The following is a 125931-nucleotide window of genomic DNA, read 5'->3' on the forward strand; positions in this document are numbered from 1 at the left end:
TATTCTAAGTGTATTCATAATTCAGGATAAATGACGATTTTTACATTGATATTCTCTATACTATATGCATTAAAGAAACATGGTTATTTTTGGTTTAAACTTATTATTTTTTTAATGTCATCTCAAGTTTATATTATACCTTTATTCGTGTTCAGTGATCCACCTACTTACTAGCTTATACTAGCTTAAGAAATAAAAACAAATTCGCATTCTTGTAAATATTGTATCAAATTGCACTAACTTGATCAATGAAGAAATAAATATCTACCATACAAGGTCGCCTTCATCATCAAGCCAAATCGTTCACCATGGCGGTCTTCTGCATTCCTATAAATTAGCATTTTGTGAAAATAATGTATATTATACTTGTTATTTATTTTCATTGCTTTGTTACTACTATTATTTTTTTGTTATAATTAATTTATTTTTGTAAATACTGATGTCAATGCAGAAATAAAATGAAATAAAATGAAATTTGTGCAATATTGGTCACCTTAGGAATGCCCTTACGAGAAACCCGTCTGAGGTGCTCTGAAAAGTGGATAACTTTTCTATGAACCATTTTTCCCCCTTTTCCAATTACTTTTCCCACCATCTCCATCCTATATAGACATACGAGGAATGAAGTAAATAGAAGTATTTTTAGTTCACTGGAACGGCGATTTCTGGTTATCAAATTAAGTTTGGATATTATATTAGGCATTAAAAATATGGGACACATAAAGCTCTTTCTTGATATATCATTTTGAAAATAGGTCAAAGGGTGTGGCTATATACACAGAGGTTGCTTACAGTTTACACCTCCGACATTTCAATTTTTACAATGCTAATGAACGAATGAATTAGAACATCATTGGCATCTGCCAATTTTCTTGTCCGAAACAAAAATATAAAGTATTACAAAACAAATATACAATATAAAGGAACATAAGCAAATAGACAAAGACATAACAGTATAAGCCAGTTCGTAGTTACTTTCTGCGCATGATCAAAATATTCTACGCATGATCAGAAAAAGGTCATTTGTACCAAAGTGACATGGTGGTTTAAAATCTAATGAGATAAGCACCATCTTTGATGTCTTGATTATTCATATATTCTTTTGAATTGTAGTTTTCATTTACATCCACAAAAAACAGCAATGCGTCCACGAACGACTGGTATTTCACAGTTTGCCAAGTACATTGTGCAACATGCTATGATCTGCATTCAAAGTAGGAATGCAACAAATACCTTCATAAAGTGTTCATTGGTGTGCTATTCTAGTCACCTGGTCTATTCAATCTCTTCATCCTGCTATGTAAGGCAAGCTTACGTAATATCTTGCTTTGAAATCTGCCTATCATAATGAAAGAAATGAAAGGTCATTTGAGCAAAATTGTCCATGAAGTAACTACGAACCGGTCTATTCCATCGTGTTATTAATGTTTGGAAATATATAGCCTTTTGAAATCATCAATGCGTTGTATAACGCATGGCTTAACATACAAGTGCATAACATGTGGGGGGTGCAGGAGGAGGTGGAGGTGATCGCCCCAGTGATTTTACAAATAGTAGAAAATTATAACAAAAGAGGAGGAAAGGAGGAAGAAACCTTAAAAAGAGCATAAAATGGAGGCATGGGTCTTGGAAATATACAATACCACAATTATTGAAATCGAAAAAAAAAAACACGACGTCACTTTCTTGCCGTTTTGCCACATAAGAATATTTATATATTTTATCGAATTATGTGTTGTTTTTATTGCACCAAACACATCATGAAGTGAGGGGTGTAGTTTTGCAACATAGAAGGTTATAAAGGGAGAAAGAGATAGAAAGAGAGAGGGAGAGAAAAGGAGGGGGTGCCACTGGTGGTTCAGTAATCGGAACACCATGCTTCATGTTCAATCGAGTGGTAGTTGTATTGTTTGTAATGCTTGGGAATGCTTCATGCCTAGCAATGAAAAGAAAGTGGTATGCTATCCGGGATGCTATCAACACTTGTTAATGAATCTTGGTATTTTGTACCCGTTCTTGTATAGCCTATTGTATGTACTAGGATGGGTCGTGGCGTACATGCATGCAGAGGCGCAGATAAACTGCTCAAGCTAAAGGGTTGCCGGTTTTCTGAGTTTATTTGGAAAACAGAAAGATCATGAAGATGCCACTTTTCTTTGCAAAGCTTCGTCATACATGTAGTGTCCATATTTAATCCCTACACTTCTACCGGTGAGTGTTAATTGTGATATTGTTAATACTACCAATGAAGACACGAGACATTTATAAATTGATATATGTCGAAGTTCAGTTGAGCAGTGTACACGATAAAGAACTCGATGAAAGTAACGGTGGTGAAATCAATTAGAATTCTATCAAACAAAGAAGATTTTGTACGGACATTTGTTTTCATTTGTTTTGATTGCTGCATGAGAAATGACTAACATATTGCTTAATTCAAAGAGAATATAATGGTATTCACTTGTTTGTGCATTAATTGTTTTGTATTTTAGATGGCTAATTACCCAGAGCTGGTGTTTTGAAGGCATCATCGTGTCTTCCGAACGTCAACGAACATTGGTCAAAGGCATGACAAATTCAACGAAAATGGCGTCGCAGAGTGGACACTAGGCAGACATTCATTTTGTTTATGGTAAGCTGTATCAATACAAAACTGATGAATAATTGACACGATTGTGTTGGATGAACCACAATCCAATTTTTAGAGTTATTTTAGGATTAATGAGACACCAAAATGTTATCATGTTGGTTAAGATGTATTGCAGAACCAGAAAAAAACGTTACAGTTTGAGTTTGGTCTGTACTGTATAGGATGACAAAGAAGTCATATTGCCCAAATGGAACCTGTGAGTATTTGAGAGGATTGGAAGTTTTAGGGTTGGTCAATTGAGGTGAGATCAGTGAATATTGTATGTATGACCGATTATATTCAGAAAAGATAATTATATAAAAAGGGTCACCTTATAGTGTATATAATGAGGAATCCCAATTGTGTTGAATCAAGGCTGAGGGGACTATTGATTTACTCAATAAATCCAACATCGATCATTGTGTCATTGAATTACAAGAAATTGTAACTGTGCGCACATAACCCACAGATAGTTAACAAATGCAGGACTGTGTCACCATTATTTATGTGATGTATTTGGATACTTGGATTTTGATTGCAATAAATTTGATTTGTGAAGATTGTTAATGGCATGCGTTCGTCATTCCTTATTTTGAATTGTAATATCAGAGCATGAGACAGACATAAATATGGATTGTCATGAATATGAGTTGTCGTGAAAATGTTTATTTTCTGTCGATTGAATGTTTTGTTGCTGTTGAAGATGTTAAGTAGTTCATTATGCTGTGTTTGTGCTGTATATTGCTGTAATGTAGGAACAGGATTAAAAGTTTGAGGAACGATAGAATAGTTATGACAAAAGTGTTGATATAGTGCTTAATACAATGTTTTCTAATAGATGCATACTTATTAAATCATCTTTAGCACGGATACTCAGATCAGATGCTCGCCGAGCATTTAAGGGTTTTTAAGGGTTTTCTTGCTACCGGATACCCATTTACTACGCATGAGTGGAGAAGAGAAGCAAATGTAGATAAACGCGTTGCCAAATGGCGCAAATACTGCGTTGGAATTTGAACCCGGACCTCAAGTCCGGGAGTCTTCTATACCGACCCTCATGTGCATTGCTATTAACACAAGATTGTATGAAATGGGACTCTTGAAACCCTCGTCAGGAGGGACAAATAATTATTTCGGAAATAAAGTTCTTTCATCCAGAAATTTTCCGACAAGCTTCCCCCCAAAAAGGGGGTCATCAATTTTTTGTCCGGGTGAGGGGTTAGGGGGGGGGGACACTCCGCCCCTACCTGGCTGTCACGTAAGCTAGTTGGGTAAACCTTTTCAGAGACTTCTTATCCATTTTTTTTACAGTGAGTTATCACCTCCGAAACACTATCAACAATCTGAATCAATAATCAGGATCAACATGGCCAAGCAGGTGTTGATGTTTTCTGAGTGGTCATCCATTTGATCAAGGGGTGTTTATGAGAGTTCATGATAGTTCATCATCATCCTTTAGCTGACGTCATCGTGTCCCCCCATCGGAAGTGCCTCACACTCCCCTTTCCCGGGAATGACTTGAGGTAAATCGATGATAAGACACGGTAGCTGGGCAGGCGTCCCCAAACATTTCCATCGATCAGAGAGAATGCCCGCCGTATACATCGAGCAATTACGATTTCGATTGATGATACAGGCTATCATTAAGGTGGTGCCGTGGCCGAGTGGTCGAAGGCGCCTGCATGGCTATATATACATGAAAAAGTCCGGGGTTTGATGAATTGATCCTCAGCCGCGCGCAGCTATGCCCGTGAGCAGGGCATTTAATCTACAATGCTCTTTTATCTTGCTTTCAAATAAATGGAAATGCTATATGCATTATTGGTAACTAGGTGTTAACTTGTTAAAAAAAAAAGACTTTAAAGAAGATAAAAATGCCTTGATTTAACAATAGCATGATTGAGCAGGCGTGAATCTGGGGGGGGGGGGTGCTTCTCGAAAACATATACGGAACCCCCCCCCTCCAGCATTAGTGGTGATAATCCTTCATTATCTCTTTTTCTTTAGGGGTGGGGCTTGTCTTTTTTTAAAAGTGGTGATGCATTTTTATCATTTTGGCTTGTCACGAAAAGGTGACCCCTTCTGGTAAATGGTTTAGCGACTGCGGGTTAAATATTTGACGCTTCGAGATACAAATCATTACTCTGTAGGATTGTCTGGGAACTTGGATTTTATATGTTACCTGTCCCGTCTCCTTTCGATTTGTCACGATTTACTTGATTGACAGGCAAAGCTGCTGGCCATTAAAAAACGAAAAATTATTTGTTTAACAAAAGAGTCTCTCCGCCTCTCTGGTTTGAACATCACAAATACTTTTCTTTTTTTGGTGCTTTATTTTCTAACAAACTTAAATCGAAGCTCAATTGAGATCACTGGCGTATAAATGGGGAAAGGACATGAACAAGAAAAGAATAGAAAAAATAGAAAAAAGGGAAAGGAAATTGTGAAATATATTATTTTCTAAAGATATCTAATTCTATTTCAAAATTATTTTTTCGTATCAGAAATGTCATCTTTTTAATCACTCGATCCGCTCGCTCGCTCGCATGTTTGTAGTAGTAAAAGTTACACGCCAGGTTCCCCCTTAATTTATTTGGCTCATTAGTCATTACACCTCTGATTTATATCACATCATCGTTACCATGTTAAGAAGAGGGCTATCAGAAGTGGCGTATCTGGGAAAGGGCCAAAATAGCCCCTTCTATTACCTTTGACTCTAGGGGCATTTGTTGAAATATCATTAGTTTTCGACTTTTGATGTGGTCTGGTTGTAAACCAAGTAACCGTTTGTTTATATATTTTTTGTGATATTTATTTCTCGCTTTTTATTTTCGCTCTTGCGGCCCCTTGAAGGTAAGAAGTGTCCCCTTGCCCCTAAATATGCCTGTTAACCGTGACTCATTTTGGCTCGTGGACACCGAGTTCCTTTGTGTTTTTTTCTTTTTTTAACCATACATTTATTGTGATGTGTCCCAACCACTCATTTCACTATAGGTCATTGTCGTCTAAGTTAGAGCGTTGGAGTTAGGATTGTGAGGTTGTGAGTTTGGCCATTTTATCTACTTTAATAAAAGAAAGGCTCGAGAGTAATTTTAGTCATCTATATCATGTATAAGGTCAGCCACTATGACTGAATTATATGGACGTAATATGTTTCCATTGTACTGTTCGTAGTTACTTCATGGGCAAGTTTGGTCAAATTACATTACATTTCTTTCATTATGATAGGCATGAATAGAATAGCACACCAAATAATACTCTATAAAGGTACTTGTTGCATTTCTATTATGTTATAACAATGAAGTTGGCCAACTGTGAAATACCAATCGCTATAGTGGACGTGTTGTTTTTGTGGATCTGTTGTTTTGTGGATCTAATGAAAAACACAATTCAAAAGAAAATATATATGCACAATCAAGAGAACAGAGTTGGTATTTATGTCATTGAATATTAAACCATCATGTCACTTAAGTACCGAAGACATTCTGATCATGCGCACTATGAAACTACGAAATGGCTCATAAAGGCCTGGTCACACCGCCCGAGCGTTGTTGGAGCGGTCGTGGAGCGGAGAGAAAAAAATCATCACCACTCGCTACCGTTCACCATTTTCGATTTCGATTGTTTTTTTTTCTGATTTTTTTTTTGGATTTTCCCCCCCAATTTTGTGAGCGAAATTCGACCCTCTTTCCCTACCGCTCCACGACCGTTCCAACAACACTCGGGCGCTGTGACCTGGCCTTAACACAGCTTGAAGTTGATGCGGCGACAAACCGCTTTGCCGAGGTCCTACGGGAGTTGCTTCAACAGAAAGAGAAACCTGTTCCAGCTCTATAATTTCCACCCCTCTCTCTCTCTCTTTCTCTCTTTCCATTACTCCTTCAATTACTTCCTCCCTTGGTAAACTTCTTACTCCATCCCCTCTGCCATCTGTGTTGTCTATACCCATTCTTTCATTTTTGTGATATTTCTTCAATAAATAAATAAATTTCCTTCAATGAACAATAACATTATTTCAAAGTCTGTTTTTAATATAAAAACTATCTTTGATAATCTCTGTAAACACATCAACATGATTCAGTGGAAACAGACATTGAAAATAATTACAAAGCACAATAATATATCATTCACACATCTATACACTCTTTTATATATTGTAGAAATCTTAATTATACACAATTCTAAACTCGAAAAAAAGGTTGTCGATGTTATGCTAGGGTTCATATTACAAATCTGACTTGTTCATTATCCCTCATGAGTGATTACTTTAAATTTTGACCACCACGAAAGAAAAATAATACTAAAAAAGTAAACTTGGGAAAATTAACCTTGAAATTATTGCGAACAGAGTAATCATCCTGCTACTTGACCCGTGTCTACTTAATGGAAAATATTCGAATATTCCCCTTCATCAACATGTTAACACACTTACGATTGAATCAATCAGATGCAATCGATTAGTAAAGACTTGGCACTAACGCAACTATAAACAAATCCAACAACAATTTTCCTGAATACAGGTTAACACTATTTATCATCACTTCTGATAGAACGTGCATTTCGAATTGAAAAGAGATAATTCAACAAAATATGACTGTTCCATCCCTGGACATGCTGGAAGTCAAGTACGCTACAAGTCCTATTTCTCACATATCTTTTTGTGACATTGCTTGTGCAAGATAACAAATCGAAACAATCGCTTTAATCAGAGAGCAAGTCTTTGTAAACGTTTGTTCTATCTGACGTCATATATAAGTTTTACTATGGATAAAAAAAAATCAATTAGAGGCATCTCTTTCCACACACCGACCTTCCAACGAATGACGTCACAATAGATATCTATTACGTGGTCAAGACCTGCACAAGAAGAAAGAAATAAAATACGTGAAGGAGTCACTTGACAATCTTTCTTCTTGCATGTATATACAATATTTTCCGTATATTTTTTCATCACGAAACGTTAGTGACAACACGATATATTAATATGATTAATAAGCCTTCTGTTGGTTTTATGAAAATATAATATCTTAAGAATTATTGTGAGTGACAGAATACGATTGAATTTAATTCTTTCAAGAACCGTGATAAGCAAACATTACCCTCTTCGTATTTAATTTTGAGGAGTGAACTTGTTACTGTATTTGTAATCTTTTGTAAAACTCGGTAATACTTTCATAATATATATAATATACAGGCGCGTACGCAAGGGGGGGGGGTTTGGGGGTTCAAAACCCCCCCCCTTTCGTTTCCCTTTTTTTTTTTTGCTTGTCTCCCCAGAGGTCGGTCTGGTCAAGGAGTTATCGGGCAAGAGCCTGATAACTCCTTGGTCTGGTTACGGACAGTTCCCCTACCCAATAATGTATATGACAGCAATAATGAACAGAATCTCATGTTTCCGACGAAAAACACAGAAAAAATTTCCGCTCGCTTCGCTCGCTCCATTTTATTATATCTTTTATTTCCGCATGTCGCCGACATGATCACGGTATCGCCATTAACAAGGCCATACATGATTATCATGATGTATACTTATGAATACAAGTGAACCAAGACAAAGACATACGTTTTCTTACAAAATATGTTTTACCAATATGAAAACAAAAATGACGGAAAACGCTAAAATGTCGGTTAGCTCGCTCCGCTCGCTCGTAATAATTTATGAAATTCCATAAGTATCTAGTCTCCTGTTCAAGGCCGTATTATGAGTGTTACGAATAGAAGGACATGTAGCATCGACTAATACTTGATTTACTAACAAACTATTGACAAGAAATGTATGTTTTGACGGGAAAACGCGAAAATTTCGGCTCGCTCGTAATCATTTATGAAATTTCTTAAGTTTCTAGTCTCTTGTCAAGGCCATATCATGAGACTTACGAACAGAATGACATGTATCATCAACTAATATGTAATCATTACCAACAAGCTATTGAGAAGAATTGTATGTTTTGACGGAAAAACGCAAACATTTCGGCTCGCTTGCTCCGCTCGCTCGTAATTATTCATGACATTTGTTTCTGATCAAGGCCATATCCAGGCGCGTAGCCAGGGGGGGCGGTCGCCCCCCCAAAAAAAAAGTCCCCAAAAAGAAAAAAAAGAAGGGAAAAAAGGAGGAGAAAAGGAAAAGGAAAGGAAGGAAAGGGAAGAAAGGTAGCTTTGTGTTTTTTCTATTTATTCTTTATTTTTTTCTCAAAAGAGAAACTCCTTCACTCTTCTTGCTTTAAATTCATATATGAATTTTAAATGACAATATTGAAGTTCTCCATTGTTCCCCCACCTTTTCTCTAACCCTGTTTTTCCACCTCAGCTATGTGCTTCTTGCCAGTTAAAGTTAAAATTGTATACATTAGGGCATGAATTTGAGTAAGGTAAGGCCGAAGTAAATGTATGAAGTTATCTTTTTTTTCAATTGATCGCGCAACTTCTGGTCTGGTCGGCTCCGAGCGGGTAAAATCTTTATATCAGTTTCTGCCGTCACCTCCATAAAGTCAGCTTCTCCCGCTTTTCAGCTCATTACTATAAACAACCATAATTTAGGGGCAAACAGGTTCCTAATTTAAAAAGAGGAAGGTATGGAATTCGTGTCGTATTAAATAAAAAAGTACAATATTTTTTTTATCAAATTGTATTAAACTTCATGTCATTTCCCTGTATACATTCATCTCCTGTCCTGTTTTGCGCCCTCAGTTTGAAATTTTGAATGACACTTAAGTTTCTTTATATTCAAAATGAAGCGCTTCAGGATAAGTCAAAAAAATTAATCATCCTTTATTATATAGATAGATAATTTCAATAAATCACAGAAGTTTCAACTTTATGCGCACTATTTTCCTTGTAATGAAGTTCAATAATCTTAGAAAATCAATTGAATTAGAGACAACTGCGTATTACAGAGATCTACATTTGATGAAACGTCCGCCCTTTGAAATTTCAGAGTTTCATTGCTCATCGCGGGGAGGAATATCTTCCTCTACCAATCTTCTCCTCTGTTTTGCGAGTTAAAAATATGCACCGATGCTAAATTGTTTGTAATCAAATCTGATCTTTCCAAAGAAAGTTTCAATATATTTTTGAGAATACCCTTTTCTCGGGACCCTTTTTATGGCAAGAAAAATTGATAAATCACTTTAGCTTCCGCGCTTTGCGCGGAGTTATTATTTTAATTTCCTCCATTGTATACCTCTTTTTTGCGTTTACAATCACTTTTGAAAACGAGGTTCAAAATCGCAATATAGTCAACCGAATTGGAGGTACTAGAGACAAGAGAAACGGCTCCTTTTCATTTTAATTTATGAAACACTCTCCCTGCACCCACCCCCTAGGGAGCGCGCTTCGCGCGCTCTGTAAGTGTTGGCACGCTTCGCGTGCATTTACCGCCCCCTCCAAAATGAAATCCTGGCTACGCGGTTGGCCATATCATGAGTGCTACGATCCGAAGGACATGTAGCATCGACTATGATACCAACAAACTATTGACAAAAAGGTTATGTCTTCAACGCAAAAACGAGAACATTTCTGCTCGCTCGCGGGTCATGACCGCACTGTTACATACCCATCCCCACTTAAATGTTATTGTCTTATTTGCAGCGCTGAAAAAAAAGAAAAAAAAATCATCACCTCCCCCCCCCCGCTCATCACTTTTTAGAGACTGGGCGGGAGATTTAAAAAAAAAATCAGCTCGAAAACCCCCCCTTTCAAAAATCCTGCGTACGCGCCTGATAATATATATATGACTTTCCCTTTTTATCTTACTGGAACCACGTTACTTCCATTTGCCCATTGAAATTTCCCTTTTTCTCTTTATAAAAGTACCCGTTCCATTACTTTGCTTTTTATAAATTTAACTTAAATATTTAAGAGCGTGTCTCTTTTCAGCGACATTCCTGCTTGTATTTACATTTAAAACGATATTAGTATCTAGAACATCGAAGACTGTACAATTATATAATAATGGTTCGAGATGATTGTTTAGGTGAAGGGCAAGACTTACTGGATAATTTTTTTCAAGAAATAAAATTATTCACTAATTGATGATTGTATTGACATTAGTAGCACATATAAGATGGGGGGTGGAAGCTTGTCACTTGAAAGAATTTTGATGACCTGAAAACGTTTGACTGGAAAGATATAGACGTAACCCTTTTTCAAAGAAAATTTGCAGACAATTTCGTGCCCTTTTTTGGCAAGAAATTCCAGGTGTGACTGATCATTATCACGACAAATTGTCGAAGAATTACTACATCACTTCAACAACGTATCGAGTAACATTCAATTAAATATTCATGTTACATTTTTAAAAACATCAAACCCTGCATATTAACAGCAATAAATCTGACCGCTCAGTCTGTTAGATTGGATTCTTGCATAGTTCGAATCAATCTTTGCTGACATATATATTCTCATTGGTTATTTCCTTGATTGAGGCACACTGAGATTCCGTGGAGGACCTGTACCCTACGGCTCTGCGACCAGACCCGGTGTCCATATACCCCACCATGTACATGTAGTTCTTGGGCTTTCGATAGTTCACGTACTCCGATCCAGGATGCGACTCGTAATACGCATCGTAAGATCGTACTGAAGACGCTTGCCTTGGGGAAAACCCGTGATCGGTGAGTGCTTCGTAGAAGTCGGATCCACCCGAACTCAGAACAGATGACGAGGTGGGTTCGCCGGACTGTACGAAATCGCGAGATCTTGTGTTAAACTTTCCGCGAGTGCGAACTACCGCAATGGGTTCGGGGACGCCGGTACAGGTCCGGTCTTTCAGGGAATAGTTGAGATTCTTGGAGCAGCAGAGGCAGAATGTGATTACGCAAAGGGCTACAGTGGCTTGGAAGGTTGTCACGATTGCAACTACCATTGGTACAGGGCTGCATCTGGTATCATATGGAGGGTGGGAGTGTTCATGATGAGGATCCGCATCTTGTCCAAAGTGATTCTCTTTGGAGGAATTGACACTGGGTTCAAATGACGGTTTCTTCGGTGCCTCTTCCTGACACGGGCATACAAGAGTCAACCTGGCCGGTAACATTTTTACACTGTTAAGCGCCTTGCGGACGATGCATCGGTAGGTCCCGTGGTCATACGCCTGCAGATTATTGATAATCAACGACCCTCTCTTTGTGATACCATAGCGAGATACATTCGACATAATCAGCTTGCCATGAGGCGTAAGCCACTTAATCTTGGAGTCATTCATGTTATGGATATGGACTGGACAGCGAATTGTCACAGAGGATCCTTTCAGACCCCATGATTGAGGAGGTCCTCGAGGTATTTCCGCTGGTGTCGGGGTGGATCTGTACGGATCTGTGGTCTCGTACGAAACCGTTGTAGTAACAGAATCATCTCGATGACCATGTTGATGTCCGTTATTCCTATCTGGATGATTCCTACTGCCCGCCCGATGTGTAGGACGTGGAAGTTCGTTGAAACTTCCATTAACCCTTGAACTGCTATCAGTTTCATTTACGATCGGACTATCTGGAACATTACCTCTGGATGTGTTTTTGTGAGAGGACTCGGTCATTGTTGGTGGTGTGAAATGCGTAAACCCATCTTCACTCCTTGCTTCACTTGCTACGATATGTGATTCAGTTGTAACAACTGGCGATAGTGTTCCTCTAGGCGTTAATGGTTCAATAGGGATATGTGTTTTGGATACTGTGGAGGAAGCACCTGAATCAGCTCTCACTGTACCACTCCCGTGTACGCTCTCGCTTATGCCTCCTTCAGTTGACGTCACACTTGTCTTAGAAACGGATCCGTGTGACAGTTCCGAAAACGAAGCGAAAAATTCACTATATTCAGATGCTGATTCCGAATGTATTTCAAGTTGAGCAGAAGTGTGACTCGCCGCTTCATCGGGATCGGCTACATGGGATGGGTCATTATCTTCCCGACTGATGGGAAGGTTTCGGTCTCTGGTGGGACATGGCAGAGGCTCTTGAATATGATACATTGGGGTACCTTGGACATGTTCTGGTCCATGACATAAGGCATAACTCTCATAGGCCTCATAAAGGTTGTCTCTGAGCCACATCCGAAGGAACTCTAGTCGACAATCACAGGTGAGACGAACATGTTCTAGCCGAATATGAGTGATCTGTGGTATGTATGGTAAGATATTTGGAAGGGTCACGAAAGGATTTTCCGCGAGAGACAGTGTCACTAGATTTACCAAACCGCGGAAGGCTTCTTCGTTGACGGCCGATATTCGATTCCCGTAGATGTACAAACGCTGTAATCTCTGCAGCGGGAAAAACATATTGGCGTACAGAGTTGTCACTTTGTTGTAGTTCAGTTTCAGGCTGATGAGATGTGTCATGCCTGCAAAAGTTCCAGGGGCTATGGACTCGATCTCGTTGTTGGCGAGGTACAACTTCTGGATGGAGGAGAGACCGTTGAACATACCACCATAGAGGTGACGCAGTTTGTTCGCACGTACGTCAAGCAATTGCAGTTGGTTCAGGTTGCTGAAAGCACCCGGTGCTATGTTAGCCAAAGCGTTCTGTCGCAGATCCAGGATTCGGAGTCTTGGGAAGCTCTGGAAGGCAAGAATCTTGATATGGGTTAGATGGTTGTTGGCCATGTTAAGGTGCCTCGTTTCTGTTTGGCAGCATGGGTCGGGTACGCACTGCAGCATCTGACCCTCACATGACAGTCTGGCGTTCTGGATGTTTGTCTCACAATCAGACACACACGTTTGTGCGTGTGGTGTATTACCATGATTACTCTGGAATCCATTGTTCAGGCAAACCTTCATCAGGTTAATCATCAACACTAATCCCAGGCCCTTCATCATGGAAGAAGTGGTTGCTAGCACCTGCCCGTCCTGAGGAAATATAAAAGAAAAGGGGGAAAACAGAATTCAATTTGCCGTTACAAATAAGAGAGATCACCACTTAAGTGTGAGCATTGATTTCGTAAAATAAGATTGTACTTGTCTTGATATGGAGACACAGAGACGGACGGGATGGGATGGCGAGGCGGTGGGTATAGAGAATGGGATCTGATCACTAGGGTACCTACGGGGGCGGGGGGCAGTCTCCCCCCTGACGAGTCACAACCCATGCAAAGAACGTATCCCTGCCCCCCCTGACGAGTTTAAAGACTTTTTTTTGCTTGTCAAAATTTTGGGCGGACGATTTTGCCCCCCCCCCTGTGGTAAATCCTAGGTACGCCACTGGATCTGATTTTATAGCAAAAGATGGTGTAGGAGCGAGCCTATCAAAATAAATCATTCTGAAAACCAGATGCACGAAATTAAAAGTACAAGAGCCGTTCGAAGAGTATGACATTTCAAAATCATCCAACATGATCAAAATGCGAACGATGATCTGGAGATACTAAGCACCAGTTTTAGAACAACCCTTTTGGGATGTGCGTCTATGGGGTTATCCTGATTAGATTCAAGAATCCTATCTATTCATTCGTCTCATACTCAATCTCTGAATGTGGCAACCCCAATCAGTTCAAATCTTCCGATTTGATATCTTGATATGAATGTATGTTGTACAAGCTTTATATTTTCCTTATAATTCTTTGAGGTTCTTAGCAATGAGGTACCATATTCGAAGGAACTATTTCCAAACGGAGCTACATGATTGTTGTAATGATATTTTTAGTTTATTAGTCAGTAGTGTAAGACAGTGACAAGGGTGCTATAGTCAAGGGAGTGTAAAACATGTAAAAAGTGAAAAACGAAAGAATGAATACAAGAAAGAAAATAAACAGAAAGTTAATGTGAGGAGTATCATAATACGATTCTAACAGTGATGTAGTAATTTTAATGCTGACGATAGTTATCAGAAATAATGAAACGAAGAACAATGATCATATAATATACAGGGTGGTTCTAAAAAAAGGTAACATAAGTACAAAGGTTAGCTATAGTCAAGAATGCATAATTGATTCTTGTGAGTTTTATTCTAGATAACTGAGTAACTCATCACCTTTAATTTGACACCTTGCTTGCGTCACAACTGTCAAGGGTCAGAGAGTTTGTCCTTCGAAGACAAATGGTATAGAACCTACTTTGTCTAAGTTTGGATTTTAACGAACATGCAAGAAACCTACTTTGTTGTAATGTTTTAGTTTCATCGGAATTTTTCCTTGCAAATTTCATTAAAATTTTATCCCTTTTCATATATTTTTTGCGAGTGAATGTTACATGGTTCGTGTCTAGCTGCAATTTTGTTTGAGCACATCCTTGGTGACTTACAGGCACATGTTTGTCATGAGATGGATGTTCTACGTCACAATCCCGCAATGGTTAGAAGAGCAATGCAAGACATGTAGCGTTGACAAGGGATGTCCTGTGAAAACGTTGAAGGTATTGGTGAAAAGGTAGGGATGAATAACTTGCTCAACAGAGACTGAAGCTAGGCAATTGATATGGAGATGCCAGTCACTCCAAAAGAAGTTAACAGACGGGACGGCATCCCAACATTACACTAAAATTTGAAGGGAAAAACTCTGATGAAACCGAAACCTTACAACAAAGTTGGTTTCCTGCATGTACATTAAATCCCAAAACTCGGAAAAGTAGGTTTTGTACCCTTCGCCTTCGAAGGATCACAACTCTTTGCGCCGTGACAACTGTGACGCAAGCTAGGTGTCAAATTAAAGTTGATGAGTTACTCAGTTAAGGAAAATTAGAAATCACAAGAATAAATCATGTATTCTGTATATGGTTGACCTTTGAACTGCGGTTAACTTTTTTTGAAACACCATGTAGTATGATGAATTTATAATAGCGTCTGAAGCCTATACAGAATTTATAATAGTAGAATACTTCGGAAGGGATAAAAAAAAGACACTTTGAATATTCTTACTAATGTCTACATCAGCAAGTAATTAATATATGTTGAAATTATCTTACGAATGTGGGAGTAATTCAATGATCAATATACAAGATAATTGAAAATCATCAGTTAAACTTACATTGAAATTAGAGAATATATGCATTTACCGAAAGTGACAGAGAAGAAATTTTCGTTTCAAAATTGATATGTAAAAACTATCTTCAAGGTAATCTGAACCATTGATGGAAACTAATTTCCGTTTTAATTTTGAGTTACAGAAACGTAAAACGAAATCCGTGGGTCAGATGAGCTCAGCTTTGAAGAAGAGAAGGGAAGGGTCTCGTAAACTAATGTAATATATAGGAGACCTGAAACCAAAATATCGTGATAAAGTTGAATATTCTATCAATGGTTACTAAATTTAGTGTTTTTATTTATTTTAAGCATACCATACATGTATGTAATAGATATATATTATATTTTTATTGTACATATGCAACATAAGTCCACTATAACTATGTGAAATTTACAACAGTTTCTTAACAATTTGATTAAATTATTAATTAAAATCTTATACAAAGTTTGATTTTTAATATTCAGTCTTAATGAAATTCTTATGGTTATTTAAAATCTTATTACTGTAAAACCACAGTACACAATTAGGTAATTTCTACACTTATCATGCTTATTATGGTTTTATGAATATGGGCTCTACTCTTTAAAGCTCCACAAATGTGTTGCACGTTTCGAGACCCCCTAGGGTGCAATGAACTCCAGTTTGTTGGGGTGTCAATAGTTTCCTTATCGCAGATATAAATCCCTAAAATACATTTCATTTCTCTTTTGATATCAATCGAGAAATTGTTTCCGTTAACGCGGGGGACCTGTATGTTGGTCCGTGGCAGCTTTTAAGGCGAATTGCAGGAAGGGAATTATTGACGCAGTTTTCACTGTCCGTGGTTTAAGTCCATGAATACCAAACACTTCCTTTAACCCACACAATAAGCACATGGGTATGCGTTGTTGGATGCAAGGGGTTAAACGTCGTTCGCTCATTGAGGGAAATGGTTTCTGGCAAAGCGGTCTATATCATTGACGTCACATCGAAGTAGGTTATATTTCATCGACACACTTTGGAGTTCTTAAAGGAATGGAATCAGGGGCGGATCCACGATTTTCCAAAAGGGGGGTACATTTTTCCGAGGAAAAAGTTGACAAGCAAAAAAAAAAAAAAACAGTATTCACTTTCAAGGGGGGGGGGGCATACTTCTGTTTTTAACGACATTTTTACATTACAAATTTCAATTTTGCTTCTCAAAGGGGATGGGGGTTCGGGCCAGCTGTGCCCCCCTGGATCCGCAAGTGAATGGAATATCAAACTTAAAAAGAAAAATAAACAGATTTGATTGAAATTTCTTGTAAACTGACCGGAAAAGAAGTACATTAGTTATAACGAGCTTATTTAATACTAGGATTTGATCTATTGATTTATTTTTTTTTTTTTAATTGTAATGTCTTACTTAAAGAATACTCAAAGAATACATAAGCATATGTAGATCTCGTCTCATCTTTAAAGGGTTTAACTCAAACTAGTCATACTGTACATAATGCGTTTCGCCCAACCAGTAGCGGCACCATGATTTAAGTTGGGATACCGGTTGAGGGCAAAAGAAAATGTTGGAGGAGGTACCCCCCCCTCCTCCCCCCATCAATGCCCACATGTGCCTCCGCCGATTATTACATAGAATATTCGCAAAATTGTTTATTGTATACAGGTTTAGTGACAGTTTATCAGTTTATTGGAAGAGTTAAAACTGTGTCGCTCCATTGCAAGAGGGTAAAAAGGTTTTTTTAAGTTCATTCAAACACATTCCCTAAACAATTAACATGATTAAGGTGATTGAATCGGGTCGTTGTAAGGCCACCGCCCTCACGAGGTACCTTGTCGGCCCACGCTACAGCATGACCAACACACCAAGTAACTGAATATACAAAAATGAAAATACCCAAGGACTTTGAAATGTTTGTGATATCTCCTTTGTTTTCATGAATTCATTGTCAACCCATTTCATTAGATTTAGACAGAAATCACACAAAATCAATATTTTGATGATCATCATTTTGTTTTGATTCGGATAAAAGCTGAGTAAAATACGACCTTAAGTTGCCTTAACATCCATGAATCTTGTAACTCATACACACACAAAAAAAATACGGTTGAATTTTGTAATTGAGTTTGATAAACAAAAATACGTTTCAAAACGGAGGCGAAATGATAGCATAAATAAGCAAATGATTCGGAGAGCATGTATCATCCTATAGACAATTAATTTAAGCGAGCAAATGAGAATATTGTTGATCCATATAAATGGAACTCATGTTTAGATAATATCTGTAAAGCATTTATAGCATATGACACATAAGCAAGATCAGGGACGGATCCAGGATTTTCCAAGGGGGGGGGGGCATATTTTTCCGAGGAAAAATTTGACAAGCAAAAAATAAAGGGTTTTAACCAAAAAGTCAGGATACTTCGTCCCCGAAAAAAAATTGACAAGCAAAAAAAAGGTCGTCACTTTCAAAGGGGGGGGGGCACACTTCTTTTTAACGGCATTTTTACATTACAAATCTTAATTTTGCTTCTGAAAGGGGGAGGGGCACGGGCTGACTTGCCCCCCCCCTTCTGGATCTGCCAGTGAGCAAGATTGCATGTCCCAATGTACTTTATGTAAATAAGCAAAAGCGCGAGGTGGGAATGAGAAAGAAATGGAAGAAGAATTATGTGCTGGGTTCATGATTCAAAATGTTGAAAATTGTCGCTGTATAATTTTTGAAATACATACATGTTATTGTACTTTTCAGACGTTCGGGCAAATTGTTCACGAAAAGCAGAGTATGAAAAAGACCGCTCCCTATGATTTTCCTAGTCAATATAATTATTCTTATTGATAATGATATTATTTACCAAGGGTAGTCACTCAGCTGTCAGATGTTCTTCCAGCGGGCCCTGCGTAACATAATAATGTTATTAATTACCCTTCTCTATTCTCATACGTCAAGCGCCTAGCAAGATGACAGGAGGTCCCATTTTGTAAAATCAATGGCATGAATCGGTCGGGGATCGAACCCACCCCCCCCCCGTTCATGAAGCGGGCGCTCCTACCACTGATCCACAGTGCTAGTTTTTACTATCATTACACTGTACAAACTGTGGTGTTAAAATTGACACCCATTGGTGTTAATAGAGGACCACACCCAGACCCTGAGTGTTAACATTACACCATAGAGATTGAACATAACACCAAAGAGTGTAAATGTTACAACCAAAGGTGTTGTAATAACACCTATAGGTGTAAAACTAACACCACCAATGTAACACCGGTGTAAAATAACTGGTGTGGTCCTCTATGTACACCAGTTAACACCACAGTTTTTGCTTTGTATGTACTTTGAACAAAGGTATATTATATAAATAGTGTACAATCTATTGTACAATATACTGGATTATATGTACGACAAATATAAAATTATCCCGAGTGCAGGTTTATTTCACCGAGGCCGAAGGCCGAGGTGAAATAGGCTTGCACGAGGGATAATTTTATATTTGGAGTTCATATAGTCCAGTAATATTGTATGATAGAACTTCACTATTTATTATAGTAAATAGATCCCTTAATCTAAGCCCCCCACCATGGATTTTGCCATCCAAAAATCGAAAGTTATATTGTACATATGTACAATATAACTTTTTGAAGGGAGGTCACGTGGTACAAATCCAGCCAATCACAGCTCGTATTTTACTACCACTATTTACTATAACAATTTACTGTACAGTGTATTACATCAGGAGAAAATAAATATTTATTTGAATTGAATAAAATCAGTCTTTGATTCTAATATGCAGAGAGGCCTAGTGGGGGTTTAATTATTTCCTTTTCCTGATTTTTTAAAATGGATTTTAATTATAAAGAAAACCAAACTGCCAAATACTAATCTTAAATTGAACAAGTTTGGCTTGCATCGCCCTACATGACGCCTCCTTTGCTCTGGCACGCCCATACTTCTTATAAAGGACCTATTTCATCGATCATAGATTCATAATTAAAGTATGCTCATATGAGTTTTTCTAAGGTTTTTATTCTCCCTTCATTAATATATGATTCGCCGATCGATGTTATCTGTATTCCATATTCAAATAACCTTGAATATATCTGAATTTAGAAATATCAATAATCTGATCTGCAAATAAAACGTTGTCATTACAGCATTGCATAAACTAAATGTGGCATATTTGAACTGATACGATTCTTATCATATGCACGCTGTCATCATTTCTTGTGTATCTGAAGCCGTAATATATCTTTAAACAAAGTTATATGTGATTATACATGCTAAGTTAAGCCATTGAAGAGTGATGAAAATGTAGAGTACTAACTTTAAGTACGGAGAGATTATTAATTTGTCAAAAACTTGGCATTTAGGATGAATTTTGCTGATAAAAATTCTTATCGTGTGTAGACTGCCACTTCTTATAGAGTATTAGTATGTAGTTATTAATTAATGCGTGGTTATGTTAACGATTTGTCTAGAAGTCTATATTTCCCAGCTTCGTGATACCCCCACCCCACTCTTTCTGTCTCCCACTACCAAGAAAATCACTGTTTAAACTTTATACAACGCTCTTTACTGTACCAGTAGTATTAACAGTTTAAACAAGTGGAACCTCTCTGACAGCGTCGCCTACATTACGCGATTGAATACATGCAGGAGCAGTGCTGACTTTAAGGAGAACTTTTGAACAACCATTAAAAAAAACACAAAATTTTCATATAATAACGGTTGTCAGTGGCCCTAAATGAGCTCGATCTATTAACGTTAAAAGTTATGACTTTGATTCAACAAATACCCCAACATGGCCAAAGTTTGTTGACCTTAGTCATGTGACTTGAAACTTGCACACGTTGTTCAATTATACTTGATTACTCTTATGTTTAAGTTTCATTAACTAGATTCTTAAACTTTCAACGTTATGATATAGAGATTCAACAAATACACCCAAATGTCAAATTGGTGAAAATTGAAATATTGTATAATTCAGACAATAAAAAACAAAAGAAATAGTGAGTGATGGACATCATCGACTCTCTCATTTACATGTGACTAACTTGTGCATATAATTGTTTTGTGAAAAATAAGCGAAACTTTAAATTGTCATAACTTTCTTATTTTACATCCGATTTTGATAAAATTTTCAGCACTATGCTAATTTGATTTTTCTCTATTTATTCAAGTCATAATTTATCTGGGGTGTACTTGACCTTTAAACATTTCGTCTGACATTACAAAGGCCTCATTTTCAAATAAATCTAAACATCGGAACTATTCACTCCTTTACTAATAATGTCCTATTGATTTACCCCTGTCTATCCTGAAATTACCAATGACCCCACCGCTACCCCCCCCCCCTAGTCTGCAGGCACAGACCCTGATTGAAACTTTGATCAACAAGTGTGTCTCAACGCAGACTAGCATATACAATACTTGTTGTTTCAATACTGAGCGAGAGGGCCTTCAGTTCACTAGGAATGATTAGGCTGCAATTCAGACCTTTACTCGAGTGAAGGGTTCGCACTTCAGACTACCCCCCCCCCCCCTCCTCCCCGGATTGAAGCAAACAATATTACCTTGACATACAGTGTGAGGAAGGATACGAATTTCATCTCAATCAATACCGATGCTGAGAGTATCCGGAATCACGTGGATTCGCTCTGTTTTCATATTTATTTCTAAACTTATTTGATTTATTGAAAATAATATTATATACTGAATATACAGAGGCACAATTGATTGATAGAATGATCTTTCTACGAGTCGGGAAAGACGAATTGAGAAACACTCATTTAAAAAAAAATAGAAACTATAAAGAGTTGGCCGGCATCAAGGTCGATTTTGTTCAGTATAAAGATCGCTGGTCTTTGATGTCGGGGGTCCCTGAATAATCAATATTTCGTTTAACCCACTAATGTTGATCTCCCACGTTAATTCAGTTATATATTATTCATTTATTTGTTTATACATGTATTTTTTACTCATCTATTTATTTATTTGTTTATGTATTTATTTATCTTTTTACTTATTCAATTATTTATTCATTCAATTATTTATTTATTTGTTTATTTATTTATTTATTTATATATCTATTTATTTATCTATTCATTTATTTATTCGTTTATTTGTTTATTTATCTATCTATTTATATAATCATTCATTCATTTATCTATTTATTATACATTCATTTGTCCATTTATATATCTAACTATTCATTAATTTATCTAATTATTTACCAATTCATTCATACACTTGATCAATCATTCTTTACTTCATTCATTTTATACCAAGGGACCGTGATACATGACTTTTAAGAGTGATTCCCCTTTAATAGGGAGGAGGGGTGACACGAGAATTTTATAAGTACCCAAGCGCTCCATACTAAACGATCAGTTTATAAACTGAAGTGAAGGTGATAAGTGAGAGAGCGGAAAGCAGATTAATATCCACTCTTAGGAACTAGGTTATCACAGGAATGGTCCGACTTCGTGATTAAAGAAAAGGCAACGTGATCATTTTAAGAGTATCATTTTCTATACAGTCTAGATTAATTTCACCTACTTCTTGCAAAATGTCAGGGAATATCACTTGCCTGAAGGGGATATGGAGGGATACGATGAACTATTTTGTGAAAACGTTTGTGCGAGCGAAGAGAGCATGCAGGAATTTTACCATTTTAACTACAGTATCTTGCCTTTGATCATGTTGATTTTGCACGGACGTTGCTAACGTCGACCAGGTATCAGAAGAAAATTGATGAAAACTATGTTTAAATGTACAATAATATGACTAAAAATACAATAATGAATAAAATGTTTTGTGATTCAACCAGGTAGGTGTTTCATAAAGCTGTTCGTAAAGTTACGCACAACTTTACGCACGATTGGAACATGTTCTTAGGTCCTTACTCAATTATATAGGTATATATCACTTGGCATGAGAAAGTGTTACCAGTCGTGCGTAAAGTCAGTCGTATCTTATAACAGCTTTATAAATCACCTACCTGTGTCAAGGTATTCTTGGTGCGATAGCGCACATTATCGACGACGAAGCAAAGTGATAAAAAAATAATCGTTTGTTAATAAAGTGTTGCATATTAATCTCAATGTACGAATAACGATACTCTACTACTACTACTACTACTACTTCTACTACTACTACTACTACTACTACTTCTACTTCTACTTCTACTACTACTACTACTACTACTACTACTACTACTACTACTACTACTACTACTACTACTACTACTACTACAACTACTACTAATATTGATAGTGATAATAATTACATAATGACGATAATGATGATATTGATACTTATATTGCAATATAAACAATTATGTCATCAACATCCGGTTCTTAACACGAAGCATAAGAATTTCAAATACACTATGAAACGAGAATTAGGTTCAAATTAATAAATGAAATATTTCTAAAAGCAATCAGACCGATTCATGATCCATCGAAAAGCAAAGCTGGAAGCCATGTGAGTAGTAACATAACGCCCACAAAATAGAAAAGACACAATTAGGGGTTGATGATGATACAAACGTAATGTAGGTACTTCTCCCGGGGACTTCTTGGGCTAAAACCCCCTTCTCGCTCTCACCAAACTTGTTCGCGAAGATGGACGTTATCTTTATATTGTCATCTTAACGGTCATTGTGATGTGGATGAATCGGAAATTGAAGAGAAACGAAAATTGAGATTGTCATGGTGGATAAGATTGAGATAAGAGAAGCTGAAGGGGAAGGTTAAGTGGTCTCCGAGGGAGATCCAACTTCCCTTGACCTTTCCCGAACCTTCGTAGTAAGAAAATAGTAATCATAACTTAAGTATAAGGTGGTTCGACGTTGGTCATCCATGAGTAATATTGATGGAGAGACAGAATGAAAAGGAGAGAATGAAGAGGAAAGAGGTGGGAAGGGGGGGGGGCATGGACAGGCAGATGGCTACAAAACCAAGTTTAATATCGGAGAAAAAAGTGGATAAATATGCAAAGAGCATGCAGCTGGTGTAGAATAGAAATAGTTTTCCTATTATATTTATCACATTTTACTTTCCCATTTTATGATATTGTATATTCGTACAGCCGAATGAATTTCCATATTTACTTAATTTTTATTGCTTTGTCTTGTCTTAATTGCTTAATATAAATTATTTATTCAACTTGCTATAGGGGATCCACGCTCTACAAGCAATGCTTTTTTAGTGGATCACCTCATTTCCATATACGCTTTTTTATACAAGCTTTTGTTATATAATTATGCTAAGTTAAAATGATTTTGTATTCGTACTTTGATTTGTATTTGTATTTGATTTATTTTTGTTTTGGAAATGAAATAAACTTCTTGAATCTTGACATGCACTTGTATTTCAATTTTTATCTGAATTAAATTCACTCTCGTTTACCTTGTCGTTTGCATGAAATATTTGCCAATGGTTCGAGGTAGTATGATCATAATATACCAAATATTTATTTTATTTATTCGTATTCCTTTTACGTAATGCAGCCCCAATGTAGTCTCCTCTCCCTGTCTCTGACATCTCTCTCTCTCTCTTTCTCTCCTCCCTCCCTCCCTGTCATTCTTTATGTATCTCTCTCTCTCTCTCTCTCTATTTCCTCTCATCCTCCCCCTCCCCTCCTCATCTCTTTTCAATTTCTTTCCTCTTTCCCACCCCTCCCTCCCCCTCTCTCCCTGTCTCTCTCCCCTATGTCAATTCCTGTCTTTCATACATGTCACACCTCTTTATTAATACCCCTTCCTTAACCCTTTCCCTCCCTTTTCCCTCTCAATCTTCTTGGTTGATGACCTCTTGGCTACCTTAAGAGAAAAGCTTATTCCATTGTCACGTCAACGAATCGACTCCAAACCAATCAAAGCTATTACGATATTCCGCATGACATGCACTCGATCGATTTGTGGTCGGTATCGTTGGTGTGACCGTCTGACTGCAAACACAACAATCCCACGTGACTTTGGGATGATAATCGAAAGAATCTTCTGCGGAAATTTCTCTCAGTGCATCCCTCCTCATAATACAAGATGCACCCATTCTCTGTTACTAATTATACCGCACGTCAAACAGACCTCGATGGCACAGATTAAAACAAATAAAATGCTAGTCTCGGGCGTTACACTCTAAAAAAAAAACCCAGCTTAAACCAATATTTAGTGGGGGGAGAATATAACCGAAAGAATACATTTTGGCTTTCAAAGTGATTTCAGCGAAGAGTTAGAGCATGGCCAAAGTAGACTATACACTGTAAAAACTGTGGTGTTAAAACTGACACCAATTGGTGTTAATAGAGGACCACACCCAGACCATGAGGTGTTAAAATTACACCCTGGAGATTGAACATAACACCAAAGAGTGTAAATGTAACAACCGAAGGTGTTGTAATAGCACCTATAGGTGTAAAACTAACACCACCAATTTAACACCGGTCAAAGAACTGGTGTGGTCCTCTAAATGTACACCGGTTAACACCACAGTTTTTGCTGTGTAGAAAACTTGCGACAGTTAAGACGTAAAAATACTCCAAATTACATAACGACTGTGTTAAAACAAAGATTTTCACGGAGTGCATGAATATTATGTTCATACTTCACGTTTATGGGACAAAATACACATATAATTGTCTTTATACATACTTATGGATACTGGGGGTGCGGTACGATTTTGAAGGCGAGGGAAGGGGGTGAATTTTGAAAATCACAATCAGATGAGACAATTTTACGTTTTTGTATAATTTTATAGAAAATGTGGTGGGGGAGGGCTGAATCCCCCATCCCCGTTCAGCGGCCCCTCGAATAATTGTTTGTAGGATGTGCTTAATCATTGAGTCTGTGTCAATATGCCTGTATAACATAAAAAAATAATTAATAGAAACATTTAATCGTCAATTTTCATTGGCAAAAAGACAGAGGACTGAATAAAAAAATCATTATCGAAGTTCAAATACCCCTGATCTTTCATCGTGTTTAAAGACTTTTCATCAGAATTATCCGGGAAGTTTTTGTTGTTTACGTCTTGCAAACATACGGCCAACGCCCTTTAAACAAATAATAATGAAGGGGGCCATCGTGTTCGTAAAAAACATGCTGCAATGTCATAAATTATCATTAAACTTACATTAATATGTTTAAGATTTTTTTAAAGAAAGGCTCGATTCTTGTAGTAATAAGAACATTGGAGTACTTGGGTCTATTTGTCATATATATCACATTTCAACCGGCGAAATTGGGAGGAACATAACAGCAGATTAAAAAAAAAATCTCAAACTCAAGAATAAGAAAAATAATTCGAACAATAATTGGGACGCGTTGACATACATGAGAGATAGTTGATATACGGACGGAAATGGTGAAGGACTTGATAGTTCTTACTAACAATAAACTCCCAAACTCGTATCATATCACTTCCCAGCTGGAAACGACAGATAAACTACCGTAAGGCAAAATAATATGAGATGGGCGTACAGAAGCTTATAAAATAATAGATGAAAAGACATCTTTTCGACTTGAATAAATAGCTAAAGTTAATATGATGTTTGTGAGCACACGAAGCACGCGATGTCTTTGAGGGATAAATAAATAAACAAATGAATGTATTAATAAATGAATATCAAATAAGATTATATAAGTAGATAAATAAATAAATGAATGAATAAATAGATGAATAAATGAATGAATAAATAAATAAATAAAATAAATAAAATAAATAAATAGATGAATGAATGAATGAGTGAGTGAGTGAATGAATAAATAAATATTGAAAGCTAACATTTTTACAATCTTTTTCACAAAATTCACACACTTGGTCGTTAAAATTCCAATTAGTGTCTGTGAATATAAAATAAGGCTGGGATCTGAAGATGATTTCGGCCTGCGTATCATTAGTCTGCAGGCACAGACCCTGATTGAAGCTTTTATGGGTCTTCACAGAAGACTAGCAGAAATAAAACTTGCTGTTACAATTTACAGGTCAAGCCCACCTCAGAAAAATGTTGATTTGAATCAATAGAGAAAAATCAGACAAGCACAATGCTGAAAATTTCATCAAAATCGGATGTAAAATAAGAAAGTTCTGACATTTCAAAGTTTCGCTTATTTTTAACAAAATAGTTATATGAACGAGCCAGTTACATCACTCACTATTTATTTTGTTTTTTATTGTTTGAATTATACAATATTTCAATTTTTACGAATTTGATTACTAGGACCTCCTTGCCTGAAGCACAAAATGTTAAAATAATGGAATTCCATGTGTTCAGGGAGGAATGAAACTTCATTTCACATGACAATGACGAGAAAATCAAAATATTTCATATAATAAAATACAAACGAAATAGTGAGTGATGTCATTAGTTCCCACATGAATTTTGAATACCGACCGAGATGTGCATATAACTGTTTTGTGAAATGAAGCGAAACTTTAAAAGGCCATAACTTTCTTATTTTACATCCGATTTTGATGAAATTTTCAGTGTTATGCTTGCTGATTTTTTTTCTTTTTATTCAAATCAAGTTTTTGTTGGAGTTGGACTTGTCCTTTAAGGGACCTTCTGTATGTACCATGGAGCTATTAACACAGCTCCATGTGTATACAAGTCATTGGCATGGCCCTTACGCCGCATATTTAGACCACTTAACTCGATTGTATCATATTGGTTAAGCCCAATGTCCTCTCTGATTAGGGAGTTAACAGTTAACTCCTAGTTTTGATTGACTCAGGAATGATGACTATACATGTCGACTTTCGAAATGGCACAACGTTGCGCTGACTTATTGGTTTTGAACTTACGACCTCTGGGTTTATTATGCTTAAAATTAAATATAATAATAAGTATTTATAATGCGCACTTTCTAACTGATCATTACTCAAGGCGCTACATATTAAACAAATAAAAACATTGGAAATAATCACAATCGTTATTAGCAAGTTATTAGCAAGTTAATATGTGAAAAGATAATGTATACCTTTTTTAATCATTATACAAATTTGATTACCATGAGTATCCTGACATAGTAAAACAAAACATGATTTAAAGCGTCAAATTGATTATCTTCTCTATATGTCAGTGAGATTGTAAAAGTGATTAATTAACTATCAAGGGGAACATAAAACGTAATATGAGTCGTTTCGTTTACGTTCGACAGACATCTACGATCAAAACTTAATTGAAGTGGACTATTTTGAGGCTCGGTTTCGGGTGTTATTCAAATTCTCCCATTTATTTCTGTTTCGAGCTACAGTAACACCGGCTAAACCGACTCCAGACCGACAAAAGCCTTTACGTTATTACCAATTGCATATCGTTTATCGGTTTGGCAACGGTTTCGTTGGTATGACTGCTCCGTATAGAGCTATCACATCCAACCCCTGTACACACAGACTGGTCCCGATAATATACCGATGCGAATCTTATTATGACGTCATGTCATCAATGTCATCGGCGTAACCAAAGATGGGGAACCTTCCTCTATGGATGTGCTGGTGACGTCACGCCCTGGGGCCACAACAAGTCACGTTCCTCCTGTCGGATTTTTAAAACAATTCAAGTTTGAGTACAGGCAGTCGTTCACACATGACTACTTTTATCCTACGGGGGCGATGGATGGAGGAAATTAATAGCTTCGGTGAGGTTGGGAGCGCATCCTTAGAAAGGATTTGATGTCGATTCAGTCTGGCTTTCTTATGATATCGAGGATATGATGACGTATCATGTTCAAATATGTGTAATGAGTAAAAAAAAAACTATCAAGAATTAAATGGACCCTACCATATTTACTGTAAAAAAAAGGTCTCACCGCACCTCTCTCATTCTTTCTCTGAAACAAATCCTTCCCCCTCCCTATTCTCTCACTCTCCCTCTCTATCTCGCAGTGTCAAATTCAGTTTATCAATGGGCGTCTTTCTGAACTTACATTTCCTGTTCTGGGGGTATGTTTTTCAAACGTCATCATTACGATAAACATATTATTTCCTCGTCGTGGGGAGCAGTTCTTTCAAATTGAGATCTTACTCCATTTGACAGTGGCTTCTCCTTTCTAGCAGAGCAAAGTACCCCTTCAACTTTTGAAAAGTGCCGTTTTGAGGGCTATTTTTAAAGGTCAAGTCCATGTTGATTTCAATCAATAGAGAAAATTTTAACAAGCATAACACTGAAAATTTCATCGAAATCTGATGTAAAATAAGAATTAGCGCCTTTTCCGGTATTTTGTTTTTATCATTTTCAAGTTTAGCTCATTACGTGATGGCATGATATCAGTAAGCTACTTCATCCTGAACATTTCATTTTGTCCCATTTCTGTAGAAACGATATGCATTTAAGGGGACTTTCCCCCAATTTTGTCGAGATTTGTTTTTATTTTAATATTTTCCTGTAAATCCTACATTATCATGAAATGACACTCAACAAGTTTTTTTTAATTCTCTTTAATTTTATCTGTCAATGAATTCAAATTATTCAAACATTGAAAATGAAGAGTCTATAAATTTACCCACACTTTTTACAATCTTTAAAATGTCTAGTTATATATTTGAATAATTCAGTACTTATTTTGAGTGAACTTAAAATCTTTTGTGGCAACTTTGTCCTCCAACAATTGTTTTTACAGCTTTGTGTGTTTAACTCTTTAAATTTCATAGATTATCATTGGGAACCAATCCATATGATGTTGAAAATTCTGATCTAATTTTGGAAATGGCGAAGTTCAAATTTTTGACATAACAGTCTATATGTAGTCCCTCAAATACTTTTTTTCGTAACCAGAATAGATAATTATTTTGATAAGGAGAAGGAAACACAATACCCATAATTTGATGAGGAAGAGGCTTACCATATTTCGAAGACAAAATTTTAGCCTAAATCCTCTAAGAAATTAAAGCGATTTCAATCACGGTTCGAAAAACATTTGGGGAAATATCATGTTTTTACTCTTCGTGCGAATACTACTACTATTAATCCATGATTTCATTCATTTGAAACATCAAAGATAGATGCCAAATCGGGCAGACATTGTTTTGACAATATGCCAGTGATCAATGACTATACGTACACAACCTTTTAATGAAAAGATCTCCATTTTAGCAATATACTGTATAAAACGCTGTTTAAATTTCAATCAGGTTGTTAAAGCCCGTCACTCTAAAATCAATTGTTTAAAGTTTGAAACAAGTTGTTTAACTTAATTTTGTTAAAAAGTTGAAATGATTTCAAAAAAGTTTAAACAGTTGTGTAAAAGTTTAAACAACTCGTTGTTAGAGTGACGGGTTTAAACAGCGTGATGATTCTTTTTTTACTGTGTATATGTAGTATTTTTTTTATTTCGAATGTAACTTCCCATTAATATAAGCCTATCTCTCTCAGCTACACCCCTCTCTGTTTCTTTTTGTATCAACTTATCTCGGATTATCATTGTTTTTCGTTGGAAATGAATAAGTACTTATAAATATGAGATTTGAATCAAAATTTAATCTGTATTTGAATTTCTATTTGACTTTGAATTTGAATATGGATTTGTATTTAAATTTGAATTTAAATTTGAATTCTAATTTCAATTTCGATTCGAATTCGCATTTGTATTTGAATTGCAATTTCAATTTAAACCTATATTTGAAATTGAAATTGAATTTTATTTCATATTTAGTTATTCTGTTTCTGTTTATATGTAGGCTCTAGTAGGAACTAGGTAGGACAGCTTTTTGCTGGTAAACACCAAGCTGGTTAATAACCAATTTCCTAGGAAACATTTTACGTCTACATAGGTTAATCAGTCATAGTGGCTGATCTTTTAGACGACCCTTGGGCCTTTTTTTAAATCAAAGTGGAGACAATGGCAGAGTGTGGATTCACAACCTTGTGATTATGGTTCCGATGCTCTAACCACTGGACCACACTACCCGTTTTTCCAGCATGATCAAAATGTCCTGATATAAACACTGCAGACCCCCTTCCTCCCTTCTCCTCTTGCGCTCATTCACTGCCCCCCCTTCCCGGTCTGTTGATAGTTTTCCAAGTAATTTCTGAACGAATTATGGAGAAGAGAGTTAAATACTTAATTTAAAGTAATGCAATGTCCCACAGGTATTATCTGGCCACATATAGAGAGAGAAAGAGAGAGAATTAGAATGTTCTCTAATTAAACCGATATTTACTCATTCAAAACAGCAACACGAGAATAGCCCGTTCCCCACGCTTTTTCTCCAGTACAAGTAGTACAATGCTCGTTTACGCTTCGCTAATGTGTTTGATATGCAATGATTTTCATTTCGGTTTATTTCAAGAAGAAATTGTATTACCATTTTCTACCTATTTTTTAAACAATATTTCAATAGGGTGCCATTTCAGAAAAAGTTGTTATCAATAGGGCCTTTAAAAACATAAAATAAAACACGTATATACAAGTGATAAAAATATACAAAGTAAAATCATCATATAAATCATTCATATCAGAATACAGAAAGGCATGCAAAGTCATTAAAATATTTGTAACACAGGAACCATTGACATTTTAACATTTGCTGAACATATGATATGAGATTTTTTTTAACTAGAGAGGGTGGAAAGGATTTTTAAATGAAGGGACAAGGAATTAAACATCAATAAAAACGCCTGAGTGTGAATTATAATTATGTCGCGTTAGTGCTGGTTAATTTGAGAGGTATAGGATATGATTATTATTTGCACGCTCTACTTCGATACGAATGGAAAAGACGGCATAAGTTGTGTCTATACAACAGTAAAATTTTGAATCTACCTGTATGCAAAGGAATGATAGATTCTCTGTATGAACACGAAAGTAGAGAATAGAGCAATAGAAACCAAGAGAGAGACATATAAAGAGAGAGGGGTAGATGATGATGAGGGGGGGGGGGGTGGAGATAAAGAGAGGGTACTTGATGGGGGAGGGGTGGATAAGGAGGAGAATGGATACAGAGAGGGGATGGGTTGGTATACAGACTGGCATAGGAAGGAAAAGAATGGAACAACTTCATTTCTAGAGAAATATATATATATATAGTTTTTACCAAAATTGAAGTCGATGTTGGTTAACGCAGATATTCCTTTTTACTTCATTGCCATTTCATCCGGAGATCCTGAATTTCCCTCCATCGAGTCAATGTGGTTTGAGTCATAGATTCACCTGGCGGTCAGCTTGCGCGAGTGAGAAGTGAGGGGTTGAGGTGCGTTGATTCGATGAACAACAAACCACCTTGGTTATTTATATATTTATTTTATTCGATTCAAAATTCACAAAATCACCTCGTTATCTATTCAACTCTGAGTGGTTCATCCATCTATGCAGTGAGTCACCCAAACGTCAGACCTCTCATTTATTAAAAAAAGAGGAAGAGTAATATGCATGACTTAAAGTTTTAAACATTCGCTTTTGTTATCCTCACTCTGGCTTTATTTTGATTTTCGCTCAGCTACGACATTGCCATTAAAGTCTGATGGCGAGAATTTGAACGAAAGTTGAGCTTTTCGAAGTTCTTTGAGGACTAACAGATGTTGAACAGAAAAGCGGAGCTGGAGGATGATGAACCGGTGGATAAATTCGCGATCATCTAGTTTCAAATCCACGTCTTCCATCGAGATTAAATAGAACGATTAAACGAAGAAACTTGGATTTTGATTTAAAAATAAAAGTCAATGCGGAAAATCAATGAATTCGACCTCCTTCGAGCTTAAACATTTGGATAACTGTGAGCTGAGCCGGTCGCATCGGGTTTGAAAATAGAAACTTGGAAAGAGAACGGTGTCCGAAGGCGAACGTTGACTGGTACATGACGTGACAAGCCAAGATCGTATTCCTGGCGGCTCTATAAAATGCCAATCAAAAATCTGTGCCTAAAATTGATGTATCGATATCAAGCGATCGATATAGAGCTCATCCAGGGAAGTCGTCTGCATGACCGTGTACGTCATATTGAATGAGATGGATGGATAAGAAAGCAGGTCAGGATTCTAAAGGATTATAAAAGCACTGTAAAAGTAAAACTAGATTCTTGACCGACCAGAGATGGGACTCCCCTATTGGCGAAGATGACATCATGGAATAAAATCAATGTTACAAGACATTTTTCAGATAAAATAAGATCTATGAAGAGCGATAGAGATCATTTCAGAAGGGTAATGGTCATACGAATTTATCTTCTTATACCGAATTCAAAAGGTAAAATAATAATATCAAAGGTTATCGAGCATCTTAACCAGAAATGGAAAGTTAAAAAATGCCTTAAGGATGGATCGCAGTTTAAAATTAAATGGAGGTAAATAATAATTGACGGCTAAATTTGAACGCTAATCGTATTATGATTTCCTGAAATAAATGTTTGAAATAGTCTCGACATATTATAGGTAATAATTAACATTTTTGAAAATGGTGTTGACTAGTGTGCATACTCCTGATGGTGTTGACTAGTGTGCATGCATACTCCTGTGTTAAATTATTTTGATACCTATCGGTGTTATTACAGCACCTTTTGCTGTTACTTAAATACTCTTTGGTGATATGTTCAAACTCTTTAACACCGTCCTCATATAGCGTGGTCACCTAGGGACACCGAGTGGTGTCAGATTTAACACCAATTATTACAGTGTATGAATTTAAATTCTTCCCGTCGGTTTCGAAGTTGTACACAAGCTAAGTTTTGATAGTACCTCATCTATTATAACCCTGTATTCAGTTTTGATTTATTTTTTAAAAGTTGAAATTAGATCTTAAAGTGCAAGTTGTTTGTGTGATGCGATTTTTCGAGATCCATTATAGAGGTTAAAAGTTTGCAATCTGAATAAAAAATATACATTGGGGTCTCAAACAAGAAGCCATGTTGGGTGTAAAAAAAATCAAGCATGGAGATTAGATAATTAAGGATAATCTTAAAGAATATGTGAGTTACTGCCTTTGCATGAAATTTCAGCATAGCTTCATCTTCCGCCCCGAACTCATTATTTCCGTCACCTTTGGATATCCCAGAATGCATCATTTTGTTCTCTCGAACACGTAGTCTTATACACGCTATTACTTCAATTTCAATACATTCTATATTAAATTTATTATCGATGGGCTGTAAATAATGACCAGCTGAATTTAGGTTTGTATCTTATAGGTTTCTGATTAAAATCATTTTAAAGTTAACATGTTTAACAAAATAAATATTTGCTATACGAATCAAGATCGATAACAAGACATGGTTAATTTTCACATTTGATCGGGATTTAAATCTATGAAGTTTAGAGTGGAAAACTTTTTTTAATACAATTTCTAAATACATCTGTAAAATGTTCAAAATGCCTATATGTAATTGAAAGGAAAATGCAATCCATTTTAATGCTTGCGAATTCAATTTTTGTTTTCTAAAAAATAAATAGTAGTAAGCTGTGGAAAATAAACCAGCATGACACTTTTAAAGCTGTATTTTGTAGCCTATTAGCTTTTTATTGAAGTTTATATAATGAATAAACAAACCCTTTCGCTTCCATTAAGGTCTTTGAATATGGATTTGTTATTATTTACGAGTAAACATGGTAAATGTGAAATAAAGGGAGGGCGCCCTTGTTCTAAACGAGGAGAGCATGATCTAATGAAGGAGGTAATTTCGTGCACGGGGAAATCATAATGGTAATTTAAAAACGGTCTTCGTCACGAGAAAGAATTTGTAGGCTGTGTAAAAACCAAATTTGCGAAATAGAGGGCGTTTCGCGAGATGAGATCATCAAGAGTTGGCTGAAATTGTGGGATTTCATGAAAATTAGGTTGAAGGGAAAGTTTGCCCTGGCAACAAGTTGGTCTTTATAAAAGCAGAAAAATGGAAGAAAAGATATCGGTGACGGTTTTTATTTATTATTATTATTTTTATTTCATGACGTCGCAGACGAGCAGCTTCTTCAAGTTTGTCACGTGAATGAAAATTGCAAAAGAATAGTAATGACATTTTTTTGTCAAGAATCAGAAAGTAATCCTGTTTGTGCGGATGAATATATCATCAAATACATTAATTCATACCCCCTACTAAGAGAAAAATATTTTCATTCATCAAGTTTCACAATTAAAAAATGAATCTTTTATTCAGAAAATGGGAATCAATTTTTTATTCTTTTTTTTTGACGGAGTTGATGCTTTTGACCTTTTTTCTAGCAGACGACTGATGACGGGTTGAGCGCGTTGGCTTGTGTGTTGTGGTGTGTGTAGTCACTAGTATCTGCGATGTGTTTTATTACTTCCTCAAAATTGCTTTTATTAAACAATGCTTTCATTGATGCTGCAATGTATCTATATAATTAAATCTAGCAATTCGCTATTTATTTTCATACCAACTGAAATGTCATAATGTATGTGCGCGTGTGTGTGGGTATGTATATAAATGTGTGGAATTATACATGTACAACAACTTTGGCAACTCTTTTATTTAAAATATTGTAAAGAAATGGATGAAGAGAATAATGGTAGGCGTAGCATAAATCAAGGTTCCCCAGAGCTATCTACCCTTTGGAGAACTTGGTGATGCCGAAAAAATGTCTCTGCCGGGAATCGAACCCGGGTCCCCAACTTTGAACGCCGGTGCCTTAACCACTAGACCACAGAGACGGGTTAGTGGCTGTATAACCGGGTATGGCGAAAAAAAGACTGTGACTTTGCGCTATATGAACGCATTACTATAGTTTAGAACAGATTCGCCAAAAATCCCTTTCGCCAAAAATTTATAACATTTGTGGGTAAAGTCATTATTACATTTGTGCAGTGCATTATTACATTTATGGGTAAATATAACATTATTTTGTGGGCGTTATTACATTTTTGGGTAAAGTGTTATTACATTTGTGGGTGTTATTACTTTTGTGGGTGCAACACCCCCTCCCCCCATCCCCCATTTTTTAATAAATAATTCAATTTCCATACGCTTGAATTTGAAATAACGTTTCAAAGATAAAAACGACATTAAAAGAGTTTGGATAAAGAGTGAACAATATTAATCTCTATCAATTCGCATATTTCTGTTTTCTCTCTGACTCGATCATCTATAGTCTTAAGGTCAGATAGGTGACTTAGGGAATTATTGCTATAAAGGAGAGAAAAGAGGCTTGCCAGTATTGATTCCAGATATTGCTTAAGATGAAAAGAGGACTTCACTACAAACTAACAATGGTTTGCGTGACGCACAATACCGTTGTTCAGTGACAAAGCGTCCATCAGTATCTACCTTTTAGTCTTCCATGAAACTATCCCCAACTGACTTTCATAGAATGCTAAATTGAAAAAAAAAGAAAGATGAATAACACAGAGAAGATAGAGGTGGGCCTGCTTTTTCATATTTCTCCAACTTGGCATAAATGGTATTGTATCCATTGCAATGATTTAGATCAGCATGCTGAGAGAAATGCAGAGAAATTGCCAAAGGAAATAAAGGTCTCCTTGAAGGTAAAATGCGGTGTAAAAAAAAAAAAAAACCCTTTCTCCGCTCATAGCCCATTCAATTCAGTATCAAATTTCCGTCTTTTAGAAAGACTAAGCATGAGCGTTTGACAATTGAAGATTTTTTCTTTTATTAATCAGGTTTTTAATTATTACTAGCCACGATTCCGACAGACCAAGTATGAATCCTATGGATTTTTTTTACAATAATTGGACGACTTATCTTCTAAGCGTCGACACAAGGCTCTTGCTTTCAGTAAAAAAATGATATAAAAATGGAAATTGTTACTACGTTTTCCGGTCTCTCAGCAGCGGAATCGCATTTCTGATAACTAGATGTTCCCAGAGAAATTCCTTTGCAAGAACAAAGTGGCAATCTAACCAATTAACGGCAACGCATTATCGCACTAAATTCCTTCCATCATGGGTTGGATTGAAAAAAACATCTCTCACTTCATTACAAATTTAATAAGTGTCATTCTCAATACCATGACGATATTTGTCATCATTGGAAGCAGAAGGCTGAGGAAGAAACAGAACATCTTCATCTGCAACATCGCCTTGGTAGATTGTGTTGCTTCTGCCCTATCTTTTGTTTATTGGCTGATGCTTTATATCGGACTAAGATCGGTAAGTTTGTAAGTAAATGAGCACGGGCTTCGCAAAAGACCCTGTAATTTTTTTTTCATGGGCTTGGGGAGAATATGAGAGAGATATGATGAGCTAACACTGGAAGAAGTAAAATTCGAGCAGATTTACTATTCCCATTTGATAAATTTTAGACAATTAGTATTAGAGAGAGAAAAAAATGATTGACAGAATATGTGCTATCCTTCATAAGGTGCAACATGACTAGGTCGAGCCACTTATAAGATTGTTGTAACAAATCTATTACACTAAAGTTATCTCTTGAATGATGGCTTATTAACAATGCTTTATTCAGGAGTGTTTTACACGAGCTCATTAATGATGTGCATTGTTTAAACATATATCACGAGTAGACAGTTGCTACTACTGGGATATTGATACGGTTATCGCACGATGGAGTAAGCCCGGCCAGGTGCACAATGCACGATCTGTTGCGATCCGATTCTAAAATCATAAAATGATTTTGATATGAAGATTTGAACCTATGAAATATTAATGAGCGAATATCCGAATAGTGGAGGGGTATGAATACTAAAATAAGAATGCCAGTCTATCTCGAGCAATCCTCTTGAAGGAATAAGAAATTCTATTCCTACAGGAGGCTCGCTCGACTGGAATTCTGATATTAGCATTGACACATTAAATTCCACATCGGGATGACGTCGCGACGTCATCACGACTTGGAATTTTACGCCGACAACAAAGTTTGTATTGCAGCAAAGTACAAATCCAATTTTATCATATAATTTGGTTGCATTAAGCCGGATTTCGAATGAGGTAATTTTGCAACTTAGAAAAAATTGTGATTTGCTAAAAAAAAATGGCGCCGTGGTCTGATCGTGCAGTGAGTGGCGGGAATAAGTTCACAACTTTCAGAGCCACCACATATACTTTTGGTTTCGTTTTGTACTATTCATGACCATCTTACGATTTCGCTTGTTGGACATTGTAAAGGGTGGATTCCCCCTCAATAATAAATCAACAACAAAAAAGCGTAAACAAACAAAAACAATAGACAAACGTGAAAACTGTATATTGCAGTGAGTCCAACTTTGCGTGTGTCAATACTTTGGGGACGGTCTCAAAAACCATTCAATATCTTTAAGAAAATGACATCATTAATATGAAAAGTGACCTAAAATCAATACCGTTAGTTTCCTTAGGATGAGTGCAGTATTCATGAAAATATTATTCGTCAATAATTTATAGTTCCGATATACACATCCCATCTTTTGATCTGAAGGTTTTGTTTACATCTCTAAAAATCTTGGGTCCGCGAAGTTTAGATCACACTTGTTCAGAATGGTTTCCCAGCACAGCGCATATTTCGTCGATAGGAATAGAATTTTGAGATCCCAATACCGGCGAACCTCTTGACCTACTTCATAGTTTTCGTCAATAATTTTGCAGTTTACGATCTTGAACTGGTTTTGTATCAAATGTGAATGTTTTGTGAACGAATTTTAGTCTGATGAATATTTGTAAATGTCCGCGAATTCTTGACACCACATCATACAGAGGTGGCAAGGAGATCGTTGATACCAGAGCGCTGATCTTAAGATGACCATGATGACCCAGCGATGTGTTAAAGTCTAAGAACTTGAGATTTTTTAACGAAAAAGTTATATCTCCGCGTAGAACAAAATCGTAGACCTATCGATGATCACGAATCTTTATCGAAACTCTCACGATTGCCGTACGTCACCCGAGTGAGATCGTGCGAAGGGCATGATACAATCAAAAGTTAGCATAAGTGCTAGTCGAAATGGCCCCCAAAAGGATCAAATTGCAATGTATCTACTCTACTAAAACATTTTGTTTTTGCTTTTTATTCCAAACTTATATCAATCATCAAACTTCATTTAATCAAGTGATTTTCAGATTTTAACGAGATGAAAATGCGTTCTTTTCTCTCGAATACTCTGGGGCAAACTCCAACTATTCCCAAACTTCACTCCAACAAAATATATAGAAAAAGTGCCACGTGTCGTGTTAAATTTGGAGAGTCTTAGCATGAAATGTTCTTTACCTCTAGTTTTGTAACTATGATTTAACAACTCAAAGTATTGCTGTAAAAAATGTGGTAAATGTTCCTAGTGTAAATCATAAACATCTAATACCCCAGATTGACGAATAGTGGCCTACAGCTTGTTCCAAGTCGAGAAAATATAATTGCTCTCATAGCCATTTTCTGCGCCAAATATATACAATTTAGGTGGCTCCTGTAGCTACTTCCCCAAATAAAATTCCATAAGATATGTGTGGTTGTATAAAACATTTATACAGAAGCATTAGAACATCCCGCGGTACATAGTAGCGTAATTTAAAAAGCAAACCAATTTTCCATATAATGCATTTATCAATACATTGGATCTGGTTCTTCCACAAGAAAGATTCATCGATTTTAATTCCTATGCCACATGCATTTTTTCTATACCCGTTTCACATAAATTTAATACACCTTCAATTTCAATAGATCGTCTTGGTCCTTTTATTATCATATAATTTGATTTCTTCAAATTTATGGTTAATTTATTAAGTATACACCAACTTCACACCTCTTTAAATTTCTTACTTACATAGTTCATATGAATATCTTTTTTGACATTTGGTATGTTTGGGGAAAGTATTGAAAATATTTGAATCATCTGCACAGTCTAAACTGGAAAAATCAGTTGATCCTGGTAAGTCATTAATATATAATAAAAAGAGTGTGGGCCCCAGGACTGAACCTTGGGGAACACCACATGTTATCCTTCTACTACTAGCTGGACATCTCATCTTTGTAACACAAAACCTGCGATCGTTTCATTAAGTAATTCTGGAACCATTGCAATACAATACATGTTATTCCATAATCATGCTTTAATTTTTCGTAGATTAGGTTATGATTAATTGTATCAAACGCCTTTTTGAAATCTAATTTCACCTATATCAATAATGCCTTCAATAATGTGTTAACCACATTGATTACTGATAATTTCGTACTATATCTCTTACGAAAGCCATACTGTTGTCTATACAAAATATCACTGGACTCTAGAAAGGCCATGAGACGCATATTAACTTATTTTTCAAATATTTTTGCAATAACTGGTAAAACTAAAATGGGTTTATAATAATTGCCTGAGTCATCCTTCGAACCCTTTTTATACAGGGGGGGGGGGTCACTTTTGCTATCTTTAGGGCATCCGGGAATTTGCCCTATTCTAATGATAAATTAAAACTATAAGTCAACGGAGAAGCAATGAAAGGTGCTGCATCCTTAAACAATCTAACTGGCAAATTTTCATATACCTATGAGACTTTGAAGCATATAAAGTACATAAAACATCTTTAATTTCCACTTCACTTATAGGTTTCCAAAATAAAGAGATCTTATTTGAAGCACCTATGTAATCTTTAAAACAAGAATTATGAGGCCCATTTGGTATTCTGCCAAATTTGACCCAACAGTATAGCAAAGTAGTTAAGTTCCTCGGCTATATCCTCTCCTGAGGTAACAATTGTGTCTAATCCACCTCGATTAATGCCCAACTACTCGATAGTATTCATTCTTTTATTCTTACTTTTCCCAATTAACTCTTTGATAGTTTCCCAAGTCTTTCGCTTATTATTAAAATAAAATAGGAATTCTGAGATGAAATATTCCTCTAAGATAAAGAATTAATTTGAAATTTTATCGGTGATATATTTAGATTGCTTCCCCTAGCTCCAAAACCTATTATGGGCTTGTAAAACTGTTCCAGCTAACATTATTGACATCTCAACAACTAGTGAGTGATTTTTCAGGACGATCTTTCTTTTACATTTGATGTTATACTCATGTAAAAAATTGAACCAACACCAACACCAAACACTGAACTTGAAATCACCCACTGTTTTAATTGGTTGATTTTGACCAATTTTATCGGTCGGACACATTACTTGCCAATAGCCGGGATATTATTTTGACTAATCCATTTTGTAAAATTGTCGGTAATAATTACCAACAATTTTGCAAGTATGATGGGGTGTCCAAACTTCGTGGACTTTTCAAAAATATTCATCAGGTTTAAATATGAAAATCATTGACGAAAATGTGAAGTAGGTCAAGGGGCTTCGCCGGTATCGCGATCTCAAAATTCTATTCCGATAAACTGTTCTGAAAAAGTGCGAACTATCATCGCGGACCAAACTTTATTTTGAGATTTGAACCAAAACTCAGATTTTAAGGATATTGGCTAGTCTTTTCAGATAAAGACCATCCGTGACGCATGGACACACGCGAAGTTTGGACTCACTGCCATAATAAAAACTGGCCTTATATAGATTGCACTACGGAGCCCGGGATGAATACATATAAAACGAAAATTCTCTTTTTTTGTTGTTGTCGTTCCAGGATGAAAACGTATTATTGGTAATGAGTGCATCACTCATCGTCGAAACAGGTAGCACCTTATCTGTGGCTCTGTTCCGACTCATCACCCTCCGTTTCGACCCATTCAACAAGCGGAACCTGGTGACGGCGCCTCGCTGCATCTTGGCCTGTATCTTCATTTGGATCATCCCTATCGGGGCCCTCTTCATCATCACCAAAGTAATTGATGAGCGTCATCGTTACTCGGGAATCCAAAATTATCTTCTATTCATCATTAGCGTTGTAGCACAATGTCTTTGCGTGGCTTGTTACGTTATCGTGTACTTGGCTATCGCAAGCGCCGGGCGAAAGGCCGGTCTGTCGGGGCGTGCACTAGAACAGCGCGTCAAACAAAACAAGAGTATCCTGGCTACATTTGCACTCGTCTCAGTCTCGAATGTCGTTTGCTTATGTCCGGTTATCTTTAATTACTTTATTCCTTTTTTAAAGATAGACTGGGTTCGAAACGCAGCAACTTTCGAGGTATACCGTTGGTATACGATTTATGTACCCTTATCATTTACCATGATGGGATTAAATGGCATAATAAATCCAGTCATATACTGGACTCGGTTAACGGAATTTCGGAAATGTCTTTGTGATATCTTCTCTCGCAATAAGCGTTCTCACAGTGAATCTAGTACAGCAGTGACCGACGATGAAGGTTCTATACCAAAACAGGGAAATTTTGTACATGAATATGAAGATGCTGATAGATCAGGCAAGCAGGTTATCAACACTGTTACCAAATAGGTCCGTTGTGAGGGATTAATACCCCCTTACACTTGACCGAATGTAGGCGGACGAAGGGTGACGATTTGGAAAATGCACGAAATTCACGTGAATTCACATTAAAAAAATATCCGTCTAATCATGCGATCAGTAACTATAGGACGGTCTGCACCATCCCGAGTTTTCAAATTCGCGCGCTATTTCTGATCCGGCAAATTATCCCGATCTGAACAATCTCGAGATTCAATCCCAATTCAACTTGGGATTATTTGCAAAATAGCGCGCTCTTTTCGAATTATCGCGCTAATTCGTCGGCGCAGACGCACTCGGGTTTATTTATTCACGGCGTCAGACCATAATGCATCGATGCCTCGCTTGAGCGGGAATCGCTCTTCTTGCGATGGTGGAGACGGGGTTTCTTGAATCTCGAGATTAATCGCGAGGAGTGCCAAACAGGCTAAAATTTCTAGATGGTGCAGCACAGCTATATAATCAAATTTTATCATCGAACGGTAAGCGAAGGATAAATATGACATGCGAAGTAAATCGATTTTTTGGTTCACCTCTTTAAGTAAATTGCAGCCGAGGGTGAATGAAGGGTTGATATTGTGGTGATAACCGATAAAGGTCTGCAAGCGTAGACTATACTTTGTTATTACACGTGACTACTTGCATAAAGAAAGTTATGGCTGCTGTCAAGATGACGCAGTAGTGATCGTTGTTGTTTCATCTCACCTAATAAATGTCTGTTGTAAATACGTTTAAAGAACTGCCTACTGGACTTTTGATTTATATAATCTAAGTTCCAACCAGATATAACCCAATAAGACGAACGAACAGTGAGCAATGGTTTAAGATGGCGTGCGATTAGAAACGAAGACGAGGGAATAGATCGGGCGTTCTTGTTCGTTTATCGTTCGTGTGTTTTTGTTGCGCATAGTCCTTCTTCGCGTTTTGCCAAAGTGGACCGGTCTCGAAAGAACCGTAACGAAGCAACACGATGACACAACGAACAAGATTGCCTGATCTATTCCCTCGTCTTCGTTTCTAATCGCACGCCATATCAAATCATTGCTCACTGTTCCGTCGTCTTATTGGGTTATATCAACCCTTCGCTCGCCTTCGACAGCAAGTTTCTCAAAGAGGTGAATCGAAAAATCGATATCCTTTGTATGTCATATTTATCTTTCGGTTACTGTTCGTTGATAAAATTTGAAATAGTTACTGACCGCATGATTTGACCAAAATTTTATTCGAATTCTTTGAATTCGCGCGTATTTCGTTCATTTTCCCATTCGTCACCCTTCGTCCGCCTACATTCAGTCCGGTGTGAGGGGGCTTTTAGCCCAGCGCTCACTATGCGATCCGAAGCGAGGCGATTTCTTAATAAATCACATTTCGCACTAAAATGTGAAAGTTTCAAGAAGTACGATTAGTTCATTTTAATTATCATGTTTGAAATTATAAAACCATAATTTTGCGATGACGTCATAACGATTCGGATTTGCATACCGGGAGCCTCGAACTAGAGACTGAATTTCGATTTCAGTAGTGCTACCACTATTCTGAACTTTGAACGCTATGATTTTATTGATTGGAATGTCCTTGTCAAATGTAATTACAATTTCTTTGAAATTCGGATCGCAACGAATCGTATAGTGTGCGCCGGGCCTTATCCCTCGTCCTCACTGTCGTGTTATCTTAATACAAACGCTACATTTTGTTTTTCGTAGGTGATCGTGAAAAAAAAACCTTTCAAAATTTGGGTACGATCGATCGATTGTCACGACTAATCTTATACGAACTGATGCGATCACTGCGATTAAAACAACGGCTTTAAGAGCATACTAAAACCAAGTTTCTTGTAAAGAGAGAGAGAGAAAAAAAAGAAAATGCGTTTAATAGATCAGCGGAATTGTACGATTTTTTGTGACATATGTTGTGTTAACTTCAACTTCGAATTTTCGATGAATTTAGATTTAAATTGCTATTTAAAGATGAATTATAGATTTTTGGAAGTAGTGTCACGCATTGATCCGTAATAACAGATTTGTAATATATCTAAATGATTTAATGTAAAAAATGAAACGATTGGAAGTTTTGTTAAAACTTAGGTGTTAAGGAAAGGTGGTTAATGAGTAAAAACCTTAATAATTGAATGAATATTTTCAAAGATTTGATATGCAAGGAGTCCTATGAAAGCTATTAATATATGCAATCTAATCTCGTGACTGAATTCTGTAGTTACAATACGAATATGTACATGGTGTAGGATAAACCTATCTTTTGTGACTGAAATCCTGCACTGGCTCGGCAGTATTTAGACAGCTCGTCAAAAATGAGCTCTTTTCATCCTAGTTAATTCTCGACTATAGAAATTTGCACATTTACTCATTTTAAGTCATTCATTGCTGCTCTATTGAAAACATTTCATTTTTTAAAATTATCTTTGTAAAGAAGTGTCTTTCTCTCAGGTCATATATTATAATTTAGAAAACCTTTGCAGGAAAGAATAAAATTCTAATTTAATACATGGCTTAACATAGTTATTTCCAGCTAACAATATTTTTTTTGACACCTTTTTTCTTGTTTCGTTGAGATAAAAAAAAATTATTTAGATCATAAAAAGTTGAAGGCCTATGCTGATACTGTTCAAAAGAAGATTTGGTTGTTCTGGTCACGTTGACACTTTTCAGAGGCCAATTATATTGAGCAGCTTGAAAAAGAAGTATACTGCATCCTGCTTAGTCAGACACCACACACACACATGCATGTACCCACATACTCACACATGTGTAAGCCTGTTTAATAATGATGTTAATAATAATAGCTGGATTTATAGCGCTTTTGCCTGAGGCTATTATTACTCCGGATTAAGCTCGAGCTACCATCACCGCCCAGTGAGCAAAGTATCTGGGGTCCGTGTGGGTTATATATGGGCTCATTTGGGCTTGGATATTGGCCCCATATGGGCAGCTCATATGGGGCCCATATGGGCTTTGCACCATCCAAACCATCCGGGGCCCATATGGGCCAAGTGGGTTTCATATGGGGAAAATCTGGTGAAGCCCACATTAAACCCACATGGCACATCTGGCCCCATATGAAAACGATATTGTGTTTTATATGGGTCCCATGTGGGCCCCATGTAGGTTCACGATGTTTTAATCAATTAAAAAATATCAATTTATTTGTGTCATTAAGGTGACATTATAACCCAATATTCTAATCCTTATCATTTTATCATGTCCTATAATCCTACATTCTAATCCTAAATCCTAATCCTATCCTACACCTAACCACTAAATCTTGTCATTGACTTCTATATATAGAGCGAGTTTGCTGTACTTGACAGGCTATGGTTAATAACAATTTTCAATATTTAACCTTGAAAATTTTCTCCTGAAATAAATGTTTCGATTTTCAATTTTATGGTAATACATACTTTTCTGAAAATTTTCATGGTGGAATCCTTGCAGAAACATAAACATATCAATTGTTGTAGCTGTATTAGTTAAATTTTTGATCATTTAGTGTTGTATTGAATATTCATGAGTGCAGTCCAGATCGATCGACACTAATGATGCCACATATGGCCCATATATATCCCATATGGGGCCCAGATGTTTTTAGCCATATGGGGATTATATGGGACATAATGGGCCCCATATGGCCCACATGAAACCCATATGGGCCCCATATTGGCCCCATATGCACTGGGTCGAGTGGATAAATTTTTTGCCGAAGGAAAACACGCCGGGATGCTGAGATTCATGGGATTTGTGGTATTCGAACCCACGACCCTCTGTTTCAAAGGCGAGAGTCAGAACCACTAGACCACGACGCACCCACTGTATATACATGCATATACACATACTGTAAAAACACGCTGTTTAAAATAAGCACTTTAAAAGCCGGTCATTCTTGCAACTGTTGCTCAAAATTTTTAACCAGCTGTTTATTTTTTTAAGATAACTTGTTTCACATGATGGACGTTAAAGTTTTCAAATTGTTGATATTGTTGTGGTTTCTCATTTGTAACAATTTTACTAATTGGAAATAATTTCATTTGGCTGAAAGGAGGATTGCAGCCCCATAGTTATTACAGCTAAATAGGTAAATAGTGAGATAACTTATATAGAGATCATGCATGCTTGTCATTATACATAAACTCACATTTTTATTAATCCTGTTCTTGCATAACATCATTTCTATCGGAAACGAGAAAAATCTTTAAATATGTGTTCTTTTATTTGGATTGTAAATAAATAGATGTATTCTACAGTGTGATAATTTTTTATATTTTTTTTGCCTTTCTTTATACATATTCAACAGGTATTCTGTATGGACAGTGTTGTTATATTTCATGATTCAAATTTATATTTAATGTTAAACCAATTTAAAATCATAATCAATTCTCTTCGGTCTTATTCGAAGTTGTATCTTTCTCCCCCGGCTCTCATTGTTGTATTGTGTGATGTATGGCAATACATGTCATTGCCTAACTACAACTGTAAGATATATAACTATATGAAACCACGATGACTCAACCAACTTTGGTCCATTGTAGAAGTAGCAGTAACTAACAAAGCAATTCTTGGAAGATAGGGAGAAAGAAAATTATTGTATCAAAGAAGTTGAAAGTACGTGTTGATTAATTGACAAACAGATAAACTAACCAAATTCATTAAGAACTTGTAATCATATAGTGCAGAAATACTGAGAATAATGAAAAATGTTATCTCTGAAAAGAATCCAATTAAGACTTAGGAACAATTGATACCACAATTTCAAAGAGTTGTTATTCACAATTCTACTGAGTATTGTTTGTAAAAAAGTTTCTTGATCTGAATGTTCTTGAACTAAGGGGGGAGATGTGATGTATGCCAATACATGTATCATTGCCTAACTACAACTGTAAGATATTTATGCCTAACTATATAAAACATCGATGACTCAACCAAATATTGTCATGATTGTCAGAAACCATTGTAACTTGTAAATAAAGACCACTCCTCATCTGTACCTCAACCAAGTCAGATGTGTATTTGAGCCTCCTTGTTTCTCTTAGTAGAAACATCACATATTGATTACCAGACTAAATTCTTTGAATCTTGTAACGAATCAGTAACTTACGCCATAAAAACTGTGATGTTAAAGCTGACACCAGTTGGTGTTAATAGAGGACCACACTCTGAGGTGTTAAAATTACCCCCTAGAGATTGAACATAACGCCAAGGAGTGTAAATGTAACGACCAAAGGTGTTGTAAAGAACACCTATAGGTGTTAAACTCCGGGGTTAAACTAAATCTGTCAATTTAATACCGGTGTAAAATAAATGGTGGTGTGGTCACCTATGTACACCGGTTAACACCACAGTTTTTGCTGTGTACGCACATTTTAATTTCCATGACTAAATTGCCGTGCACGCAATGAATACTGATCATAAATGAATAAAGAATAATGATCATAAAATTGTAATATCTCTGCAAGTTTTCTGGACTAAGTCCATTGGTTACATTAGAAGTTTCAGAAAATAAAGTGAAGGCCGGTGGACTTTCGAACAATGCAAATGTCATGATTTTATGAAAGCTAAATATCTATAAAGCAATAAAACATTTATCACCAATCCATGGCGTACCGGGCAGGCCCCGTTAATTGGGGCATGCACCTCTGCACCACAAGTATTTTGGGACAATGACAAAAATTAATCACTAGTTTCAGCAGGAGGCCTACCTTTCCGTCCAAAAGTTCTAACAATAAAAAAATCATTTGGAAAAATACCCTTATTTGGGGGTACTTCCTGTCCAAAATATCTGAAAAAGAAGGTAACCACCACCATTATTCCCTTCCACCCATCCTCCTTCTGCTCATCATAATGTGAAGAGTTTGGTTGCGAAAGGGGTTAGGTTCACTTTGGACCATTCCGAGAAAATCATGTTTTTCTTATTCTCACTTACTGCAATATTCTAATGAGAAACTAAATTAGTCATAAAGTACTACCCTATATCATGTGAACATGAAATTGTGTATAAAAGAAATTTGCCTGTCTTCAATTTTTTTATATATATATTTTTTCAAAAATTATTATTGTGGACTTGACTCCTTTTGCAAGCAAACTGAAATGAATCCTATATCTTTGACTAAAAAGGTGATTTTTTGCCACTTTCATTGACGTTTTAATGTGAATTTCCAAACTTTCTTTGATATCATCAAAGCGACTAAAAATCTATAGGTTTTGAGACAGAAAACAATAAGATTTATTAAACAAAATGGTCCTAATCCCTTTTGACTAATGAGCTCTCCTTATAAGACAATAATTTTTTTAATCTCCCTTATTGTAATATGATATCAAATTATTAAAAAATTAAAAATCAAAAGATTAGATCTGATTGAGTTTTGGATTGGAAACGGATTCATTGTTTGGTTGGTCGCTGTTTGCGGCCCCTCAGTGCTGGATTTGTTTTGATCCTTGATAATTTAGGTGTACCCGATATATTTAATTCATCCATTATTACTTGTATCATGCTCAATTTATTTTGTTGAATGTTTAAGCATGAAAGGACATTATTGATGTAATACTTTCAAACATGAATATAACTTGTATATTTTTGTGTGGATACGATTTAGATACCCGAAGTCCCACACACACAAAACAAAACATTTTTGAGACCACATTGTAACTGTTACGTTCCCTACAATGTTCAAACATGACTACATGCACTCTACACCACCCCCCCCCCCTCCCCCGACACATTATCTCATGCTTGGTCCTTACAGGTGTCACCTACCTTTTTAAATGAACTCTAATTTAGATGAAATAGACCAAATTAATAACAGGAATGAAATTCGAAATTGCGCTTATTATACCTCCCAAGAATTTATATCAGCTTTTGAATCAAATGATAACAACGTCAATAATCTCAGTCTTGTACATTTTAATTCAAGAAGTTTTAACAGAAATTTTGATTCCGTAGAAACTTTTTTAAATTCCCTAAACACGTTTTCATTTTCAATTATTGGTGTTTCTGAAACTTGACTGAGTTCACATTCCCCGGACATATACAACATACCTAATTATCGCATGGTACATGTTGATAGGAGAAGCGGCAGAGGAGGAGGTGTGGCAATGTATATCAACTCAAAACTTAAACACAAATTAAGATCAGACATTTACATTAATGACAGAAGCTCTCTTTATTGAAGTAGAAAACAAATTTGGTAAAAATATAATAGTAGGAACATTATACAGACCGCCTAATAACAACATCGGCGATTTTATCGATAATTTTGATAAAGAACTTGAGAAGATGTCCCGTGAAAATAAACAAATCTATATAATGGGCGACTTTAATATTGATTTATCAGACATTTTGTATAACAAACCATCTTATAATAACATTAACAATAAAGTAAGGAATCATAATAGCTATAATAGTGCAAACATATTTCTCAATATACTTTCCTCATATGCTTTTCATCCTTGTATCAACATACCTACTAGAATGACGTCCACGTCAGCAACATTGATCGATAATATATTTAGAAATTCTTTTAGCAATGATAACAATAGTGGAGTTTTTACTTATGATATTACGGATCATTTGCCAATATCTTTTAATTTCTTCAGAATATGAAGTTAATGTTGATAAAGAAAATATTAGGAAAACATATAGGAAAGAAAATATAAACACTATTTCAGCTTTGATTGAAGATTTAACCAATGAGAATTGGAATGACATTTTGGAAGAAAATGATGCAAATGTTGCTTATAAATTGTTCCTAGATAAATTCACTCATTACTATGATAAAAATATACCACTTGTTCAAAGCAAGAAGCGTAAAAATGAGATCAGAAATCCATGGATTACTCGAGGAATTTTACAGTCTATCAAAAAACGTAATAAACTTTATAAATCATTCATTTTTGATAGATCTGAACATGATTTTATCAAGTATAAACAGTATCGCAATACACTCACCAGCGTAATTCGATGTTCGAAAAAAACATATTATTCAAAAGAAATAAAAAACGCAGAAGGGAATTTGAATTTAACTTGGAATGCCATAAACAAATTAATAAACAAAATCTAAACCCCATGATAGAATTGAAAAACTTGAAGTTGAAAATAAATTCTTTACGGAACTTTTTGAAATTGGTCAAGAGTTTGATATTTTTTCACGGGCATTGGTCCTGACCTGGCTTCAAAAATACAAAGTGATGGTAAAAATTTTATTGAGTATCTCTCCGAGCCCATCTCAAATACAATGTGTTTCATTTCAACAGATCAACATGAAATAATTAAGATAGTTGAAGCCTTAGCATCTAAAAAATCTAAAGGATATGATGGAATCAGCACAAAACTTTTAAAACATGTAATATATAGCATTGTCTTTCCATTAGAACATACCTTTAATCTATCTCTACTGGCTGTTGTCGCACTTTATTAAAAATAGTAAAAGTAGTCCCAGTTTACAAAAAAGATGACCCGACTTAAGTTACTAATTATCGTCCTATATCACTTTTACCATGTTTTTCAAAAGTATTGGGAAAAAATGTGTACAAACGATTGGATTCTTTTTGTCATTAAATAAAATTCTTATTCCAATCCAATTCGGATGTAGAAAAAAATTCTCAACCGATTTTGCAATTACTAAATTACTTGATAATGTTGTTGACTCCCTTTTAAAAAGAAGCCATATAATCGCTTTATTTATGGATCTAAGTAAAGCCTTCGACACCATTGATCATAAGATTTTATTACATAAATTATATAATTACGGAAAAAGTGGAGTTGCCTGGTCATGGATTAAAAGTTATCTTTCAAATCAACAACATTTCGTCTCAATTAATGATATAAAATCTCCGTTGTCCTTTCTTAATTGTGGAGTGCCACAAGGTTCGATTTTGGGGCCACTTCTGTTTTTAATATAATAATAATAATAATGCTCAATTCTTGTATAGCGCATCACAAATAGCATAGCATGTCCCTATGCCCTTAAAGAAGAAATGGTGAAAGGTATATAAGAATAAAGTAATCGAGATATTTAGATTGGACCATTAGTTCAAAGTTAGTTTTTTTTTGCATTGAAAAGATATGTTTTGAGGGATCTCCCGAATGTACATTAATCACTTTGATATCTCATTGAATTAGGTAAAGCATTCCAGAGGACAGCGGAGGCATGAGTAAAAGCACGCTCACCATATGACTTTGTAAAGACAGAGGGAACAACAAATAATTCTTTTGAGCTTGATCTAAGATTTCGGGATGGCTGGTAATATGAAACTAAATCGAGTGAATAGGACGGGGCAATTTTATAAAAAAACAGTTGTGTGCAAAAACTAGAAGCTTGAATACAATCCGGGAACGGACAGGGAGCCAATGTAATTCTCTGATTACTGGGGTAATTGCTTCATACTTGCGTGTTCGTGTTACTAATCTCGCAGCTGAATTTTGAATGGTTTCCAGTTTTTTAATTTGTTTAATAGGTAATCCTGAAAGGAGACTATTGCAGAAATCAATGTGACATAAAACAAAAGCATGTACCAATTTTTCAGTGGTGGGTTTGTCCAAGAATTCACGAAGTTTACCAATTTTGTATAAGGCATATGATGCAGAGCGACATTTTTGTATCAATATATCAATGATATAGTAAATTCTTCCCAAGTTCTTTCGTTTATTTTGTTTGCTGACGACTCCAACATTTTATTGTCTCACAATGATTTAGATGAATTGTTTAGTACAATGAATTTAGAACTAAAAAAATGTTTCGTCGTGGTTTAAATGTAACAAGTTATCCTTTAACATAAGTAAAACTCATTTTGTTCATTTTCAAGCCATTCATAGGAATGACGATTTTCCCCAAGACATTCTAATTGACAATGAGCCAATAGATAAAAAAGAATCTGTGAAATTTCTTGGCATTACAATAGACAAACATTTATCTTGGCAACCCCTGCAACCTTCTAATAATCGATGTTTTAATAGAAAATGCAATTTTTTTAGTATGTTTTGTTTGTCAATTATTTGTATATTATTATTGTATTTTCTTTGTTAATATGTTCATGAAAAAGTGTTGCAGAAACCAATAAATGAAATAAATTAAAATTATGCGAAACTAAATTTACACGATACCCTACCATGTGAACATAACAATGGGTATAAACGAAATCTACCCGTCTACATATTTGTTTATTCTTTTCCAAAACAAAATATCTGTGGACCTAAACCGTTTTTAAAGTTGATTTTTCTTTGCCTTTTATTTTTTACTTTTTAATGAGTATTTCAACTTTTCTTTCTTATTACTAAACATCTGTACATTAAGACCCCAAAAATATCAAATTTGATGAAAAATGGACCTAACCCCTTTTGCAACTGAGCTTTTCAGGTGTACACCATGCTGTTCGGCATTTTATGAACTCCCTGGATGAATCTTGGAACCTTGTACACATGCAGCAAACAGTCAAAGGGGACCTGCAATTCAGAAATAGCGGGTGAAAAGTCATGTAAATGGTCAAGCTGCCGGGAGTGCATGGGGACTTTGAAATGATGTAAATAAAATGATGTAAACGAAAATATTTTATAGCAAATCGGTTGAAGTAAACTTCAGAACTCACTCTATACAAATTCAGTCAAAAGTTTTATTTTTTTATTCAGCCTGATAAATATAGTGTTTACACGTATTAAAAACAGCTTATGAATTATATTTCCCCATTTGATTTTTAATATATTCTTCATTACATCCATTTGGGTTTTGTACTAGTGAAAACGGCATTTGTTGTTATTTTTATCAATTAAAACAAAATATTCTATTCATTTTTTATCCATATTATCTATTTCTAGTTGTTTCATTCTTATCCTATATTATTAAACCTAAGTTTGGGGTGGAGTAGTAGTGGAACAATGAGCCTAAAGTTTTGAGGGGGCCAGATATCGTGTTTCGGGCAAAATGTAGTAGAAGTTGCGGGCGAACAAAGCGAGCAAGCAAAGCAAAAATTTCGACATTTTTATAACAAAAATCCAATTTTTATAGATTTGATAATGATATTCAGAAAATAACATGTTTAGCCCTTTTCTATTTCCTTTTATTTTCTTTCCTCATTTTTTTTTCCTGGTCATGAAAATTGGGGGAGGGGTGGGCAAGAGCCCCCAAGCCCCCTCCCCTAACTGTAAGCCACTGGGATGGAGTGATAACCTTTAACCCCCTTCTAATCAGTTTGGTGATGAGAAACACAATCCCTGAAAGGCAAATCGCCCAATTCTCCCTTTATTCAGAAAGAAGAATGACAGAGCCCTGGGGTGGTACATTATTAGAGAACACTGTCATAAAACTTTGTCATAAAATATGTCGTTTCTCCCCGATATGTGATAGTCTGCAGGCACAGACCCTGATTGAAACTTTGATCAACAGGTGTGCCTCCACGCGAAGACTAGCATATACAAATCTTGCTGTTCGAGCCTTAACTACACAAGGCATGAGTAGGCTGCACATTCAGGCTAGCTAATGTGACGCCGCTATGAATGTCTCAATAGATATTCTAAAGATTTTGTTTCTCTTTCATATCTCTGTAAGCTCTCGCCGATCTTCTCACTTACAATCAATCAAAATCACCGTTAGTTCCGAATAAGTGAAATACTCTCTTACATGGGGCCCCTGCATGAAATAAAACCCCGGGGGGGGGGGGCACTTCCATTCACGAGTGGATACCATGCGCGACCATGGGGTCTCGAAAAGCACCCTAAACACGTTATTTCCATATTCTGAAAATGCACCCCTTAACAAGTATTGGCGTGTGAAACCCTCCCCTTAACAAGTATTGGAAACAAAACGACACTCTTGGCAAATATTCCCTGAAATGAACCCCTAAACAAGTACAGGAATGTTTTATTGTTACGGGTCCTTCGGTCGTCGGCTTTACCTTAATTGGTTTAGTACGACCCCTGCTTCTTCACCCCGCGCAAATCGGACTCTAAACACGAAGTGTTGGGGCAAAAAGGACATCCTTTATAAAACATTTTAATTTTGTTTTATCATTCCTGCAAATACGACCCTACACACGCAATTTTCCTAGCGAAATAAATACCTTTTTTTCATTATTTTTGTGTTTTTGACACCCTTATCACGTTACGTACGTAACGTGCCCTATCGTGAAAAAGACATCCTTTTTACGTGCTTTTTTGGTCGCGCATGGTATCCACTCGCCAATGTAAGTGCCCCCCTCCCCCCCCCCCCGGTATAAAACACATGGTACAATTGCAAACCCTTGAATATATATAGTAATAGTAAAATAAACAAAGTCAAATTTCAATCTCTGCTATATAGCTAAACTTATCAAGAAAATCATATATGAACAAAAGTTTGAAAACAAGTCATTTCATCTCGTAAAAAATTGTGTTCATAAAACGTAAATCATAATTCACAATGTATTCATACTGAATATAAAAATCATTATAAATATTAAGTGGTATAGTCCAGCCTCTAAGACAAGCTTTTGGCCTGCTGGACTAGCTTGAAATTAGTCGAAATTGCTCGACTAATGTCCTTTTCGGTGCTGGACTAGTTTAGGGACGGACTAGCTTCTGGCTTGTCAAGCATGACGGACTATATAGTTTATCGCTTGTCAATCGAGACAGACTAGCTTCAAGCTTGTAAGACAGGACGCACGAGCGTGTAACTTGTCAAGCTAGATTGACTAGCTTCTAGCTTGTCAAGCAGGACTGACTGGTTTAAGGCTTATCATTCAAGACAGACTAGCATTTAGCTTGTCAGACAGGACGGACTAGCTTGTAGCTTGTCAAGCCAGACTGACTAGCTTCGGGCTTGTCAAGCAGAGCGGACTGTTATGACTTGTCAATCTAGACAGACTAGCTTTTAGCTTGTCAAGCAGTACAGACTAGTTTGAGTCTTGTAAATCGAGATAGGTTGTCAGGCAAGGTTTACTGCTTGTCTAATAGCGAAAAAGTTTTTCCAGCCTGGGTTGTAGAATTTTAGGCAAGGCAAGTCAGATGTTGAAAATAAAATAGCTTTTACATTTTTTTAACTAAAGTATGTTTAGCTTCACCACAAAAAATGAAGAAAGCTCTTGGATATACCATTGTCCTCTATTGTAATTTCTGCAATATAATTAGTACGCCTAAATCAAATAGTTATTAGAAAAGATTAGGTATTTTAGCACTTTTACAGAATAAATGACTATCATGATTATATTGAATAACCTGCGGCGCAAAGAACGACACGGAGCTTGATTCAAGACATCTGTTGAATAATGCAGAAAGTTCTAAAAAATAAATGATTATCATGAAGTGCACTGCAAAAAAAAAACAGATCGGATGAAAGATGAGCAACATGCAATTAATGTTCTGATTCTTTCAAGATATTGCCTATAGGCACATTTAACCCATGCATGTCCCACAATCAGTGTTTACAGGTAGGCCTAACTGAAATCTGAGCCTGTGCACTGAATAACCCGAAAAGCAAACACAAGCATTATTGTCAACATGCAGTAGCACTGAGCACTACAAAGAAGTTGCTTATTTGGATATAAAGACCAATCCTAAGCCAGTTTTTGCTTCAGTTGCTTCATGTATACTCGAACAAAAGTAAGCAAATAAACTTCCAGAAATAATAAAGTTTTCATATGTATATTTTCATAATTTAAGTCCTTCAATTGAATATCAACCTTTGAATACATTCACCTACTGCCATATTTTTTTCAACAAAATATACATATTCCCTGTATCGAGACTGAAATGTAATTAATGATTATAATTACAACTTTGAAAATTTAATTTAATTTTTTATTCGAATTCATTTTTTATTTACTTTTTTCTGCCATGATTGTATTTAGTGTATATAAATATGCAATATTTTTAACGCTTTTCCAATGTTTTCAAGTTCAGGCCTGTCTAGAGTGGGGATTCTACTAATGTACATGCAAACTATGCTCAGTGTATTGATTTTGAATATGTAGTATTTAATACTTTATTCGTTTTTTTCCTCTGTTACGTTTTTTACCGTTTTTTTAATCGATTTATTTCAAAATATGTACATTTTCTTTTACTCCCTTTTGTAATATATTGTGTAAAGATTTTTTAATCTCATTATATAAATTAAAATAAAGAATTTGAATATGATGGTTTACATAACCTTGTTAAAAAAACCAAATCGTCAAATAATCGTTGTATATAGTGCGCATTAAACTGCACGTCCTAATAATATTATGTTTAAATCTAGAAGGAACATCTTCATTTGGAAAAGTAAATAGGTTAGATTTTGCATATATGTTTGGAAGTTTAGTTTCATTGGCAGTCAGATGATATAAGGTTGATATTATTTTCTTGTGAACAAATAGCTAATAAAAAAAGACTGTGACTTTGCGCTATATGAACGAATTACTTAATAGTTTAGAACACTTCAGATTTATAACATTTGTGGGTAAAGTCATTATTACATTTGTGCAGTGCATTATTACATTTATGGGTAAATATAACATTATTTTGTGGGCGTTATTACATTTTTGGGGTAAAGTGTTATTACATTTGTGGATGTTATTACTTTTGTGGGTGCAACACCCCCCCCCCCATCCCCCATTTTTTAATAAATAATTCAATTTCCATACGCTTGATTTTGAAATAAAGTTTCAAAGATAAAAACGACATTAAAAGAGTTTGGATAAAGAGTGAACAATATTATACAGATATTGACTAATGGGGTGTGTAATATAAACATTCTTTGGACCGCCGGATTTATATTTTCCCGAGTGGTTATATTTTCCCGAAGCGCGCGGCGCTGAGGGAAAATATGATCACGAGGGAAAATATTAATCCTTTAGGCGGTCCAAAGAATGTTTATTTTACACACCCAATCAGTCAATATCTGTTATATTAGATAGCCTGAAATGATGGAGATTATTTATCTAGACTCTAATTTGTAAAGAAACGAACGTTACACCCAGGCCTAGATTAAACTAGATCTAGATCTATATAAGCCTTAAAACTAACATTAAATATAGAATTTACTTACCAGATCCATTCCTTGCTAAACTTCCAATTCCAACAGAGATAAAACCAAAAATTCCAATGAAATTCCAATTGTTCCAACTGTTCAACATATAACAACAAACACGAACGCAACATATTTACATAGGGTACGATGCAGTATTGTCTACTTGTTTATTATGTTTACAGTACACTGATGGAAGTGGTACTGTACGACCCTTTTCTGGTCCACATCCAATTTGTTTGATACAAAGTTCATTTGAGGCGAGGACTGTGAGTCCGGTCCAGGTCCAGGACACAGGGCTGACCGAGATCCATGTTGATTCTGAGCCGTAACATTAGCACAAAATTGAGATATAACAGGACTAGATGGCGGCCTGCTGATTGTACAAGGTTTTCCTGAGGCTGATCTCTCTGTTGTCGTTCCAGGACTTGGTCCAGGACCCAATGTGGATCTCTGTAGATCCTGAGGCTGAGCCATAACATCAGGTGCAGATTCTGGTGGTGGATGTAATGAAACAGGACTAGGTGGTGGCCTGCTGACTGTACATGGTGGTCCTGATCTTTCTTTTGCTGGACCAGATCCAGGACCAGGACCAAATCTAGCACCATTAGACCTTGTAGTACTTGGACTAGAAAGCCTAACTTTCGATTGACATTTTTCTGACAAGCATAAGCTCATTTGTCGTTTGTGTCCTTCGTCAACTCGAGAGTAATGTTTAAGACTGCTCTCACTTTTATGTCCTGAAACCGTCATGATATGCCTGGCCTCAAATCCTTGCTCATCTTACGTAGTGATAGTTGTGGCTCTAATGCAATGGTTCGTGTAGGGCCTTGACGTGTTAGCTTCAATGCTAATGCTTTTCATTTTGTTCCCCAATGCATTCTTACCAACAACCTGATGATCATACCATGGCACATTTTGGTCTTGTTCTACTGTCCCTGGTCCTGGACCGCTTCCAAGTGAGACATTTTCTTGAGGCGCACTAAATTTTGGTCGTTGCCAAAAAAATGGAAAATCACGATTCAGATGCGAAACATATTCACAAAATGACTTGACGGGACAGTTTTCATCCTTCGTCTCATACATCCGACCACATTGGCTCCTTGAATCATCATCTTAGTCTCCTCTGTGATTTTAAGTCAGCTTATCCTTCGCAAGATAAACATATCTCTTGTTGCTCGAATCTGTAGCAATAGCGAAGTCGTCTGTCCTTAGATCCTTAAGATTCTTCCTGCCTCTGTTACACAGGCGTAACATTAGATTCACAAACACAGCATTCTGAAGACCTCTCGGAGTAGAACGGTCCAAGGCTCGCGAAGTCATTATTCTTTCAAAGTCTTCCTTACTAATAGGATCCTTGTGTGTAATTGAACCATTTCCTTCAGCTTTCAGTTTATGGAGGACTGCAGCAAACATGTCTTTTGCACGTCTAAATTCAACACTGTTCACAATGTCCACTGCCTTTGTTTTAAGAAAGTGCCTTTGGAGACCATAGCGTATTGTGATCATGGAACTCTTTGCGTAACATTGGCCATTTCCCCGCCGCACCTCTGCGTAGAATGATCGAATGCACTCACATAACTCTTGCTCCGAGTATTCCGTCTCCACTTTTCCAACGTCAATAGCAACTGAATATATCTATCGCCTGTTTCACAACATTCTTGGTAGATTTAGAATCCTTATTGTCCAAAAGCTGGTCTAATTCCTCATTGCTCATTAGCACAAATCTAGGCTCCATTTTGAAGTATTATTGAATTAAACTGGGATTGGACCTGGACCGGACTCACTGCACTAAGTCGATCGCTTTTAAATTACGCGGTACTCGGCCCGAAAATTTAGTGCAATATTGATATCGAGTTTTGATCGATTGCAAACGATAGCTACTTTAGTCCCACCTATATTATTTTCCTGTAATTGGTAACATCTAATCCACAAGAGGGCGTCATACACGTAGAAAAATATATTCATGGACCAACTAGTCAATATTTTCATCGAAGGTGGACCGGCTGGGAAAATACACTGTTTTCGATCATATCACGTGACGCGCATTTGACCAATCGCGCTTGGCTATCTGTCTTGGCTATCTAATATTACTCTCTATCAAGTCGCATATTTCTGTTTTCTCTCTCTGACTCAGATAGGTGACTTAGGGAATTATTGCTATAAAGGAGAGAAAAGCGGCTTGCCAGTATTGATTCCAGATATTGCTTAAGATGAAAAGAGGACTTCACTACAAACTAACAAGGGTTTGCGTGACGCACAATACCGTTGTTCAATGACAAAGCGTCCATCAGTATCTACCTTTTAGTCTTCCATGAAACTATCCCCAACTGACTTTCATAGAATGCTAAATTGAAAAAAAAAGAACAACACAGAGAAGATATAGAGGTGGACCTGCTTTTTCATATTTCTCTCACTTGGCATTAATGGTATTGTATCCATTGCAATGATTTAGGTCAGCATGCTGAGAGAAATGCAGAGAAATTGCCAAATGAAATAAAGGTCTTCTCGAAGGTAAAATGCGGTGTAAAAAAGAACAACCTTTGCTCCGCTCATAGCCCATTCAATTCACCATAAAATTATTCAGTATCAAATTTCTGTCTTTAAGAAAGATTAAGCATGAGCGTTTGACAATTGAAGAATTTTTCTTTTATTAATCAGGTTTTTAATTATTACTGGCAACAATCCCAACAGACCAAGTATAAATCCTTTGGATTTTTTTACAATAATTAAACGACTTTTCTTCGAAGCGTCGACACAAGGCTCTTGCTTTCAGTCAAAAAATGATATAAAAATGGAAACTGCTACTACGTTTTTCAGACTCTCAGTGGCTGAATCGTATTTCTGATAACCAGATGTCCCCAAAGAAATTCCTTTGCAAGAATAAAGTGGCAATCTAACCAATTAACGGCAACGCATTATCGTACTAAATTCCTTCCATCATGGGTTGGATTGAAGAAAACATCTTTCACTTAATTATAAATTTAATAAGTGTCATTCTCAACACTATGACGATGTTTCTCATCATTGGAAGCAGGAGGCTGAGGAAGAAACAGAACATCTTCATCTGCAACATCGCCTTGGTAGATTGTGTTGCTTCTGCCTTACCTTTTGTTTATTGGCTGATGCTTTATATCGGAGTAAGACCGGTAAGTTTGTAAATAAATGAGCACGGGCTTCGCAAAAGACCCTGTAATTTTTTTCATGGGCTTGGGGAGAATATGAGAGAGATATGAGATAGCACTGGAAGAAGTAAAATTCGAGCAGATTTACTATTCCCGTTTGCTCAATTTTAGACAAGTATTAGAGAGAGAAAAAAATGATTGACAGAATATGTGCTACCCTTCATATATAACAAGGTGCAACATGACTAGGTCGAGCCACTTATAAGATTGTGGTAACAAATCTATTACAGTAAAGTTATCTCTTGAATGATGGCTTATTAACAATACTTTATTCAGGAGTGTTTTACACGAGCTTATTCATGATGTGCATTGTTTAAACATATATCACGAGTAGACAGTTGCTACTACTGGGATACTGATACGGTTATCGCACGATGGAGTAAGCCAGGCCAGGTGCACAATGCACGATCTGTTGCGATCCGATGAAAAAGATTTTGATATGAACATTTCAACCTATGAAATATTAATGAGCGAACACCCGAATAGTGGAGGGGTATAAATACTAAAATAAGAATGCCAGTCTATCTCGAGCAATCCTCTTGAAGGAATAAGAAATTCTATTCCTACAGGAGGCTCGCTCGACTGGAATTCTGATATTAGCATTGGCACATTAAATTCCACATCGGGATGACGTCGCGACGTCATCACGACTTGGAATTTTACGCCGACAACAAAGTTTGTATTGCAGCAAAGTACAAATCCAATTTTATCATATAATTTGGTTGCATTAAGCCGGATTTCGAATGAGGTAATTTTGCAACTTAGAATTTCCTTAAAGCAAAATTGTGATTTGCTAAAAAAAATGGCGCCGTGGTCTGATCGTGCAGTGAGTGGCGGGAATAAGTTCACAACTTTCAGAGCCACCACATATACTTTTGGTTTCGTTTTGTACTATTCATGACCATCTTACAATTTCGCTTGTTGGACATTGTAAAGGGTGGATTTCCCTCCAATAATAAAACAACAAAAAAGCGTAAACAAACAAAAACAATAGACAAACGTGAAAACTGTATATTGCAGTGAGTCCAACTTTGCGTGTGTCAATACTTTGGGGACGGTCTCAAAAACCATTCAATATCTTTAAAAAAATGACATCATTAATATGAAGTGACCTAAAATCAATACCGTTAGTTTCCTTAGGATGAGTGCAGTATTCATAAAAATATTATTCGTCAATAATTTATAGTTCCGATATAGACATCCCATCTTTTGATCTGAAGGTTTTGTTTACATCTCTAAAAAATCTTTAGTCCGCGAAGTGTAGATCACACTGTCTTGTTCAGAATGGTTTCCCAGCACAGCGCATATTTCGTCGATAGGAATAGAATTTTGAGATCGCGATACCGGCGAACCCCTTGACCTACTTCATAGTTTTCGTCAATGATTTTGCAGTTTACGATCTTGAACTGGTTTTGTATCAAATGTGAATGTTTTGTGAACGAATTTTAGCCTGATGAATATTTTAAAGTGCCACGTGTCGTGTTAAATTTGGAGTCTTAGCATGAAATGTTCTTTACCTCTAGTTTTGTAACTATGATTTAATAACTCAAAGTATTGCTGTAAAAAATGTGGTAAATGTTCCTAGTGTAAATCATAAACATCTGATACCCCAGATTGACGAATAGTGGCCTACAGCTTGTTCTAAGTCGAGAAAATATAATTGCTCTCATAGCCATTTTCTGCGCCACTGAAATATATACAATTTAGGTGGCTCCTGTAGCTACTTCCCCAACTAAAATTCCATAAGATATGTGTGGTTGTATAAAACATTTATACAGAAGCATTAGAACATCCCGCGGTACATAGTAGCGTCATTTAAAAAGCAAACCAATTTTCCATATAATGCATTTATCAATACATTGGATCTGGTTCTTCCACAAGAAAGATTCATCGATTTTAATTCCTACAGAAGACGCCACATGCATTTTTTCTGTACCCGTTTCACATAAATTTAATACACCTTCAATTTCAAAAGATCGTCTCGGTCCTTTTATTATCATATAATTTGATTTCTTCAAATTTATGGTTAATTTATTAAGTATACACCAACTTCACACCTCTTTAAATTTCTTACTTACATAAATCATATTAATATCTTTTTGACATTTGGTATGTTTGGGGAAAGTATGGAAAATATTTGAATCATCTGCAGAGTCTAAACTGGAAAAATCAGTTGATCCTGGTAAGTCATTAATATATAATAAAAAGAGTGTGGGCCCCAGGACTGATCCTTGGGGAACACCACATATTATCCTTCTACTACTGGAAATTTCATTTTTGTAACACAAAACCTGCGATCGGTTCATTAAGTAATTCTGGAACCATTGCAATACAATACCTCTTATTCCATAATGCTTTCATTTTTCGTAGATTAGGTTATGATTCATTATATCAAACGCCTTTTTGAAATCTATAAATTTACCTATGGTTATTTCACCTATATCAATTGCCTTCAATTATGTGTTAACCACATTGATTACTGATAATTTCGTACTATATCTCTTACGAAAGCCATACTGTATACAAAATATCACTGGACTCTAGAAAGGCCATGATACGCATATTAACTTATTTTTCAAATGTTCTTGCAATTACTGGTAAAACTAAAATGGGTTTGTAATAATTGCCTGAGTCATCCTTCGAACCCTTTTTATACAGGGGGTCACTTTTGCTATCTTTAGGGCATCCGGGAATTTGCCCTATTCTAATGATAAGTTAAAAATATAAGTTAAATGGAGAAGCAATGAAAGGTGCTGCATCCTTAAACAATCTAACTGGCAAATTTTCATATACCTATGAGACTTTGAAGCATATAAAGTACATAAAACATCTTTAATTTCCACTTCACTTATAGGTTTCCAAAATAAAGAGATCTTATTTGAAGCACCTATGTAATCTTTAAAACAAGAATTATGAGGCCCATTTGGTATTCTGCCAAATTTGACCCAACAGTATAGCAAAGTAGTTAAGTTCCTCGGCTATATCCTCTCCTGAGGTAACAATTGTGTCTAATCCACCTCGATTAATGCCCAACTACTCGATAGTATTCATATTTTTATTCTTTCTTTTCCCAATTAACTCTTTGATAGTTTCCCAAGTCTTTCGCTTATTATTAAAATAAAATAGGAATTCTGAGATGAAATTTTCCTCTAAGATAAAGAATTAATTTGAAATTTTATCTGTGATATATTTAGATTGCTTCCCCTAGCTCCAAAACCTATTATGGGCTTGTAAAACTGTTCCAGCTAACATTATTGACATCTCAACAACTAGTGAGTGATTTTTCAGGACGACCTTTCTTTTACATTTGGTGTTATACTCATGTAAAAATTGAACCAACACCAAACACTGAACTTGAAATCACCCACTGTTTTAATTTGGTTGGATTTGGCCAATTTTATCGGTCGGACACATTACTTGCCAATAGGGATATTATTTGGACTCATCCATTTGGTAAAATTGTCGGTAGTAATTACCAACAATTTTACAAGTATGATGGGGTGTCCAAACTTTGTTGACTTTTCAAAAATATTCATCAGGTTTAAATCTGAAAATCATTGACGAAAATGTGGGGAAGTAGGTCAAGGGGCTTCGCCGGTATCGCGATCTCAAAATTGTATTCCGATAAACTATTCTGAAAAAGTGCGACCTATCTTCGCGGACCAAAGTTTTTTTTAGATTTGAACCAAAACTCAGATTTTAAGGATATTGGCTAGTTTTTGTCTCGCCCACCGGAGGTGAAGGCGAGACTTAGGGATCCAAATATCGTGCGTCGTCCGTCCGTCACAAATCTAATGACACATAACTCCACAACCATAAGATGCTTTTCAACCAAACTTGGATGGTAGATGGACTTAGGGGACCTGCATCTTATGCTGCAGTCGGAGGTCACATGGTAAGGTCAAAGGTCACTTTCAGGTCAACGTTAAAGTTTACATGCAAGACTCTCTTATGACACCTAACTGCGCAACCGTAAGTCACTTTTCAACTAAACTTGGATGGTAGATGGACTTGGGGATATGCATCTTATGCTGCAGTCGGAGGTCACATGGTAAGATCAAAGGTCATTTTCAAGTCAACGTTACAGTTTACATGCAAGACTCTCTTATGACACCTGACTCCGCAACTGGAAGTTACTTTTCAACAAAACTTGGATGGCAAATGTATTTAGGCGACCTGCATGATATGCTGCAGTCGGAGGTCACATGGTAAGGTCAAAGGTCATCTCTGGGTCAACATTAAAGTTTGCGTTCAAGGCTTTTATGACAAGTGTTATTCCGTCCCAGTCATTTCACAATGAAGTTTCGATACAATTCTGTTGCGTGCCCTCGCAAAACACAATATTTCTGGTTATTTTCATAAGTGGGTGAGACACAAAATCGCTTTTGCCTTGTTTCAGATAAAGACCATCCGCGACGTATGGACACACGCGAAGTTTGGACTCGCTGCCATATTTTAGAAACTGGCCTTAGATTGCACTACGGAAATGGAGCCTGGGATAAATACATATAAAACGAAAATTTTCTTTTTTGTTGTTGTCGTTTCAGGATTACAACGTTATATTGATAATGCGTGCATCACTCATCATCGAAACAGGTAGCACCTTGTCTGTGGCTCTGTTTCGACTCATCACCCTCCGCTTCGACCCATTCAACAAGCGGAACCTGGTGACGGCGCCTCGCTGCATCTTGGCCTGTATCTTCATTTGGATCATCCCTATCGGGGCCTTCTTCATCATCGCCAAAGTAATTGAGCGTCATCGTTACTCGGGAATCCAAAATTATCTTCTATTCATCATTAGCGTTGTAGCACAATGTCTTTGCGTGGCTTTTTACGTTATCGTGTACTGGGCTATCGCAAGCGCCGGGCGAAAGGCCGGTCTGTCGGGGCGTGCGCTAGAACAGCGCGTCAAACAAAACAAGAGTATCCTGACTACATTTGCACTCGTCTCAGTCTCGAATGTCGTTTGCTTATTTCCGATTATCTTTAATTACTTTATTCCTTTTTTAAAGACAGACTGGGTTCGAAACGCAGCAACTTTCGAGGTATACCGTTGGTATACGATTTATGTACCCTTATCAGTTACCTTGATGGGATTAAATGGCATATTAAATCCAGTCATATACTGGACTCGGTTAACGGAATTTCGGAAATGTCTTTGTGATATCTTCTCTCGCAATAAGCGTTCTCACAGTGAATCTAGTACAGCAGTGACCGACGATGAAGGTTCTATACCAAAACAGGGAAATTTTGTACATGAATATGAAGATGCTGATAGATCTGGCAAGCAGGTTATCAACACTGTTACCAAATAGGTCCGTTGTGAGGGATTAATACCCCCTCACACTTGACCGAATGTAGGCGGACGAAGGGTGACGAATGGGAAAATGCACAAAATTCACATGAATTCAACGAATTAAAAAAATATCCGTCCAATCATGCGATCAGTAACTATTGGACCGTCTGCACCATCCCGAGTTTCCAAATTAGCGCGCTATTTCCGATTATCCCGATCTGAAAAATCTCGAGATTATTTGCAGTGGATACGCAATTATCGCGCTAGTTCGTAAGATAAATCTCGAAATTCAATCCTAAGTCAACTTGGGATTATTTGCAAAATAGCGTGCTATTTTTCGAATTATCGCGCTAATTCGTCGGCGCAGACGCACTCGGGTTTATTTATTCACGGCGTCAGACCATAATGCATTGATGCCTCGCTTGAGCGGGAATCGCTCTTCTTGTGATGGTGGAGATGGGGTTTCTTGAATCTCGAGATTAATCGCGAGGAGTGCCAATCGGGCTAAAATCTCGAGATGGTGCAGCACCGCTGTATAGTCAAATTTTATCAACGAACGGTAAGCGAAGGATAAATATGACATGCGAAGTAAATCGATTTTTTTTTGTTTCACCTCTTTAAGTAAATTGCAGCCGAGGGCGAACCCGAACGAAGCGTTGATATAACCCAACAAGACGAACGAACAGTGAGCAATGGTTTGAGATGGCGTGCGATTAGAAACGAAGATGAGGGAATAGATCGGGCGTTCTTGTAGGTTTTTGTCATCGTGTTGCTTCGTGGAGGGCGCTAATTTGAAAACTCGGGATGGTGCAGACGGCCCTATAGTTACTGTAGGTTTTTGTCATCGTGTTGCTTCGTGGAGGGCGCTAATTTGAAAACTCGGGATGGTGCAGACGGCCCTATAGTTACTGATCGCATGATTTGACGGATATTTTTTAAGCCCCCCCCCCCTCTCACCAAACCGAATTGCCTGAAATATGCCTTGCGATGGCTGATTTGTTTTAAATCGTTTTCAATGGTAATTGATAGTAAATCATATTTACCCTTCGTGTTTAGGTTCGTACATCTTCTGAATTAACAGCTGCGATTATTGAAATTCGCGCGGAAATTTTTGACATGTTAAAAATTTCCAGACGAATTGAAAAATCGTTTGTCATATCTTTGAATTTGCATCTCTTATTTGGTCTGCGGTAATCGTTCGTTTATCGTTCGCGTGTTTTTGTCGCGCATAGTCCTTCGCGTTTTGCCAAAGTGGACCGGTCTCGAAAGAACCGTAACGAAGCAACACGATGACACAACGAACAAGATTGCCTGATCTATTCCCCCGTCTTCGTTTCTAATCGCACGCCATATCAAACCATTGCTCACTGTTCCGTCGTCTTATTGGGTTATATCAACCCTTCGGCAGCAATTTTCTCAAAGAGGTGAACCGAAAAATCGATATTCTTGCATGTCATATTTATCCTTCGCTTACTCTTCGTTGATAAAATTTGGCAATAGTTACTGATCGCATGATTTGACGGAAATTTTATTTGAATTCGCGCGCATTTCGTTCATTTTCCCATTCGTCACCCTTCGTCCGCCTACATTCAGTTCGGTGTGAGGGGGCTTTTCAAATAGCCCAGCGCTCACTATGCGATCCGATGCGAGGCGGTTTCTTAATAATCACATTTCGCACTAAAATGTGAAAGTTTTAAGAAGTACGATTAGTTCATTTTAAGTATCATGTTTGAAATAATAAAACCATAATTTTGCTTTGGGGCAAGCCCTGTGGTCGGATTAAAGTCCAAATCTGCCTCAAGTTGCAGCCGATGATGACGTTATAACGATTCGGATTTGCATACCGGGAGGCTCGAACTAGAGACTGAATTTCGATTTCAGTAGTGCTACCACTATTCTGAACTTTGAACGCTATGATTTTATTGGTTGGAATGTCCCTGTCAAATGTAATTACAATTTCTTTGAAATTCGGATCGCAACGAATCGTATAGTGTGCGCCGGGCCTTATCCCTCGTACTCACTGTCGTGTTATCTTAATACAAACGCTACATTTGGTTTTTCGTAGGTGATCGCGAAAGCTGGTATTCGAACCCACGACCGTCTGTTTCAAAGGCGAGAGTCAGAACCACTAGACCACGACGCACCCACTGTATATACATGCATATACACATACTGTAAAAACACGCTGTTTAAAATAAGCACGTTAAAAAGCCGGTCATTCTTGCAACTGTTGCTCAAAATTTTTAACCAGCTGTTTATTTAAAAAAAAAAGAAGATAATTTCTCTAGGTCTTAAATGCGTGTTTCACATGATGGACGTTAAAGTTTTCAAATTGTTGATATTGTTGTGGTTTCTCATTTGTTACCAATATTACCACTTGGAAATAATTTCGTTTGGCTGAGAGGAGGATTGCAGCCCAATAGTTATTACAGCTAAATAGGTAAATAGTGAGATAACTTATATAGAGATCCTGCATGCTTGTCATTATACATAAACTCACAATTTTATTAATCCTGTTCTTGTATAATATCATTTCTATCGGAAATGAGAAAAGTCTTTAAAGGACAAGTCCACCCCAACAAAAACTTGATTTGAATAAAAAGAGAAAAATTCAACAAGCATAACACTGAAAATTTCATCAAAATCGGATGTAAAATAAGAAAGTTATGGCATTTTAAAATTTCGCTTATTTTCAACAAAAAAGTTATATGAACGAGCCAGTTACATCCAAATGAGGGAACTGATGACATCACTCACTCACTATTTCTTTTGTATTTTACTATATGAAATATGAAATATTTTTATTTTCTTGTCATTGTCATGTGAAATGAAGTTTCATTCCTCCCTGAACACATGGAATTAAATTAGTTTAACATTTTGTGTTTCAGGCAAGGAGGTCCTAATCGTCAAATTCGTAAAAATTGAAATATTTTATAATTCAAACAATAAAAAACAAAAGAAATAGTGAGTGAGTGACATCATTGACCCTCTCATTTAGATGAAACTGGCTCGTTCATGTAACTATTTTGTTAAAAATAAGCGAAACTTTGAAATGTCATAACTTTCTTATTTTACATCCGATTTTGATGAAATTTTCAGCATTGTGCTTGTCTGATTTTTCTCTATTGATTCAAATCAACATTTTTCTGAGGTGGACATGACCTTTAAATATGTGTTCTTTTAATTGGATTGTAAAGAAATATATGTATTCTACAATGTGATATATTTATATTTTTTTTGCCTTTCTTTAAACATATTCAACAGGTATTCTGTATGGACAGTGTTGTTATATTTCATGATTCAAATTTATATTTAATGTTAAACCAATTTAAAATCATAATCAATTCTCTTCGGTCTTTCTTATTGGAAGTTGTATTTTTCTCCTCCCATTCTCATTGTTGTATTGATAATCAGACTAAATTCTTTGAATCTTGTAACGAATCAGTAACTTACGCCGTAAAAATTGTGGTGTTCAATCTGACACCAGTTGGTGTTAATAGAGGACCACACTCTGAGGTGTTAAAATTACACCCTGGAGATTGAACATGTACGAGTGTAAATGTAACGACCAAAGGTGTTGTAAAGAACACCTATAGGTGTTAAACTAAAACTGTCAATTTAACGCAGGTGTAAAATAACTGGTGATGTGGTCATCTATGTACACCGGTTAACACCACAGTTTTTGCTGTGTACGCACATTTTAATTTCCATTAATAAATTGTCGTGCATGCACGCAATGAATACTTGTAAAATCGCAATAATTATCATTAAATTGTAATATATCTGCAAGTTTTATGGACAAAGTCCGTTGGTCACGTAAGAAGTTTCAGAAAATAAAGTGAAGACCGGTGGACTTTCGAACAATGCAAATGTCATGATTTTATGAAAGCTAAATATCTATAAAGCAACAAAACATTTATCACCAATCTATGGCGCAAGGGGCAGGCCTTGTTAATTGGGGCATGCACCTCTGCACCACAAGTATTTTGGGAATCGTGTTTTTCTTATTCTCACTTTAATACTGCAATATTCTTATGAGAAACTATAAATTTGTCTCGAAGTACTACTCTATCATGTGAACATGAAATTGGGTATAAAAGAAATTTACCTGTCTTCATTTTTTCTATATATATTTTTTCAAAAATCATCATTGTGAACTTGACTCCTTTTGCAAGCAAACTGAAATGAATCCTATATCTATTGACTAAAAAGGCGATTTTTTTTTGCCACTGTCATTGACGTCTTAATGTGAGTTTCCAAATTTCCTTTGGTATCATCAGAGAGACTAAAAAATCTATAGGTTTTGAGACAGAAAACAATAAGATTTATTAAACAAAATGGACCTTATCCCTTTTGATTAATGAGCTCTCCAGAAGAAAATCATTTTTTTGAATCTCCCATATTGCAATATTATGCAAAACTAAATTTACACAATTCCCTACCATGTGAACATAAGATTGGGTATAAACGAAACCTACCCGTCTACATATTCCTTTCCAAAACAAAATATCTGTGGACCTAACCCTTTTTTTCTTTGCCACTTTTGTTCACTTTTTAATGGGAATTTCAACTTTTCTTTAGTATTACTAAAAATCTATACATTTAGACCCCAAAAATATCAAATTTGATGAAAAATGGACTTAACCCCTTTTGCAACTGAGCATTTCAGGTGTACACCATGCTGTTCGACATTCATTGAACTCCCTGGATGAATCTTGGAACCTTGTACACACGCAGCAAACAGTCAAAGGGGACCTGCAATTCAGAAATAGTGGGTGAAAAGTCATGTAAATGGTCAAGCTGCCGGGAGTGCATGGGGACTTTGAAATGATGTAAATAAAATGATGTAAACCAAAATATTTTATAGCAAATCAGTTGAAGTAAACTTCCGAACTCACTCTATAAAAATTCAGTCTGAAGTTTTATTGTTTTTTTATTTAGCTTGTTTGAATATAGTGTTTACACGTATTAAAAATAGCTTATGAATTATATTTCCCCATGTGATTTTTTAAAATATATTCTTCATTACATCCATTTGGGTTTTGTACTAGTGAAAACGGCATTTTTTGTTATTTTTATCATTTAAAACAAAATATTCTATTCATTTTTTATCCATATTATCTATTTCAAGTTTTATTCTTATCTTATATTATTAAACCTAAGTTTGGGATGGAGGAATGGCGTAATGAGCCAAACGTTTTGAGGGGGTCAGATAAAGTGTTTCGGGCAAAATGTAGTAGAAGTTGCGGGCGAACAAAACGAGCAAGCAAAGCAAAAATTCGACATTTTTATAACAAAAATCAAATTTTTATAGATTTGAACATAATATTAAAAAAATAACATGTTTAGCCCTTCTCTATTTCCTTTTATATTCTTTCTTCTTTTTTTTCTTGGTCATGAAAATTAGGGAAGGGGTGGGCAAGAGCCCCCAAGCCCACTCCCCTAACTGTAAGCCACTGGGATGGAGTGATAACCTTTAACCCCCTTCCAATCAGTTTGGTGATGAGAAACACAATCCCTTTGAAAGGCAAGTCGCCCAATTCTCCCTTTATTCAGAAAGGAGAATGACAGAGCCCTGGGGTGGTACATGTACATGTCATAAAACTTTGTCATAAAATATGTCGTTTCTCCCCGATATGTGATAGTCTGCAGGCTCAGACCCTGATTGAAACTTTGATCAACAAGTGTGCCTCCACGCGAAGACTAGCATATACAAAACTTGCTGTTCGAGCCTTAACTACACAAGGCATGATTAGGCTGCACATTCAGACCCCTTAACTCGAGTGAAGGGTTTGCCCAGCAGACTTTGACGCCGCTATGATTGTCTCAATCGGTATTTTAAAGATTTTTGTCTCTCTTTCTTATCTCTGTAAGTTCTCGCCCATCTTTTCACCTACAAATCAATCAAAATCACCATTAGTTCCGAATAATTGAAATACTCTTTTACATGGGGCCCCTGCATGATATAAAACACATGGTACAATTACAAACCCTTGCATATATGAAATAAACAGAAGATAGTAATAGTAAAATAAACAAAGTCAAATTTCAATCTCTGCTATATAGCTAAACTTATTAAGAAAATCATACATGAACAAAAGTTTGAAAACGAGTCATTTCATCTCGTAAAAGATTGTGTTAATATAAAGGTTAATCGTAATTCGCGATGTATTCATATTGAATATAAAAATCATTATAAATATTAAGTGGTATAACTTAGTCTTAAATGAAATGTAGAATTATCCTCTGATTTTTTGTAAGTAGTTAAAAACAACAACGTAAAAGCATGAAATACTTCGTCATCCATTTCATCATTTCTGCATGCAGGATTGGCGTGCCACACCCATCTAGCTGAACGATGGATCAGGAATTATGATATATCCTGTTGTTTCGTGTTCCACGGATATTCATGCGTAGTCTGACAAAGAAGATTTTATGATTAGAGTTCCAACAGGCAACAAATTTATTCAAGCAGCTGTTCATTTCTAAAGAAGCACAAAAGAAAGAACGGCAATAAGGACCTTTTCATGTCTGCCTTCGAAGCCGCCAGTTTCCGAGTGAAGAAATCCGAGGGGTGAAATTTTACGAAAATCCATTTGTATCAATGTTCCATCTTTCATATTAATTAAAAAAACTGAAATTTGAACGCATGACAAAACATCAATAAACAAGCACTATTACGACTAGATTATATCAATCAACCTTTAATTAGTGAAAAAAGAAAGAATTGGACCTTTATTGAAACTAGATTTTAACACCCAATCGTTTGCGGCGAATGAAAATTCCAAATGTGGTCGGTGGAATATTGTTGTTCATTACTGTAAATGCCAGATGAGCGCCACACATGCCCAGACGAGCAATTGAGTCATATTTCAGGACATATTGCATAGTTTATTTTCGCATGCCTCCGAATTATGAACTACACATATAACCAGACCAAGATGCGGCGAAAAAGCAATTATCATCACAAAATCATATTTCCCTTTATGTATGACATACAGCTGCGGAGTCATGCGGGAATCATTTGTCTACACAATTGCAAGAGATGTTGAGCAAAGTGCATGCCTGACATACTTTCTGCTGGCGGCTTTTAACCTTGTTCAAAGAGATTTTATTTGCTGTTACTCCATCTTTTTTTAAACCTCCTTGGTCTGACTAGATAAGCCGTATTATTCGTCATTTGCACTGCCCTCTCGCGTCGGGTGCACAAGTGTTGACGAAAAAGAAATCGCCGGGGGCAATATTTTCTATTTATGTTTTTTTATTAATAAATCATCAACATACAAATCCTTTACATCAAACATGTCAAAGTTCACTGATGCGGGCAATGCATTTAATATTCCCCTCAAGACCATTGAATAAATACTGTAGACTTTGACACAAGCCTGCAAGTTACTCGTTTTTCCCAGGACTTACCCCATTTTAAAGTTTTTTTAATCAAATAAAAAGAGGAGCACTCCATTTTTCCATTTTATAAAAAAAAATGAATCAACCTATATATGTATTTATGTGGGGGGGTATGGTAGTATGTTCTGGGAGCAAGAGTGGTATAGTTTTTCGACACTTGTTGTAATTTCTCAATGTTTAAAAGTAAGAATGCTAAACATGTCTTCATTAAGAAAAATGAGGGAGACACACGTGGCGTCGAGCAAAAAATTTTGCGTCGCGCGATTAGGACTCCTATTTTTTTTTCATTTTCAAACGTTGGCAGGCCTGCATTATGAAAAGCGAGTGTTATGAGACAATGTCCCACCACCGCACCCCCCCCCCCAATAATAACACCATCCACTAAACACCCGGGTCGACATATTACAGTCTTTTTATTGGTCATAACCGAGATCGAACTTCACAGTTGGACAACATGGAGTCGTCTGTAAATATGGACAAATGGGGCTACATTGTAGTTTTAGCCAAATTTTCGATGCATTTTCTTCATATTGGACTCGTGAGATCACTCTCTGTTCTCATCCCATATATGGTCTTCCAGCTGGACATGGATTACTCTACGGCTGGCTCTCTTGTGACACTACAGTCAGCCATATACTACATCGCTTGTAAGATTCTCTTCACGTTTATCAAACTTTTGAAAAGGCATTGTAAATCACACCTTGAGCACCAAGCTTGCGATATTACATTCTAGAACTGGTGAGGCTGTGCGGATGGGGAGAGAAATAGAGGGGGTGGGGGGGTGGGGGCGGAAGAGAATGGAGATCATTTTGCAGTTATTTGTGCCACCATAATTCATGTGGCCAAGACTCAGTCATATTGCACTTTATTATTCCCATACTTCTATGGGATTTTGCCAGGGGAAATTCTATGAAGCTTCAACTTGATCAAATTCTAGTGATATAAAATAGAGAAATTCGTGTCATTTGTAATAATAATAATAATAATAATCCGCTTTACAGATATATTATTACCCCGGTCATCTGACTCAATCAGTCATTCCCGCACACAATGTGTGCACATCCTCCACTCCCTGGGGAGTATTCCAGTCAGTCGCCTGTGAGGCGCACACAGTACTGGACAAGCTACAATGACTTTCACATCCTATACGGGTACCAATTTAGCACATGGGTCGAGAGTGGCAAGGTGTGGATTAACGCCTTGCCAAAGAACGCCAGACCGCGGTGGGATTCGAACACACGATTTGTACTGCCCCGGGGTACTGCCCACACACGGGCTTATACAAGTCCCATCTTTTAAGAAAGAGGCGTTTTAACAATTTCTATTTTCAATCTGCAGTTGGGTTCTTTTGAAGGATAATGACCTGCCTTTGGCACTTCGTTATATGTTCACTGAAAATAACCAGTTGCATGATTATCCAACGCATCAAGCATTTTTATTTCATCTTCCGAAAACTAGAACAAAACTCGCCCACAGTACTAATATTTAGTCAGGACTAAAAAGATGGAATTCTCTTGATTTTTTTTATTTATTTATTGTTTATTTATTCATTTTCCAACACATGGGCTGGATAGCCCTCTTCAGCCTAACGGCTGTTCTTCTGAGGGGTCCAGATTGCGAGATAAAAAATATCTGCTAGTTTACCTGTATTTGAAAGAAAATTGAAGATGCCTCTTTGAGTCTATATTTTAACTTAAGAACCCAAGAGTAGAAAATAGCTGTGTTATACAATATATAGGCCTATTCATTTACTTACATTCACTTGTGTGTATGGGCCAGGTTTTTTTTCAGGACAGTCAGAGGGAGTGTTCTGGGCATCCGGTTGTCTAAAAACTTTTGCCGTGAATGACATACCTTTTTTCCAAGTTTGCTTCCTTTGATATCTTACCTCGCAACTCTGAAGAGTTTCCCTTTTCTGCCGGGTGCTCTTTCTTCCTGTTTGTCATGTAAACAAATTACATGTTTTTATATTTGCAACTGCAGATACCCTTGCGACGGACCCGGGGAAGGGGGGGGGGGGCAGTCAAATGTGTATTGCTGTACACACGCGTGACCAAATTATTTCCAAACACGAGTTTGTTCTCTGTGTGCAAAATAACCCCCTAAACAATTTTTTTCTTGGGCTTTTATTTTACACATTTTTGCCCCTAACAATTTTTCGCCAGAATATGACCTCGGGGGAAAAAGCTTGGGGGAAAAAATACCAACACGTTTGGCTAGTCCTTAAAACAAGCTTTGGAAAAAAAAAACATACCTTATATTCGTTTGAGCCCGCGATTGACAATTGACCGTTTTTCAAAACCACCCCATTTCTTGGATGTTTTGATACCCTTAACGAGAGCACGCGCGGCCCGCGTCCAAAACTGAAAAAACACCTTTAAACGCGCTTTTTTTTTTTTGGGGGGGGGGGTCCGTCTACTTTAATCAAACTGAAATGTCAAAAGTAAAAGTAGACCATTTCATTTGTGGTAATGGTAATTTCTAACGAGGTGTTGGGAGGGGTGGGGCTTCAATAACTTCCTAACCAAAAAATATCCGATGGCCTCTCGAATGCGCCCGACGAACTGCGTAGAAACCCTTCTTCTCCCCCCCCTCTCCCGCTAGTCGGTCATAATCAGTTACAATTTCTAAGAACCCGTGTGACTAGACCAACTTTAAACCATTAATTATTAGTCAGGAATCGTCATATTCTGGGGGGAGCAGGGCAGAGAAGATAAATTATAGGAAGGGAGGATTAAGGTCTGTTCCGGGTTCCGAACCGGAACCCGGGCGGTGTTAAACATTGTCGTATGCGTGGGATCACAGCGACCGAGAGAGAAAATGAGTGACTGAATTTCAACCAATTAACGCCAGCTTTTTCTGTACCCTCATTGTCCAAGATAGACCCCACAGAAAATTTACTTAACCTTGTTTTTTCACATAAACAATATTTTAATGGTTTCTTGTCAATTCGAGTGTGCTGATTACGCCAAATCTGAATGACGCCACTCGTGTAACCTTCAGCATTTTCTGCAAATTGGCAAAATCCAATATGGCCACCAAAATATGCAAATTACCAAGGAAAATCATAAGATTAACCGCACATTGGCTATAAAATACATGAAATTGTAAGGAAGGAGTGACCATTAAAATGCATACTATTAAGATAAACGAGTGGAATACTGACTAAAACCATTCAATATGCAATTTTTAAATTCAAGACGGCCGCCATATGCCCTATATATATATTCACAAGAGTAAAAATCATAAGATGCATGTAACTGTGATGTACGAGTAAAAATATTGTATCTAACATAATTTTTAACTACATACATCACATATTGGTTATGGAGATAATAAATGCTGTACTTTGAAAACCAAAATAGCTGCCATAGGTCTTTAAAGTATTTATGTACATCGTTACTTGGGACATATAATTTTGACGGACTTTGACTTTGCTTGACTATAAATATTGCACATAATTATGATGCAAGGGTGAAATATTGTCTAAAACCATGGTTTCTAAAGAGTTATATTATATCTTGTGCAATTAAGTTGATAAATGCTGTATTTTGAAATTGAAAATGGCCGCCATAGGCCCTTATCGTATTATACAATTTGAATGGGGACAGATGATTTTTCACAAAAGTGCATATTGCAGCCATTTCGAATAATGAAATACAGTATTTATTACCTAAAATATATATGATTTGATATATTTTGTTACAAATCATGTTTTCAGACAATATTTCACTCATACAACACCATATTTTAGTCAAGCAAAGTCAACATCTGTTGAATTAGTTGTTCCTATTCACATACGTATTACCGTAATGGCCTGTATAGTGGCCATTTTTACTCTCAAAATACCGTATCTATTACCTAACTGGCAGAATAAATGATATATCTTGTTAGAAATAATGCTTTCAGACAATGTTTTACTCATGGGTCACTACTATTACGTGCATTTATTGGTGCTCACTCCTGTAGATATTGGTTTCCCAGTTCGCATTCTACATAACACAGTCAATGTCTATGTCGGCCGTTTTGAAAGTCAAAATATAGTACATAACACAAACTTGAATCCTGAATGATATATATCGTTAACAATTATGGTTTTAGTCAGTATTCCACTCATTTATCTTAGTAATGTGCATTTCAGTGCTCACTCCTTTTGGCCCACATTGCCATTATACTGTTTGGGCCAGTGGCGGCTATTTTAGATATAAAAATACAGCAATGTTCCCATACATGACAAAATAAATGATATATCTCGTTAGTAATTATGATTTGCTTACAGTACTTCGTTCATGGATCACATTTTCTTGCAGTTCAGTGCTCATTTTTGTGAAAATTGGGTTTCCCTATTAATTTTGTACATAATAGAGTATACAGGGGTCTATGGCGGCCATTTTGAATATCCATAAAATGAATATTTTGTAAAACACTATTTTTCAGAGAGTATTTCACTCCTTCCACACAATTGTCATACATTTTATAGCCAATGCGCCGGCAATTTTATGATTTCCATTGGTAATTTGCATATTTTGGCGGCCATATTGGATTCTGCCAATTTGTGGATAATGCTCAAGGTTACCCGAGCGGCATCATTCAGATTCGTATAATTAGCACCCTCGAATTGACAAGAAACCATCAAAAATTATTGTATATATGAAAAAAACAAGGTTATGCATCTTCTATCCTGGACTATCAACAATATATACAATAAAACGACGATTGTAGGCATATGTGTGCAAGAGCTATAGTTGGTAGTGACCAAACAATAAAATGTGTCAGTGAATTTTTATCATTTTGAGTTCACAAAATTGGACTGGTTTTACGAGTCAAAATGATGATCTTTAACCTAACACGTAATACAAAAGTAAGAAATTGAAATGAAGGAAATATGACATGCGTATAGCCACCAGGCAAACTGGTCATGAAAGTAGGCCTACTGTATCCACCTCCCTGCCTTATCTTTCTCCCCCTTTCTATCAGTGGCGTTATGAGCAAACAAAATTTTGAGGGTGCCTGATATGGCATATCGGAAAAAAAAATATTTATAAATAATTGCAAACGAGCGAAACGATCGAGCAAAAATTTCGACATTCTGATTACAAAAATCAAATTTTTGTGATAAATTTTGACATTTGACTCAGATCCGCCACTTTGAGATGGTCGTTTCGCACCGTGTGGAGCTACAGTTCCACACAGCACAACGCACTCAAATATGAACATATTGAATTGAATTTATTTTCATACTTCACAAGATAACAAAATAATAACATAATACAAGAAATACATTTGATTACGTAGAAAATACAAAGATAATGGCAGTGAATAAAGTGAAATATGAAGGAACCTGCATGAAAAGCAGAGCTTGTAATGTCTGCAGGTTCCTTAAAGTAATTATGAAATTCGTAAGGAGATCGGACACTAAAGAAAAATTAGACTACAAAGGAAAAGCCAAAGATTGGCGCAAAATCACGGGGTAAAGAATTAGAGGAAAAGTGGACAATGTGAAATAAAGGAGGGGGATGAGCGAAGAATGAAAAAAAAATATATACCACAGTAAAAAGGTACAAATCAAATACATTATATATATTCAGCCAGTGCGTCTTAACGGTGTCCATAACTGGACAAAAGAAATGATTTCAGTTTAAATTTAAACATACTTAGGGATAAACAGCTAGTTATTTCATTTGGAAGATTATTCCAAAGCCTTGGTCCTTCGAATACAATTGTTCTTTGAGCAAATAACGTACGAGTATGTAGAAGGTGAAATGAGTCCCTTTGGCGGGTAGGGTAAGAATGGATGAGGTTGTTTCTTTGAAACAAGGAAGAAAATTTTTTCGGTAGATCATCTTTTGAGAGTTGAAACATGAATGTACCCAAATGAAATTCGTAAAGATCATGAATTTTCAGGATTTTATTTTTATAAATAATGGATTTAAAAGTCAGATTGGTTAATTACCCTAATTGCCGCTTTTGTAATTTAAATAACATTTCTAATACAGTCTTGTTTGTATTACCCCAAGCCAATATACCATAATTTAATCGTGATGAAATGATAGTCATATATAAGTTTAATAGTATATAATCAGGGAAAAATAATTTTAGCTTGCTTAAAATACCAACACTTCTAGAAGTCAATTTACTCAAGTATTAATGTGACACTTCCAAGACAAATCATGATCAATACAGAGCCCAAGATATTTGGTGGATTCAACCTGTAATAAATTTACATTATCCATGACTACTTGACCAGGTAAACTTTTGAGAGAATTACTGAAAATCATAAAATTAGTCTTCTTAACATTACGTGACAACTTGTTAGCTCTAATCCAAGACTAAACTGATAGAAGTTCTGTATTCAAAGTATTAAGTAGCGTATGTGGGTCACGGTGAGACAGAAAAAGATTAGAATCATCAGCAAACAAAATAAATGACAAAATATTGGAAGAATTCTTAAAATCACTAATGTAAAGAATAAAAAATAAGGGACCAAGGAGTGATCCTTGGGGTACTCCGCAAGATATTGATTTCAAACTGGAATTTATACCCGTATAAGAAACAAATTGTCTACGAAAACTGAGGTAGCTCCTGGAAGTGCATATGGGAGTGCAATGAGGTTTAATGGACTAGGATGCAATGGATCGGATGCGTCACGATAATTTTTAACATTGATATTGGATGATTTTTTTTTTACATAACCGTTGCGAACAGTTATATATCATTTACAAGAAAAGGCCCTATACAATTGATATTTTTCGCAGGTACTCATAGCGTTCATTTTGTAGCCGGTGAAGGAAAAAGGTGAGTTTTAATTTGTTACGTCATTTTTTTTTTTATTTCCAGACGTAAATATGGTTCCCTAAACAACACTTTTAAGCTTCTTTTACAACATGAACTAATGTACGGTAAAGAAATGAATTACTTTCTTCATTTCGTTAGATTTCACGCCATTAATCAGACTAATAATTGGGATTTTGGCTTCTAAGTTGTTTACTTTACTTCGCACAGTTTACTTGTTTACTTTATTTCACACGAGGCGAAGACCAATAATTGAGTCGTAGCGCTGTGCCTGTTTGTACCATGGAGCTTAGCTCCCTTTGCTCCATGTTTGTACCATGGTTAGCTCCATGCCCGGGGCTCCATGATGATACAATTGAAATCCCTTTTGAGAATGCGGGCTATTATAGGTTATAGAAATAATTATATAGGTTTAGGTGACTGTAAGTGCTCGTAATTTTGTGTTCGTCCAGACGTCAATCCACCAACTTTTGTGTGGGTGTTTGGGTGTGTGAGGGTGGGTGCGTGTGTGTGTGTGTGTGTGTAGGGGGTATGCCTGTCCCTGTGCCCTTGGCTACGGCTTTTGCCCTCGATTAGCCGAGCACTTGCACGGAAAAAAAGGGAAAAGAAACGGACATCGAATTCAATTATTGTATTCTCCATCAGTTTGCCCAAATGTCAAAGCTTACCAGCTTCGCGCTACAGGGCAGTTTCATGGCAATCACAGGCTTGACGTTGGTAAGGGTATACAGTATGAGGCGGGGCACCGAGTATATAGCAATAGAAAAAGCAGAGTTTGTGGGAGGGTGGGTGTTATTTCGGATGCTGCAGACCCAATAATCCTCTAACATCATCACTGAATCGAAAGTACGTGGGGGTAGTGAAATTCTGACCTGATTTTCACCAACTATTTAAACGCTGGTTGAAAAGGTGCAAGGGGGTACACTAATACATACATCCCCTTTAGCGCGAAGCTTGTAAGCTTTGATATTTTGGCATAATGATGGAATATCGAATTCAATGTCCGTCTCTTTTCCTTTTTTTTCAGTGTAAGTCAGGAACTTCATTATCGTCAGAAAGTATACATGTATATAGTCTTAGCATGGTCATATTGGAACAATGAGAAAGTATTGCATGGCATGTAAGGAGATAAGATATCAAAATAGGCTTTATCGCTAATCTAGATATATAACAAACTTTATGTATAATGTGCACCTAAACACCTTCGTGGTACAAAGTTCAGTCTGTTGGATTCCACGGCTTGCTTACCTCCCCCCCCCCCCCATCGAAAAGAAAAAGTAGCTGCAGTGATTTAGGAATAACTGCACGAGTGCATAGGAAAGAAAGGGTATTTCCTTCCTTTGAAACAGAGAAGAAAGAGCCTCATATGATGTATCATGGGCAGATACATGAATAGAAATCGCGACATTGATCCGATGCATGGCTTTGTAAGATCTGTCGACAAATTTAAATGCGAAAACTGGTGATAAAGAAAGACGAGAGGGTGGGGAGGGGGGTTGTGGTGGCATAATCCTAAAGGGCCCAACAGCATGGACAGGGGCTAAAAGTGAATTTGACAAATCGAAGCTAAAAAACACAAAATTGTGCTGTTATGCGTATTTACCGTTTCTCAGCTGAGCATTTTGCCTTATAAAATAAGCTAGCGGATTTTTGAAATATGCCTTCTTACAAGCATAAATTACGTGACACCATATTTTGTCAGGAAGGTCGTGGATATATAAGTTGGTTCGGAGAAATTATCATTTTCTTGTCTTTAAAATTGCGTGCTTTTTTTGGCTGAGGAAAGTTACACTGACGATATGAGTGCTGAGATGGATAAAAACTTATGAACTATTTTTTGGATTTCTTAATTTTGTCATTTCTGGCCAAGTAGGGAGAATAATATTGTTACACAATCTGAGCGCAGATAGAGTCGGAAAGCTGCCACAAATAAGGATGAAATAAAAATATATGGCAAAATCTTGTCTGGTAGCGACGTTTTATCAATTTAAGCTTGCAGGAAAATGCAGCTTTGATATTTTCACCATGTGGCCTTTGTTCATGTGATTTATTTATTTATTTATCTATTAGAACATATTCATTCAGGTACAAAATATCAGCATAAAACCGTTTTTCATCAATGAACTGATGAAAACAGAAAAAAAAATCATGATACATGAAAATAAAGTAGAAATCTGAGACGAAGATAACAATGCTTGGTAAGATAAATAAACAAATATTTTTTACTTAAATAATAATATGAATAATACTGAAATATTTTAGTTATGAAAAGGGCACAGTTACTAAATATAAAACTACTAATTGTTGGGGAGACCGGGTTAGTTGGAACCATTGGCGGCGGAAGCCACAAATTTTAGGAGGGGACAACCCAAAAAATTTTGACAAGCAAAAAAAAAAAAAAAAAAAGGTTTTCAACCCAAAAAAAACGTAGGAAAATAAATTGACAAGCAAAAAAAAAAAAAAAAAAAAAGGTCAACAACAAACAACAACTCCTCCTCAAATTTAGGGGGGACACGTCCCCCCTGTCCCCCCGCTTCCGCCGCCTATGGTTGGAACATGGGGTAAGTTGAAACATTGTAATTTTCTTTAACGCCTTTAAAATAAATTTAGGCAATACTGCCCTCAATTTATTGCAATAAGAATTCAACACTGTTGTATTATTAATAGCAATAAATTGAGGGCAGTATTGCATAAATTTATTTTACAGGCGTTAAAGAAAATTACAATGTTTCAACTTACCCCATGTTCCAACTAACCCCGGTATCCCCTATAAGCTATTCACTGATAAAAAACATTGATATGATAGCAAGAATCAATTATGGCATTATATGAAATATATAGAAAATCGAGTGAAACAGTGATAATAAGGTATTAATGTATGTTTAAAACTATGAAATATCAAAGAGTTAAGATCATTACAAATAATGGCACGTAACATAAATGTAAAAGGTGAATACGGGAATTGTATATTACAATGAATAAAATATAAGTTAGGGTTATTACAGACAAAATCATTGGATTACAAATACTTTCCGGAAAGAGCTGGAGGGTATAGGAATATTGGTAATAACATATAAAGTAAGGATAGATGATGAATAGAAATGCATTCATATTATGCTTGTAATAAGTGTGTATGACAGCCAATGTGAGTTGAAAATTGACATAGTATCATAAAAGAAAACACTTTTAAATGATAATTTCAAAGAATTTACTGAAACTACATTCTGAAGTGAATCTGGCAAATTGTTCCAAACCCGTGCGGCGGAGAACATAAAAGATTTCTTTAAGCATTCAATTTTAGGTTTAGGAGGAACAACATTTAGTGTAATATAATTTAGTATAGTATAAAAAACAAGGGTTTCCCCTTTTTTTCGTGACAAATCACCATCATTCGAGAGTAAAGATGTTTCATTTCTTGCCCTCCCTCTCCTTTTGGGGAAATCCAGAACCGCCCCTGGTATATACTTATTGTATTGTAAGCATTGTATCTTTGTGTTTCGATTTGTCAATTTGATTTTTCACTCCAGTCGGGGTATTTAAAGGGGAATGAAACAAGTGGGCTTGTGTCGAAATATAAAAATCACAGCATAATAACAAAGAAAGTTTGAAAAAAAATCGGAACAATAATGAGAAAGTTATGAGCATTTGAATATTGCAATCACTAATGCTATGGAGATCCTCCCATTGGCAATGCGACAAGGTTGTGTGATGTCAGATGTGAACAACTTTCCCTTTGATGGACTATAAAATACCCATAAAATGTCTCTTTTTGCTTTTTCTTATGGTGATGCAAACTCTTTATCCATGATGTATTCTTTAAAAATATGTATTACATACCCTCCCATAGAAAGAACACATGATCTATGGATGTATGTAGTAGAGATAATTTAAGTTAATTATATGGGGAGAGTGTTCACAAGCGACATCACATATCTTTGTCACATTGCCAATTTGCTATCTCCATAGCATTAGTGATCGCAATATTCAAATGCTCATAACTTTCTTATTTATTTCGTTGATCTGTTTCTTTGATTTTTCTTTTTTTCATACAAGCTATATTGTTCTAAGGGTTTCTTTCTCCTTTAAATTTTTAGAGAACTTTGGAGGTAGTTGGTACTTTAGGGTGAACTGTGGCATCTTTTTGATGAATCGTTGACATATTTGATCTTGAAGTCGACTACAGGTATCACAGGCTTAATTCATTTATAGACTCGTGTGTAAAAGTGGCACTTAAAAAAAAATCATGAAAATAGGGAGGAAATTCGAGGGTTGAATGTTTACTACCAGTGGATAGGATATATGTCTGACATTCCATTTCTGACCAGAAAAGGGTACTTTAACCGGCTCATTTTGAAAATAAATCGGCATTTATGAAGACTACACCTGACGGGATAAAATTCGTCACTTGAGAGAGTAAAAAGGCCCTAATTCTCCCGCCAGTAAAAAAAATAGTTCCATAGTACATGTAGTGATATATCTTTCCAATGTGGAAAAAAGAAAGTTCATTAGTTACCCTTCCTAGAATCAGTGTTAGATTGTCAGTCATATTCATTCATTTTTGTAAATCAGCAATATCAAATTTAAAAATTGAGAATGGGTTGGCGCGAATTAATATATTTTACCTGACATTTGTGATAGCCTTTAAAGCCTTATCACGTCAACTTGTTAACATGGTATAATGATTCCATCAACTCAACTTTTCTATAAAGATACTTATCGTAATGGTGATGTGATCCTTGGTGCGTCAGTATTAAGAATGTTACATGTCGTTCTGACGACGGTATCTTGCCTAGTCGACTTGAAAATATATTAAACAAATTATTTTGCCAACTCGCCATGTTGAAATGAATTCATTCCAACTGGAATTGATAAGATAATTTATGTTGCCATATTAACAAAGTTTTTATTTTTTTTACGTAGACTTGGCAAGGAGAGTCTCTTGTCATCTAAATGACATTGCCCATACATTTTTTTAATTTCCGTAACTTAAGTATATTTCGCTATGGCATTAAAAGAAAGGATTTCTTTGCAACATTTTTTTTTATTCTCCCGACTGGTCGCTTTTGTTTGTTTCATGCGAATCGGGGGTGTGTGCTTTTTCCATACCCGTGTACAAGATATAATCAGGCTTAAACTCTCTCTCTATTAGCAATAAATGCTCTATTGATAACATTCCTTATATCTCGGTCACATTTGCTCTACGGCAGGTAAAAAAAAAAACGTTTTAACATTTTCTGTACCAGCTACATGTAGGTTGTTTAAATAAAGATGAATAAAACGGCTGTTTTCGACTCGCCGTACGGCCGCCGTAGAACGAATGTGACCGAGGTATATCGTTTCATCACAATTTATCTACACGACTCGTGACTTTGACCGTCTATTTTCTGTTTTGAAATCTAAATTTGTCGTCTTTTCAGGTCCATTCAGTTACTATTTGGCCCATAAATTTGGCGGTCGCCGTATAACAACGATCGGTGGCTTCCTATCTGCAATGTCCCTATTAGCAGGATCATTCAGCCAATCAGCAGTCTTTCTTGGTTGTTCTTTCTTCTTCACAGGTAATTGCTTTACGATTAGGTATTGATAAATCCGGCTATTACATGATTAATGCCCGGCCGTTTAGTATGGTATAAGAATATCATATGTTGCCGACTTGTCTGCAGTGTGATCGTAGCCTATCATGCTAATTGTACGATCTCCTTAGGGTGGGGAACGATTTCATGTACGATCATCGTCAGGTACGCGGATTTTATACACATTTCGTTTTAACCTAAACCCTTAACTAGAAAGTAGGGAATTCACATGACCAGCGCAGGGTTATTATATACATGTATACGATCAGCGCAGGAGAATCGTTCGATGATGTACGTTCTTTGTACGGCCTAGCCTATGAACCTTAGCACTTATATGGAATCGTACGATGGCTATATTACTCAAACATGAAAAGTGTAACCTGTAGCCGCCTACGACGTCATCAAAATCATAAACTAATGACTCATAAGATGACTGTAGCAAACGAATACTAATGAATACTAAACATTTCTAAAATTTTTTTGTTTTGCATTACTTTATCCCATGTAGGTCTTTTCGCTTCTCCCCTAAGGCAATTATCGAGTGAAACGCTTCATCAACACTACGGAGAACATGGGTATGGATTTGCTCAGACGATTACTATGTTAGGCTGTCAGGTTGGAAGTTTCTTGATGCCATACATCATTGTTTTAACCCTCGATGCCTACGGGATGAGAGGGAGCTTGTTGTTCCTGAGTGCAATGTTGTTTCATGGCGTACCCATAGCGGCGACATTACGTCCCCCACGACGTCCTCAAGGCCCATGTGAAACGAACAGTTCTATCCGAAGGAATGGTGATGGACCAGAACTTGAGCCACTTCACACTGGTGACGAAGTCGGAAGCTCTGCGAGTATGGAAGAGATCATCTTAGAACTTGGGGACGTTAATACTGACAAAGGCCCGGAAAAGCAAGAAAACCCAAGCCTTCAACACTCGATTGTCGATGGGATTCGAATTCTTGTCATGGATACCATTGATTTCGTTAAAAAGGAACGTACTTTAATTTTTCTCCTCCTCCCATGCCAGGTTTTGTTCGACACAACTTTCGTCGGTTGGGAAGTGTTCCTCTTTTCCTATGGAATCACTGAAGGATTGTCCAAAGATCAAGCCGTTTATACTGTGATGATGGGTTCTGTTGGCGGCGTGGTCGGGCGGCTCACGCTGCTAGCAATCCTTTATAAATTTCCTCTACTTTCACTTCAACTCTTGGCGTCGAACTTGGCTTTATCGTCCATCATGCTCTTGGTGTACCCCATCAATTCTTCGCTGACTTATTTGACTATATGTTCCTTTATTGCCGGGTTCGGTTTCTTCAACGCCTACACATCTTTCTTCGGTACTGTCGCTATAGTCGTGCAGCAGGAAAACTTCCCAAAGGCCATTGCTTGTTCTCTCATGTTAAGTGGGATTTGCTATCTTATATCTGGAATAATAGCAGGTATGTAGCTCTTTTATGTAGGTGCAATACATAAAAACCTAGTAAAATGAGCTTTGTTACATACATATATATATATAAATATATGTACACTGTAAAAAATATTGGGCAAAATTTTAACCAGCACGAGGGTAATTATGTATCCAACCAATTTGGGGTAGTATTTTACCCAATGCCGGAAGTATATTGTCCAGTAAGGTTAAAAAATAAGCAGAAATTACTTTAGAATGAGCAAAATTTTCATCACACTGGATAAATAATAATGCCCAAAAGAAATGCCCATTTTTGGTTGGATACATAATTACCATCATGGAGCATTTTTACCCAATATTTTTAAGAGTGTATATATATATATATATATGTTTCGAGATCGAGAGTATGCCTTGGTCTCGTATGATCGAGGTGCAGCATCGGAATATGATATAAGTGTGAATTTGACAAAAGAGAGAGACTGCAAGACGTAGCAATATTGTCCAACTCCTTTATTAGGCCAAACTTTCGACCGTGTAACCGGTCTTCCTCGAGGCTTTGAGGGACACAAAAGAATATAATCGAAAATAAAAGAAAATAAGGATGTCATGCAACATAAACACAATCTAAACAAACTTTCCATCTCCTCCCACCCCCAACAAATACCTTTCTTATGATGCATATAGGGGCATAATATGGCAATTTAATATGACTCGTATGTATGTATGTACAGTATATAAGTATTTCCATTTATTTTCATTTCGTATATTGTGTACTCAAACAAATAGGTGTAATGATATTATAGGCCTACATACTTTTTATCAGTACCTATACAAAGATCCTGTACACTAAGGCCCCCACATTTTATGCCCCCCCCCCCCCCCGCCTTTCCCCCACAGCTTCTTCACACCCCTATGCCCACCTGTAGAAACTGTTCGGGTGATCCCCTTACTGCATTCGCCGCACCAGACACTCACAGAACACGTACCGACCAAACCCTTCCCATCCTCCTTTCAAGGTAACTTTGATTGATTGATTGATTTGATTTGATTCGTCAAGAATATCACAGGAGATTACAATGAAATTGAAGCATGAAAGCCGAAGGGCTTATTTTCAATGGGGTCCTTTCAAATATTATTTTCACTTTCCGTTAAACATCTTTGAGCTAAAAAACCGTTTCCTGCAATTATCATTAAGTGTTATCATGTTACACAATTATTGTTTTCGTTTTTTTTTCCGTTGCACGCTTTTCTAGATTGTGTTTAGTTGCATGACATCCTTATTTTTGTTTATTTTCGTTCATATAAATTTTTATTTCGTCGAGAAGTACACAAACATGCGTACACTCCATGGAAAATCGTTGAACGTATCCTCTTTATCAACCGTGATGGCGTGTTAGTAGTATTTTTTTATTGTATTGTGGTTAAATCTGAAACTAAGATGGAATTTCAAATCTGAGGCAATTAGTAAGGTCCACTACTAATACTACTACTACTACTATTACTGCCACTAATCAACTAATACTACTACTATTGATGATTTTACTGAGGTACCTTCTACGAATACTGTTTATACTACTTTTTTCTTCTTCGTCTACTTATTCCTCTCATTTATCTAAACTTTTTTTTATTAACCATGCTCTTCATCTTCTGCTTCTTCTTCTCCTACTGGATACTGTCACCACGTACCCCTGCATAGAATTGGGATGAACAATCTTGATTTCATGCTTTTAAACGGCATTGGAGTAAAAAAACAATTTAACTTATTGTATTTCATTGCATATAATATCGTTTAATATAAGTTTATTTATATATAGGCCTACATGTAATCTCAATGTCATGGCTCAATTTCTAGTCTGGTCAATAAAGAGTGCAAGGCTAGTAAGTATGTCGCTGTGCATATATTTTTTTCAATGCACATTGTTTCCCTCTTTTCTCTTTTTCAGGTTCTCTGTACAACCTGTTTGGTACATACCGGGCTGTCTTCCGTGTCTTAGGAATCATGTCAGGTGCCAGTAGTTCGGCATTCACTACTTACATTTTTGTCAACTCTTCTAGAAGAAAACAGAAGTAGATCCGTTCAGTCAGCAAGTTGCAACGTTCCCTTGAAATCGGCATTTCAAATATTTCTTACTTGGACTTTTTCATAATGCGTGAGCGGAGTAGAGTGTTATTTTCGGAATGAGTGTAGTTCTTAAAAGGACTGTAAACCAGAAGGAGTGAAAAGCTGAGTAGTGCGGAGGGTGAGAGGCTTGAGTAGATAAGAGAAGGTTGGCCCGAGTCGAAGAATTGAGTTGTATAGCAGGGGAGGAGACTGGTGTACCATATATACACCACTTCCGCGATTGTTCATACAAACATGCGTGCAAACCTTCAAACAATCATAATGACCTGGTGGGTGTTTGTAAGATAAGAACGACTGGCGAATTTGGTAAATGGTCTTAGAATCAACACATACACCATATTACGATGTCCTTTTCCAAAAGTATTGGTATAATTTCCAAGTAAAAAATCACTCTTCCTGACAAAACTTTGTCCTTGTTTTACAATTCGTTAGTCCTCCCTTATATAACATATTGTAATGTCGTCTGGGCAAATTGTGGTTCTTTTAAACTCAATTCTATATTTAAACTACAAAAAAAGAGCAATCCGTATGTGCACAGGGTCACATTACTTGGCTCATTCTGATTCTGACCCATTGTTTCATAAACTCAAAACTTTAAAAAAAATCTTTGATATCAATACGATTTAAGTAGCCATCTTTACATGTATGTTCAAATATTTTAATAATCAACTTCCTCCGTCCTTTAATAACATGTTTAGGTTTTTATTCTATTCATTTTCCACTCGTGGGCTGGGTAACCCTCTTCAGCCACAGGCTGTTCTTCTGAGGGGTATCAGTATTTAGACATGTTAGAAGGAACTTACTATCAATTTAAAGTGACGTGTTTCTTTAAAGTAAGGTTTCTTTCTAGTTGTTTGTTGATATTTCGTCTCAACCATTAGCACCGGCGAAGAACATCATCAATACATTGATGAACTGTCAATTTCAGTAATCCATGGGTTGGAAAGCGCTCATTAAATCATGTTGATGATCTCGATGAGAACTGAGAATTCCTCTCTCAAAGTAACTGCAAACAGTTCATTGATGGCGTGCAAATAATTCCACAAAAGATAAATGTTGTATTCCAGTTGGAAATAAACTATGCACTGACATATGGTGTGAAACTCTTGAGTTGTGATCTGATGTGATGATGTCCTTGAAGAAGCTGCCAGCTTATATAATTCTATTATTCTGGAAGCTTCTTGTCTTTAAAATGAACATTATCCTTCTTTCTAGAATAGGTTTAGCCGGTCTGTTCATTCCTAACCAACCCGCACAGCATAAAACCTTCATCTCATCAACCCTAAGTTATTAATAACTCATAAATCAATTCCACATTATGGTCCTGATATTTGGAACAACTTTCCAGACAATATTAAGTAATATTCAACAATATACTCATTTAGAGCTACTATTAAAAGAAAAACCATCGAATCATACGCATACCCCTGTGCAAGTTAATTATTCAAACTAACTTGCACCTCTTAAGGGTTGTACGCACGTATCGTATACCCCATTCGCACCGGGATTTTTTAGTGTGTATTTATAACCCTATTGGAGCCCTCTCCATTTTCATGATTTTTTGCTCTAGATGTCCGATTTGGATTGTTATTTTTTATCATTATTGAATGTTCTTCTCTCCCGGAACATAAAAATATTGCCCTTTTGCCCTCTTCTAAAAGCTCGGCGGGCTGCTACTTTTTTTCATTCGTCAGTATTTGCGCACCTGACGCTAGAGGGCAGTTGGAATAACGATATAATATTCTGTTTTGGAGGCTTTGAATCAGATTACAATTCTTTGTCTTGCATTTTTCAGTTTTGCCTCAGCGTTTAATCAAAAATTCTTTGAAAATCGTTCTAGGCGAAACTCAAACATGTGTCTATGAATTGTACTGCATGCAGGACTGGCTTACAGATTGTGCGACAACCATCAAGCTGATCGATGGATCAGGAATTAGGATGAACTCGACTGCATTGCATGAATTGCTCACTGATTATGCCACACCCACCAAGCTGATCGATGGATCAGGAATTAGGATGAACTCGACTGCATGCAGGTTTGGCTCACTTATTGTGCCACACCCATCAAGCTGTTCGATGGATCAGGAATTATGATGAACTCGATCGAATTGCAGGATTGGCTCGCTGATTGTGCGACACCCATCAAGCTGATCGATGGATCAGGAATTAGGATGAACTCGATCGATTGCAGGATTGGCTTACTATTGGTTCCACACCCATCAAACTGATCGATGGATCAGGAATTAGGATGAACTCGATCGCATTGCAGGATTGGCTCACTGATTGTGCCACACCCATCAAGCTGATCGATGGATCAGGAATTATGATGAACTCGACTGCATTGCAGGATTGGCTCACTGATTGTGCCACAACCATCAAGCTGATTGATCGATCAGGAATTAGGATGAACTCGATCGCATTGCAGGATTGGCTCACTGATTGTGCCACACCCATCAAGCTGATCGATGGATCAGGAATTAGGATGAACTCGATCGCATTGCAGGTTTGGCTCACTTATTGTGCCACACCCATCAAGCTGATCGATGGATCAGGAATTAGGATGAACTCGAATGCATTGCAGGTTTGGCTCACTGATTGTGCCACACCCATCAAGCTGATCGATGGATCAGGAATTATGATGAACTCGACTGCATTGCAGGATTGGCTCACTGATTGTGCCACAACCATCAAGCTGATTGATCGATCAGGAATAAGGATGAACTTGATCGCATTGCAGGATTGGCTCATTTGGCCAAAGTTCATTGACCCTAAATGACCTTTGACCCTAATCATGTGACCTGAAACTTGCACAAGATATTCAGTAATACTTGATTACCATCATGTCCAATTTTCATGAATCAGATCCATAAACTTTCAAAGTTATGATGGTAATTCAACAGATACCCCCAATTCGGTCAAAGTACACTGACCCTAAATGACCTTTGACCTAGGTCATGTGACGTGAAACTCATGCAGGATGTTCATTGATACTTGATTAACCTTAATTCCCATTTTCATGAACTAGGTCCATATATTTTTTAAGTTATGACATTTCAAAAACTTAACCTTAGGTTAAGATTTTGATGTTGATTGCCCCAACATGGTCTAAGTTTAATGACCCTAAATGACCTTTGACCTTGGTCATGTGACAGGAAACTCAAGCAGGATGTTTAGTACTACTCGACTGCATTGCAGGATTGGCTCACTGATTGTGCCACACCCATCAAGCTGATCGATGGATCAGGAATTAGGATGAACTCGATCGCATTGCAGGATTGGCTCATTTGGCTAAAGTTCATTGACCCTAAATGACCTTTGACCTTAATCATGTGACCTGAAACTTGCACAAGATATTCAGTAATACTTGATTACTATCATGTCCAATTTTCATGAATCAGATCCATAAACTTTACATTATTTGTGATTTGAATAACATTATGGCCAAGTTTCATGAACTAGGTCCATATACTTTTTAAGTTATACTGTCATTTCAAAAGCTTAACCTTCGGTTAAGATTTGGTGTTGATGCCGCCGCCGTCGTCGGAAAAGCGGCGCCTATAGTCTCACTCTGCTATGAGACAAAAATGAGGGAAACGCACCTGGCATCGAGCAGAAAACTTCGCCTTGCGATCAGGACTCCTCTTTTCATATATTCAAACGTTGGCAGACCTACATTACGCCACTCAATATGAATGGCGGTTGTAATGAGACACCCCCCCCCCATCACTTATGACACCATCCACTAACATGACTAAACACCCAGGTCGACATTTTACAGTCTTTTTATTGATCATAACCGAGAACGAACTTCACAGTTGGAGAACATGGAGTCGTCTGTAAATATGGACACATGGCGCTACATTGTAGTTTTAGCCAAATTTTCGATGCATTTTCTTCATATTGGACTCGTGAGCTCACTCTCTGTTCTCATCCCATATATGGTCTTCCAGCTGGACATGGATTACTCTACGGCTGGCTCTCTTGTGACACTACAGTCAGCCATATACTACATCGCTTGTAAGATTCTCTTCACGTTTAACAAACTTTTTAATGGCATTGTAAGTCATTGCATGCGATTACATTCGAGAACTGGTGAGGCTGTGCGGCGGGTGGGGGTGGGGGGAGAGAATGGATATCTTTTTGCAGTTATTTGTGCCACCATAATTGTGGCCTAATTTGTGCCACCATAATTTATATGGCCAAACTATGGCCAACTAAGACTCAGTTATATTCTACTTTATTACTTGTACTATGGGATCTTTGCCAGGGGAATTTCTATGAACCTTCAAATTCTAGTAATATAAAATAGAGCAATACGTGTCATTTGTACTGCCCATACGTACACGAGCTCATGCAAGTCCCATCTTCTTAGAAAGAGGCCTTTTAATATTTTTTTTTTCAATCTGCAGTTGGGTTCTTTTGAATGATAATGACCTGCCTTTGGCACTTAGTTTAAAAATAACCAGTTGCATAATTATCCAAAGCGTCAAGAATTTTTATTTCATCTTCCGAAATAAAACTAGAACAAAACTCGCCCACTGTACTAATATTTATTCAGGTCTTAAATATGGGAATTCTCTTGATTGCGAAATAAAAATATCTGCTAGTTTACCTGTATTTAAAAGAACATTGTAGACGTCTCTTTTGAGTCAAAGTTTTAACTCGAAGAACGAAAGTGTAAAAAAATAACAGTGTTATACAACATATAGGCATAATTTACGTACATTCACTTTTGTATATACAGTGCGTCCCAGAAAAAACGAAACCGAGATTTAGCGATGATTTATCATTACTTAATCATTAACAAAATAGACAAATGACCTACCAATGTAAAGCTTAGAATCTCCTCTTTCATCTGATATTACTTAGATTATTCCTCATTCACGCATGAGTGAGCAAAAACAATTTGAAGAAAGGATACCAAAAACTCATTTGGCGGGGGGTATCTGAATTTCAAAAAGAAAACCACATGCCTAAAAAGTTCAATATCTGCTCTTTTATTTGATACCTTAATCACAGAAAATGGTCAAGAAGTAAGAAAGTTATGCTCCCTCAAAACAATGGTTGTATTTCCATAATTTAACCAAATAAACATGTTTTCACCTATTTTCCACAGAAGCTATCGCACGGTTAACAAAAGACTTAATGCATGGTTGATCGTCAACAAAACGGAGTGTCGAGTGAGTTTGAACGCTAGCCTGTAAAACCTCTTCATTTTATGAAATTATTGAAATTCAAGCCTTTTTTCAAATTACCAGAACTTTGTTATTTTACGACCATTTTCTGTAATTGAGGTATCAAATTAAAGAGCAGATATTGAACTTTTTGAAAATGTGGTTTTCTTTTTGAAACCCAGATACAGCCCGCCAAGTGACTTTTTCGTATCCCCTCTTCAAATTGTTTTTGCTCACTCATGCGTGAATGAAAAACAATCTAAGTAATATCAGATGAAAGAGGAGATTCTAAGCTTTACATTGGTAGGTCATTTGTCTATTTTATTAATGATTATATTATGATAAATCATCCCTAAATCTCGGTTTCGTTTTTTCTGGGACGCACTATATAGGCCAGGTTTTTTTCAGGACGGTCAGAGTGAGTGTTCTGGGCATCCGGTTGTCAGGGAAATTTCAAGTTTTCTTCCTTTACTTTTCTCACCTAGCAACTCTGAAGAATTTCCCTTGTCTGCCGGGTGGTATCTCTTCCCTCACTCTTCCCGTATGTCTGCCATGTAAACAAATTAAATGTATTTATATTTACAGCTACAGATGCCCTTGCGACGGAACCCCCCCCCCCCGGGGGGCAGTCAAATGTATTGATGTACACACGCGTGACCAAATCATTTCCAAACACCCCCTAAAAGAGTTTCTTAAGTGCAAAATAACCCCTAAACAAGTTTTTTGCGAGCTTTATTTACGCATTTTGGCCCCTAAACAAGTTGTCGCCAGAATATGACCCCAGGGGAAAAGCTTGGGAGAAAAAAAAACATAACGTAAACACGTTTGGCTAGTCTTTAAAAAAAATTTTGGGAAAAAAAACATACCTTTCATATGTTTGAGCCCGCGATTGACCATTGACCGTCTATCAAGACACCCTTTTCCTTGAAAACCGGTGTTTTGACACCCTTAACTTTCCTTTAAAAAAGGGTTAAAACTAGATTTTCATTGTTATTATAGTTGCAGTATCGTAACAGTATAAAGTATGAGGCGGGGCACCGAGTAACAAGAGAAAAGAAAAAAAACAGTGTGTAGGGAGGCTGGGTATGAGGATGTGTGTGTGCCAGGGTGCGCGAGGGTGTGATTCATGATTATATAAGTTAGTGAAAAAAGTGAAAATATGAGATGTAAAGTATTATATGTGATTTGAAATGTTAAGTTGAAATGTTATTTAACTTTTTGTTCATGAAATCAAAATCAAAACAGTATTCAAAACAAAAAAGTGTGTGCCTAGGTGCGTGAGGCTCTGGGTGTGTGTGAGTGGAATATTATTTCGGACGCTGCAGATCCAATACCCCCCCCCCCCTCAACATCATCACTGAATCAAAAGTACGTGGGTAGACTTAGTAAAATTCTGACCTGATTTTCACCAACTATTTTTTGCAAGGTTTACCTTCACCGACTCATTTACGAAACGCTGTTTGAAAGGTTCAAGGGTGGTAGACTAATATATACATCCCCTTTTAGTGCGAAGCTCGTAAGCTTTGATATTTTGGCACAATGATGGAATACAATCATACCATTGAATTCGATGTCCGTTTTTCCCCCTTTCCACGGTTAAGTAAGGTACTTTATCATCAGAAATTGTAGTCTAAGCAGGGTCATGTGGAAACAATGAGAAAGTACTGCATTGCATTGAAAAAGATATAAGATATCAAATGAGGTTTTAGCGCTAATCTAAAAAAAAAAAAACTTCATGTAAATTGTTCCTGAAAAATTTCAATTTTAGAAACTTTAAGCACCTTCATGGTACAAAGTTCAGTCTGTTGGATTCTTCGGCTTGCTTACGCCCCCCCCCCCTCCTCTATCGAAAAGAAAAACAAGCTGCGGTGATTTAGGAATAACTGCACGAGTGCGTAGGAAAGAAAGGGTATTTCCTTCCTTTGAAATAAAGAAGAAAGAGCCTCATTGAACACGCCATGGACAAATACATACATGTATATACAGAAATTGACTTTGATCCGATGCATGCATGGCTTTGTAATAGATCCATGGTAAGATCCGTCGACACATTTAAATGCCAGAACCGGTGAGAAAGAAAGACGGGGTAGAGGTGGCATAATCTTAAAGATCCCATCAGCATGAACAGAGGTTTCAGGTGTAAAATTTGACAAATCGAAGCTAAAAAAAGCACAACATTGTGCTGTTATGCGTACTTACCGTTTCTCAGCTGAGTATTTTGCCATAAAAAAATAAGCTAGCAGGGTTTTTTTTTAATCTTTGCAGTTTTTATTCGTCACAAAAATAATCAAAGTATACAAAACATATCGTTGCACTTCAATCAAACAGGACATTGTATAAGTACATACAACATAATTTTAAATTTACAAGAAAATTGTACCCTAGCGCTGCCGACAGGACGATCCATTGACCGAAGAGTGGTACGGTAATACCCAACGGTCCACTGTCGTCCTGGCGGAATCGCCAGGGTATAGCGCAACCCAAAAATATGACATTTTCATGTATTAACATGACCGAAAGTAAGACATAAAAAAACACCACTACAACATGAACAGAAGATAAAACAAAGTCACAAAAAGACGATTACACAAAATATTAATCTACAGTGGTTACAATTTATGCAATGGAAAAATACTTGTTTATGTTTTGCCATTTTACATTGTGTTTATTGAGTTTGTTTTTCTTTTTTGCAATAATTTCTTCGGTAACTTTATAAGATAAAAGATAATTAAATCGTTTTATACTAGGGAGAGTATCTTGGTATTTACATCGCAAAATGAATTGTTTACCAAGTAAAATTAGAAAATTAAATGCTAAGGTGGATGGACTAAGTGGTTCTAGTAATCCAAATAAAATAGTCTCTCGTGAAAGGAAATAATTAGGATTAAAGTCAGTCACTCTCATACGCAACGCATTCCAAAAGGATGCTATTTTAGGGCATGCAAAAAACAATGATCCAATGTCCTGGGTGTCGCATTGCAAAAAGAGCATAATGCATTGGTTTTCTTTCCTATTTTTGTGAGCCATTCATTTGTAGGTATTAAGTTATTCAAAATTTTATAGTGTGTGATTCGAAGTCTGGTGTCTATAGTGATTCGTAATGGAAGAGTGAACAATTTGGAAGTCTGTTGCCTATCGATGTTGTAAAATTGATTAAAGCGAGTAAACACCTTGGAGGTTTCAGAGTTATCAATGTTTAAAAAAGTGCGATAAAATTGCTTTGTCGATATATTCTGAATTTGTCTAAATGCAGATTCACAGAAAAGAGAAGGGAAATCCCCAGGTTCTTTTACAAGATGATGGTAGTTTTGTTGTAAAAAGAAAACCTTCCATTTCCCTGGCATTATTCTATACCAATCTAACAATTTAGTAAACTTTAACCCCCTTCCCTTCGCTTCCCTCCAGCGTAGTGGGCGTCCAAATTCATCTAACATATTAGTAATTTTGGTGAATCCTTTTTCGTTTATGTTTGGTCTATAGATAGATTTTCCTTTAAATGTGATATATTGATTGTTCCATATAAACTCATTGGTAATATCTATTTTCCTTTCCAATAAACACCATGTTTGTAAAATGTCCATCAACCAATTTGACACTTCAATATTCAAATATTTCCGTATCAAAATTACAATAAAAAATGTATTCTCCACCGACAGGTGACAACAATTCTAAACATATATCTTTCTAACCCTTCGAAGTTGAAAAGAAAAGTCTCGAAACCAATTTCATTTTCTGAGCTTGAATAATCCATTTGATGCAAGTCATCTTTAACCCCCGTCATCGCATTCATTCACCAACACTTCACGTTTTATTCTATCCGGACCATCCCAAATGAGTTCATACAGTAATGTGTTTACCTTATGAATAAATGATTTTTAGAATATGCCTTCTTATCAGCATAAATTACGTGGCACCCCGGGTGGCACCATACTGTGTCAGGGGCGGTCGTGGATATATAAGTTTGTTCGTAGAAATGATCATTTTCTCGTCTCCATTACGTTTTTTTTAAATAATTTTGCTGAGGAAAATTGCAATGACAAATAGGAGTGCCGAGATGGATAAAACCTTATTGACTAACTTTTAGATTTCGTAATTTTGTTTTATCTCGCCAGGATTGCTATGTAGGAAGAATAATTGTTACACTATCTGAGCGCAGATAGAGTTGGAAAGCTGCGCCAAATAAGGGTGAAATAAAATATAGCAAAATCTTGTCTAGAAGCGAATGTTTTATCAATTCAAGCTTGCAGGAAAATACAGCTTGGTAACATAAATAAACAAATAATTTTACTTAAATAATAACATGAATAAAACTGAAATATTTAAGTTAAGAAAAGGGAACAGTTACTAAATCTAAAACGACTAATTATATAATTTATTCACTGATAAAAACACTGAAATGATAGCAATGAATTATGGCATTATAGGAAAAATATATATCATCGAGTGAAACAATGACAGTAAGGTATTAATGTATGTTTAAATCTATAAAATATCAAAGGATTAATATCATTACAAATAATAGCAACGTAACATCAATGTTATGATAAATAAGAGATTTGTATATTTCAACAAATAAAATATATGTAAGCGCTATCATAGACAAAATCAATGGATTACAAATATTATCCGGTAAGAGATGGAGGGTATATATCGGTAATAACATGAGACGTAAGGAAAGATGAATAATAGAATTGCATTCATTATGCTCGTAATAATTGTGAATGACATCCAATGTGACATGTGTGAGGTGAAAATTGACATAGTATCAAAAGAAATACATTTTCAAAGGCTAATTTGAAAGAATCTACTGAAACTACATTCTAAAGTGAATCTTGCAAATTGTTCCAGACCCAGCCGTGCGATGGAGAACGTAAAAGATTTTTAGAAGCATTCAATATTAGGTTTGGTAGGAACAACATTTAGTGTAGTATAATTTAGTATAGTATAAAAAAAGGGGTTTTCCTTTTTTTCGTGACGTAAATCACCATCATTTGAGAGTAAAGATGTTTAACCCCCCCCCTCTTCTCTCCTTTTGGGGGAAATTCCCATCCGTCCCTGATACTTATTATTGACATTCTCTTGCATAAGCATTGTATTTTTGCGTTATGATTTGTCAATTAAATTTTTAACTTCAGTCGGGGTCTTTAAGTTTTTAGAGAACTTTGGAGGAGCATGGTTTTGACGAATTGTTGACATATTTTATCTTGAAGTCGACTTAAAGGGGAAGTTCACCCTGAAGAAAAGTTTATTGTAAAAATAGCAGAAAAATTAATAAAAAATATTGGTGAAGGTTTGAGGATAATCCGTCAAAGATTAAGAAAGTTATTAGAATTCATAGTTTTGGATTTGTGACGTCATATGCGAGCAGCATTCCTACATAGCGAATGGTAAAAAATCAATGAATTTCAAATTTTGTATGGTTCCTGATGAATTTATTTTGTTTTCTATCTATGATCGGGTGTGAAATGATTTGTCTATTGATATACAAAAGGCACTGTAGAAACCATTTTCAATTTTGTGAGAAAATGACATTTCTTTGATTTTTTTACCATTCGCTATGTAGGAATGCTGCTCGCATATGACGTCACAAATCCAAAACTTTGAATTCTAATAACTTTCTTAATCTTTAACGGATTTTCCTCAAACCTTCACCAATATTTTTTATTAATTTTTCTGCTATTTTTACAACAAACTTTTCTTCAGGTTGAACTTCCCCTTTAAAAGCCTCATCGCGTCAACCTATTGACGTCACATTGCAAGTTGCGCGGTTACATATAAGGTATAAATCGTGCGTATGGTTCCATCAACTCATACCTTTTCTAAAAATATACATATCGCAATAGTGATGTAATGTATCTTGGCGTGTCAGTATCAAGAATATGTTACACGTCGTTATGACGATGGTAACTTGTCTAGTCGACTTGAAAATATATCAAACAAATTATTTTGCTAACTCGCCATGTTGAAATGAACTCATTTTAACTGAAATTTATAAGATAATTTATGTTGCCATATTAACTGAGTTTTTTTACGTAGACTTGGCAAGGAGAGTCTCTTGTCATTTTGATGACATTGCCCATTTATTTTTAAATTTCCGTAACTTACATACATTTTGCTATGGCATTAAAAGAAAGGATTTCCAAGCAACGTTTTTTTTATTCTCCCGACTGGTCGCTTTTGTTTATTTCATGCGAATCGGGGTGTGCTTTTTCATACCCGTGTACAAAATATAATTAGCATTATTAGGCTTTAACTCTCTCTCTCTATTAGCAATAACTGGTATATTGATAACGTTCCTTATACCTCGGTCACATTTGCTCTACGGCAAGTAAAAAAACAGCCGTTTTAACATTTTCTTTACCAGCTACATATAGGTTGTTTAAATAAAAATGAATAAAACGGCTGTTTTCGACTCGCCGTACGGCCGCCGTAGAACAAATGTGACCGAGGTATAACTTTTCATCACAATTTATCTAGCCGACATGTGACTTTGACCGTCTATTTTCTGTTCTAAAATCTACTTTTGTCGCCATTTCAGGTCCATTCAGTTGTTATTTGGCCCATAAATTTGGCGGTCGCCGTATAACAACGATCGGTGGCTTGCTATCTGCAATGTCCCTATTAGCAGGATCATTCAGCCAATCAGCAGTCTTTCTTGGTTGTTCTTTCTTCTTCACAGGTAAATGTTTTACTGTAAGGTATTAATAAATCCAGCTATTACATGATAAATGCCCGGCCGTTCAGTATGGTATAAGAATATCGTATGTTGCCCGACTTGTCCGCAGTGTGATCGTAGCCTATCATGCTAATCGTACGATCTCCTTAGGGTGGGGAACGATTTCATGTACGATCATCGTCAGGTACGCGGATTTGTTTATTGCGGATTTCTTAAACATTTCGATTTAATCTCAAACCCGTAACTAGACAGTAGGGGATTCACACGACCAGCGCAGGAGAATCGTTCAATACATGTACGTTCTTTGTATGGCCTAGCCTAGATTAGCCTATGAACCTTAGCACCAACATGGAATCGTACAATGGCCGTATCATTTAAACATAAAAAAGTGTAGCCTGTAGCCGCCTGCGACGTCATCAATATCATAAACTAATCACTCATGAGATGACCGTAGCAAATGAAAACTAATGAATACTAAACCGTTTAAAACTTTTTTTGAATTACTTTATCCCATGTAGGTCTTTTCGCTTCTCCCCTAAGGCAATTATCGAGTGAAACGCTTCATCAACACTACGGAGAACATGGGTATGGATTTGCTCAGACGATTACTATGTTAGGCTGTCAGGTTGGAAGTTTCTTGATGCCATACATCATTGTTTTAACCCTCGATGCCTACGGGATGAGAGGAAGCTTGTTGTTCCTGAGCGCAATGTTGTTTCATGGCGTACCCATAGCGGCGACATTACGTCCCCCACGACGTCCTCAAGGCCCATGTGATACGAACAGTTCTATCCGAAAGAATGGTGATGGACCAGAACTTGAGCCACTTCACACTGGTGACGAAGTCGGAAGCCCTACCAGTAAGAAAGAGATTATCTTAGAACTTGAGGACGTTAATACTGACAAAGGCCCGGAAAAGCAAGAAAACCCAAGCCTTCAACACTCGATTGTCGATGGGGTTCGAATTCTTGTCATGGATACCGTTAATTTTGTCAAAAAGGAACGTACTTACATGCTTCTCCTCCTCCCATGCCAGATTGTGTTTGACACAACTTTTGTCGGTTGGGAAGTGTTCCTCTTTTCCTATGGAATCACTGAAGGATTGTCCAAAGATCAAGCCGTTTATACGGTGATGATGGGTTCTGTTGGCGGCGTGGTCGGGCGGCTCACGCTGCTAGCAATCCTTTATAAATTTCCTCTACTTTCACTTCAACTCTTGGCGTCGAACTTGGCTTTATCGTCCATCATGCTCTTGGTGTACCCCATCAATTCTTCGCTGACTTATTTGACAATATGTTCCTTTATTGCCGGGTTCGGTTTCTGCAACGCCTACTCATCTTTCTTCGGTACTGTCTCTATAGTCGTGCAGCAGGAGAACTTCCCAAAGGCCATTGCTTGTTCTCTCATGTTCACTGGGATTTGCTATCTTATATCTGGAATACTAGAAGGTATGTAGCTATTTAGGTGCAATACATAAGAACTTCATTTGTAAATCTACTTCAACTGTATTTTCCTTCTTCATTTAATTGCGTAAACCAAAAGCCTCAGTCTCTGTATTTTGGTTGTTCCGCTGAACTACGTTGGCTCCACTAGTAAAATGTCAGAAATTGTTGAATAAATTCCCAGAAACGACGCTTATTCCTGTCTATTAATTACGTATGTTTTGGTTTCGGAAGCTCCGCAATTCAAACGTCATCTAGACGAGAAAAAAAGTACAAAGAAATGGGAACGAGAATGTGTTTCTGAGAATTAGCCAAGGCAGTGTATTTTCTATGTTTTCACTACCTCTACTACTACTACTGCTACTACTACTCATAGGCGGGTCCAAGGGGCGAGGGGTCCGCCTCCCCCCCCCCCATTGGCGGAGCAAAAAAGGGGAAAAAGGGGAAAGAAAAAATAGGGAAGAGGAGGAAAAAAAGAAGGGGAAACATAAGAGGAGGAAGATTAGTGAATAATTGAGGCAAAAGGAAGACTGGGAAAATAATTTTAACAAAATTTTATATCACTTTATACAATTTTCGCTTGCGCTTTGCGCTTGCATTGCCTTTTAGATGATTTAAATATCTTGCTCAACATGGAGCTTAAATATCAAATTTTGTAGACAATTTACGAGGCATATTTCAGCTCGCAAATCGAACTTGCATTCTATTGTTTGATTTACAAATTGATTTTTAAAAAGTGCTCTGTAAAAATTTATTTTCTGGTATGAATATTAACATTTTCTGCTCGCGCTGCGCGCTCGCAGAATTTGACTTGGCAGGTACCTATTATTTTCCTGTATTCCATAAAGTTCTCAAATATCCCTATTCAGGTCAAATTGTCATAACGTTTCAGCAAGCGCTGCACGCTGGCATTTTGATTTAGTGAGTTACGTATATCTCAATATTATTTCTAAAACATACTACTTAAAATCCCCATTTAATGACAGTTTATCAAAAATTTCGGCTCGCGTTTTGCGCTCGCATTTATTGTTAAAAATATATTAACTCATTCATCTTATTCATGATTACAAAGGGCTTTATTAAATGTCCAGTTTTCAGGCCATAACAGATTTCGCGCTCTCATTAGGCTTATTAGATTAGATTAATAGATAAGATATTAATTTAATAATCGAATTGTCCCTTTTTTCAGAATGGAATATTGACAAGTTTCATCTCACGCTTAAAAATAGAAGATAGTCATCATTTTCATATGATGACATAATGCTTTTAGAATGTCCCGGTCCTATGTCAAAACTCAAAGTTTGTTTGCTTGAAATTTATTTCTGTGTTCAACATGTTCAACATAATACAACATAATCAATTATTACATAGATTTTACATGTACATGTATATACATTTTAGACACACGTATCATTTACAATCTCTTTCTGAATATAAAAAAAAGTATAAGAAAAATATTATTTAACTCAATTTCAGAACGCAGGAGAACGTCGTCATGAGCGACCTGCTTGATGTTGACGACGGCCTCAAAATAATTCTAATGAAACAGCTGTGTTTAAACTGTGATCCCTATCAACCTCACAATTTTCCTACAAAGTGCTTGAAATATAGAGCTTAAATTGACCCTTTTTCAGATCGGAATATAAGATATTTTAGGCTCGCGCTTTGCGCTCGCCTTATTGATTTTCATGATGAAAAAAAGGAAATTATGCCCAGATTCTAGGTCGAAATCTGAAACACGCCCGCGTATGTTTATTCAGATACGCAGCTTGTTCTCTATTTAAATCATTAGGAGCCTATCCAGTTTCAGATCATAATACAAAAAAAATCTGCTCGCGCTTTGCGCTCGCATTACATGTAGGATCATTTCCAATTGCTCATCCTTTTCAGGATTTAAAAAACATGAAAAGAGAGTCCTATTATTAGGTGTAAATTTCAAAATTTTCCACTCGCGCTTCGCGCTCGCATCAATTGTTTAGTTATTATACTTATCCTTTTTCATGATTACAAAAAAATTCTTCTGGTAGAAAGGTCAACATTTTCAGCTCGCGCTTCGCGCTCACATTATTTGATTGTTGAAATATGTAACGTCTTCATGGCTATCTCCAAGCAGCCGTTAACAGTCACGCTTCGCGCTCCCAGTAATTATTCAGTTGGATACACATCTCGTTTAGGATCACAAACATTGCCCAGAATGTTTAACTTTTAGGACAAAATACATGAAATAAAAAAATAGCTTGCCCTTAGCGTTCGCACTATTGAAATAAGGCTTATGATATTGTTTTTATACTACTTCTTTCTTCTACGTTTTTCTTCTTCTTCCTCTCCTTCTTCTAAACTTTTGAATTATTAATCATTCTCTTCCTCTTCTGCTTCTTCTTCTCCTACTGGATACTGTTATCGCCACAACTACTTTTATTTTTTCATTATTCTCGTCAACTTCGTTATCACCGTGCATAGAATTGGGATGAGCTTTCTTGATATTCACGCTTTTAAACGGTATTGGAGTAAAAATAACTTTACTTATTGTATTTGATTGCATATAGTATCGTTTAATATAAGTTTATTTATATATAATCTCAATGTCATGGCTCCATTTCTAATCTGGCCAATAGAGTGCAAGGCTAGTTAGTATGTCGCTGTGCATATATTTTTTTATTCACATCGTTTCTCTCATTTCTCTCTTTCAGGTTCTATGTACAATCTGCTTGGTTCATACCGGGCTGTCTTCCGTGTATTAGGAATTATGTCAGGTGTCAATAGTTCGGCATTCACTATTTATATTTTTGTCAACTCTTCTAGAAGAAAACAGAAGTAGATCCGTTCATTTAGCAAGTTGCAACGTTCTCTTGAAATCGGCTTTTCAAGTATTCCTTACATGGACTTTTTCATAATGCGTGAGCTGAATTGAGTGTTATTTTCGGAATGAGTGCAGTCCTTAAAAGGACTGGGGAGGGTGAGAGGCTTGAGTAGATGAGAAAAGGCTGGCCCGAGTCGAAGAAATGAGTTGTATAGCAGGGGGGAGACTGGTGTACCATATATACACCACTTCCGCGATTGTTCATACAAACATGCATGCAAACCTTCAAACAATCATAATGACCTTGTGGGTGTTTCATTATAGCTGTTCGTAAGATAAGAACGACTGGTGAATTTGGTAAATGGTATACACCAAAGGTGGTTTAGCGCGTAAGAAAGGATCACCAGTCGTTCTTAAAGTCGCTCTTAAATTGCGAACAGCTTTATTAAACGGCCCCCAGAATTGGTAAATGTTATGGTTTACATTCACATGTCTTCAGTATTGCATGCCTGTATATTTTTGGACTTTAATAAGTTGGTATTTTTTTAGTCTAAGTGCCTGAAAGTAGATATAAACCAATCTTAATGCAATATTGAGACAATGGCGTAGACAGTTCATTGAATGAAGATGTTCGCATCAAACTCTTGGTATTTATACGATTCAAAATCTTCCTAGGATGAATTATATATAGTTAAGCTCAAAAATTAGTGAACCCCATTATATAATGCACTCTTACATGCTGAGTGTTGAATGTAGAAACAACAATATTCAGCGACCTCAGAGAAACAAACTCTATTGGATGTAATATCCCCCCCCCGATTTCCCCCCCCCCCCCCCGACTTCACAATTGAATATCTGAAACATGGCAGAATTTGAGATTAATTACAAGTAAGACGTATATGTTTAGTCTCCTTTTATTGTGATATTTCATGTATATAAATATATAATATATCAAGTGGCTAAATATAAAATATAGGATGGGCATAAAAAGATATTTCATTGGTAAATATAAAAGTGTATATACACATATAAATGTTGCTCCACAATAATATTTGTGGAGCAACATTTAAAGCGAAATTTGGACCTTGTAAAGAAAAGTCGAAGTTTGTGATAGATTTGGTGTAATGTTTATTGCAAAAATATTGGAATAATTTACCTGTTTCACTCAGACAATCATCTTTCTCTTTATTTAAAAGGGACTTATTAAGACATTTCTTTTTTCCAATCCATAGTTTTAGGATTGCAAATTGCATTCTAGACTTTGTTGTATTTTTTTCTTGTTGTAAGCACCTTGGGCCATTTTGGGAATAGCGCAGTAAATGAATAAACATAACAATAAAAATGATAATAATAAATGATAAAACAGAAATAATAATAATGATGATGATGATATGCAACAATCATATAGCACTTCAAATAGGCAAGTTTCAACATGGCCTACGCAATTTTGTGGACTCATGCACATATGCAAGCTAGCGAAGTGAGTGAGAAAAAAAATCAATTTTGACTCAATTTCTTTAATCTCTAATGAGAAAAGACAACTGTACCACATTTTTCAGTAGCGTAATGACAAAAATATTTTGAGGGGCACCATGGCGTAGGGGCAAAATGCGAGTAAGCAAAAATTCTGACCCTTTTTGATACAAAAATATAATTTTGTTACAGTTTGTGACACACTTACAAAATTATGTTTCACCCTTTACCATTTCCTTTGCTCTTTTCCCCTTATATTTTGTTTGTCCCAAGCTACTCCAATCTGTAAACTGTTTTTTTTTTTAGTGATTTAACAGAAAAAAATAAGATTTTGCAGAAAACAATAACATAATCATTCTGTAAATTCATAAAAACAGGAATTCTTCTGCAATTTAAGAGAACTGGTCTCTTCAAAAAAGGGAAAAGTGTGTTTTATTTAAAGAAATTTGTAAGATTTCATACATCAAATACCAATGCGCAATCTGGTAAGATTTCAGGTGTTCTCTAGAATCTGCTGCAGGAATTTCTTTTTTAAGGATAAATTTTGTAACTGTGTATGCCAAAGATATTTCCTGTAAGTTATGAACAAAGACTGCGCACACCTTTATAATTAGAAACAAGTCTGAAATATCGATTACGTGTGTATTTTGATTTATTAGGGAGGTGGGAAAGTTTCCTGTCACGTGTCAAGTGTGTTGACAGAACAAACAAAACAGAATCAGAGTTTTTCTGTACTATAGAAAATATTAAAAGTCAAGTCCATCCCAGCACAATTTTGATTTGAATAAAATAGAGAAAGTTAAAACTAGCATAATTTCATCAATATTTGATGTAAAATAAGAAAGTTATGGCATTTTAAAGTTTCACTTTTTTTCACAAAATAGTGATATGAACAACTCAGGGACATGCAAATGAGTCAGTCGATTATGTCCATCACTCACTATTTCTTTTGTTTTTTTATGGTTTGAATTATGCAATATTTCATTTTTTACAGATTTGACCATAGGGACCGACTTGACTGAACCATATAGAATTAAACAATGCTAATTCCACATGGATAGGGAGGAATTAATTACTGTTTCACTTGACAATGAGGAGAAAATTAGAACATTTATAATATTTATATAATGAGTGGATGACATCATCAGTCTCCTCATTTGCATACCGACCAGGATGTGCATAACTGTTTTGTGAAATTAAGCGAAACTTTAAAATGGCATAACTTTCTTATTTCACATCCGATTTTGATGAAATGTCCTTTAAGTTATTCACGAACTGCTTGAAGAAAAATGGTCCGGGCTGGAGATATTTAGATCTCAATAATTAGAGTAACATTCACAATGCAAACTGCTGAGAATTCGATCAAATCGGATAACAAATAACATATTTATTGAATTTCATTATTTCGGTGAAACATTTCTAGGCATGACTTTATGAATATTCATTAGTTGAGCTGATGATGTCATATCCCCACTTGTTCTTTTGTATTTTATTATGAGAAATTATTCTAATTCAATTTGTTTCCAACGAGAACTAAAAACAATTGGATTGACAGCTGATTAAGTGCATTGATTATCTATTGCCGGAACTTATTTCATCATAATGGCGACACATCATTTACACATGTATGAAAAAATGAAACATTTGTGATGTAATGTAATAACATAAGAAAAATGAAAAGGGGATGTGACATCATCAGCCCACCTACTGAATATTCATGATGATGTGCATATAACTGTTTCACAAAATATTGGTAAACTTTAGAATTCAATAACTTCGTTAATTCTTATGCGATTTTGATGAAATTTTCAGCATGATTTATCTATTCTGCTCTATTTATTTAGATATAAATAGTTTAAGCCCGGACCATCCCTTTAAAGGCCCCTGTTCGTCCGTTTTGTCCTCGCCTCAACGCAGATATGAATCGTGATTGTTACACCGATGATCCCAACGAGGCACCCCAGTATACGGAAGACTGCCCTGTAGGAACCAAGCCAATCATAAAGGAAACCTGGTGGAAAATAAAAAAAGAAAAGAGGAAAATATTTATTACCACGAGTGTAAGTCCAATCCGAGAGTTAGCAGTAGAAGGGGGTTATCATGATAGACCTATATCATATCAAATTATATAGACTGCCAATTTTTTTCAATTCTACTCTTATGGTACAGTAACACCGGTAAAGCGATTTCAGACCATGTGATGATTCCATGAGAAATGACTGAGGGTGTATATGCATTTTACATGTTTTAGGAGTAGGAACCGCGGTGCTCTTTCATTAATAAATTATCTTAAATTGTATGTTTTGAAAAGAAAATATGTAAACGATTTATGAAGCATATTTTATTCGCTATTTTTTTTATTTACCCTTTTTTGTTCTCAGGAATATATAATCAAAACGTATGGTAGGCCTGCATGTCTATAGTGTGCGTGTTTCTGCATGATAAATTTTGGAATTGGTCGAAAACCACCGCTGTTACTATATTTCAGACCTTACAAAATCAATATAAGCTGGATTGATTTTGTTAGAGTTATCATGATGGTCTATATGATGAAAGGGGCATTTCATTTGGGGCACGATTTAGATGATTTTTTTTCACCGTGATTATCCTCGGCTGACGCTAAACTAAGACAAAGCAAATTGTGGCTTGACTGATTCAGTTGTAACCTGCTATTAGGGCAGCGATTAACAATTAGACTTATACTAATAGACCCTTGGTGTGACTGCATGTTCCATGGTTACTTATATCTACCAGTCCTCCCATATTTCACTAAAGTGTTACATATAGACATTATACAACTTAATAGTTCCACAAAGTGAATTCTCCGTTTTACTTTTTTTTTTACTTCTAATATGAATCCAATTAGTGTATATATATATGTTTTTATTTATCTATTTCGACGTTGTCTCCATGCAAAGTATATTGTTATTCCAATAATGCGTATAATATTTCCATTTATTTGAATGCAGGATAAAATAGCATTCTAAATAAAAATGCATTGCCCACAGGCATAGGTGCCGCGGCCGGGGAACGAACCCTGGGCCTTCACTGTGCAGTCAGGCGTCTTGGTCACAGCACCTCCCATGCACCCCCCACACACACGCCCGAACTCGTCACTGAGTCAATATATTTGCAGAATCTGTTTACTTGAAGAAAATTTAGCTATGAAATAGATATAGTTAGATATAATGAAAAAAAGAAAGCCAGAGTTACCTATCTAACACAGGGCTCTCAATAATGGGAAATCCTCTTCAATTTTGAAAAGGTTATTTCTATCTCAGCTTTTTTCCCCTCAAAATTAAGCGTGTGCAGTGGCGTAGACAGGTCCTTAGACCTGGGGGGATGATCCCTAGCTGGGTCATACTTTATATATATATATATATATATATATATATATATATATATATATATATATAAATGTGTAAAGTTATACATGTACAACAGCTTTTGGCAACTCTTTTTTATTTAAATATTGTAAGAAATGGATGAAGAGAACAATGGTAGGCGTAGCTTAAATCAAGGTTCCCCAGAGCTATCTACCCTTTGGAAAAATTGGTGATGCCGAAAAAATGTCTCTGCCGGGAATCGAACCCGGGCCCCCAGCTTTGAACGCCGGTGCCTTAACCACTAGACCACAGAGACGGTTAGTAGCTAGAGCGAGCCCGATCCGATTGACCGTCAGATAGACAGATTTTCGACACTATACCAATTATATATTCCTTTGTCGGGTGAAGGTGAGTTTTGAACAATGACAAGCCGCCATGCCTCAGCTGGATCAAAGCTATTGCTTCGATACAGTACACATATGGGAGAAGAAATACAAATGTGTAAAGTTATACATGTACAACAGCTTTTGGCAACTCTTTTTTATTTAAATATTGTAAGAAATGGATGAAGAGAACAATGGTAGGCGTAGCTTAAATCAAGGTTCCCCAGCTATCTACCATGGCGGCTTGTCATTGTTCAAAACTCACCTTCACCCGACAAAGGAATATATAATTGGTATAGTGTCGAAAATCTGTCTATCTGACGGTCAATCGGATCGGGCTCGCCCTAGCTACTAACCGTCTCTGTGGTCTAGTGGTTAAGGCACCGGCGTTCAAAGCTGGGGGCCCGGGTTCGATTCCCGGCAGAGACATTTTTTCGGCATCACCAATTTTTCCAAAGGGTAGATAGCTCTGGGGAACCTTGATTTAAGCTACGCCTACCATTGTTCTCTTCATCCATTTCTTACAATATATATATATATATATATATATATAACACTCCATGTCTCCTCCATCCCCACTTGGTGTTCTTTGTTCGTCCTCCAACTGTGACGTTGATGGCCGGTCTTCATCAGTTTCTTGACAACTTTTGAAGAAGGTCGTAATTTTTTACGTTTTCAAACGCTTTGCTTGCGACATGCTTGGACAATTTCACGTCATTACATTGACCGAAATTCACCAAAAGGTTGAATTGAATCTTGTCTAGAAATTAGTCAAATTTTTATTGCGTAAATGCGCGAGATGATTATGTTTTTTGTCAAAGGTCCGACAATGAACACGCTGAGGGTCGAGTTAGGCTTGTTCTGTGATCTTAGACCATAAATTAATCTTATCCATGGATTGATTCAATCTGCCTTCGTGAATTAAGGCATGTCTATATATTGGATGATTCTACCTTCTTTGAAAAGCGCAAAGTACTCTGAAAAAATTAGTGAAATAGTTCACTCTTTAAGGAGAGAATATATGAAAGAGTGAATATTGAGTGAAAAAAACCTCGGATATCACTGAGGCCATCCAAAATTTGCACTTTCATTCCAAAATCATTCATTTACTAATTCGCTCCTTAGAGACTGAAAATTTTCACCTTTCCTTTGCAAAGTAGGGGTTGAGGACATGGCCAGCAGGGAAAAGGGTCAGTGTATGTGTATAGGTAATTTCTTATTAATTCGTTTGAACAGTGTTAATGTGTTATGAAAGCAATTGCTCTGAAAGGGAGTGATTAAGCGACACTTTCTTAAATCTGTAATGAAATATTTTGAACTTATCTCCTTTGCAAATACATAATTATTATAAGGAAATGTACTTGGTGAAACTCTGAATAACGATCCTTAAATGTATATGACGACGCAAGACAGTTGTTATTACTTAAAACTTGCAAGTCGTAAATGCATATAAGATGATTGACTCTGAATAAAAGTCCAATTTTGATCATGTTTGTCATTGCTGTACGTTATGATTATTACTGCTATTATTATCGATTGATTTTAACTAGCATTCATTGCTTTATTACTGTATAGTTTTGCTTCTTCCCCCACAGAAACCTGGGGGGATGATTGTACACACCATCCCCCCCACCTAAAATTCTGGGGGGGATGCATCCCCCCATCCCCCCCCCCGCTACCTACGCTCCTGAGCGTGTGTATATTTACCTGTAAGTACTCCAGAAACAAGAAAAGAGGCCCCAGTCACCATCAGGGAGCAAGCAATGGCCTTTGGAAAATTCTCTTTCCGGACCTTCAAAGAAATAACTCCGTCTAACGTTGAATATGTATTGTAGAAACCCATCCCGGCGACAAAGGAGCAGATGAATAGAAAGGTCGGAGAGGAATTAACAGGGTACGCCAGGAGTGATATGGATGATATCAAGAGGCTTGCTGGCAGCAATGGTATCGTTAACATTGGGTACTTATACAGGGATACTACGAGGAAGAGTCTTCCGACGATGCCGCCAACGGAAGCGATCATGACTAAGAACACGGCTGTGTCTTTAGGTAACCCTTCGGCTATTCCGTAGGAGAACAAAAACACCGAATAACCGATGTAAGAAATGTCGAAAAAGACCTGACAGGGAAGCAGAAGGCATGCAAAAACGCGCTCCTTTTTAACAAAATCTACGGCATCAAGCATGGTGTTTCGGATCAAGCTGAACATTCCTTCTCGAAGATCTTGGCTTTCCTTCATCTGGCCAGTATGTGGATCAGACTGTAAATCGTGGGGGCTACTCGTTGTGGCTGTTATTTCTTTGCTCTGAAGCTGACAGACCTGATCATCGTTTCTAGTTCGAAGTGGCTCACGTTCATCACTATCGTTCCCTGAAGACAGTTCAGACAAGGATGTTTCACTTTCAGATTGGCCTTTCGGAGATGAACGCAGCGTGGCTCCTATTGGCACCCAATGAAACATCATGGCGCTGAGGATCAGGAAGCTCCCTCTTGGCCCATAGGCATCCATGCTCATCGACGTCAGGTAGGGCATCACGAAACTCCCGACTTGACTACCCATCATCGTGATTGCTGAAGCTAATCCGAAATTGTCTCTGTAATGTTGGTGAAGCACTTCACTCGATCCTTGATTCAACGGAGAAGCGAAGAGACCTGTGGTTGAAGATATCAGTTATGGAAAAGAAGATAAACGAAGAGACCTATCGTTGAAGATTTCAGTTATGGAAAAGAACATAAACGAAGAGACCTATGGTTGAAGATATCAGTTATGGAAAAAAAGATAAACGAAGAGACGTGTTGTTGAAGATATCAGTTATAGAAAAGAAGATAAACGAAGAGACTTATGGTTGAAATATCAGTTATGGAAAAGAAGAAAAATGAAGAGACCTGTGGTTGAAGATATCAGTTATGGAAAATACGATAAACGAAGAGACATAATTATGGTCGAAGATATCAGTTATGGAAAAGAAGATAAACGAAGAGACATATGGTTGAAGTTATCAGTTATGGAAAATAATACACATGTAACCGAAGAGACATATGGTTGAATATTATGGAAGCGAAGATAAATACAACATTCACGTCTTGCTATAGCTTTGACTGTATCGACGATGTCCAGAGAAAATTGATTTGAAAATTCACAGTACATCTTTCACTGAAATGAAAATGCCCCCAGTTCCATAGTGCTGATCTTTCTAAACGGACACTCTTAAAGAGGATTGGTCAATTTTAATCAGTATGTTGGGTATGTTTTCCGATTGAAATGATCGATTTCAATCGGATCGGACCGTTGTGGCCCAGTGGATTAGTCTTCGGACTTTGAAACAGAGGGTCGTGGGTTCGAATCCCAGCCATGGCGTAATTTCCTTCAGCAAGAAACTAATCCACAGTGTGCTGCACTCAACCCAGGTGAGGTAAATGGGTACCGGTAGGAAGTAATTCCTTAAAAAGCTATGTGCGCTATGAACGCCTAGCTGAGCCGGGTAATATAGGAGCGCCTTGGGCACCTAACAAGGTGGATATGTGCGCAATATAAACACCCTATATTATTATTGTTATTATTTCAACCTTTCTATTGGATACCAAGAAATAAATTGGTAAATTTTGACTACTTTTATTTTAATCACCAACGCATCGGTCATTTTGACCAAACCTTAATCGGAGTGTACACTGACTGAAATGGCCGGAAAATATGTATTAGTGAAAGGAAGACAAACTGTCTCTTAATATGATTGTTCGGCTTATCCGCTCTACTATTCGAGGGATCGAATGGACAGAGCTTTAAAGAACTGAATGGATAAAGCTTTAAAGAATGGAAAGGATAGAGCTTTAAAGAATCGATAGAGCTTTGAAATTAAAGAATTAAAAGTTTCCTTTGCACGTAATTTTTATGGGAACTTTCCAATGTTCCTCAAATTACATGAAAAAGTTCTGCATGAGTACATTTTTACAAATTTATGTTTTAAGCGTTGTTCTTGTTGTTAATTCAATATTCTGACTTGCATTCAGCAGCAAGAATATTTACGCCATTTTAAGAGGTGCACCCTGACAAAGTGTTGGATGAAATAGAAGCATTAACAAATGATTAACAAACATATTGATGAAGGTTTTTATGAAAATCCATCTAAGAATAAAACTAAATGATTTTTTCTTCAATTTTGCCGTCATAATATGTAAGCAGTTCCCTATACAGTGCGTATCAAAAAAAAGTTTGCACTTTGAAAAAATCCTGTAAAATTATACATTCGTAATATCCTGAAGATTTTTCCACATTTTAACATTGGTACAGGTCCATTTAAGCAAATGACAATATAAATGTCGAAAATTATTTCCGCTTGAGTGAGCACCACTTAATTTTGAAAAGTTAGTCAAAAATCATTTGCGCAGAACTTTGAAATAGTTATGCGGATAGAAGTAGACCATGGTCACAAATAACACGTGGATTTTAGCTAGTAAAATTGATATGAAGATATCTTCTACCTTTTAAAACTTGTTTCCTTGCCCAAAACACTTCGAAGAGAGCATTGCGCCCTATCCACTCCCCCACACACCGAGGCCATTGTGACGATATTTGCCTCACACTGAGCTGTGATTTACATGAAATGGCTTAGGCTTGATTTTTATTCTGTTAATCATTGTCAAGTTTGGGAAAAGTGTGGAGAAACAAGTATTACATTACAAATGAAATGTTAACCCACTTAAAATGATAAAAACTTAGTAAAAATGCTCTATATATCTGCTATAAACTTTTGCTCAGATTCAGTTACGTCCTCAGATCCAGCTGGCACAAAAAAAGGTAAAGTTTGTGCTTACTAAGTGTTGAAATTTCAATTTGGGTGGCAAAATTGTTACAAAATGCTTGAATGTATCCGTTATATTTCAATGGACTAAAGGTGCAAGGGAAAGTATGAGAAATGTTTCGCAGGGTAAGTTTGATTTCGTCCTTTTGACATAGCATGAAAACGAGCATTTCTGCGCAAACAGATTTCTGCGAGCTTTACAAAATGGACAGTGCTCACCCAAGTGTAACATTCTGTCAAAATTTTTACTTTCATTGGATAGACGAGACCCAAGCCCAAAAATATATGTGGAAAAAATACCCACATGTTGTATATTTTTAAACTCCCAGGGCTTTTTCAAAGTGGAAACTTTTTTGATACGCACTGTATATCTATATATCATGTAATATCAATCTTATACATTTATTTTTGTTTAAATAAACATAATAAACATAACATTTTGTCAGTAGAACATGTAGAAGGCGGTGTGCAATTATGAGGTGTGTGATGATTTATCCACCGCACAAATAAACCCATTTCATTTTCTTTACAAAATTGAATTTTGGGAAATCTATCATTCGACATATGGAGGAGCTGCTTATCTGTGACGTCACAATATCACAAACTGAAGAAAGAAAATCAAAACATCCTTGTACTTTGACGGATTGTCATCACATCTTCACTAATATTTTTTTCCTATTTTTCTGCTTTAATGAAGACCACTTTGTTGTCAGATTGAACTTCCCCCACTACGTTCTGGCAACTCTGGTGGAAATTAAAATTAGTGCGCCCTTCTAATGTTCTACGTTGTGGTTCCATGTAAAATAACAGTTACATTAAAAACTTATTTTAAAAAACTTATAAATAAAACAAAATATGTTTAAGTTGCACGTTTGAATTTGTATCTCTCTTTTTTTAAAGCAAACGATGAATAATCACCTGTGAAAAATAGTAGACACCCAAGTGAGGGCACTGTCTTGCAGAATGTTCCTGCCATGAACGAAATTGCAGCTAAGATGCCTCCTATTGTTGTCACCTGCCGAGAGCCAAACTTTTGGTTCAGAAAATGACCAAGTGGACCTATATACAAAAACAATAGTTGAAACGGTTAGACCGGAAGAGCCAGTCGGCTAGAAAAGAAAACAAAAGTAAAAATACCATGACCTCAACATTTCTAGAGGTCATGCGTCATGCCTCTCTTTAGCATTATGTTTAAAAGTAGTAGATGTGCCTGTTAGTGCGAACTAATTACTATTCAATAAAAATCAATTTATGATACTAATACTTTATTTCTAAAAATAGAAAGCTGTGTATAAAAATATATTTTGTAATGCTAATGGACTTTCTAAACATGCTAAAAGTCATTGGTAGTCTGGATTTTTTTACATGAAGATAGGCATTATGAGGGCAGAACATAGAATATGTATGGGTTAAAAATTCCCTTGAAAAAGTGGCGAGCGAGCTTCAGAAAATAAAAATCACATCCCTTCCCTGTTTTGCTGTTGGTCTTATTTTTTTTTATCTTAGACGTGGACTTTTCTCTTTATTTTTTTTGCTTTAGCAGTTTGGTGGAGACTTATACCCTTTTTACACAGGATTTTCTTAACCCCGGACTATCGCTAACCCCGTACTATCCTTAACCCCGTACTATTTCTTTTCCTTTTCACACATGCCAAATTGTTATTGCTAACCCCGGATAAGGAATGCTTGCTTTTTACACACGAAACTCGCTAACCCCGGACTAGTGGTTTTTGTTGATTATCCGTAGTACAAGTACTTCACTCGTACACTTTTTACACACGCTAAAATTTCCTTAACCCCGTACTATAGGTGGGGCTAAATTGCCATTAGCCCTACCTATAGTACGGGGTTAAGGTTAGCCCACTTTCGTTTTACACTAGCGATCTTAACCCCGTACTATCGCTCTTAGCACCGCAATTGCTGGGATAACCCTGCTTTTTTGCAGGGCCAAATAATCCCGTACTATAGGTGGGGTTAGCCCACTTTGCAAATATGCTGTGTAAAAAGAAAGTGGGCTAAGCTTAACCCCGTACTATAGGTGGGGCTAAATGGCAATTTAGTCCCACCTATAGTACGGGGTTAAGGAAATTTTAGCCTGTGTAAAAAGGGTATAACAATTAGCGAGTCCGAGAATTTCAGATCCAAATTTGATGAAAAACATGAGTAGAGTACAAATTGCCTGATTGACTCCATTTGGCAAAGGAATGGGAATGCGTGTTGTTAAATACCGATTCTTTTAAGAGTACTTTAGCCTGATTATGGCTCCAGTATTTCATGGGCATGAAGATATAAAGACCATAATAATCAAAGATATTATGCACAGCTATATATATTTCAACTTTTAGCGAAGCACTTTTTGTATGATTTAAGGGAGAGGGGGAAATTACTTCTTAAAGTTATGAGTTTAAATAAGACCAGGTAATCGTGTATTTCGCGGATACATTTGATCAGCAATACAGGATGTATTCATTTGCTCCCCCAATGGTAAACAGAAAAAAGTGTAGCAGTGATTTTGAACCATGCAATATATACCTGACTACTTTTAAACATAAAAACAAATTCATGAGCGCAGGAAAACACTTACAAGCCATGAAATATATTCCAATTTCCATGGTAACAAGGACGCCAACCGTTGCGGTGTCCACGTCCAGTTGGATGACGAGATAGGGAATGAGTACAGACATGGATTTGACTAGTCCAATATGCAGAAAATAAACCATGAACTTGGAAACAATTATGACGTATCGCCATGGGTCCAAACTTCTCTCCTCAGAGGATGCCATTACTGGCTGCTATCGACACCCTTAAATGAACGGGTGCATGTGGAAAGCATATAAAGTTACAACTGGATCTGTGTTTCACGTTTGTCGGAGGGTTAAGACTTTAATACGTAAATAACAATATATCTGAGTGAGATCCGCTTCAGTTGATCTCAAGGGCCGCACAAAATAAAGCTATTCGAGCAGAATTTATCGTACGGTCTCGCGACAGCAGCGTTGCATGTCTGGTCTGTAAAATCAAAACGCACGTGACCAGAGCCTGATATGTTGTTTGTCCATATTGTTTCGGTCCAATGTCCACAGTTGGAGCAATGGTGCAGAAAACGGTATATTTTTTAAGATTAGCTCTAGTCTCGATCTCGACGTTAGTAGTTATTTGTTTGGTAAACCTCTATATCAATCCTCTCTCTTTTCACCTTCTCCTTCTCGAAGGAGAAAAGAGAGAGGACTGACGAAGGAGAGAGGAACAGTCCATATCTAGACAAGTCGAATACTTGAAAGCGCCATCCAGTATCTGTAATCATGCTGATAAATGGCGCTATACGTTGTCATGATGGTTCACGCTTTTCATCCGGGTCTTGTCATAGCCCTGTCGGTCCTACCCCTGATTACCTGGTTATCCAGCTATATGGCATACTCATACTCAACCGCTGGAGTCATCATCACCATGGAATATGGAATGTATATCAGTTCGCCTATAAGCTCTTCTGATTTTCTTTATTAATAAGCCCAGTACAGTCACAAAAAAAGTAACCGCCTCCAAACCGACCGATGTTGCTTCAGTGGCGTAACAGGCGGGGGGGGGGCACATTTTGTTCAGTTCTACCAAAATTTCCAAAGAAGGTGGTAGCTGGATAACTTTGATTTGAGCTATACGCCTACCCTGTTACCCCATTTCTTTCAAAGCATTTACTAGTAACTAAAAAGGGTTGCCGTAGCTGTATACTTTTATTATTTTCTTCTTCAATATCAATTGATATGAATAATTGCAAAGTTTAGATTCTTTTCATCTGTCCATCGTTTCGATTCCATGACATTTGCTCCAGCGACTATTGCTCCGCTGTAAATTCCATACACTACAGGAATGACCAACTTTAACCCTAATTTAACACTATACCGTAATTATGCTAAACCTTTAAATCTAACATATAACCACATTGCATTCCTAACCATATATTACTAAATAAAGCCCGGAGCAATTGTCGCCGGAGCAAAGCTCTTGTCACCATCGTTTTAAATGCAATAAAAATACAGTGAGTGTGTTGCATCATTGGGGCCAGTTTTGTAAAGACTTGCAACTATGTATTGGAAGCTTTATATAGATATATATATATATATATATATATATATATGTATATATATATATATATATATATATATATATATATATATATATATATATATATATATATATATATATATATATATTATATATATATATATACACACACACACACACACACACACGCATATATATATATATATATATATATACACATATATATATATATGAAACATTTTACATCCAGGATAATCAGTCGTAGTGGCTGACCGTTATGGACGACAGGAACTACTCTCGGGTCTTTTTGGTTAAAGTGGAGATAATGGCAGCAGTGGGATTTTGAACTCACAACCTTTCAATCATGAGCCCAATGCTATTACCACTATACAGTGCGTATCAAAAAAAAGTTTACACTTAGAAAAAATCCTGTAAAATTATATATTTGTAATATCCTAACGATTTATCCAAATTTTAGCATTGGTACAGATCCATTTAAGCAAATGACGATATAACTGTCGAAAAATATTTCCGCTTGAGTGAGCACCACTTAGTTTTGAAAAATTGGTGAAAAATGATTTGCGCAGAACTTTGAAATAGTTATGCGAATAAAAGTAGACCTTAATCATGAAGAACACGTGGAAATTAGCAAGTAAAATTGATATGAAGATATCTTTTACCTTTTTAAACTTGTTTCCTTGCCCAAAACACTTCGAAGAGTGCATTGCACCCCATCCCACTCCCCACACACCGAGTCCATCGTGACGATATTTGCTTTACACTGAGCTGTGATTTACATGAAATGGCTTAGGCTTGATTTTCATTTTGTTAATCATTGCCAAGCTTGGGAGAAGTGTGGAGAAACAAGTATTAAATAAAAATGAAATTTAAACCAACTTTAAATGATAAAAACTTAGTGAAAAATGCTGGAGATGTCTGATATGAACTTTTGTTCAGATTCAGTTATGTCCTCAGATCCAGCTGGCACAAAAAGGGTAAAGGTTGTGCTTACTAAGTGTTGAAATTTCAAATTTGGGCGGCAAAATTGTTACAAAATGCTTGAATGTATCCGTTTTATTTCAATTGACTAAAAGTGCTAGGGAAATTTATGAGAAATGCTTCACAGGGTAAGTTTGATTTCGCCCTTTCCCCTTGACACAGCGTGAAAACAAGCATTTCTGCGCAAACAGATTTCTGCGAGCTTTACAAGAATGGACAGTGCTCACTCAAATGTAACATTCTGTCAAAACTTTTACCTTTATTGGATAGATGAGACCCAAACCCATAATTATATGTGAAAAAATTACCCACATGTTTTATATTTTTTAATTCCCAGGGCTTTTTCAAAGTGTAAACTTTTTTTGATACGCACTGTAGACCACACGCCCACGCGCTCATAGCCCAGAGGTATGGCTGTCGGACTGACTGTATCGGTGGCTTAATGCCCCTCTTAGAAGGATCATTCAGCCAAGTCAACAGCCTTTCTTGGTTGTTCTCTCTTCCTCACAGGTAATTTCTACATAAATGACTCTGTGAAAACACTCACATGGATATCAAACGAACCATTCAAACATAACCAGATAACATGTAAGCCATAAATGCAATAAACTAAACGTGCCCTGTTGTAGCATAAAGGAAAATGATTTTGTAAAACGACCAATCTGGATATTTGTTCCCCCTCTGCAATTGGTACTTTAGTCTTCATCATAATCAATAGCCCCACTATTTAGAACTTTTGTATTAAATGAAACTAGGGAGTCACAAATTGAATGCCTGCAAAATACTGTAATTTGCACTGTTGTTATTTTCCGGGAACGTTCAGCATTTTTTCTGCTGAAAAAAAAAGGAGTATGCTCAGTGTGTTGATAGTACGATCAAATAATGAACAATATGAATATAGTAAAGATGTGATGCACAAATAACTTAACTATAACCATTCTTGTGTTTTATTCTTGGTTTCCCTTTTATCAAGCCTTTGAGGCTTTTTGGGATACCTTTTTCTTTCGGTAATTTTTAAGAATCTCGTCTTATTGTTCCATGATTATATTTGTATATTATGTTCAAAATAGTGTATGATATTTGTATGTTTTTAAATGTATATTTTTTTGAAAGAAATAAATGAGAGTATTCTCACTCTTCCTCAATACAATACAATATAAAACAATGAAGCAAAATTCACATCGTCGAAAACTCTGCAGTGTACATAAAGTAACAAGAACAAGATTTACTTCTTTCAAGGCCTATCTTTTAGAATAGTATTTTCATATCACTTAGAATGTATTCGATTTATTATTAGTCTCGATCACACATAAAATAATCACCACTGCATCTTTATAAACCATTCAGTCAGTCAAACAGATAGGTAACGCATTTTGTTGCCCTCTAACCTGAGGTTTTACCCAAAGCATTGCACCTTCTACCGAATACCGTTAATGCCAGATCTGTACCATATATATTTGTTCATTCAGTCGTGCTTGTCATGAAATTTACAATAGGGTAACGAAGAAAAGCTGATAATACTAATAGCCGCACTGGCAAACACTCCGGCACACAATGCACTCTGACGCCATTGAGGCGTCACGCGCGTAAAACATTCCCCATATAATAGACGTGTGTGTTAAAATGACACTTATGAAAAATTCATACAAAAATAAACGTGAAATTAGAGGGTCGAATGTTTACTACCATTGAATAGGATGTAAATCTGATTTCCCACATCTGACCAGAGAAGGGTATCGAGGCCAGCTCATATTAAAGATAAATCGCCATTTATGAAGATAACTATGATGGGATCAAATTTATCAACTGAAACAGTAAAAATTTGGGGAAATGAAGTTCACTAGTCACTAGTTCTAGAATCAGTGTTAGATTTTCAATCATATTCATACACTTTTGTCAATCAGCAATATCAAATTGAAAAAAAAATCGAATGGGTTGTGTCGAACGAATATCTTTAGCCTTCCTTTGGTAATTAGGCTGAGCATCTTAACAAGCGGCATAGGTATAGCTGACCGCTTGACCGCGGATCCTGTTAGTTTACAGATCAGATATTTTGGGGAGGAAGCAACTTACAGGTGATTTATCCCCCCCCCCTCCCTCAGTTGAACATTAGGGAAATTGGGCTCTAAAGAATTATTAAAGCGATCAGACATTAGGACTTCACCTCAAAAGTTGCAATGATTGTAAACTCATGATCACAAAACTATTACAATATCCGGGTACAATAATATGTGTCCTGAAGATGCTGAACATATTATTATATTTCAATGAAAAGCTTCGACCTATTGTATAACTCATATGACTCCATAGACAAATAATGATAATCAGGGCCAAATCAAAATGCAGAATCGTCTATGTCTCCCGTATGCATTTTCTCTTCTCCACTGAGGCAACAGCCAAGTGAGACCTTTCACCAGTACTATAGGGAATATTATTGCCAAGCTGCGGCAATCACTCATTTTGGCACGCACATCGGGATTTTCTTGATGCCATACCTGACCATCTACAGGCCGAGTATGGGCCGGGGAGGACTCTGTTGTTCATGTGCTGTGGCCTTCCATGGCATATCAGTATAGGAGCGTCACCCGGGGGGGGAGGGCATTCAGTATATAATTCATAGTGGGTATGTGCCGCGGAGGTTACCCCCATTTTTACACTCAAATTTCCGTTCCAAGGCATAGCATTTTTGTCTTGTTGACAAAAGAACAAAGAAAGCCGCTCCAAAGCATAGCGTATTTTTCGTTACGCCGTTCCGCTACAATGAGCTGCAATTTTGGTGAAAAGCGGCCGCAGAGCACTGTCCGACCATCGCCGCTGCGCGAGCGCATCCGGCGGACGGCTGGCAGCCGGGCTATAGCTGCATCATACACGCATATCCGTTCCATAGGGATTCATACGCACTCTCACGCTGGCGATTCGTTCCAAAGACCCCCTTTTTCACAAACATTTGTAGTTCCGAATCCCGTTCTGAGGACCCTCCTTTTTACAATATGCCCGGCCGCTCCAAGGCCCCCGTTTTTTGTCTCGCTCGCGGCGGCACACCCCCACCACTCTTTTGGTCGAGTGCCCCCCCCCCCCTCCCCGGGAACGTCATTGCGTCCCGCTCTGCGGTGTCCACGACGCCCATCCGATACTGTTAAAGAGAGGGAGGATATTGACCACGACGAACTTTGGCGGGCCAGGTTAGAATTTCAGCAGAATCTGAAGATCTATATACAGCCCGATGAAAACACAGAACAGGATCAAACCTGAGATCTCCTAAACACAACTTTGAAAGCGACAAACGAGATATTTGCAAGTTTTTGTGAGCTCTGAAACTTAGGACGAAACTGCTGTTATGTTCACCAATTTCGACAAAGACCTCCCAGGTGTTAATTATCATTTGACGGGCATTTTCAATACATTTACTGTGTTCTTGTCAATCCGTCTCATATGTCGTAGAAGCGAAAACTCCCTATTACCATGATTACGAGTAGGACGTTTCTATGATTCGATGGGACATTTATTTATTTCCCTTCCGCTCATGCGGCAAGTCCGTCTTCTGCAATGTCACGGCTTTCTTCAGACCAGATAGCGTTGGTGAAGAGGGTAAATTGCCAATTCGTGCAACTCGTCCACTCACCACATTAGTCTAATGCCATTCAGTCCATCAACATTACCTCTAACAACAATTGGTCCAATCATCACTTCGTCTGATCACCATTTCGTCTCATAAACCAGTTGGTCCAGTATCCATTTTATTTTCATTCATTTTGCACAATAATTTATCACTTATCCCGATTAGACCAAATGGTATATGGACTAAATGGCTTTGACTACCTGGTTATTAGACGAAATTGTGAGTAAACTAATTGGCACTTAGACCATGTGGACAGTAGACGAACTGATTGTATACCAAATGATAGTAGCCAAGTAGGCAATTGGACGAATTGGCATCAGACGAATTGGAAATAAATCATGAAGAGTACGCAGTAGGAGTGGTAGCGGTTACTTTGGTTCGAGGGGTAAAAGTCTTAGGGTGTGGTAGCGGTGATGGCAACAGCAGAACCATATATATTATGAACAATTTTAGAACAAGACAAGTATTGATACAACCTGTTGTATTTCTGCTAGTCTTGTGTGTAACCCATGCACTTGTTGATGAAAGTTTCAATCAAGTTCCGTGCCCGTAAACTAGGGTATGCTCCTTTTTCCCCTCTTTTTGCATAGAATTGTGTTACATATTGAAATGTTACAACGTTACTATGGATAATGGATATCATCACTTTTTTTTCGTCGACCCCATCCCAATGTCCTCCTTTTATATTTTTTAAAATCTTTTCTTTGCAGGATTCTTGTTCATTCTGGTCGGTTCCTACCGGGCTGTCTTCCGTATCTTTCGGATCCCCGGGGGGCCACTTCCATTCACGAGTGGATACCATGCGCGACCAAGGGGTCTCGAAAAGCACCCTAAACACGTAATTTTCATGTTCTGAAAATGCACCCCTTAACAAGTATTGGCGTGTGAAACCCTACCCTTAACAAGTATTGGAAACAAAACGATACTCTTGGCAAATATTCCCTGAAATGAACCCCTAAACAAGTACAGGATGTTTTATTGTTACGGGTCCTTCGGATCGCCGGCTTTACCTTATTTGGTTTAGTACGACCCCAGCTTCTACACCTCGCGCAAATCGGACTCTAAACACGAAGTGTTGGGGCAAAAAGGACATCCTTTATAAAACATTTTAATTTTGTTTTATCATCCCCGCAAATTCGACCCTAAACACGTAATTTTCCGAGCGAAATAGATACCCTCATTTTTTCATTATTTTTGTGTTTTTGTCACCCTTATCACGTTACGTACGTAACGTGCCCTATCGTGAAAAAGACATCCTTTTTACGTGTTTTTTGGTCGCGCATGGTATCCACTCGTCAATGTAAGTGCCCCCCCCCCCGGGTTCGGATCCCATTGGCTACCGCCAGTTTGATAATATCCAGCACTATCTGTGCCGATTCCTCCAGGAGCAGGGATTCTTAGGGGACAGTGGGACGAGTTTCGCCTAGCACGTGATTTTACCCTTTGCTCTGATTGGATAAAAGTTTGCTGATGACGTGTGACATCATACATGTTTGCAACAACATAATTATGTTTGCGAGAGTTTATGTGCTCGGAATCTAAAAAACCGTTACGACGAATTATCCGATTCGATACCATGTTAGCAAAAGATATATATATTTCAGATTTGTTTTATTTTCAAGGGACACTCATGATTGCATTTATAGTAAGTTTTGCTGTAGTAAGAAATGTGTGATATGTTCGCAGCAGAAGTTTTTAAAAACCGATGTTTTTCTTATCTCAAAAGATTGGAAGAACAACACTTGTCCAAAAATAGCGACAGACTGAGATTAAAAAAAACCCAGAAAAAATAGCACAGGAATTCAGTGGTAGAACGTCCACTTCATGAGCGAGAGTTCACGAGTTCGATTCACGGTCGAGTCAGCATTCAAAGATTTAACCCCAAAATGGGACCTTCTGATTTTTTTGTCAGGTGATAATATGACAAAGAGGGTATATAATGACCTGCAAGCTAGGCCCAGTAGAAGATCGGCTTATAGATGAAGTGGCTACCGTGGGTAAAAATGGGTTGTTATTATTACAATTATTTATTTATTATTTGTAGTAGTAGTAATAGTAGTAGAAGTAGTAGTATAGTAGTAGTAGTAGTAGTAGTAGTAGTAGTAGTAGTAGTAGTAGTAGTAGTAGTAGTACCTCCCGGTTGCGAGACGGACGCTCTACCAATTGAGCCAACACACCGGTTAAAATACATATGAGAGCATTCATTAGCAAAACTATTTCATACGTTTTTCAAATGTGAATGAACATTTGTTCACAATTTTGAATGTAATGAATGTACTATAATGTTGAATACTGTACTGTTATACATTTCGAACTGTTTAATCCTCATTTGGTTTAAAAAGAAAAACAGTTTTGAACTCCATCCAGTCTTCGAACTATTGAGAATTTGCTCGCTCATTTTGCTCGATTGCATATCAATACGCATGTTTATTTATGTCATAATCAATACCATTGTAATCAATCGTAACGAATGAGGTTTATATTTCTTCAAGTTCTTTAAATCTCTCTCTAACCCTATGTTCTCACTCTCACACCCACCCTCACCTACATGAACTATCTAAACCAATCGAACAGTTACAGGGGGAAATCTGGTTGGTGCGAATAGTCAAATCATGTTGATTGTATCGGTAGGCCTATTCATT

General features: G+C 36.6%; 4 protein-coding genes across 4 annotated transcripts; 2 read left to right on the top strand and 2 right to left on the bottom strand.

The window, feature by feature from the left end:
* Nucleotides 1-10571: 10571 nt before the first annotated feature.
* LOC121418536 (leucine-rich repeat-containing protein 4-like) lies at nt 10572-32369 on the bottom strand. The gene is made up of 2 exons (XM_041612461.1): nt 31587-32369; nt 10572-13466 (listed from the first exon to the last, which is right to left on the bottom strand). The coding sequence occupies exon 2, from the start codon at nt 13434-13436 to the stop codon at nt 11004-11006; it is 2433 nt and encodes an 810-aa protein (XP_041468395.1). The 5' UTR covers nt 13437-13466; nt 31587-32369; the 3' UTR covers nt 10572-11003.
* A 3911-nt stretch (nt 32370-36280) lies between these two features.
* LOC121406489 (long-wave-sensitive opsin 1-like) lies at nt 36281-41853 on the top strand. The gene is made up of 2 exons (XM_041597499.1): nt 36281-36604; nt 41004-41853. The coding sequence occupies exons 1-2, from the start codon at nt 36398-36400 to the stop codon at nt 41772-41774; spliced, it is 978 nt and encodes a 325-aa protein (XP_041453433.1). The 5' UTR covers nt 36281-36397; the 3' UTR covers nt 41775-41853.
* Nucleotides 41854-59765: 17912 nt separating this feature from the next.
* On the top strand, nt 59766-88770 carry LOC121431253 (monocarboxylate transporter 7-like). Its single transcript, XM_041628765.1, has 6 exons — nt 59766-59906; nt 64490-64687; nt 73226-73292; nt 84855-84995; nt 85519-86448; nt 88361-88770. The coding sequence occupies exons 1-6, from the start codon at nt 59766-59768 to the stop codon at nt 88486-88488; spliced, it is 1605 nt and encodes a 534-aa protein (XP_041484699.1). The 3' UTR covers nt 88489-88770.
* Nucleotides 88771-107909: 19139 nt separating this feature from the next.
* LOC121418546 (monocarboxylate transporter 1-like) lies at nt 107910-117744 on the bottom strand. The gene is made up of 4 exons (XM_041612472.1): nt 117197-117744; nt 115531-115671; nt 111521-112465; nt 107910-108115 (listed from the first exon to the last, which is right to left on the bottom strand). The coding sequence occupies exons 1-4, from the start codon at nt 117393-117395 to the stop codon at nt 107979-107981; spliced, it is 1422 nt and encodes a 473-aa protein (XP_041468406.1). The 5' UTR covers nt 117396-117744; the 3' UTR covers nt 107910-107978.
* Nucleotides 117745-125931: the final 8187 nt, after the last annotated feature.

This window comes from Lytechinus variegatus, chromosome 1 (assembly GCF_018143015.1).
Source record: "Lytechinus variegatus isolate NC3 chromosome 1, Lvar_3.0, whole genome shotgun sequence".
NCBI lineage: Eukaryota > Metazoa > Echinodermata > Echinoidea > Temnopleuroida > Toxopneustidae > Lytechinus > Lytechinus variegatus.

Coding starts and splice junctions, on each gene's coding strand:
- LOC121418536 (XM_041612461.1), bottom strand. CDS start 13,436: ATGATGAAGGGCCTGGGATTAGTGTTGATGATTAACCTGATGAAGGTT.
- LOC121406489 (XM_041597499.1), top strand. CDS start 36,398: ATGGGTTGGATTGAAAAAAACATCTCTCACTTCATTACAAATTTAATA. Junction 36,605..41,003: donor TTTATATCGGACTAAGATCG/GTAAGTTTGTAA, acceptor TTGTCGTTCCAG/GATGAAAACGTATTATTGGT.
- LOC121431253 (XM_041628765.1), top strand. CDS start 59,766: ATGACGATGTTTCTCATCATTGGAAGCAGGAGGCTGAGGAAGAAACAG. Junction 64,688..73,225: donor CCTTCTTCATCATCGCCAAA/GTAATTGAGCGT, acceptor ATGGTCTTCCAG/CTGGACATGGATTACTCTAC. Junction 86,449..88,360: donor TATATCTGGAATAATAGCAG/GTATGTAGCTCT, acceptor TCTCTTTTTCAG/GTTCTCTGTACAACCTGTTT.
- LOC121418546 (XM_041612472.1), bottom strand. CDS start 117,395: ATGGCATCCTCTGAGGAGAGAAGTTTGGACCCATGGCGATACGTCATA. Junction 112,466..115,530: donor GTGTCTACTATTTTTCACAG/GTGATTATTCAT, acceptor CTTCAACCACAG/GTCTCTTCGCTTCTCCGTTG. Junction 108,116..111,520: donor TGTTTCTGGAGTACTTACAG/GTAAATATACAC, acceptor ATTTTCCACCAG/GTTTCCTTTATGATTGGCTT.